This window comes from Rattus rattus, chromosome 14, assembly GCF_011064425.1.
Source record: "Rattus rattus isolate New Zealand chromosome 14, Rrattus_CSIRO_v1, whole genome shotgun sequence".
NCBI classification, from domain to species: Eukaryota; Metazoa; Chordata; class Mammalia; order Rodentia; family Muridae; genus Rattus; species Rattus rattus.
The window spans coordinates 67738282-67860177 of record NC_046167.1 but is presented as its reverse complement, the minus strand read 5'-3'; the positions used below and the strand labels follow the sequence as shown (position 1 = coordinate 67860177).

Sequence of the window (121896 nt, the reverse complement as noted above, 5' to 3'; positions counted from 1 at the left end):
CCAACTCAGAGATCCACCTGCCTCTGCCTCCTAAGTGCTAGAATTAAAGGCCCTGTGCCGCCGCCACCACCACCACCACCCAGCCTAGGAAACAACCTTTTTAAAAAAAAATGTATTATTTACATGTACAGTGTGTCTGCATAGTGCATGTGCCTGAGGTTAGGGGATCCCCTGGAGCTGAAGCTACAAGTTGTAAGCTGCCAGTGTGGATGCTGGGAGCTGAAGTCGGGTCTTCTGCAAGAACAGGACATGTTCTTACCCACTGAACTGTCTCACCAGTCCCAGAAACAAACTTTTAAGGAATTAAAAATCTATGCTAAAAAAGGTATGGAATCTTACGGAATCACAACTCGCCATAGCAATCTTACAAAAGTTAGAAAATTCCCGCTTCCTTACAAACCTCACTGCAAAGTACAGTGATCCAAAACTATGCAACATCAGCATCACAGATACAACAAAGAGCCCAGGACAGCTAACTCACCTTAGCAGAATTCTCAGGAAAGGGCTCAAATGGTTTTGATGAGGAGGGGCCAGAGAAGAGGGCTCGGCCAGCAAAGTGCTTGCCACTAAGCCTGACGACCTGAGTTTAGTCCCTGGGACCCACGTGGCAGAGACAACTGACTACTGCCCAGCTGTTCTGTGACATGTGCATGGTCACACACATACACTAAATAAATGGAAAAACAAACAAGAAAACAAAACACCTTGGCAGGGAAGCCAGCACTCTAGGAAGGATTCTGGGAAACTGATATTTATAAGCAAGACAACAGAGTTGCCTCAGTGGAGGCACTTGTCTGTGCCAAGAAGCTAGGCGGCTGTGCAGTACCGAAGTCATGGTGCCACTGGAGTTCCTGGATACAAAGCTGATGTGGGGACCACATACCTGTGAGCCATTTCCCCTATGGGGCCACAGGCTAGCCAATGGGGATATGAGTGGTGGTGTGGGAACACAGGTGTGGATGCTGAATTGGGGCTGAGCCCTAAGGAACAGAGGGGGGCAGGAAGCACCAGTAGAGGGGGCCACCGGACCACACTGCCCCTGCCCTGGAGCATCTCTACCTCTCATTGCCAGCAGGAGCACCTCACCATCACCTCCTTGTCTCCTGGGTCATGTTCTCAAGAGGGTGACTCACCTGTTCAGCCTTCCCATTCCTTCTCCTACCATCGATTCGAATCTAAGTCCATTCCTGGTTCTTTTTTTTTTTTTTTTTTTTTAAGAGGAGCTGGGGACCGAACCCAGGGCCTTGCGCTTGCCACTGAGCTAAATCCCCAACCCCCCATTCCTGGTTCTTCCTACTCCAGGATGAACAGGAAAGCTGAAAGTCTTCTGAGTGCTGGTGAACAGCTGTCAGCATATTGGGTGCTCAATAAATATCTAGGGATAGGAGGTGGGAGACGGGATGGAGAAAACAAACAGAAGTTAGGGCCAGAGGCCTGGGATAGGGTCTGTTTCCTGCAGCACTGCTTAGCAGCCCCGGGAGGGCTCTGAGAATCAGTGTCTGATCCTCAAGCACAGGGGCAGCTGTAACGGGCACGGCTGACTGCCAGAGAGAATGTCAGAAGGTAAGAAGAGTAAACGGAGGCACTCAGTGGTCAGTACCCCACCAGAAGGAGGATTGGCTTTCTGGGAGAAAGGTGAGGTGAAAGGAACAGGCTCAGGACTTGGGCAGGGGCACCCGCTTTCCTTTCTCCTTCTGCCCCCACCCTTGGCAGGCTACTTCCCTTCTGCACTTAGCTGCTCTGAGCTTCGGGTCTTTTTACTTCCGCTAAATGACAACTGCACCACCTCTTGGGGAGAGTGCCTTAGGTAACACGGTGGTGCCTGCCCCACCAGAAGGGTGCTCATGCTGTGCAGGGACAGGGACTTAATGGCTATCCCTGCCTTGTCACAGGAAGAGCCACCCAGTACAGAGGAGACCCAAGGTGACAGCTGGAACTCGGGCAGGCAGTTCGTTGTGTATAGTTTGATGGGGTACCCTGCCTGTCCCCAGTTTCCGAGGTCGTTTTCCTGTCTCCCATTCCACATGTGTGCTCTTTGCTTACACAGTTTGCCCTGGGTCAGATCCTGATTTGTGGCCCTGGGTTCACCTGTTTGGGAAGGGTGAGGGCAGATCCTGGCTCAATAACAGGCTATCCCCCCCTGAGTTGCCAGCAACGGACCTGATTGGCAGCTGCACTCTGGGCAGGGATGACTAGGACTCTGCTTTGTCAAGGTAAGCAGAGGTCTTTTGAAACTCTGGAATTTATCTGCAGAGACTAGCATCTCCACGTGTTGTGTGAGGATAGGCAGAGGGGTAGGAAATCTAGCAGACAGGTTTCTTACTAAATATGTGGACCTGCTCATCAGGAACGACCTGGGCAGGGAACAGAGAAGGACCCTCACTCATATCCCACTGACCAATAAACAAAAAAGCCCTAGGCAGGATAGGTGAGACAGGAGAGCCAGTTCAGGGCAAGACTGCAGGGGTGAGAGCAACAACATAACCCCTGTCTTCCCCCATAGCCTTGTGGCTCAGTTGGAGTCATTGAAATGTCCTCCGCTCCTAAGGTCGGGGGGAGGGTGTCTATGGGTTGTAATAAGGGGTCCTGGGCTGCACCAATGCCAGGTAAGCTGTGTCCTACAATAGTTCACTCTCGGGTCCCCTGACTTTTGCCGGAGCACCGGGAAAGTTCACCCGATCGCGCTAGGAAGCAAGGCAGCCCCAGCTAGAAAGAAGGGGAAGGGGAGGCTGTTCAAGAGCCAGTAACTCGGTCGCAGTTCGGGATGGGAGGGAGGCTCTCGGGCCCAGGAAGAGGAGGAAGATCCCCCTGTCCATCCCACTTCGGGGTCAGAAGAAAGTTAAGGCCAAGGAGTTGCTTCTGGCTAAGGCAGGGTTGTTCGGGTTGTGTTCACATAGTCCGGGGCAGGGGGCTCCGCGGCTGGTCTCTCTCGGCGTCCCGTGGCCATCCTCTCCCGCGGGGTTCCCCCCGGGCCCAGCTGCTGGCTCCCCCAGGCTCGCGCGCGGCCCACCTTCTACCGCGGCCCGCCTTCCCGGCGGCAGGAGCGGGCCCAGGCCGGCGGGCGGAGGCGGCGCCACCCGGGGCGCTGACGTAGCGGCCGCTCGGCGGCCGGGGGTCCCTTCGGTGGGGCCGCGGCTCCCCGCCCGCCACCCCCGCGCGTCCATTCGCTTTGTGTCCCGCGCGCGGCAGGGCCCCCCGCGCACTCTCAGCCCTGCGCCCCGCGGCCCGGCGGGCGGCTCCCGGCGCGCCCCAGCAGCCCGCGCCGGCATTGTGTGGACGCGCCCGGCCGCGAGCGCGCGCGCGGGCCCTGCCGAGCGCCCCTGGCCCCGTCCGCTCCGGCCGCGGCGCCCGCGCCCGCCGCCCCCGCCGCCCTCGCCGCGCGGCCCCAGGCCCGGCCCGGCCCGACCCGGGCAGCGCAGCGGCAGGGCGAGCGGCGGCGCGGCAACATGGCGACGGTGCCCGTGTACTGCGTCTGCCGGCTGCCCTACGACGTTACCCGCTTCATGATCGAGTGCGATGCCTGCAAGGACTGGTTCCACGGCAGGTGAGCGCGCCGCGCCCCCCGGCCCACCGAGCCCCGCGCCCCAGCCGCGCGCCCCGGCCCCGCCAGGCACCGCAGCCGCGTTCGGCCGCCGGGCCGCGCGCCCTTTGTGCCCAGGGCGGGGGCGTACGGCCGCCGCGCACAAAGCGAGGCCCGCGGCCGGGGCGAGCGAGGGGCGCGGGGAAGTTGGGGCTCCGGCCGCGTTGGGGCTGGGACCCGGTCGTCTGACAGCGGGGCCGCAGTGGCCGCGGAGGCCGGGAGCCGGACGAGGCCCAGGCCCGGGGCCCCCGCCGCCAGCCCCCTGCGAAGTTGCAGGAACTTTCCCCGCGCGGGCTCGGGGCGGCCGGGCCGGGAGAGGCGGGCGCGCGGCCCGGCGCGGGTCCCCCGAGAGGCGCGACTGGCGGGCTCCGGAGCTGGCAGGGCTAGGGTGGACCGGGGGGGACGGTAGCTAGGTAGCGGCCAGTGCCCCCAGTGTCTGCCAGAACCCGGGAACCTCCCTGGGACCTTGTCCTGGCGGGCAGGACCCCTCCGGGGACCCCGCGTGCCTACTGGCTCGGGCCGGCCTGCGGGCCTAGGCGGGAGTGCAGTGACAGACCGATGTGAGTGTCTGTGTGTTGGGGTGGGGGTGTTGTGGCTTGGCCGCCTATTTCCTGGCCTGCTCAGCTCCCCATTTCCCTCCTCTCTGCTTCAGGCAGAGACACCCCAGTTTTGACATGACCTTATGCTCTTTAAGGAAGATGGGGAGGAGGGAAAGAGGTAAGCTTAGGCGATACTAAACCCGCCCTCTGGGCCCTTGCCGGTGGCCATGACCTGGCCTTGTGTCTACTTTTTAAGAGCCTAAGTCCCTTCCTACTTAGAAGTAAGAGGAGGAGAAAGAGGTGATCATCCTGCTTAAACTGCTCCAACAGGTTCTCTTGTGTTTGACTTTGCCTGTGGGATGTGCTTGGGCCTCAAGAGGGCTGGCCTGAAGCTGGACAGGTCTGCCTGTCCCCTGGGGTGAGTTTTTAGCAGCTAGTAGCAGGCTGGAGGGAGAGAAGAGTGTGTGGTTCTACACGGTCCCTGTCCTTCCTTCTAGAGAGAAGACCCTTCTGTTATCGCACATCCAGGATCTTTAGGGAGTCTTGAAAGGGAGCTGTGGTCTCTGGTCTACTCATCTTTAAGTGTGGGGAGCTAGGTGGTCAGGATGTGATGGGCCTCCTCACATCTGTAGGCCCTGGGACAGAGGTCCACTCTTGTAGGGCAACCTGGCTGGCCTTACGAGGGGTGGCCCTTTATGGCTCCCTGGAATCTCTAGAGTATCCTGTGTTGTCTCCCTCAAATATCTAGGACTGTGGAGAGCACTCAGAGCTGTGTGACCCCTGGGCTCTGCTCCAAGCAGGGCCACTATAAACAGCGACCAACTGGCTTCCATATCTGAGAGGTTTGTGGCCAGATTATAGTGGGTAGAGCCTGGAAGTCTCTCCAAACCCAGAAACGCTGGGAATCTGGACTTGAGTAACCCCAAGAGTGGTGGCACCTCTTCTTCCTGTCTCAATCCAAGGCCTATAGCACCCCTGGGTACCTGTCAGTGGGGCTGCTGCTGAGGCAGAGAAAGGAGGGGGGATGAGATGATTGACCAGTCTTGACACTGGAAGAGGTTTGTTGTTTATTGTTTGCTTTGTTGTTGGAGGTCTAGTCAGTCACCTTACTATTTCTCTGAGGATTTTGCTATGATCTGAGACAGGCAGTTGATTAGCACAGATGCATTTACACATATTTGGGGCTCTGGGCAGTAAAAGGGATCACTCACGGCAGGTGTTTTCTTATGCTCAAGTGCACCCTGAGTGGTGCCTCTTCGTGGGTCCAGAGCTCTGGCTAGCTTTGTGCAGGGTCAAGGGTTGGGGCCTAAGTGAGGCAGGGAGGGAAAGGCCTGGGCCTCTTCCTGCTCCTGTAGTCTGGAACAGATCCCTGGGCCCCTCTCAAGTCTCTCTTGTTCATGAGTGGAAGGCGTGTGGTCAGCTCCCTGTGTGTCTCCCCCTCCAGTTATTCCTGGAAGACCCCAATGGTTCTCCTCAGAGCTATGTAGCACCTGGATTATTAATTCCCTCAGAGTTTACATCTTAGCACACGTTTGAACAGCTGGTATGGTTTTACACTTTTGATCTTGAGGAAACAAGGCTTACTGAAGAAGTTTTTTAAATGGTATCCCCAGGAGTAGTAGAGCATGTGTATAATCTAAGCACCTGGAAGATTGAAGGTAGGAATATCAAGAGTTCAAGGCCATCCTTAGATATACATCAAGTTCAAGGTCAGCCTTGGGTATATGAGACCCTGTCTCAAAAGTAGTAACAAAGGCTGGTGAGGTGGCTCGGCAGATAAAGGCTTGCTGACTAGCCTAGTTCTAATCCTAGGACCCACATGCTAGATGCAAGATGCCCTCTGACCTACCCATGCAAACCATGGCATGAGCTCCCCTCCAAAATCAAATTTAAAAGTAATTAAAAAAAATACCAAAACACCAATAACAGAAGGATTGAGTTTGGCTACACATACCTTCCACTCCACTTGTAAGTTACTTAGTTGGCCGTGCCAGCTTTGAAACCAAGGCGAGAACTTTGGCTCAATACTCAGGACTGAGCGCCACCCTTTACTCAAACTTCTTTAGCCAGATTTCCCTCCTGGATGTACTTTTCCTGTTTCCAGATCCCACACAGCATTGGATTCTGTACCCTGGCAAACATTTCTTTTAAAAGGAAACTTTGTATCATTCTCCAAAATGGACCATTATTGTAACTTGCAATACACAGTAACCATAAAAATAAACACAGTAGCCAGGCAGTGATGGCACACGCCTTTAATCCCAGTCCTTGGAAGGTAGAAGCAGGTGGATAGCTGAGTTCCAGGCCAGCCTGGTTTACAGAGTGAGTTCCAGGATAGCCAGGACTACATAGAGAAACCCTGTCTTGAAACAACACCCCCCTCCCTCCTCAATAACTAGAAAGCCTCAGTTTGTCCTACCTGGGCTCACATTATACATTTCCAGCAAGCCTTGCTTTGGGGAGGACTAAAACGAGGATCTCTTAAGTCACCCATGCTTATAGTCACCCATACTTACAGTGGTAGAATGTTGGTGCTTCACTGCTTCTTTGGCCTAGAACTTGCTTGGGGCAGCTGCTTTCTTAAGCCTAAGCTTGAGTCCCTGGTGAGTGTGCCTCGGGGATGGCACCAAGGTCCAGAGCACCCTTGCAAGCAATGTCTTTGGGGACAATCCTATGGTTTGACGTGTGTGGCACACTGAAGGGAGCTTATCCTGCATTTCATGGAGAGGTCAGTGGGGAGTGGGGAACATGGGGAAGGATCCTCCATCCTGTCCCTGAAATGTATAGCTTGTACATGACTGGCCTCTCTCTAAGCCACTGCAAGATTCCTCATCCAATCCTGTCTTAGCCATGTCTGATCGTCCTTCTGCTTTTCTGGGGTTCCTGTGGTGTTCCCTGGAAGATGGGTCTTAATGGATTTAGAAGGGATAGATTTGAAGGCAGGATCATGTAGGAAGCAGCTGGAGGCCTGTTGCCCCCCAGAAGTGTCATGGACCAGGAGCTCTGCAGGGACCTTGAGAACCTGTTCTCTTTAGAAGTCTCTTGTGCAGCGCCCCTTGGTTAAAAAACCATAGTCTTTCCTTGTGTCTGTATCATCCATTGGGTTGATGGCAGCGGACCCCTTGCCAGCACTCCTGCCTGCTGCTTGTGTTGGAAGACCTGGCCTCTCAATTGTCAGTGACTTGCTTGGAAGAATTTTGACCTCTGGGAGGCAGGAATGGCTACATAAATTCATCCGACATCCTTAAACCTGACCTTCTGACCCTCTCACGGGTGATCATTCTATCAGAAGGTTCCTTGGAGGCCTCGACAATAAAATTGACTTTGGAAAGCTTGAAAGATGAGCACGTGACTTTAATTTTTAAAAAAAAAAATTTTTTTTTTTTCAGAGCTGGGGACCGAACCCAGGGCCTTGCACTAAGTGCCTCTACCACTGAGCTAAATCCCCAACCCCATGAGCAGGTGACTTTAAAGACAGAAGTTTCACTTGTCTCTTGGTAAACATTTGTTCTGTGTTCTAGGAGGGGCTCGGAAATGGCAGTGAGACCTGGGGGTGGGGGGTGGGGGTGGCTAGGTGGACTGCTTGCTGTCCTCTATTGGGTTCTTGCTTGCGAGTGGACTTCTAGCTCACTCCTTGGGGGCGGAGTGAGCCCCATGTCTCAGAGTGGCTAATGAGATCTCTGGGAGCAAAGTCATAGGAATGAAGGCAAGGAGGTCAAGGAGGAAGGGACTGAGGCACAGGCAGGAAGTGCACTGTGGGGTGTAAGGGGATGGGGAGGCTGAGGAGCTGGGCCAAGTTTGTGTTATTTTTCCTTCCTTCCTTCCTTCCTTCCTTCCTTCCTTCCTTCCTTCCTTCCTTCCTTCCTTCCTCCTTCTTTTTTGAGACAGGGTCTTACTGAGTATCCTCAGCCAGCTCTGAAGTCTTTATCCTCCTGCTTCAGCCTCCTGGGTGTTGCAGTCAAAGGCTTGCATTACCCTACTTGAGACAGGTTTTGTCAGAATCCCTGTGGCTGCTGTTGGGGCAGATGTGAGGTAGGGGTAGGGAGCCACCACTGAAGTGAGAGGGTAGAGCTTCTGGGGACATCATGTCTGTTTGTCCCTCTTCCTGGGGGCTCCATGTCTATGTCCCAGTTCCCTCAGACCGAGATGACCTGTGTGGGGTTTTCATTGTGTCCACTTAAGGTCTTAAGGTCCTCCCTGGAGTAGCATTCTGTCTGGGGCACCTGGAGACATGGAGTAGGGCCTGTGGCAGTGCTCAACAGGCCAGCTCTCTTGTTGGCTAGCTGAGTTTGTGTCCCACAGGAAGGAGACATGGCCAAGAGGAGTCTGGGCTAGCAGAGACTCCGATAGTGAATATGAGGATGAAGAACCCTTCCTACGGAGACAACATATGCACTTAGGGATAAACAGTTGGCCATTTTTGTTAGATTTATTCACTTATATGTGTGAAAGCTATGCACACATGTGTATATGTGTGCCGTGTGCATGCCTGGTACCTATGGCAGCCAGAAATAGGGTGCCAGATTCCTAGGAACTGGAGTTATAGATGATTATGAATGGCTATGTGGGAGCCTAGTCCTCTGCAAGAGCAATACCTGTTCTTAACCTCTGAGACATCGTCCAGCCCCCAACTCATCACTTTAAGACAGGGAATTCTCCCTATGTGAGTTTGCAAAGCTCTGGGAAAAGAGGGAAGAATGTCCACTCAGCGTCCGGGAAGCCAGGAATCCAAACAGTGCTTCCTAAGAGGGGCAGATGTCTGGAAGGAAGCAGCTTCGTAGGAGCCGCATCCTAATCTCCAGGATGGTTTTTTTTTGTTTTGTTTTGTTTTTTAAATTGGAAATTTTTGGCTGGCAATAGGCATGGTACAAGCACCGGATTGCAGCCCACATTTGTTGGGGGCCAGTTGGGCATCAGGCATAACTCCAGATGGCCCAAGATCTGGGACACCAAGTGTCCAACCCTGCTGTCCCAGGCCACTTTCTTTCCTTCTCCTTTGACCTGTTCCTGATAGTACCTTGCATTTGCCAGACTCTTATTAAGAACGAAGGGATTGCTGTTGGATCAGGCCACTGTCGAACGCTGCATGGTGGAGAGTGCCCTGCAAGAGTCCTCTGACTTCTTAGTCTCTAGTGTGGATAAAACAGTCTACCAGCTGGGTCCTGAGACCAGTCGGTGACAGCAAGGCTGCAGATGCTTACCATATTTAGGCCCCACTGAATGCCTGTGGGACTGTGTGAGTATCTTCCTGTCTGATCCCCGTACAAACTGTGAGTGGAAGGTAGTCTGGTAGGTCACAGTGTCAACTCCCTTCTCAGCGCTGATCCAGAGGCAGCCAAGTGTCTGTCACATTTGGCTTTCCTGACCCTGGCAGGATACTGTGTACTGTGATCCAGGGCAGGTAGATGTGCTCACCTCTAAGAGGGTGGTGTAAGGAGGAGGACGTAGCTTGTATGTACTCTTGGTTTAAGGTTTGAACAGACACTGGGTGCTGATAACCACATGAGTCCGTGGATAGGACAGCATGGTGCCAGCAAGAGGTCCACAGGCGGTGCTGGCTGTGGAGGGGTCCCTGCTCCAAGCAGCCACCTGAATAGTCTGTGCTGGGTCTCAGTGTGTCACCCCTCTCAGGCCAGGTTTCTCTCTTACCTTTCCTTCTTTCCTTGCTGGTCATCTTTGGTCCCCATATTTCTGGTAACTTCTATTCTCAGCTTTGTGGTTTGGTGGCACTGGACTAATAGTACCTTGTCCACACCAAAAAGCACTGAGTTTAAACAACAGAAAACCCTATCTGGAACTTGAGCCTGCTTGGCTGTCATCTCAAACCCTGAGACCTGGAGGTCTCCGGCAAGTGCAGCAGCGAGCCTCTTGTGTTTCTGAAAACACAGAGGTGAAATTCAGTTAGTGTAATGCTAACCATCCGAAGGCAGGCAATTTACCTCTGCACCACACAAGGAAGAGTTCAGCGACACTCGATGCATGTGTGTTATGCGACCCTCCCTTCTGTCTAGTTTCCAGGCATCTTCACCCTTCATAGGTAAACCTTCTGTCCATTGAGGAGCTGTGTGTCTTTTCCTGCCTGTCCCCTATCCCCTTCTGGCCCCGGGGACTGATCTCTTCTCAGGCTCTTTTGTGTAGACAGACTCACACAACATCGGGCATTTTGAATCCGGCTTCAGTTTTTGAGGCTCATTCACACAGTGCCATGTTTTGGTGTTTATTGAGAGTTTTTTTTATGGCTGAATAATATTCTACTGCCTGGGTGACCAGGCCATGGTTGTCTGCTGTTAGTTAGGTTTGAGCAGCCTCCACCAGGGACTGTCGTAAGTAGCGTTGCCGCACATTTGTGCTAAGACGTTTGGCCGAACACCTGTTTTCAGTTTTTCTGTGTGTACTAACCACATGTGTTATCACTGAGCTGCACCCCCAGCCCTATATTTAACTTTTTGAGTAACCAACAGGGCATTTGCTACAGGGCCCGCCCCAATCGTCACCAGCGCTTACTGTTCTCCGGTCTTTTTATTATAACCATCCTCCTGGGGTGTGGGTGTGAAGCAAGTAGTGTTTGGTGTTGGTTTTGACTTGTTCCTGATAATTGATGGTGCGGGGCGCCTTGCCTCTGCCGGCTGCTGTTTCAGTCTTTGGCTTTGAGAAATGTCCACTCAAGGCCCCCGTCCCCCAGGGTGGGAGATGGAATCCAGAGCTGGGGCACACTCACTCCCAAGCTTCAGTGCCTATTTTATTATTTACCGTGTGTGTGGGGCCGTGTGTACATGTGCACATGCCACAGCACGTGTGTGGTCAGGACAACTTGCAGGAGTTGGGTGTTTCCTTCCATTGTATGGGTCCAGGGCATCAAACTGAGGTCACCACGCTAGGTAGCAAGCACGTTTGCCCGCCAAGCCACCCTGTTTGCCCTTTGCTCTGTCTGTCTTAAGTTGGGTCGTTCTTCACCGTGAGCTTTTGAGCTGCCGTGTGCTTTCTAGCAGCCATGCCTTTATCGGAGACATGCTTTGCAAGTGTTGTTGTGTTTTTCCATTTCCCCTGGTTAACTTTGTCTGTTCTTGATATCATCCACAGGTGCATACGCTTTTAGGTTCAACGAGATCCGGCTTTACTTGCTGACTTATATTTCTTGTCCATGCTGTTAGTGTCTTAGGAGTCTCTTGTGAGGTCAGTTGTTACAAGGGTTACTCTAGCGACTTCTTTGAAGAATTTCATACTTTCAACTCTTTAACTTTGTGTGTGTGTGTGTGTGTGTGTGTGCGTGCGCGCGTGCTTACGAGCACATATGCACCATCGTGTACATGTCAGTGTGTGTTGCGTGCGAGTGTACGTGTGTTCATGTGTGTGGATGAGTGTGTGCACACCATCACGTACATGTGAAAGTCAGAGGACAACTTGTAAGATTTGTTGCTGTTCTTTCTGCCATGTGGGGCCCAGGAATCTACCTCATAATTTCAGGCTTGCCAGCAGACATCACTTAGCCACTAGGAAATCTTGCTGGCCCTCAACTCTTAGATTTAGGCTTTTAAAAATTCTTCTATTTTATTTGCTGTTGTTGGTTTTTTGTCGGTTTTGTTTTTGTTTTTGGAGAATGGATTTCTCTGTCTATCTGTTTAGTCTTGGCTGTCCTGGAACTCACTCCGTAGACCAGCCTTGAACTCAGAGATCTGCACCACCACCGGCCCTGTGGCTTTTGTTTGTTTTTGAGACAGAGTCTTATTATGTGCTCCTGACTGGCCTGGAATTTGTTTTGCAGTCAATGCTAGCTGTGAACTCACAGAGATCCAACTTGTGTCTGCCTCCTGCGTGCTAGAATCAAAGGCGTGCACTCCGTGTTTGGCTTTTAAATTTTTTTAAAGTTATTTATTTGTGGTAGAGAGCACGTTGCCACTGTGTGTGTGTGTGTGTGTGTGTGTGTGTGTGTGTGTGTGTGTGTGTGTGTGTGTGTGTGTGTAGGTGTGTGTATAGGTCAAAGGACAACTTGGCAGAACTCAGTTCTCTTCTTCTGCCATATGGGCCCTGGGGATTGAACTCAGGTCATCAACTGTGCTGGCAAGCACCTTTGGGTATTTGTTCCATTGTTCTAGGTAGGATCTTGGTTTGTTTGTTTGTTTGTTTGTTTGTTTAATGCCGTGCTCACTGCTGTGATGAAATCCTAAGGTAGATGCCTAAAGGAAGAAAAGTTCTTGGTTCCTGGTTTCTGAGTTTTGTGGTGTAGTTACTTTGCCACACTCTTTAGGCTTGTGTGAGTCATGCTTTTGTTCATGATTATGTGCGTACACACATGTGCAGGTGTGAATGTGGAGGCCAGAGGCCCATGCTAAATACTTCTAGAACTCTCTTTTATTCCTTGTGTTTCCCCTCTCTCTCTCTCTCTCTCTCTCTCTCTCTCTCTCTCTCTCTCTCTCTCTCTCTCTTTCTTTTGCTTCTTAGACAGGCTCTGTTGTTGTTGGCCTGGAACTCTCTCATTTGGCAAGACTGGCCAGCAGGCAAGCCCCGTGGACCCTCCTTGTTCTCTTCTCACCAAGAACTAGGATTACAGGAGCAACACCACACTGTGGGTCTTGTTGGTTGTTGTTCTAACATGGGCACCGGGGATCAGAACTCAGGTCCTTGTGGCAAGAACCGTAATGAAGGAGCATCTCTCCAGGATCAGCCGTCTTGGTGTTCAGGACAGTCCGGCTGTGTAGCATAGTCTCTCCTCAGACTCACCGTCCTTCTGAGCGGGCTTCCCGGGTGCTTGGTCATAGGTGCCATAGCTCAGCTTCCCACCGTCCTTCTGAGGATCACTTCTGCTCCATAGAATTCCCTCCCTTGCTGAAAGTCATTTGGACACAAGGGTGTATTTCTGATCTGTCAGTTCTGTCCCCTAGGTATTTATGTCTGTCTTTAGGCCAATGCCACATGGTTTTGAGTACTGTGGGTTTGCAGTGTGTTTTGAAATCGGAAGTATGAGTCTTTGTTTCACTCCCCCTCCACCCCAACCCCCTTTCATTTTAGAATTACTTTGACTGACTGGAATCAGGTGTTTAGCTCCTTGCAATTTATTGTTTAGATTTGAGGATTGACTGCTACATTTCTGCAAAATTAAAAATAAGGAAAAAGAAAAAAAATGCAGTTGGATTTTGACAGGGATCGCAGTGCCTATAGGTCGCACATTGCTCTCTTGACAGAATTAAGACTTCTGACCGTGAACACCGTGTGCCTCTCTCTACTCACGTGTGCCGTCTTCAGTCATTCGACATGTTCTGTGGTGTCTAAGCCTTGACTTCCTCAGTTGGTTTCTAGATATTTCGAGGGCAGTGCTTCTGTAAGTCATTCATTGACGGTGTCTTTATTTATTTTTCCCTTCCGTGTTGGACATTGAACCCAGGGCCTTGTGTATGCTAGAAAAAGACTTTACCACTGAGCAATACCCGGCAGCATTTCTGACCCTTTTAGTTATTTTCATAGTCCCTTATAACATGTAGTAACTGGATTTTCAGAATCACACATATGAGGGTGCCACCTGAGCCGGCCCCCTCTGGGCTGTATGCACACGTGGTGTGGCACACCCAGATGCTGGACGCACAGTCCAGACCCTCACACCTTTGGGTTGCCGTCTTTCTTTGTAACCATAAGCTTTGCTGAGTCCCTGTGCCAGATGTAGGGTTTGGGCATTTCTATATGTATCGTGCATACTGTCTTCTTGTGCAACTCTTCATCCCTTTCCCCATTTCCTTCCCTTCATCACCATCCTGCTGGGGGTTTGGGGTTGAAACCTGTGTTGGGGACCCCCACCCCCAAGGCTTAGGCTGCTAGCGTTTTGGAGCTGTGTCAGACGCTCCATGCAGGCAGTGTGTGGCTTCGCCAGTGTGCAGGCTTCCCTGAGAGCTTGGTAGGTTAGTCCCATCAGGTGGACAAACGAACTAATTGGTTTAGATGGCCTGGGTCAGCACAACAGAGTGCCACATGCAGCTGGTGTGTCTGTCAGGTCTCTGCAATAGTGCCCCTCTACTCACCAATAACATTGACAGGAAATCCCAGGGCTGAACGCAGGGTCCTATCAGGCAAGGAAGAGGACACTGGGAATGTTTTAGAGGGATGCTGTCTGGAGTTAGAGCTTGGCAGAGCCACTGAATGTGTTGGTCAGAGAAGCTGTAGAAGTTCATGTCCAGGGGCAGGGCTGGACATGATTAGAGGTGCTTTTATTAAGGGAGCGGGGGGATATTCAGGGATCCAAGGACTTTATAGGGAGCCCAAGCCCTAGGCTAGAGGAGAGTCTCGATTCTTCTGTGCTCCTTTAAGGTTAAAGACTCAGGTGAGGATAGGGAAGGAGCTACCTGACCAGACTGCCTGTGGCCAGCTACTCAGTCCTCGACAGAGAGACAGCAAGGGAGGGTACAGGTGCTGCAGTGGTGGCCAGGGGCAGGACATGGAAAACGCCTGCCCATACTGTCTGTCTGTATGAGGTGCAAGCCTCCTCGCCCTGCAGGAGCAGCCTGAAGGAGCCAACAGGACAGTAGCCCAGATTTGGTATGTGTGCTGTGTAGGGCCATGTCCTCAGGAGCTCTCTCTGGGTGTGTGCACCCAGAACTGGTCCCACACATGGCCTGGTAGAGAATTCAAGGCCCCCCACTTACTCTTATACACAACACTGTGCTGGGCAGAGGCCAACATTCAGGCAAACGTGAAAGTTTGAATGAGGACTGACGTGCCTCACCTGGGCTGCCAGGCTGTCACAGAGACCCTGGCCCGATACAGTGCGGTGGCCGTAGTGACCTCTGCGGCAGGTGAACATTCAGACTGAAGATCCGTGTGGCTCGGTGATGTTGCCTCTCCATTTTCCTTCCCCTTGGGTAATCCCATTGAAGCAACTGTGGTCGTCCCTGTGAGACCCAGAGAAGCATGCAGGGCAGGTAGGAGGTACTCGTGGCAATGCAGGTTTAGCTACAAGACCCTGTTGTGGGACAGCGGGACCTTTTCTGCAAGCCCTACCCCAAGACTGCCTGGCATAGCTGAAGAGAAGAACACTGACCTGGAATCCAGGCCTGACTCCTGGAAGGACTGGGAACTGGAGCTCTGAGAGCCTTGCCCTCTGGGACAATCCAGAATCTGTACTTTGAGCCATACCGAGGAGGGATGTACAGTTCCCCTTTCCTCAAGTGTGGAGACTTGTCGCCGTGAGTGCCCGTAGTGTCTCCTTCTAAAGTGGACAGAATTCTGGGAGCAGCCTTTCCCCGCTCACACTCTGCACATGGCTCTGGCCATCTCCGATGCCACCCTGACCTTGCAGCAAGTCCCCAGTGGGCCTCGGGTATGAGACTGCTCAGAAGAAACCGGCCAATCATGTCCCCTGAATCATGGTCCCGCTGCTTGTGCTGGCAAAAGCAAGTGCTGGAGGGCAGCCTGTGAGAATTTCCTGCCACCCTTGGCAGCGCCCGGTGACTGCGCACGATGCTCAGTGGTTCCTGACCCCCAGCTGGGTACAGGCCATGCTCAGAATCGGGAGGCATAGTGGAAACTTGGCTCCTTATCTGTCTGTCCATCTAGCCACGTTTCCTGGGGTGAGGGATGACAGCCTGGGTTGAATGGCAGAGATGCTCAGCGTAAGCAATAATGCCTCTGTGGTAGAGAGATCACCTAGGAAGGCGTCTCCTCCTGCCATCCTGTGTGCCCTTCGGAAGGTCTAAGCCTGCCAGACTCTGTTCCTGACTTGAGCTCACCATTGTTCTTCGGAGAGTGGAGACCGTAGCTGCCTTCGGCATTGAGGTTCTCGTGGTACAGTGTCACCATGTGACCCGCTTGTCCCAGTCTGTATATGACTGACTCTTGGCCTTCCAGCACTCTTGGATCACTGATGCCTGCTGGACTCTCTGGTCTGTCCCCTGCCGGTTGGGGGTTGTGATCGGGCCTTGGCATTGTGCTCTGCATTGGAGCTAACCCAGCAGTTTGGCAGTCTCCTCGGTGACTCCCCATGGCCTGGTAGCAGTCTTCTGTTTGGGCCCTATCTCTTCTGCTCTGAGCCACAGCTGGAGTGGGTCCCGGCAGCACCACAGGATAGAGGGGGACACTCCGTGCGTGCACACGTGTCAGTCCAGGAGAACTCAGCTCTAGTCTGGAGCTGTGAGAAATGGCTGCCCGGAGACGGAAGAGAGAGCTCAGTGGTTGAGAACTTGCACTGTTCTTGCAGAGGATTCTCCGGTATCAGTGCCCAGCACCCACGCTGGTGATTCATGGCCACCTATAACTCCAGCTCCAGGACATCCAACACCATCCTGAGTCCATGGGCATCTGTCTGTACTCATGGACGTCCCCACACAGAGACGCAGGCACATACAGGTTTAATTAAAATAAACAGATAAAAATCTAATGAGAAAGAAAGCGAGATAAACAGGCAGAAGGAAGGATATACGGACTGCCTGGGCCAGATGCAGCCCTTCTCGGCTTTAGACACAAAGCAAGGCAAGTTTGAGAGTAACTGAGTGTCACAAGAGCAGAGCCAGCTTGGCTGAAGTCTTTTCCCTTTCACCTCTTGAACTCTAATGAGGCCCCAAGGGCAGTTCTGGGAGTGGCCTAATGGGATATGTTCAGGGATATCCCTGGCAACTTGTGGCTCTTTTAGGGCACTGAGAGTGCAAAACTGCTTTCGGGGGCCCCAGACCCTAGGGCTGGTGCTCCTACCTTGTACCTCACGCCCCTTGAGTCTTCTTTCAGTTCCTCTCACAAGCACCGTTCTCATCTGCAGAGCTGGGAGGGATCTGAGAGCAGGTTCAAGGGTGGAGACAGCAGCTTTAAATAGGAGAATCTGTGTTCGAGTTGAGAAACTTTCTAATAATTGAAACCGGCCCCCCCAGGGGATCCCATGTAGAGAAATGAAGTCTGTGGTAAACAAGGGCTGCTCAGTTTTGTGCTGTTGACGCTCTGGACTAGAGAATGTTTGGGGGTGGGGCCTGGCCTGTGCACTGTAGTATGTGTGGTTCTGGCCTCCATCCTGCAGATGCTGGGAACACATTGAGTTGCGATAACCAAAGTATCTTCAGCCACTACCATGTGTACCGAGGCATGCACAGCAGCACCCAGGGACAGGCCAGACCCCAGCCCAAAACGGTCTCTGTCACCTTGAGCCCCTGCAGTGCTGCACAGTAGAGACGGAGCCTGGCCACCTCAGTGCATGCCAGCAGGTGTGTCAAAGGATACAGCACCTCAGGTCGTCCAATGACCACAGGGCCTGCTGATTTTTCTACACCCTGGGCAGCCGATCTTTTGATCTCTGTTGCTATAGTTTTACCCTGCAGCTGCCGAGTACTGCCGTTCATTCACGTTTAAATCCTTCTTCCCCAGAGCTGTGGCATCTACCCGCAGTCTGGTGTTTTCTGACAACAGAATCAGCAGGCTCACCCTGAGTGTCATTTGGGAAGAGCACCCTTGTCCTGGCTACTTGTCTCCACCTGTTCACTCTGTCCCTTCTTTGTTTGAAACCTGCCTGCTGCGAGGTCAAAACACGATTTTTTTTCTTTTTAAATCCTATCCAATTTCCACCCTTCCCGCTAAGACTAAGCCTCTTGTAGTCCAGGCTGGCCTTGAACTCTCTCTATAGCTGAAGATGACATTGGATTATTTTTCTGGCCCTTCTGCCTTTGCCTCCCAAGAGCTGAGGTAAAAGGCAAGTGCCATCGGGACCTGTTTAAATGATGTTGGGGTGGAACCCATGACCCCAAGCACGCTAAGACAGCACTTAGCCAACCGAGCCCTTCTGTATACCTTTAAGTTTAGTGTTGCTTTAGATTTGCTGAAAGGTTGTGTACATTGCACTCAGTTTCCCCGAATGCTTCCACCCTGCGTCCCCAGCATAGGAGCCAGCATTGATCATTGTTGCCCACGCTGGGCTTTACTCATCCCGTAGCCCTTGCCCCAGGCGCTTGTTCTGCTAACATCACCCTGGAGGCTAAATTGTGCTGGTATTCTCTGCCCCTCTGGCTGTTATGGCGACCTCCTTCTCTCTCTCTGTCCTATGACTCCAGAAGGTGAGACAGCCGTGTAGGCTGGATCTGAGGATCCCTTTGAGTTTGAGGGGCTGCTTCTCCCCAGGTAGCCCAACACACCTGTGTGACACCTTAACATGGTGGCCAGAGGCGGGATCCAGTGTCACTTGGCAGGTAGGGTGCTATACCGTGGTGTACAAGGCAGGTACACACACCCCTGACCTGCTGAGATGCAAGCTATGAATCCACTCTCTGCACCCGGTGCTCGCAGTGGCCATGATGACAGCTTACGGGCTTAGGTAATTTCCCTATTCAGTTTCTTCTGCATCTCACTTTCTAGAAAGGAGAGAATTAATTAACTCTGGATCTGTGGCGTCTCACGTGGTAAAAGCTGGACTCTAGGACAGTTTGTTTTGGCTGCAGCTGCCTTTGGGTGCAGATTTACTGTGCCACAGTGCCTAAAGCCTGCACCCTCTGAGCCAGATGCTTCAGCATGGGTTGGGGAGTAGCTGTCTTTGGGGCGTTCGGTCCAAGCCCCACTTGTAGCAAGTGGGAAACTCACTGTACAGAGGGTTAGGCTGTGAGGACTAGGGTCCTTGCCACCTCTAGGCCTAGCACGCCTTCCTTTGAGTTGCTTCTCGAATGAAATCAGTGCAACAGAATTCAGCTTCCATCTGAGAAGACCTCCGACCTCAGGCGGGCAGTTTTGGTGACCTGCCCTGCTCTGACTGACTGCAGCCATCAGATCGTGGTGTGCCTTCTGCCTTGCTGGCGACCTTGCAGGTAGCCTGGCCTTGGGTTTGTTCCTTGTCTGCAGTGATGCTGGGGCTCTGGATTTGGGGACACAGGAACTACTGAGACTCCTTACTCTGTTCTGGGTCCACTTCACTTCCTGTGACCCTGGCATGTCTACGTTTGGATGTTTGCATTGATGTTGGAGCTCTGGGCTTGGGGACACAGAGACCACTGGAAGCCCTCAGTCTGTTCTGGATTTCCCTCACCTCCCATGGCCACAGCATCTCTACTTTTGGATGTTTGGGTCTTTACCCAGTGGTCTATGCATCAAAATCTTGGCTTCAGCCCTCACTCAGGTTAGCTCAGAGTGTCCTCATTTTAGGAAATTCCCAATCCTGTCACCTTGTGATGGGTGACAGGATGGGGCTCTGTGAGTATTGCTCAGGTATGCACTCCCACTGGAGCAGCTCCTCTGACTAGAAATCACACAACACACACACACACACACACACACACACATACACACACACACTTATGTATACAGTTTTATTTTATGTGTGTCAATATTTTGCCTGCCTGTGTACTTATGCACCACAATTGTGTGCCTGGTGTCCTCAGAGGTCAGAAGAAGGTTTTAGATCCCTGTAAATGGAGCTACAGACTGTTGTGAGCGTCTCTGTGAATGCTGGGGGATCTAATTGATGCCCTCTGAAGGAACAAGTGCTCTTAACCTCTGAGTCCTCTCTCCAGCCCTGGCTCCTCTGATCTTGACCTACCAGATTTTGCAGATTTCAGGGGTTCCCTTTTCTCTTTCCTGGGGGAGGTTTGTGATAGTGGCTTGTGTGAGAGACACTACAGGATGGAATCCCTCACCTTGGTGGTTGCCCAGCCTGAATGGACTGCTCATTCATGGGATACTTTGTTGACACCAACCCATTTGGATACATTGTATCCACTGCTTGAGTCCTCACATAGAAGTTTCCTGGTGACGTTTCAACAGTGCCCTATAGCCTGTGGGCCTTATTGAGAGCATCAGTCAAGGCAATCCCTGAATGCCCCTCTGACAGCCAGGGGATTGGACCTGGTCCTTCTGCCTGCTGTGTTTGTCTAGATCTGCCCATCTTCTGTCCCTAGGCACTAATTACCTGAGGTGTGGCTAGGTGTCTCACCTGCTGTCAGCCACCTGCTGCTGTCCGTATGAGTGAGGCCATGCCCCCCTCAGACCACAGTCATGGGTGTTACAAGGTTGTAGAGTCCTGGCCGAAGTCCAAGCACCACAGCTCTCTGTTCATTGGCTGTTTCTGTTCCATCCGAGAGAACCCCACCCCCTCTTCCTGCCCATCCCAGGCTCCGACCAATCACCTTCTTGTGGACTGGGCCACCAGGAGGCTCTGTCCTCTCCTGACCTACCGGCTCCAGCCCTCTAAAGCTTCCAGTAGTCAGGGTCAGTCCCATCATCTGGAGGCCTGTTCTGGAGACCAGCTTTCACCATCCAAGTCTCTACTAATCTTTGCATTTCTTATCTTTTATAGCTTTACAAAAAAAAGTAAAGGTCAGAGAATAAGCATTAGAATTCTCCAGCAAGATGAGTCCAGAGCTCACCTCTAGCAGGGATATCTCCCGGAGTTGTAAAAGTCTTCTGATTTCAAGGGCCACAGGGCACAGCTGTCTCCAGGGCCTATCTCTTGCCGGGGCTGAGGAGAGTAAGCCACCTCCTGTGTTCAGAGTCCTTATCTCTGTCAAGAGGACCTTGGACTGCATTTGCTCTCCAGTCAGGTTTGTTTGCTGTCTCTGAGGGTTTCATCCAGAGAGAAGGCTTTAATTCCCAAAGCTTCTGGGAAGAGATATTTGCTCTACATCTGCATACAATTGGTTTCCTTAGAAACCACTGGAATAGATGCTCTGGAGCCTGCTTCAGATTTTTAAAGAGACCCTGCCCTGTATCTAGAAGATCTAAAAAACCCACACAGCGGTTTTAGAGTACTTACAAAGACAGTTGTGAATATTCTTTTAATAAATCAAGACTCCTAGGCTGCTGAATGATAGAGCTGAGGGGTGATTAAATAAATGGCTGTGTACGCACACAATGGGAAATTATCCAGTTGCCAACAATGTGTTTACAGCAGGTTTAATGACTGGGGGAAATGTTTACAATGTAACATTAAATGACTTGCCGTATTTATTAGTAGGGTGACAGCTGCTATTAATTAGCTAAAACAGGTTCAAATTTTTAAATATTCAAATTTAATATTTCAGTAGTAAAATTTTATTTTTGAAAGTGAAGGGTTTAAAAGGTCATGATATGCTCCCCCCCTCCCTCGCAAAGCACATTTCTACTTTGCAATGAGTTTTCCACATCTGTCATGAAAAACTGAATGAGGGCCTGGCCCTCCCAGTGTTGAGGAGAAGACTTATTGTAGATATAAGGGAGAGCACAGCCAGGGTCAGTCATCTGGAAGGGTCCAGATTGGACCCAGAGACCAAGAGGCCGAGAGACTAGTATAGCCAAAACGGCTGCGTTATATAGGAATCAGAGAAGCTCGGGGTGGGGATGACAGCCAGGATGTGTCTGTAAGAGGTCCTGGGTAAGATGCTGAGAGAGGCTGGCTACAGTGTCAGACATTCATCCTGGGTTTGAGGCCTAGCACTTCCATAGTTAGGAATTAAGTAAACTGAGTGTGGTGGTGCACACCTGATTAAGGCGGAGACAGGGGGATTGCCATGGACTTGTGGCCAGCCTTGACTACACAGTGAGACTCTGTTTCTAAAAGCTAAAAACAAAGCAAACAACAAAACAAAAAGAGAAAAAAGCAGGCAAGGAAATCAGCTTGGGGTGCGTTGCCGGGCTCCTCCTAGAGAAGTTCCTGAATACTGGTGTTGAAGTCCCTCTTCTTGTCTCACTGCTGCTGGCCTCAGGCTTCTTGATATTGAAAGCAGAGGGAAGAGGGTCAGCCCCACTCGGTTGGTACACCGTGCCTCCTTTCCACTGTGACCTCACCCCCTAGAGTACCATAGTCCGCTAACTGCCTTGTCACCGGCTCCCTACCCCCACCGGGACCTGGGAACTTGGGGCTCTGCCCAGCTGTTGGGAGGGGCTCTCCTTTCCCAGGCTCCTGAGTCCCATGGATCCTCCCTCTGTCCTAAGAGCAGAGACCACTGTGCAGAGCAGTGGGCTATCCTGTCACCAGCTCTGTACTTGTGTGTCTGGGAACCCCAGTGCTTGGCCTTGCCACAGCTAAGGGTAGTGATTGAGTCAGTCAGTTGTGAATGTGCTAAGCACCCCTTCTGTACCCAGAGATGGCTCCAGGGTGGCTCTGAGAAGGAACCGAAGCCTCTTTAGGACTTGAGATGCTCGGATGACTTCTAGCGGGGAATCCACACTTGCCAAGAAGACTCGATTCCTCACAGATGCTCGGTACTTACAGATACGAAACGGTCGCTGGCAGGCAGGTTCCTGAGTACTCACAGATGCCAACAACTGCTCACATGTGTGGCCTCTTCTAAGTGCCACCCTGGTTCTCCCTGGTACTTGGTGCTGGCAGACACTGAACAGTTACTTCGAGGTGTTCAGGTCTCAGTGGCTCTAAGCAATTATGCACAGGTATTCGAATACTTTTTTTTAAACTTCTTTTTTTTTTTTTTTTAAGATTTATTCATTTATTAAGTACACTGTAGCTGTCTTCAGATACACCAGAAAAGGGGATCGGCTCTCTTTTCAGATGGTTGTGAGCCACCATGTGGGTGCTGGGGATTGAACTCAGGACCTCTGGAAGAGTAGTCGGGTGCTCTTAACCGCTGAGCCATCTCTCCAGCCCCAGGTATTCGAATACTTAAGGAGGTTGTCATTGCTTGAAGATGCCAGAATGTTCTGGGTAGCTACTCCACCTGGAAGCAAGGTGACCCGAGGCTGAACTATGAGAAGCCATGTCAATACGCTCACTTTCCTCCAGGAATGACCGCTGTCTGTCTGCCTGCCTGTCTGTCTGTCTGTCTGTTTTTTGAGACAAAGGTTTTCTGTGTAGTCCTGATTGTCTAGGACTCTCTCTGTAGACCAGACTAGCCTTGAATTCAAAGATCTGCCTGCCTGTGCTTCCCGAGTGCTGGGGTTAGAGGTGTGGGTCACCACCAGTCGAGAATGTTCAGGTGAGCTCTGTGAAACCGAGGACTTTGAGACACGGGAAAGATGTCTGTCCATATGAATTACGTAACATGACAGCCAGCTCTGGAATGACTTTATCATGCTTTGGGGCCGAGCCTGGTGTGTCAGGCACCCAACACCGTGCAGGAGGCACGCGTTCACGAACGTGGAGGCCAGTGGATTCCGTGAGGCGTCTTTATCATTCCTCGTCTTAGTCTTTGAGACAGTGTCTCTCGACGAACCGAAACACTCCATTTCTGCTATCCTGCCTGGCCAGCGAACCCCCAGGATCTACCTCTCTTTGCTTCCCAGAACTGAAGCCACAGGCGAGCCCCTCCAATGCCTGGTTTTTATGTTTGTACTGGATATCCAAATTCAGGTTCATGTTTGCATGACAGGCACTTTACCTACCTACAGCCCAGAGGCACATTCTTTGTGAGCAGACTGAGCATGGCGGGCTGCCTGCTACCCTGCACGTGTTCTTTACAGGTATGTGTGTATGCACGTGTGTGCGTATGTGTGCGTGTGTGCATGTGTGCACGCACGGGTGTGTATATGTGTATATGCTTATGCTCACGTGTGTGTGCATGTACATGTGTGCACGTGTGTGTGTGTACATGCCTATGCTCACGTGTGTATGTGTGTGTATATGCCTGCGCGTGCGCGCGCGCGCGCGTGTGTGTGTGTGTGTGTGAGTGTGTGTGTGTGCACGTGCGTGGGCGTGCGTGTGTGTGACTGGTCTTCTGCTGCAGGCTCACGCAGCCACAGAGGCTTACTGCTTAGACAATGCTCTTGTGAACACTGGATTCGAGTCTTTTGAGGTGAAGCTCATGAAACAGAAAGAGCCACCATCCTAGTGTTATCCAGTTTCTGTGCTTCACCAGGGCAGGCCCAGTTACAGCGCTATGCCAGTGTTGGCTGCGTCTGTCCACAATGTAGGACATGCCATCGTAGTTCAGATTTATAGCTAGTCTCACTTTGGATTCTCCTGTCCACCGCAACTGTTGCTTGCCTGCCGCCATCTTGGCTGCCTTGTCCTCAGCCCCTGCCATGCCTGGCCTTTCTCTGTCAGGCGCTTCCTCTCCTATGGGCCAGGTTTGGAGGCATCAGGCAGGCCAGTTGGAGTGGGCAGGATACTAGAGACTGGTTTTAGTTTTGGGTGCCGACCGTCTCTGGGTCACTGGTTTCCATGCTCTTCAGCCTGTCTGACACAGAAATTAAACTGCTGACTCTGATCATCAGGTAGAGGCAAGCCAACTCTTAGTCACAGTGAGGGAAGACCTTGAGGCCAGGGACTCAGCATCCGGTACTGCTCCACGTGACAGCTTGGCCTGGTCAGGACAGAGTATGTAAAGTGTATGCGTGTGTGTGATGTCTGTGTATATAGTGTGTATGCATGTGTGGTATCTTGTATGTGTCTTGCATGTTGTATTCTGCTTGTAGCATGTGATTTGTTTGTGAGGGCAGTATATGCAGTGTGTAGGGGGTATTTGCTTTGCGTGTAGATTGTGTGGTATGTATGTGTATAATTATGTTATATGTTTATATATGTGTGTGATATGTATATCTGTATATATGATTTTTATGTGTGATATGTGTGGTGTATATATTTGCTTGGTATAGTATATGTATGGTGTGTGTGTGCATGTATGTGTGCATGTTTCTGTCTGTGCTGTGTCTCTGTGTCTGTCTGTCTGTCTGTCTGTGTCTGGCAGTGGTCAGGTGATGTGATAGGACCTTACCAGCCTTGTCTGGGTCTCTGAGGTCCTGAGGGATTTGGGTGTCATCTATAGACTTTGGTACCAGGCACTTCCTCTGGGAAGAAAGGAGCAGAACCTGAGGGGTAGACAGAGCTTTCTAGAACAGCACATCTTTATCTCACCTGTGAGAACCCGACTACAGCCACCTGAAGGTGTTCTATAAAGCCCTACAAACCTCTTTCCTGCAGTGTGGGCTGTCTTGCCCAGCCACCTCAGCTGGGGTCTGAGAGACACCCCTCCCCTTCCTGGAGGAAGAATGTGACACAGTGCATGTTGTCTTGTGGATCTAATCTCTGTCGTGTTTTCAGGAACAGGCAGGCAGTGGACACTCTGGGTTCACATCCCAGCACTTTGTGCTGCCCAGGAACAGGGCCCAGTTCAATCTGATGGCCCAGACTAGTCAGGCCCGAGGAGGGAATGTTCTCGGACCCCGGTTGGCCCCATGGGAAGCTGGTCCTCTGTTGCCGTTGTGTGTCAGTGCCTTTGAGGAGCGGTTAACTCGAAGCTATGTGCTCTGGCTGTGCCTCTGGAGAGCTGATGACCTCAGAGCAATGACAGGATTCCTTCTGTGGGAGCTGGCGGGGCAGCGAGGCTCTGGTGGTGGGGGAGGCCTTTCCTCTCTTAGTTTCTGTAAACTAGAGTACTTGCCTGTGTTAGGAGGAAAGAAGAGGTGCTTACTTTCTCCAGACACATGCATGTGCATACCCTAAACAAATAAGTGTAACGAGCAAGTACCACAGGACTCAGCTTCCGGCTCTGAGAGTAGCCAGACTGCTGCCTCGCTGCCGGTGAGCCCACGCTTCCACCCTCCTCGTTTCTACCTCGGGACTTTCCACCCTTCGTGAGGACTGGGTATTTTGTGGGTTGTTTGCCAACCTGCCCATGTCCCTCCACACACTGCAGTTGGAGTCTGTCTGGGCTGGAAGGAGACATCCCAGCACTACTGTCTCCCGCTCTTCTACGAGCTCTGTGTGGCCTGCGGCAGGTGTTAAGCCCTGGTCTCTCCCCTCCGAGCTCTGCCCTGATGGCACTCAGGACCCTGGGCCAGCCTCCCACTCCTGGCCCTTTGCCTCTTGCTCCAGCACGGTCTGGCTTCTTTAGGAAAGTTTCCCATGTGAGTAGCGTTCCCCTGCGTCTTCCACCGACCGCTCTGCAGGTGTGCACACACTGGGTTCTTTTTCTCCTCTCCCTTCTCTTTCACTGCTTCCTCAGTGCTGGATATTGGGCCTTAGGCCTTGAGCACACTAGGTCAGCACTTTCACGTTGAGCTGCATCCCCAGCTCTCTTAGCTACTCAGACTGATTTTAAATTTGCCATCCTGTTTCAGTCTCCTATGTAGCCGAGGTTAGGCCTCCTATGTTAGCTGAGGTTAGGTCTGTAGTTCCAGGCCCAGCATGATTTTTAGTAGACAAGTTATAGTCTGATTTTAAATGTATAGAATGACTAAGCAAGAAGAGCCAAGTTCCTGTTTGCCTCCCCTCCCCTACACATCACCCTGTTTCCTTACAGAATTCTTTACATCTGTGTATGTATCTGATGCAGTCGGTTGATGAACAATGTTGATGTTTTAACATTAACATCTGTAGTTTGTTTTAGAAACGAGCCATTCTTTGTTTAAAATTCTTTTTTTAATTATTTTATGTGTATTGGTATTTTGCTTGCATGTATGTCTGTGCACCACATGTGAGCCTGGTGCCCTTGGAGGTGAGAAAAGGGGGTTGAATCCCCTTCAGACCAGAGTCACAGGTAGTTGTGAGCGGCCATGTGGGTGTTGGGGATCACACCAAGGTCCTCTGGAAAAACAGCCAGTGTTCTTAACATGGAGCCATCTCTCTAGCTCCTAGAAGACATTCTTTGTATTACATGTCCTATTTTTTTTAAAATCTGAATGTGTATGGTATGTATGTGTTTGTGTATTTGTGTTATGTGTGTGTGGTATGTATGTGTGTATTTGTGTATGTATGTATGTGTATGTGTGGTATGTATGTGTATATGTTTGTGTTTGTATTTGTGTGTTTGTGTATGTGTGTATGGTATGTGCGTGTGTATGTGGTGTGTGTGTGTATGTGTGTGTATGTGTGTATGTGGTGTGTGTGTATGTGCATGTTTGTGTATGTATATGTTGTGTGTATGTGCATGTTTGTGTATGTATACGTTGTGTATATGTGTGTATGTGTGTATGTTCACATATGTATGAGTGCTGGTGGGTCAGAGGACAGCCTCAGGTGTTGGTCCTCTTCTGGAGATTCTCCTGTCTTTACACCTTGCTGTAGGAGTGCTGGGGTTACAGACACACTACTGCATTTGGCTTCACATGTGTCCTGTGACTCCAAACATGTTCTCATTCTTACACAGCAAGTGTTTCACCCAGTAAGCCTTCTCCCCAGACCCCACATCCTGGGGATTTTGACCATAATGCCATGAGCCCACCATTGTGGGATCGCACAGAACAGTTTCTCTGAAGTCTCTGTGCGTCATCAATTCCCGCTGTCTCTTGACCCCAAGCCCCGGGAACTGGGGCTTTTTCCTGCCACCATAGCTTCTCATGCTGTCATATAGTTAGAACCATGCTCTGATGGCATCTTTCACTTTGCAGTGTATGGTCAAGTGTTCAATGTCTCTCCATGTCAGCGAGAATTTCCTTTCCCGGATGTGCCATGGTTTAATGATCTTCGGTTCCTGGAGAGCTTCACTGTTGCTTCTACACTCCAGTGTTTAGGATGCTGCACAGGTTTTAATGCCGTGTGAGTTTTCAGATCTCCCTGGGTAGATACTAGGGTGAGCAACCGTGGACTCACACAGTAAGAGCATGTTCATTTCCATGAAACCACACAGCTACAATGCACCAATGGCTGTGACACCACTGATAAGTGAGTGTCCTGGTCACCCCCTTTCCCACCAATGATCAGTGTTGTCAGGGTTCTGCAGTTTGGCCATCCTTGTGAGCGTGCTGTGGGACCTTGCTTTGATTCTCATCTTCTGGTGCCGTGATGTTGATAGTCTGTCACATGCTCGTGTCCTATAATGGTCATCTAGAGATCTTCTCATGGGGGGGTTTGTCGAGGTCTAGGGTCCACTTCAAAACTGGGCTGTTTTCTTGTTGAGTTTTAAGAATTCTTGCAAATGTTGGAACCAGTCTTTAACAGCAGTGTTTTGCAAGTATTGTCTCTCAGTTTGTGCCTCGTCATTTTAATTCTCAAAGCAGCATCCTTTTCAGAGCAGGTGTTTTAGATTTTAACGAAATCCAACTTGCCGGTTCTTTGATAAATCATGACTTTGGGGTTGCATCTAAGAAGTTAACAACAGGGCTGGGGAGATGGTTCACTCTGGTAAAGATGCTCACCGCAAAGTCTGGCCTTCTGTTTTAGTGTGTCTGAGTCTTCACATGCAAAGTGGGTTTCTGCTGGACAACACATAGTTGGGTCATCATCGTCGTCGTCGTTGTTGTCGTCCTCCTCCTCCTCCTCCTCCTTCCCATCCTCCTCCTCCCCCTCCTCTTCTCCTCCTCCTCCTCTTCTCCTCCTCCTCCCCATCCTCCTCCTCTTCTCCTCTTCTCTTCTGCTTCTTCCTCCTCTTCTTCTCCTCCTTCTTCTCCTCTTCCTCCTCCTCCTCCTCCTCCCATCCTCCTCCTCCTCCTCCTCCTCCTCCTCCTCCTCCTCCTCCTCCTCCTCCTCTTCTCCTCCTCCTCTTCCTCCTCCACCTCCTACTATCTATTTTATAGTCTCTGCCTTTTAATTAGTGCATTTAAGACACTGATTTTTAAAGTGATTATTGATATAGTTGGGCTAATATTTACCATATCTACTATTGTTTCCTATTGATTACATAGTATTCATATACATATATACATATACATCATATACATACATATGCATGCATGTGTAGATGTGCATGCACCTTTGTGCCTCCAGTCAGAGGTTGATATTATGTGTCTTTCTCAGTTACTTTTTAACCTTTTCTTTTGAGACAATGTTTCTCACTGAATCCAGAGCTCACCAGTTTGCTAAGTTAGCTGGTTAGCAAGCCCAGGGATCCTCCTGAGATCATCACATTGTGTGACACTTGACCCACGGAGCTATCACTCCTCTCTCTCTCTCCTTTCCCTTCCATTCTTTTATTATACCGGCATTGGCTTTAATTAAGCATGTTGTAGGATTTCAGTTTTCTTTCTCTCTGTCAATGATATTTTCAAAATATCATTTTTAGTGGTTGCTGTGATGGTTTGAATGAGAATGACCCCTATAGGCTTATATATTTGAACACTTGTTCCCCAGTTGGTGACACTGTTTTGTTTGGGGATGTTATGAAACTGTCACAATGTGAAGCCTTGCTAGAGGAAGTACGTCACTGAGGGCGGGCTTTAAGTTTGTAACCTCACCCCACTTCCGGTTTGCTCTCTCTACTTTGTTTTCGTGGTTGACCATGTCATCTCTTAGCTTCTCCCTGACGTTATAGACTGTCCCTCTGGAGCCCTACATCAAGGCAGCTCTCCTATAAGTCAGGTTCAGTCATGACGCCTTATCACAGCAACAGAGCGTTACAGCTAAAGCCAGTCGCTTCTGAGTGTACAATGTACATGGATGACTACTCCACATCCTCTCCCCCAGGACTCTAGCTGCTCTTGGTGGAGGAAGAAACAGTATTTTAAGGATTCCTTCCCATGCTTTATAACATTGCTGTTTTTAACTCGACTCTCCATGAACATCAGGCACAGTATACACTGTTGCTATTGCTTATTACTGTTGCAGATACTTATTACTCAGGCCAGTGAAGGGTATGAGAAGTAGGGGCCTGAGAGACGACTGGGTGGGTGTAGGCTACACAGCTAAGTCTCGCTGCCTGAGTTCACTGCCTGGGCCCAGCATCTGGGAGAGAACCAGCTCCTGCGAGGATTTCTCCAGCCTCCAAAGAGACATTTGCAACAGAAAATATAAAGCACACCAAAAGCAAAACCAAAATACACAGACAGTAGTATTTTGCCCCATACACACTAAATAAAAAGTGTTTAAACATTTTAAAGAATATGAAATTAAAACTTTTAACTTGTTACTTTTTAATAGCATCTGTTCTTTATATAATTTGAGTTTCTACCCTTTGCAACTCTTTTTCTCTCTAGAGAACTTAATTTAGCATTACTTTTGCAGTAGGGTACACTGGTGGCTAGTTCTCACAAATTTTGTCTAAAATAGAGATTATTTTCCTTCACCTTTGAAGGATAGTTTTGCCAGACATGGTGGTGTACACCTATAACCCCAACATTTGGAACTTGGAGGCAGGAGAATCAAAAGTTCAAGCTCGTACTGAGTTTGAGGCCAGAATGGGCTATGTAAGAAGCTATATAAAAAATAAAAATTAACTAATTAATTAATTAATTAAGGAGCTTGTGAGCATCTAAGTGAGTAGGAGACATTGCAGTCAAGCCTGGGGCTCTTAGATCCATCTCAGAACCCACAGAGGAAAGGGAGGATCTATGCAAGTCCTTCTGACCACCACGTGCACATGCAAAATTTAAAAATGCTAGACTCGGAATTCCATATGTTGCCTGATCCTTCAAACCCTTTAAGTAGTTTACCACATACTCTTGATGCTTGCAAAATTTTTGAGAAATTGGATGTAAGTCCATCCTTGCTTCTATGTAGGTAAGGAGCTTTTCTTCTGACCACTGGCTTTTCTCAAGATCCCTTTGTGTTTGAGTGTGTATGTGTGTGAATGTGCACATGTATGCCCCGGCATGCATATGGAGGTCAGAGGACAATGTTTGGAAGAAGGTTCTCTCCTTCTACCTTGTCTGTCTTGGGGATTGAACTCAGGTCATCAGGCATGGCAATGAGTACCCTAGCCACTGAGCACCCTTGCCTACTACCGTCTGCATATTTTGTTTTTGCTTTTGGTGTGCTTTATATTTTCTGTTGCAAATGTCCCATTTTGAGAACAAGAATCCTGTTCACACCTGACACATAGGAGGGCTTACATGCATGCCTGCATGCTCGCCTCTTCTCCGATTCTTTTGGAAGCTGAGATTCTGTGGTGTGGAGTCCCCAGCTGGAGCACTGTAGTGTCTCTTCCTGAGACTCTAGTGCTGTAGAGTTGAACCCTAGGAAGCTTCCCTCCTCATACTTGGTTACTCGAATGGTGCTGCTGTTGATTGGGAAGGAGTCAGAGTTTCCCAGGCAAACAAAGACTTTCACTTGGGTTTCCTGTGAGCCAGAGGGCTGGGCTACAAGCGTGACATTCAGTTGTGTCTTTCTGCTGATCGAAGTGTTCCGTTCTTCTCAGGTCACTTTCTCAAAGGTCTGCACGCACCAGCACTTGATTTGGCTAGCATTCTGTAAAGAAGATTTCTCTGTGTCAGAGAGTATAGATTTGAGACAGGATCTCACTTGCTGGTGTCCACTCAGAGATCCACCTGCCTCTGCCTCCCAAGTGCGGGATCAAAGGTGCATGCCGCTGCTCTCAAACAAACAAACAAATAAAATGCTAAAATGAAATTAGATAATTTTTCATGATTAAAAATCTTTAAGGGCTAAAGGTATAACTCAGTAGTAAGGTGTTTACCTAGCCCACCCGAGGTCCTTTTAATAGCTAGCATCACATACTCAAAGAGTTTTACACCTGTCTGACTGTGTGAACATAACAGATTCTAACTTTGGAGGGATGCGGCTCAGTTGGTAAAGTGTGTGAGCTGAGGGCCTGTGTGAGCTGAGGGCCTGTGTGAACGTGAGGTTCTGAAGTGGCGTCCCCAGCATTCATTTAAAATCGAGGTGAAAGCCTGAAACCCCACCTTACAGGGAGGCCTGCCACCCTGCCAGTGTCAGTGAGCTCTAGGTTCATTGAGTGACGCTGTCTCAGAAAGGAAGATGGAGAGCAGCCAAGGAAGATGTCCAATGCTGATCTCTGACCTCTACATGTATAATTACACATGCATTCACAGCCTCATATGCACACACACACATGAACATGTGCACATGTGTAACACACACACACACACACACACACACACACACAATGCCTACCCATGGACTCATGATGACATGGGCTTCTGCTATGACTGATGCAGCGTCAGTGTTAACATTTGGACATTAATGTGCCCCAAAGACCTGTGTGTTGGTTGCTTGGTCCAGCCTGCAGTGCAGAACCTTGAGGAAGTGAAAGCTAGTGGGAGGAAGTAAGGTCTTTGGGGGAGTGTCCTGGAAGGGCATGCCCACCCCTCCCCCACATCTCTCTGCTCCCCAGCCCTGCTGAGGAAGGCAGGCTTTCTCTGCTGCATGTTCCCACCATAAGGCTCTGTACCACAGGATCAAAGAAATAGGCCAAGGGACTCTCTACCAAGCCCTCTCAAACTATGACCCACAATAAGTCTTTCCGCTTTTAAAGTCGATTTTCTCAGGTGTTTGACACGGTGACAGCTAACTGGCACCGTCAGCAACACCCTTTTAGCTGCCAGTTCGGTGGGCATTTCCTGCTGTAGTGGCCTTTCCTATGACTATTACAGCTTAGTCACTAGTCAGGCAGAGACCATTTCCCGCATGATTTTCGTACAGAAAATGGTCTTTTCACGGCTACATCTTTGACACACATTTCAGGGCTGAACCCAAGTCTCTCTTAGGTGCCTGTGACTCATTTGCAAGTGATCTTTTATTTTGGTTCCTGATGTTTCTCAGTGCAATATGAAGCTGTTTCATTGTCCTCAATTGCCTTTATTACTGTGCCCAGAAGGGGGGTGCAGTGACCCATAGGCCTCTGGGAGGGAGTGTCCTCTCCAGGTCACACGCAGCCACCACTGACCTGGCCTTCCCATTTTGTTTTGTGTTAACTCTGATTGTCCCAAAACTCACTATATAGAGGCTGGCTTTGAACTTATGGTGATTCTCTTGCCTTTGCTTCCAGACTGGTGGACTTACATGTATACATACCACACGCAAGTCTTGACCTGGCTTTAATTAGAATAGCAAGTGTGTGGGCCTTGCTAACTTCTTCCCAATGAATGCTGCTTTAAATAAACCTTTAAGTGTGATTTTTCTACTTTTAAGAGAGTTAGAAGTCAGATTTCTGGGATGCACCCTTTAACACACAGCCCTCAACATGCAGCCCTTAGCATGTAGCCCTAACATACCTGTTAGTTCAGTCCTCGCGAGCGTCTTGGCCCTTAGTTTCATGTCTGCCCATGCTCCTAGCTCCAGTTTGCCTCAAGGCCTGGGGCACTTCTGCTGTGTCCTGTGAGTAGAATGACTGTGGCAATGAACTTGGAGGGACCCGAGGCTTTTCCCTTCCTCTGGGAGTGGCACAGCTGCCTCTGGATGGGAGGGGTACAGCTGACCCTGAGTTTCTTAGAAAAGACACAGAGCATTGTCATCAGGGACACCCGAGGTGTGCTCAGGGAAGCAGCTGTAGAACTGAGTGACACTAGGGACTTGCTTCATGCTTAGGGAAGTGTGTGCTCTCTACCTGCCATGCTTGGCTTTTCTGTAAGCAAACCCAGTCTGTAAATAGGCTCACAGAAGAGACTCTCCTGATAGACAAGTCAGAGCCAGACCCTTTGCACAGGCTCCATGGTGGTGTGACTACTTCCTGGCCAGTACAAACGCTCCATGGCTTGTGTGAATGCTCTGTGCTTGTGTGAATGCTGTATCTATGGCTGCCGTGACTCCTCCATCCCTGATGTGGATGCCCCATGGCTGGTGTGAATTCTCCGCGGCCGTGTAAAGCGCCCCCAAAGCTTGTGTGAGTGCTCCATAACATCTGTGAATCCTCTGGGGCTGGTGTGAATTCCCCATGGCCAGTGTGAAATACTCCATAGCTGGTGTGAATTCTCCTCCAAGGCTGGTGTGAACACTCTGGCCAGTGTAGATGCCCCGTAGCAGCATTTTAGCCAACGTTCCATAAAATCACTTCAAGTCGAGCTACAAACCCACCCCTGGCACCTCACTTGCCACTTGCTTCTCTTAGACTTACTCGTTACAGAGTAACAAGTAATGTTATACAATGTTAGCACTGTATGTTAGACTTTTTTCTTCACCAATGCGTTTTTTCCATGCGTTTTTCCATTCCTCTGTGTTGCGGAATGGATAGTCTTCAAGACAAACAGTGTTTTACGTGCATGATCCCATGTTGTTTTCTGTCGGCCTGTCTCAGATGTTTGATGCTGTACCCATTTTAGTAACAGTTCATCCCACTGCTTTCTGTGAATTGACAGAATGCCAGTTCTTTTTTTTTTTTTTTTTTTTTTTTTTCGAGCTGGGGACCAACCCAGGGCCTTGCGCTTCCTAGGCAAAGCGCTCTACCACTGAGCTAAATCCCCAACCCCAGAATGCCAGTTCTTAAATCTTAGATGCGTAGCCAAGTGAAACTGCTGGCTTATATTTCATTTTATGTTGACTTTCTGAGGAAATCATTTTTTTTTTCTGTGTCTGCACCATTTTACATCTCTCAACTGAGGAGATTATGGAAGGGTCACGGTGTCTCCACATCTTCATAAAAAGCTGTAGGGTCCCACCGAGTGTGGACTTTTGATTTGCACCTCTCTAATGACTAGAGCGTTCAGCAATGGTTTGTGTGCTTGACGGCTGCTTATTCTCCTCTGGGGAGGTGTGTGTCTGCGTCATTTGCTCATTTTAAAACTAGGCTATTTTATTATTGTGCTATACGAGTTCTTTATGTATTTGGATGCTAGACCCTTACCAGATATGTAACTAAAAATATTTTCTCATTTATAGGCAGACTTTTCTTTCTCAACAGTGTCCTTTGATGTACAAACCTGGCTTTTAATTAAGTTGAAATAATTCTTTGATACACACACACACACACACACACACACACACACACACACACACTTTCCTTGCTCTTCCCTCCTGCTGAAGCTCTTCTCATTCCCCACAAGCCCTGTGGTTTCAAGTCCCCTCCTCTTTTTCCTTATTTTTTGAACACTGAATTGGGATTTCTGGACAAGCATGAGTGAGGAGGTTAGTTACCGGGGCAACTTATCAAAGGTACAGCACTGAAGAAAATGGCACTCCCTTCCCTAACCAATATCCATCGACTGCCAGTCAGACCCTTGGGAAGGGGTGGGACTTCATGAGCCCCGCCCCCATCCATGAGGAGCTGTTGCCTGACCCAATCTTAGATGCACAAAGGGAAGGGGTGGGACTTCGTGAGCCCCGCCCCCACCCATGAGGAGCTGTTGCCTGACCCAGTCTTAGATGCACAAAGGTTTTAATTTCGATAAGTCCCAGTTTATCATTCATAGTTGCTGCTGCTGCCTCTTTCTTTGGTGTTATAGCTAGTCACCCATTGCCGAATACCAAGGCATGAGGATTTCATGTTTTCTTCTAATAAATACCTTTACCATTCTAGACCTTATATTTGGCTTATCATTTTGTCTGCAGTTAATTTTCCCGTAGGGCGCCAGGTGGGCATTAGGAATAGAGAATTAGGAACTCGCAGGCTAGCTAGTCTATACATGGTAAGGTTCGGGTTCTGAAAGATCCTATTCAAGACAGTAAGGCAGAGAGCACAGAAGAAGGCACCCAATATCCTGCCCTGGCATCTACATGCATATACACATACGTGTTTATCTGTAGATGCATGTGCATACAGTCTCTCACACATGCATGCGTGCATGCACACACACATACAGAGAGAGAGAGAGAGAGAGAGAGAGAGAGAGAGAGAGAGAGACATACAGACAGAGACAGAGAGAATAGTCTCTCCCTATTGAATGACCTTTTATTTCTGGGTCTAATTCTATTCTGCTGGTCTGTTTCTAGCTAGCTCGGTGCTAATGGTAAACTGTTTGGGTGACCGTGGCTTTGTTGTGTGTTTTGAAGTTGTGAAGTGTGTGTCTTCTTTACTTCATCTTTGTTTATGAAGATTTGGGTGTTTGGAGGTTCCTCGAGGTTCCATGTGACTGTAAAGTCAGCTTTTACGGGTGCTTCGGCAGTGGACAGATCTCGCCTGAATTTGTGGTGCATTTCTCTCGACAGCTTGACCTTCTTGATGTGTGTGTTGTGGGGGAGGGAGACAGAGTTTCCCTCCTGGGTTTTCTTTTCAGATTGTCTGGTGCCAGTGTCTGCCTCACAGCTGTGCTGGTGTGGTAATCCTGCGTCCCACGGCCTCTCTCCTTGTTTATTAGGGCTAGCAACTTCTGTATACGTGTTTCCCCGTGGTTTTCTGTATATTTAAGCTTGTCATCTGCAAATAAAGATTCCTTCCCCTCTGTCTAGTCGAAGGCTTTCTACGTAATCTTGCTGTCTAATTGTTCTGACGAGCCCCTCTGACACCGCTGAGCAGAAGCATCCTTGCTCGTTTCAGATCTTCTGCAGAGAGGTTTTGGCTTATCGTACTGTGTGATATTAGCTGTGAGGTTTTCACATCAGGTCTTTACCTTGTAGGAAGGTATCTTCTATTTTCACTCCGTAGAGTTAAAATGTCTTTTCTTCTGAAGAGCCAGGAGTTGTGATACACATCTTTAATTCCACTGCTCCGGAGGCAGACATAGGGGGATCTCCAGGCCAGCCTGGTCTACAGAGTGAGTTCTAGGACAGCCAAGGCTACAGAGAAACTCTGTCTCCCTCCCCCACACATAAAAATAAATAAAATTATGACTAGGTGCTGGACTTGTCAAGTGCTTTTTCTGTATCGGTTGAGGTGATCCTTGCGTTTATATAAGGTAAGAACATCTTAGGGAGGATGGGGGCTGGGGCAGGATTGGGAAAGAGGGGGACAGAAATGTGAGGGAGAGAGGACCTCCTTGGTGAGCTCCTTGCCTTTTGCCCTCAGAGTTGGGTGATGGTCACATGATCCCCACTTCCGTGTAACCTCCAGGGGGACCCAGGATGCACCCTTTCATTGTAGTCAGGTGTGATGCCACGGGTACTGAAGCATTGGTTTACTTCATGTGCTGAGCTCTCCTTCCATTCCTGAGGCAAGGCTCATGATTGTGGAATTCAGGCCCCCTTGGTGTGCCGCTGGACTTCACGATATAGTTTGCAGGGGATTTTATACTGCTACTAATAAGAGTTGTTTCTCTTTTGTTTTCTCATACGCTTTTGTCTGGCTTTGAAATCAAGATGTTATTGATCTCATAAAAGGAATCAGGAGGGCTGGGGATAAGAAGTGGAATCCTTATCTAGCATGGCTAAGGCCCTAAATTCATCCACAGCACCAAAAACCGGTGGTGTGGGGGTCAGGGATGTTACTTTCTTATCTGCTTGTTTCTGAGGAAGATTGGTATTGTTTTTGATAGAATCCACCAGTGCTGTCTCTGGTCTTTTCCTTTCCATCACTTTATTCATTGTGTGTGTGTGTACGTGTGCATATGTGTGTGTGTGTATGTGTGTGTGTGTGTGTATGTGTGTGCTCATGCTCAGGCATGCACCACAGCACACACACGGAAGGCAGAGGACAACTGCCAGGTTGTCTGTTCTCTTCTACCCTTCGGGTTCAGGGAGTTGATCTCACCTTTACCCGCTCAGCCATCTCGCTGGTCTCTGGAGTTTTCTGAGGGAGGAATGACAGACAGTGTGTCGTCTTATAGATCTGTTGACTTTCTGTTTTGTCAGTGTACCTATGTGTTGCTGGCTGTTGGGAATCGGTCCCTGGGGTTTAAATGGAGTCAACACGCACTCTGCTGCTGAATTGCAGCTTACTCAGCTGTTTTTGGGGGCGTACCTTTTTGTAGTTTATGTGTTCCGAGAACTTTGTCCATTTTGCCCTCCCTACCTAATCTGTTGGTCTATAAATGTTCCCCTTGCAGTTTTCTTTTCCTTTCCTTGGGGCCAAGCGTCTTTTCTTCCATGTGTGGTTTCAGTGATTGTTCGGTCCTTTCTCTTTATCTTGGAGAGTCTAGGTAAGAGCTGGTAAACTCTTGGCTTTGCTGATTCTCTCTGGTGTTACTGGGTTAGGTACACATTTTACCCTCTCCCCGAATAGTATGGAGGAAATCCCGACTTGATGGGAAACAAGCTCCGAGGTACAGAGGTGTGCTAGCCCGTCAGGTGATGTGTGAGGGATACAGAAAGTCAAGAAAAGGCTCTCCCCTTTCTTGCCCAAGGTTTGCAGAGGTCAGCCTTGTGCATCAAAGCTGTGTTTGTTTTTGTTAAGACAGGGTCTCGACTTGGGCTCTGAAGCTCACTGGTTAGGCTGCGCTATCCAGCCAGTGAACCCCCAGGAAGTGCCTGCCTTTATCTCGCCAGTGCTGGGACTGCGGGCACTGGCCACCGCACCCTGCTTTCCTTGCATCCATTCTGAACTCAGGTCTCGGTGCTTACGCAGCAAGCCCTTCACAGACTAAGCCATCTCCTCAGCTCCTCTGACTAATTTTTAATAGAATGTATAGTGGTTTCCTATGAGCTCATACATCATGAGGCCATGATTAAAAAAAAAAAAAAGACAGCACATTTTAAAAGTCGTGCTAAATACAGCTGGAAGCAGTTTGGGAACTTTTGATGGATTTGTAACATTTGTCCTATGTAAAAGTCATCTGCATAGTGTACACTGGCGGCTTCTAGACAGCCAGTTCCCTTAGTCCTTCCTGGATGGAGCCTCTGGGGCTGCCCTCAGGAAATGCCACTTTAAAATATGCCAGGTAACTCTGGTCATGCCTCTGTGCTCGCTGGAAGGGCGCATTGGTGTGTTTTCCAGCGACTTTCCCATCAGCAGGAGTCACCTGTCCCCATACTCTGCCCTTTTCCCTGTCTTTCCGTCAGGCCCTCCTGCTGGCTTCTGTCACCTGTAGCCAAGACTGGAGAGTGTCAGAGTAGAGCCACCTTTTCATTTTGCTGTCGGTGTTGCAGGTCGAGGTGTTTGGTTCCACCCTCCTTCGTGCGCTGTCTCCTGAGCCAAGTTTCTCAGCGGGATCTTGGGGCCATGGAAGGCCTCTCAGGAGGGACACATTGGTCACTGTCCTTCAACCTTGCCCTGACCTCCTGAATCTGAGTGGGACAAGTGGTTGTAGTACAGCTCAGGATTCTCCAGGCTTCCCAGAATGTTCTGTTCCCCAGCTACCGCTAGATAAGGCCGTGTACCTCCCCTTACCCTCCCAGGGTGATGGTGGGGGTGGTCCTCACTGAGGCAGCGTCTGCCACCATATGTGACTCCCACTGCAGATTCATGTCTGAGGAGGGCAGCTCTGCAGCCCTTTTACCTCTCCCTTTCCAAGGACCACTGCCCTCCACAGTTCCACTGGTCCTGCTTCCCAGCAGTGAGCAAGAGCTGCTCCAAGCTCACGGACGGACGGTGCTGAGGGAGAGTGAACGGGAGAGGAATAACAGCCTGTCTCCTCCCGTTTCAGCTGTGTTGGGGTGGAAGAGGAAGAGGCGCCAGACATCGACATTTACCACTGCCCAAACTGCGAGAAAACCCATGGCAAGTCCACACGTAAGTACCTCAGCCCATGTGGAACATCAGGGTCATGGCCCCGTGGCTCTGGTGCCGGGAACCCCTCCAGCTCAGCGGATTGCCCTTTGGTTTACTCTTGCCCTCAGGGGCAGCCATGTAGATTCCACCATTCCCAAGGCTTTGCCAGGGTCACACTTAGCACCTATAGTGGCCAGGCTAGCCCATGTTCAGTGTGGGCTTGGTGCTCGGATGATGAAAGTGGTGTCCAAGGCCTCCAGCTCAGCCAAGCCGCACATGTGTGTGGCCCTATAATCTGTCCTCTAGGGGCTTGGTTTTTCCTACCTAACACCCCTACAGGAAGTCTTTGAGGGCCTGGCTTTCCCACAGAGCCTGCTGCTGTGTATCCAGCGCTGCTCCTTCCTACTCTTGTCCTCTGGGCCCTGCTATGCAGCAGGAGCAGGCTCACCTTATACTGTGCAAGTTCATCTAAGTGGACTTTGAGCTCCAAGCTTGAGTCCCAGTTACAAGTGGACAGCAGAGATGTAACCAGCAGGACATAGGGACTGGACCTGTGCATGTGCTCGTGTGCGTGTGTGTGTGTGTGTGTGTGTGTGTGTGTGTGTCTCCTCGTCCCCAGGGCTCCTGCCTATGCTGGTGTGAGAAGCACTCACATACACTGCAGGTGGACGTTCTCTTGCTGTTTCACTATTCACATCCCATGCCTGAGGCTGCAGGACTGAGCTGCGGGATTTGGATCCCCTGTGACACTCTCCCATCATAGTCACTATGTCACTCTCCTTTCAGGAGAATCTCACCCCAGTGCTCAGTGCAAGCTGAGAGGCCGTGTCCCCTGTGGACATAGAGAGATGAAGATGAGAGAGATACAGACAGTGGGGTGGGGGCAGGGATGCAGGCCATGGGAGACACAGGCACCAGGAGACTCCAGTACCAGGGTGACTCAGTTAACAGGAGGACATTGGTATTGGGTGGGGCATCTCCTGTTCAGTGGGCCGAGGCTTATCTAAAACTCTGGGGACACTGGAGCCTGGTGTGGCTCCTGGTAAGACCGGTACTAAGTGGGGTGGGCTCTCCTAGCGTCTGGGCTCTCTGCTGTCTCTTGGCTCTTCTAGGGCTCAGCCTCTGTGCATTGCTAGGATGGTGAGGCAGCTGTGGTTTCTGGTCGTGCCCTAGCACGTCCTTAGCATCTGGCTGTGCCGCCAGACCATCATCCAGGACTCTAAGGCACCTTCCAGACCGCCCAGACCCAGAGCGCTTACGCTCAGAGCGTCTCGAGGTGGGTAAGCTAAGTTACTGATGATACGGACAGGAAGGAGTGTTCTCACTCTCCTGGAACCTTGTGGAGCTCAGGGTCTTCTTTATCTTTATGTCAGAAATAAGACCAACATGGAGAGCTTCCACCAGGACTTGGAGCTGGTCTCTGGGGCCTAGGAGGCTGGGTCAGGGCAGAGCAGGGTCGGACTATCATCAGGCAAGTTCTTAAGGAGGATGGGATAGAGAAGTGTGTGCTCGTCCCAGGGGCCCTAATGAGGGTGATCTGGAAGATGCTAGGGTCACCCTGCCCTGGATGGTTCCTGCCACAGGTGCACCTGGGAGTCATTTCTAAGGAGACTCCAGATTCTCAGAGAAGTTAGAAACTGTCTGGAGCCTCTCCTGGCAGTCACAAATGTTTCAAGGGGTCCTGGCTTGGAGGCTCTTGCCTGAATCTGCCCAGAGCAGAACAAAGGTGTGGTGTGGATTTGAGCAGGTCACATCAGTGGCCATCGGTTTGAATTGGGGGGCAGGGTGAGGGTTTGGGCATCTTCAGAAACAGCATTTGCTGTGTCAACACCCTATCCACTGGGGAAGGTATATGCACTTCGTCCCCAAACCCTGCCCCTGGGCCTGGTGGCAGGGAGGGGTTTGAGCAGAGGCTGCACAGGCGGCCTGGAGCCCTGGAGCCAGCTCCCGGGGCGTGATTGTGGAGAGGGTACCTGTGTACCACCGTAAATGTTGGTTTTCTGTTTTTGCTTTTGTAACCAATGCCACAGGCTGTGCAGCTTAGAAAGCAGGATGTTCATTTTGTGCCATCCCAAAGATAGAGAAGTCCAAAATCAAGTGCTGGCTAGCATCTATGGCGTCTTCTCGTAGGGCGGGAGGGTGAGGGATCCTCCCGTCTCCCATGGTTTCTGTCCCCGCTGAGAGGACTTCAGTCTCTCGGCTTTCGCCTCTAAGATGCCCCACCTCCTAATCACCTTGAGGACTGAGGTTTTTAACTTATAGATCTGGGGCACAGACTTCAGTCAGAGCATGCTTATGTTTGTGTGGACGTGTGTGTGTGTGTGTGTGTGTGTGTGTGTATGTGTGTGTCCATTTACACGTGTGTTCACAGCAGGCTATGTACACACTGGGGTATAGACTCTCACTGCTGTCTTTGAGAGACATGGACTCCTTCAGCCACCATGGTCTAGAGTTCTAGCCCCTTGTCAACTAGCATGAGTGCTCAGATTCGAGCTGAGGCAGCACAGTTCAGTAATGGCTGCCTGTGACACCAGCTCTAGTCAAACTTCCGGCCCCCAAACCTTGGTGACGAGACGCACTTCTGTGGTCCTGGAGGGCTCCAGCCCTCCTGAGGTTGAGAACCCACCTCTTCCTTTCTGTCCCTTTCACCCTGGCCTGAGGCAGGCCCTCTCATGTTAATTTCTCTTCATTAAGCAACAATGGTGTGGGTTCTAAGCTCAACTGCAAACCTTACACAGTCTCTGTGTGTTCTTTGAGGTGATTTTGGCCTGTGGGTCTTGGTCAAAGTCTTGAGACAGGTTTATCTGACAAACAGAAAACTTGGTACAGGGATGTCAGGCTCCTAGACGTGCCTCCCGTGGTAGAGAGCAGAGATGTGGTGAGCTCTGTAGCTGCAGCACGAGGCTCGGATGTACACAGTGTATTCACCTTGCTGATGGGACCCACTCCCCATCCCTGGCTCAGGCCATCACTGTCGTGCTCACTGTGGGGTCAGGGTGAGAACCCAGGTGTTTCCCCAGCACTGCCCTTTGTTGCTCAGAGGGCTACATGACAACTTCAGTACCACAGACAGCTTGACATCCCTACACGTTGGCAATCATTATGGGTTAGTTCATGGGCACATTGATTGGGAGGTGGGGAAAGAACGTATGGACGGGGAAGGCCCTGGCAGGAAGGTGGCAGCTCTCTCTGTGGAAGTCAAGCAGCCTGTGGGCTGTATTGATGAGCTTCCTAGCTTCCTTTCTATGCCCTGTGATGCCTGGCTGGGGCGCTCTCTATAGGCGTAAGGGCCTCCAGAATTGGGTGGGGGGCTGTGCTTAGAACAGGCCCATTCTCTGTCTCCTCCACAGTCAAGAAAAAGCGGACCTGGCACAAGCATGGCCCTGGGCAGACACCGGACATGAAGCCAGTGCAGAATGGCAGCCAGCTGTTCATCAAGGAGCTGCGGAGCCGAACCTTCCCCAGGTTGGTGACCTTCCTCATGTGGGCAAACCTTCCTCAGGTGGGCAAGCCTTCCTCAGGTGGGCAAACCTTCCAAGGTGGGTGGGCCTTCCTCAGGTGGGCAAACCTTCCTCAGGTGGGCAAACCTTCCTCAGGTGGGCAAACCTTCCTCAGGTGGGCAAACCTTCCAAGGTGGGCGGGCCTTCCTCAGGTGGGCAAACCTTTCTCAGGTGGGCAAGCCTTCCTCAGGTGGGCAAGCCTTCCTCAGGTGGGCAAACCTTCCTCAGGTGGGCAAACCTTCCTCAGATGGGCAAACCTTCCAAGGTGGGCGGGCCACCTCCTGGTGTGGTCTAGCAGTGCTGTCTAAGGCATGGACCCATCATCCACTTAAGCCCTGCATCCTCCCTCCATCTTCCAATCACTGCACCAAGGCTACAGTCACACTCAGTCCACATGTCTTTCACTGGGGACTTCCTCTTACAGGAGAGCAAAGGGCAGGAGCCTGCTGTGGAGGCAGGAGCTTCAGGCCTTCCACAGGCAGGTCACTTCTCCCCTCTCCAGCACCTCTTGGGGACTCTGCTTCTCTGGGTGGAAATGATCTCTTTCCGTCCTGGTGTCACGCTCTTGCCACCTGGTAGAGGTCCTTACCTTTCTTCTACTTCCTGCATCCTTGTTCTGTCCGAGGTCTGGTAAAGAAGTGGGCAGACGAGGGTCCCCGTGGGAAAGGGCAGTTTAGGGAAGCCGTTCTGAGTTGCCTACAGTTGAGACGTTGGTTCTGTTTGTCTGGCTGAAGATCTTCATTTCTCTCTTACTTCGGAAGGATAGCGTCACTGGGCAGAGAGTTCTCAGTTTGTGGGTTTCTGTTGATGTTTATTGTGAAACCTCACACGTGCAGCTGAGCTTGTTTGTCCTTGCTCCTCTGGGCAGAGAGCCTCTCGAGAGACGAAGTCGCTTACCATAATGCACCATGTAAAGTTCAGAACCTTTTCCACACATCTCTCACCCCCAAGAAATCCTGCCATTTTCTTCCCACAGCCCCGAGAAGCCAAGGGTACCTCTACCTGCCAGGCCCACTCTCTCCTGTGTAAACTGCTTACCGGGGCTTGTTCCTAGAAGTAGAATCACCCGGTATTGGGATGGCTTCTTTTCCTTCGATTATTTTCAAGGCCCACCGCATTGTACCATTTGTCGGGACTTGGCTTCTCTTTTTGGCTGAATAGAATCCCATTGTCTGGCTGGACCACTTGCTGTGTATCTCGTTCAGCTGATGGCCATTTGGGCTGTTTCTGTTTTTGTTTTTATATTTTTATTTTTTAACTACTATGAATAATTGTGGTCTAAATATTTATATACATGTCTTTGTGTGGTCATATGTTTTCATTTCTCAGTGTGGAGCCCCTGGGTCAGATGGAAATTCCGTGTTTAATTGTCTGAGAACTGCCAGACTGCTTTGCAAGGCAGCTGCATCATGTGACGTCCCCGCCAGCCGCCGTGGAGGGGAGTTCTCTCAGTCCGTGGCTCTCCTTACTGGGGAGCCTCTGAATCTGGCCGTCTTGTGGATGTGAAGTGGTCTCACATCTTGACTCGAATGTCTCTCTCATGACTGAAGATGCTAAACAACTTTTCTATCCTCTTCCTAGAGAAATCTATTGAGATCTTTTGCCTCATACACTGCATGTGTGTACACACATGTGTGCACCTGCATTTGGAGGCCAGAGAATTTCCTTAGGTGTTATCAGGCACAATCCTCCTCTTCCTCCTCCCCTTCTTCCTGACAGGGGTTTCCCAGCCCTTTGCCTTACACTTCATATATTTTTAAGTTATATTTACATGTTTATTTGTATGTGTATACATTCATCTATGTGTACAAACAGGCCTGGTGGCCGGTACTTTTATCTGCTGAGCCTCTCACTGATTCTGCCTCACACTTGAAAAACTTCTTTTAGATTTACTTATTTTATTTTGTGCATACAAGTGTTTTGCCTCTATGTATGTATGTATATTTGCGCACGTATATATACATATACATATACATATACATATACATATACATATACATATACATATACATATACATACATATACATATACATATGCATGCACCACATATATGTCCAGTGCCTGTGGAGGTCAGAAGAATCAATCTCCTGGAGCTAGAATTCTGAGTAGTTGTGAGCCACCACATGGTTGCTGGGAATTGAACTCAGGACCTCTGGAAGAGCAGTCAGTGCTCTTAACCACTGAGCCATCTCTCCAGCCCACCTCACACCTTTTAAAATAGTCTTTTTTGTTGTTGTTGACTTGCAAAAATTCTTTATATATTTTAATGCCTTTTAAATGTTAAATGTGTGTTTGTGTTCGTGCTCATAAATACAGGTGCTTGTGTCGTACAGAAAAGGGCCTGGGATCCCCGGAAGCTGGGGTTGTAGGCAGCCGTAGCTGTTGGACCATCTCTCCCACCCCTCTTCACATGTGCTGGAGGCATGCTCTTAATGCATGATTGGCAGGTATTTCCTGCCCCATCCACTCTGGCTTTTGACTTTTTTGATGGCGGCTTTTGAAGCAGAAACTCCTTTTGATGTCTTGGTTTTATCTAATCTTTCATTTGTTTCTTGGGCTCTTGTTGCAATCTAAAACCTTTACCAAATCCAAGGTCATGAAGATTTATCTTCCTGGTCTCTTAAAAGTTTTGTAGTGTTAGCATTTAGTTTATATTTTGATACATTTTTGAGTTAATTTTTGTATATGGAGTGGAGTAAAAAAATGTGCATGCGCATGCATAAGAGTATGAGTGTGTGTATGAATGAGTGTGTAAGAGTGTGTGTAAGTGTGTGTATGTGAGTGTGTAAGAGTGTGTGTATGTGAGTGTGTATGTGAGTGTGTATGTGTGTGTATGTGTGAGTGTGTGTGTGTGTATGTGTGTGTGTGTGTGTGTGTGTGTGTGTGTGTGTGTGTGTGTGTGTGTGTGTGTAGCTCTCCGTTTGTTCCCATATCACTTGTTGAAAAGACTTTTTGCTTACATGGTCTTGGCACTTCCGTTGAAATCATTTGTCTGTGAGTGTCCACGTTTATGTCTGGACAATATTCTAGGTACCGGTCTGTGTTTGTCCTTGTGCTAGGACCACACTTGACTCCGGTATTAAATTTTGAAGTCAGGATCTGTAAGTCTTGAACCTTTGCTCTTCATTTTCAAGACTGTGTTATTCTGGCGCCTTCACATGCTCCACGTGGATTTTAAGGTCAGCTTGTGAGTTTCTACAGGAAGGTTACCTGGGATTCTGCAGGGTGTGGTAGAAGGGTTTGTTTTTGCTCTCTCTTCCATGCGGAGGGGATGTGAGAGCACGGGAGATCCACGAGGATAGTGTCTCTCTGCCTGCCTCTGCCGCAGTGGAAAAGGTGGCCAGCATGCAGGACCACGGCAGAGCTTTTCTGTCCCTCTTCACGGTGGCCGCTGACCTTCATGTTCCCCATTAGAGTTATCAGTGGACCCCTGTGCCCTGCTCCCGGTGGTGGATTACTGGAATCAGCACCACAGACTTTCCCATAGCTGTCTCAGTGATAATTGTCCGGGTGCTACTGCAGACCAACCTCAGGGGCCTGGGAGGCATGTGGCCAGGGATACTGAGGCCTCCAACCCCCACTTTCTCCACAGTGCTGAAGATGTGGTGTCCCGTGTACCAGGCAGCCAGCTCACTGTGGGCTACATGGAGGAGCATGGCTTCACCGAGCCCATCCTTGTCCCCAAGAAAGATGGCCTGGGCTTGGCTGTCCCTGCCCCAACATTCTACGTGAGTGACGTGGAGAACTATGTGGGTGAGTACTACCCTTTGAGTATCTTGTACAAGCCTGGAGTAGGGCAGGGCTGGGATAAAGAGCTGTGCTGAGTATTTGATCCCAGCATCCTGGGCTTATCCTTGATCTGAGGCACACAAGGTGAGGCACAAGGCTCTTGAGACAGGATCTATAACAGAACCTGGATCCACAGTCACCCTCCTGCGGCTCTTCCTGCCTGTCTCTCCCTTTGCAGGCACTACAGGCATGAAAAGGCCACACTCTCCATTTTAAATGAGTACAGGCATCTGAGCTCAGAATATGTAAACACTGTGCTTTGCCCAAGGCTCTGTCTCCCTGACTTTCATGAGGGTTTGTTATGGGTAGGGAGGCTCACTGAATAGCACTGGCTGGTCTGGAACGCTATGTAGACCAAGCTGGCCTTGAACTCAGAGCTCTGTCTGCCTCTGCCATTGCACCCAGCACACGGAAACATTTCAAACAGACACTGAAGGAAACAGACAACCAGCCTGTGCACCGACTGTTGGCCGTGCACACACCAGCCTTGTGTTTTCTCCTCCCTGAACCTTTTTCCTTACAATATCTTTTTTTTTTTTCGGAGCTAAGGACCAAACCCAGGGCCTTGCGCTTGCTAGGCAAACGCTCTACCACTGAGCTAAATCCCCAACCCCTCCCTTCCAATATCTTAAGACCTGTCTTTGCCTGCAACTTTCCCCTGTGAACATCACTGCTAGCTGAACATGGTTTGATCTGTCCCTGTACCACATTGATGACAATTCCCTGATAGCGTCACAAGGTGTCTTCTAACATTGCCCACGTGATGTTGTCATCTACAAATGTGGGGCTTCCCTCAGACACATGTGGTTATGGGAGGCAGGTTAGATACCCTTATTACTTTCTCCCCAGTCCTTCAGAAAGGACTTCTTTAGAGTTGTGGAGAAGGATTGCCATGCAAGCCCGATGACCTGAGTAGACATTCCCAGAACCCACATAAAAAGCTAATGTGTTAGTGTGGGTTGTAATCCCTGCACCCCTGATGGGAACTGGGAGCCAGGGACAAGCTTCACCTAGAAGCTCACAGGCCAGCTAGGCTGGGGTGTGTAGGAGCAAAGAAACCCTGCCCAAATCAAGTAGACCACAAGGTGTCTTCTGACCTCCACACACGTGTGTGCACATGCCTACATGCACACACTTATACACGCACACACCTATTCCCACGAGCAAGGCCCTGGTTTCTATCTTCAGGATTTTTTTTTTTTAAGTTTTTGAAGGCAGGGTTTCTCTGTAGCCAGCTGTCCTGGAGCTTGCTCTATAAGCCAGGCTGACCTCAAACTCACAGAGATCCTCCTGCCTCTGCCTCTTGAGTGCTGGATCAAAGGTGTGTGCCACCACCGCCTAGCAAAAAACTCTTTATGTTTGGTCATTTGACTCAGAATTTAAATGGGACCCATGGGTAGCATTTGTGGCAGCCTCAAGCTTCTGCCATTCTGTCAGATGGGTGAGGCCTGCAGAATTCTCAGACCCAGGATGTGATTGACTGTCAGTGCCCCTGCCGTGGCATCCAGCGGCTCACTGTGTCCTGGGTGTTTTCCTGATAACTCCAGCTTGTAGACCTGCTTGTGTTCTCTCAAGGATTTGTGGCTCTCCCCTCCCAGGGGGTGCCCCTCTGTCTCTGAGAACACCTACAGTCCCTAATGCACACCTGCAATAACGCCGCCTCGGTCAGTGGGGCCTGGTGTCCAGGAATCTTGTCCACAGATGTTCCATCGCCTTCCTCCTGCGTCTGAGCAGCCATGGTGGACCCTGACAAAGGGCACCTTTGCCTGCCCATTCTGTGCTATTCATCCTCTCTTGGTTGTGAAACTCCTGTAGAGACTTTTCTGTCCTTAGTTTTTTGAGGAGCCTCATCAGATACAGAAAGGGCAAGATCAGTGTTTTCCCGAGTAGTCACCAAGAGGCCAGTTAGAACAGCAAGTTGGTGCCTGTATTAGTTTTCGTATATTAGCATTCTATCACTATAATATTTGAGATGAACAATTTATATTTGAATTCATGACTCTAGAGCCACCAGTCCATCATCATTGTCCCCAAAGTTTGGAGTCTCTGGTAAGAATGTGTGTAATGTAGCAAACTGCTCATATCATGAAGTCAGGAAGCAAAAGGAAGACCAGGGCTGTACAGTCCCCCCAGGTACCTCCCTGAGACCTAGCATCCTCTTACTAGACCCCACTCACTGAAGGCTCCACTTCTTCCAAAGAGCAGCATAGGCTGGACCAAGCCTTCATACACTCATAACAAACAAGTGGTCTTGAAATGCAGGGCTCGTGGCTTTTAATTTTAATAAGATTATATTTAATATTATTTTAATTATTTAATATTATACTTATGCCAAGATGTCCGTTATTATCTGAAGCTCAAGTTGACTGGGCACTGTAAATTCCTTTGCTGATGCGGCCTTTCTAGCTGAGGTGAGAGTCACCACTACACAATGTCCCTGGGCTCAGGAAAGCAGCATCCGTTACTCCGAATCCACAGCAGTTAAGGGTAGAAGAGCTAGGCTCAGTCCTCATTTGTCCTAGCAGAGCCCTGCCATGCACAAAGGCAACTGGGGACGGGTGAGTGTTCCCTCCAGCCATGTCCTCCAGGGAGGCCATAGCACTTTCCGGGCATGCTCATGTCCTTCCACTTCCTCCCCAGGGCCAGAGAGGAGCGTGGACGTGACAGACGTTACCAAGCAGAAAGACTGCAAAATGAAGCTGAAAGAATTCGTGGACTATTACTACAGCACCAACCGCAAACGTGTTCTCAATGTGACCAACCTCGAGTTCTCAGACACCAGGTGACAGGCTACTCTGGGTTGGGGCCGGACGGGTCTGGCTCAAGGCCAGTGTCACCAGCCTAGCACCTCAGGATGGTGTTGGGCCATCCTGACGAGAGGGCTGCAAGCACTGCCTCGGGTCGTGCTCTGGGTTTTGGGACTACGAATCCTGGTTTGGGGTTCTACCCTGGCGTGGGGACTGTGAAGTGTTGCTTGAGGTTTTCCTCTGGGTGGAGGCTGCAAGGCCTGGTTTGTTGTGGTCCTACTGTGCGTGGCCTGTTTCCGTCCCGTGAGCTGCCCAGAAGTCACCATGCAGGCTTGGTTCTCCTTTCTCTTCAAACACTGAGCAGCTCAGATGAAATAGGAGCCAAAGGAAAGCGCCCCCTCCAGGGGAGGCCGCTGGGCAGCAGGGACGAGTCCCTTCCAGATGCACGTGCTCCTCATGCATGCTCATGACGTGCTGAGATGACGCGCTGACATTTACACACACCCGTGGCACACAAACACAACCGCCCAACCCACTGACACACACTCTGACATACAAACCATGCACACACCCACTCACACTCAGTGCACTCGTGGATGTCTGTGGACAAACTAAGACATGGCACAATGGCATCCTCTCATGACTCACGGAGGCAGCCCACAGATACAACCGTATCATGACACTCATAGAACAAAAGGTAGACACACTCAGGATAGACACGTGGACATTCCCACTCATGAACACTCTGAGGACACAGCAGCAGCATGGCCGGGAAAACTACCATATTCACTGTACAGACACACAGCCCCCTCTGACAGGCTGACAGGCCATAACCACTGAAACTCTCGGCACACGTGACCCTAAGGTCACACTCAACACTTCCATCACGTGCGTGCTGACACCCTCGCGTGCACATGCATACGCACCCACACGGAACTCTACTGTGGTGGCTGCTCTAAGCCTCCCCTAAGCCTATCACTGGCCTCAACCTATGAGGCCATGCATAGATGTCCCAACAGTCCCACGTGTTATCATGGACACGATCCTGTGGGATGGCGTCTGTGGGTCATTTATACGTGGACTGCATCGTATGTTGAGGCTGGGGCAATAGGACTGTGGTTCTTGAAGTTTTCATGGAGACAGAGAGTTCCCCTCCACTGGTTGGGAGAGACAATAAGCCTGGAGGTCACACGCTAAAGATCAGGGAGCACAGGCAGGGAGAGGAGCCTGGGGTCTGAGACCATTACGGGTGCTAGGCTTCATCCAACTGCATTAGAAACCTGTGAGGGTTTTTAATTGGCTTGTTTCTAGGAGGAAGGCATGAGTTCTCTGGGAGGGATCCCCAGGACAGCTGTGCATCATGCACACCAGATGTGGGGGTCAGGAAAGTTGGGCATGTAAGGTGCCGTGTCCCACGGGGGCATTACTTTACTTTCTGTTGTTTATGGTAAAACACCATGACCGAAAGCAGGTTGGAGAGGAGAGGGTTTATTTCATTGTCTCGTCCATCATGCAGGGAAGTCGGGGAGGGAAGCCGGAGGTAGAAACTGCCGCAGAGGCCGTGGGAAAACGCTTACTGCCTTGCTCCCCCCGTGGCTTGACCTATTTTTCTATGCATCCCAGGACCCTCTGCCCAGGGGTGGCACCACCACCCATAGTGGCCTGGGCCTTCCCATATTGGTTATTAGTCAAGGAAATGCCTGGCAGGCTTGCCTGTAGTCCAGTCTGATACAGGTGTTCTCATGACTCTGGCTTATGTCAAGTTGGAAAAAAAACAACCAGCACACCAGGTCACTTACGCCTTTTCCCACCTTCCCTGAAAGGGACGTGACTGGTTTGACATCAACTAAATGTGGCAGGGAGTCTCTGGTCTGCCTGTGCTTTGCCCTGGAGAGAGGAAGCCTTCTTTCAAATGGCACACAAGGCACTGCGTGTGAGAAACGTTTCTTCTGAGAGTTTCATGGTGCCGACCTCTGGGGGCCGCTTTAAGGCTCTCCAAGACCCTTTCCTCACCCTGCTTTTTGGGGGTAGAGACAATCCTCTGTGCCTTTGCAGCCCGTGCAGTGGCTGGGTTCATCCCACCCTCTACAGCCCTTTCCTTTACTCCCCTAGAAAGTGAGACGTCTGCCCTGAGTGAAGATTTACGAGGTAGAATGTGGAAGGAGCCTCACAACGTTCCTACCTTAGAATGCATTAAAAATGGAAGCCCTGGGCCCTGGCCTCCTGACTGCTCTTCCTTTTATGGCCCTAGAATGTCCAGCTTTGTGGAGCCACCTGACATTGTGAAGAAACTATCGTGGGTGGAAAACTACTGGCCCGATGACGCGCTGCTGGCCAAGCCCAAGGTGACCAAGTACTGCCTGATCTGTGTGAAGGACAGCTACACCGACTTCCACATTGATTCTGGAGGTGCCTCAGCCTGGTACCACGTTCTCAAGGTGAGCCACACCCCTTAAGACACACCCTCGTCCTCAGGACTACGGTTCCTCCAATCCCTGTCTGTGCCAGCAAGTCACCCACTTCCTGGGCTGGGGGATACTGGATGACCAGTTGTGGGACAGGAAGCCAAGGAGATGGGAACAGTGGCACGCATGTGTCTAATGCCCTTAGAGCTCATTAACAATTAGGGAGACCACTGGGTCACCTAGTGCCCGGAGTAGAGTGCAGAGGTGCTTGGAAGATTTCCTGGGAACCGCTCTGGAGTTAGCAGGCAAGATGGCGGCTACCTGAATCAGCACGGAGGGTTGGGGGTTCATCGCTGAGGCAAAGGGGGACCTAAGAGTGCAGGATATATATAACAACACAAACTCTGGGCTCTGGCCCTGTCAGCTGCAAGCTACGCTTCTCCAGAACAGCTCTGGCTCAAGCTGCAGTGGCGGCCTTACATGCCCACTCTGGTCCTGTGAGGCTATGAGCAAGCCATCATCATGGCTGTCCCAGAACATGAGAATGAGGCTCTTCCTGCTTGGTGCAGTGCCTGGCCTGGGCTTCACAAAACCCCCTGGGAAATGGTGACTTCTTTTATCCAGCCTGGAGGCCCAGAAACTCTGGAGAACAGAGATGCTAAGGACTTGCCGGGTGGCAGTTTGCATTTTTTTTTTTTTAAATTACCTCCTGAGCACACATGGGATTTGTAGTGTCTAGAATACTAATGCGTGTACTGCTCCTGGCCAAGTCAGACTCTCACACCTAGAACCTTCCCAAATGCAGTGGTATTGCAGGTGGGAGTGGTGAGCCTGACAGGGTGACTTTCAAGCCAGGACCCATCACTGGGCCCAGTAGATCGATGGGCTGCACTCCAGGCCCATTGTCCCCAGCACCTAGTACACTGTTACCTGCCTCTGTGCCCCAGCTCCTAGTGGGCTGTATTCCCTGGCCGAGAGTCCCTGGCACCTAGTATACTCTACTCCACTCCCTAGTGTCACCAGAGCCTGTGGGCTCTGCTGTCCTAGTACCTTATGGCTTCTCCCCCACCAACCATCCCCAGAAACCTAGTGGACTCTGCCCTTGCCCCAGAATCTTCAGCATCCAGTGACCCCCCTTCCCCAATGCCAGCATCCTCAGTACCCAGCAGATTATCATCCACTTCAGCAGCCCCAACACCAGGCAGGCTCTGCCCCACATCCCTGGTGTTTCGGCTCTGCCAGTGAGTTCTTTTGGCAGGGGGAGAAGATCTTCTATCTCATCCGGCCGGCCTCAGCCAACATCTCCCTATATGAATGCTGGCGGTCAGCCTCCAACCACAGCGAGATGTTCTTTGCTGACCAGGTGGACAAGTGCTATAAGTGCACTGTCAAGCAGGGCCAGACCCTCTTCATCCCCTCAGGTGAGTGTGGTGCTCAGGTACAGGGCCCATTCCTCCTGCCATAGTCCCCACAGGGTGTCTTTCTGTTCTGCCCCAGTCAGCATCAGCTTAGCTTAGGGCCGTGTGGCCAGCCAGCGGGCTTTGGCATGGGAGACCTGGCTCGGTCAGTAGCTCCAGAGGAGAAGAGTGGTTGTTTAGAAGAATGTCCTGAGCAACGGAGACTGCCAGCTTCCCCTGGGAGGATGAATCCCAGAGCTGAATAGCCGCTCTAAAAGACTTCTTCCCTTCCCTCTAGTGTAATTTGACCACATTTCTGAGATTGAAGGGTGAGCCCACTGTACCATCCGTAGCCAATCCACGTGCAGGTTTTCTTAGTGACTGTGTATATGCTTTTCCACTTAAAATCAGGATCCAAATGAGGCCGTAGAACGTGACTGAACTGGGCCTCTGACTGGCTCTCGGGTCTCTCCTTCCTTGAAGGCGTCCTTCCAGTTACTCTGGGAGGCATTATAGCTTTTTCTGGAATTCAACCCCACCTCCATCCCCTGGGATAACCTAGAGGCAAATCTCAGCCTCTGGGGAGAATGACAGTGCCAGCCCTGTCTCTTCTGACCCGTGTGGACAGTTCTGAGACTTGGGCTCCCGCTCCTAATGGCAGTGTTGCCCTGGGGTGTCAGCATGTCCCTCTTGGCACCCAGACCTCAGTTTTTATCTGTCTGATACTGGAGTGTTCAACAGCCTATGTTAGCTCAGACGCACTCCCTCCTCCACCGCTCTCGGGGGTTCCTACCTCAGCTCAGGTCAGGTAGGAACAATAAGGGAAGGCCTGAGCTGATAGGGTTGGAGTCCGTGGTGAGTGGGGGAGGTGAAAGCCAGCGTGGGAGCAAGGTAGAAGCTGGTGTCAGCTTTATATGCTCTCCCAGGCTGGATATACGCCACGCTCACCCCCGTGGACTGCCTGGCCTTCGCTGGACATTTCCTCCACAGCCTCAGTGTGGAGATGCAGATGAGGTAGGTAGCTTCCCCAGTGCTATCCACCCTCGGACTGGGTTGCCCAACGAGCACCTCAGCCAGACTCCTGGGCTCAGCCTATGGGTTGCTATGCTGACATCTGCATCAAGGGAAAGAGGGGGTGGGTTCCACACCCCGGGTTAGGGCCAGCCCAGCAGTGGTTTGGGGTCATGAAGGCTGTTGTCACCTTTCCTGGACCGTGGCCAGCCTCTCTAGTCACTACAACCCACTGCCTCTACCCATGGTGGCTATCCCTTTGGGTCACATCAGGCCCAGTGGTGAAGAGCTGGCTCAGTAGGCCGGACTCTCCCTTGCATGGTCTACTTGATACGCTTGCACTGACTGGTTCTTTCCTGTGGCTTCCAGGGCATACGAGGTGGAAAGAAGGTTAAAACTAGGCAGCCTGACTCAATTTCCCAACTTTGAAACTGCCTGCTGGTACATGGGGAAGCATCTATTGGAAGCATTCAAAGGTACCTGTCACTCCAGGCTGGATGCCTGAGCCTGTAACCCTGGTCTAAGGGATATTGGGAGCCCTGATCATGACCCCTTAGGACACAGGCATAAGAAGGTACCTGGGAGGTCGGTGTAGGCTCTGACCCACTTAGACAGGACTCTGGGTTCCTGAGAAGAGAGGGGAGAGAGAACTGACCAGTGTGGGATCCTGTTAAGAAAGCTTCATGTGAGATGGGAGGAGATGGGAGGAGATGGGAGGTCACCCTTTCCCTTCAGGGCAGGTGCCAGGTGGGTAGGCACCCCAGATTCTAAGGAGAACCGTTGGCAGTTGGGCAAATGGTCTAGGGCCCCTGGAAGGCCTCTTGCTGGGGCAGGCTAAGGAGCCGCCACACTAACCCTATTGTGTCCTTCCCAGGTTCTCACAAGTCTGGGAAACAGCTGCCCCCACACTTAGTTCAAGGAGCTAAGATTCTCAATGGTGCTTTTAGGTCATGGACGAAGAAGCAGGTAGGAAGCAGATCGTGGGCGTATTTGTCTGAGGGAACGGGATGGGTGGGGAAGATACCAAGCATGTGTCCTATGGAACACACTCCCTCCAGGCTGGCTTAAGCTGGCCTGCTAACACCAACCGTGATCCCCTGAGGTGCGTCGGAGAGATGTAGGTAGCCTGGGTCAGCTGGGGTCATTGGCCTCAGGGCCAGATTTCCTCAGGAGTTTGGGCAAGAACAACTTTCTGTTAACCTGGAAAGGGCATAGAGGGGCCCAGGAGGCAGCTGGTGCAATGACCCCACATCTGGATCTGGACAGGAAGGTTAGGGATACAGTTGTGACTTTTGCCACTCTGCAACCATGCAGCCTGGCGTGGGTGTAGCCTCTTGCTTTGTAATCTGGGGACCCCTTCCCTTCCTTGTCTTTTCCCAAAATCTTGTGCACTGATTTCCTCCAGCCCGTGAAAGCTGTTTCTCAGACCACAGGATGCCAGCTTCCCGTTTGCTTTCTCTTCTTGCCTAGGTCGTGGCTACAGAGGGAGAAATGGGTCTGGCTTAGCCTAGGGTAACCTTTGATATTGTTTCCTACTAGGGCTCTCGCTCTTCAGGGCAGCCACCCGCCCACCTGCTGCTTGAGGGACAAGGGGTCCCTTCTAGGTCAGAGAGAACAGATGGGAGCCTCAGAGGTAGGGAATGATGTCTGTGGCCTGTCCTCACCCATGTGTGGTCCTGGTAGGTGGAGACAGGCCACAGACATAGTTCCTTCCCTTCTGGGGCCATCCTGTGACTACTATCTCCTTGAGACCCAAAGCTGGGATAGTTCAGGGGGGTCCTTCCCACCTCACCTTAATCACATGACCATAAAGAGAGTGGGCTCACATCCACTCCACAGCCAATTAGCTGGTGGTAGCCTTGGGTGAGGCCATCTTGATGCATTTTTCACTAACAGAAATGGCATGCTCATCACACCAGCCAGTAACATCAGGAAATGTTCACATAACCTACAACCCACTTGCATTGTCCCAGATCACAGTCCCTCAGTCCGCAACTTCCTGGAGCTCTTCTATCCAGGTCATAACCCCAGCTTACTCCCCTTCTGGATCTACCTTTGGGTCACAGCTACTCTGTTTGCAGACCCCAGAGAGAGCCTTCTTCTCAGGCAGGGCCCCAGAACATTATGCACCATGCCTTGCTCCGTGGCAACCTCTCGCCCCCTGGGGCGGCCATGGCCCTGGCTGGATGGACACAGAATGGCTTAGGCACTGCAATGGCCAAGTCGGCACTCACCCCACTATTCCACAGGCTTTGGCAGAGCACGAGGACGAGCTCCCGGAGCACTTCAGGCCCTCACAGCTCATCAAGGACCTGGCCAAAGAGATCAGGCTCAGCGAGGTAAGGCCATGCCAGGCTGACGGACCCTGGGATGACGGTGGGCCCAGAGCCTGCTCGGGACATTTCTCTATATTAGTAATCATGCCCGAGGCCTGGAGAGTGCTTGGGAGAAGAGGTGAAAGGAGGATGGAGAACCTCAGAGCCAGGCTTTGAGTCCGAACCTGGAGGAACTGGACTGCCTCCTGGGCCTGGATAGGGCAGAAGAGCCCCAGGAAGTTGGGGACTGAGGGACTGTGGTCTGGGGACAATGTGAATGGGTGGTAGGGTTGTGTGAACATTTCCTGATGTTACTGGACAAATGTGGAACAAATACGAACGGGTCACACGGTGTCAGCTGTGTGTGCCTTTCTAGGCTGACCGCCTCTCCCAACATGCCTGTGAGGGTCTCCTGAGTCCTGGCATGGTCCAGAGGGAACACAAATGACCCTCTCCTTTTCCCGTACCAGAATGCCTCCAAAACTGTCCGACCTGAAGTAAATGCTGTCGCCTCCTCAGATGAGGTCTGTGACGGGGACCGGGAGAAGGAGGAACCGCCATCTCCCATTGAGTCTACCCCACCTCGATCCCTCCTGGAGAAAGTGTCCAAAAAAAAGACTTCCAAGACTGTGAAGATGCCCAAGCCATCCAAAACCCCCAAGCCCCCCAAGCCCCCCAAGCCCCCCAAAACCCTGAAACTCAAGGACGGAAGCAAGAAGAAAGGGAAGAAGTGCAAAGAGTCCGCCTCTCCCACCATCCCCAACTTGGACCTGCTTGAGGCCCACACCAAGGAGGCGCTGACCAAGATGGAGCCGCCGAAGAAAGGAAAGGTGGGCTCCTGAGCCCTCCCCAGTATGCTGAGGCTCTGCAGCTCTGCCTTGGGCCAGACCTGAGGGACAGCTGGGGATAGCACCTCTTTCCTCCCTTTGTTTTCTGAGGAGGGAGTGGGGGAGGGGAGACTTGAGGTAGAGTAAGGGCTCCAAAGAGTACCAGGGTCCAGGGTCCGGCACTGCCCAATCAAATGTCTTCCCTGCCTGTGCCAGCCCTAGGCCTGCACATCCAGTCCCAAACCCCAGGTAGATCCTGCAAAGCAGCGAGGCCCCCTGGAGCAATAGCACGGAGGGTTTGTGCTGTGGTGGGGGTAGCTAGCACGCAGGAGGGCCACCGGATTGATGCAGGGTCACAGTGGTCTTCTCATAGAGGCCACCCTGCTTAGCTTTCCCAAGTACTAGAACCCACCCCTGAGGCTAAGGCTATGAAGATCTACAAGGCATCTGTTTGAGAACACTAGGAGGAGGCGGAGGGTTGGGAGAGGGGATAGTTATAAGTGAGCCCCTGTGGACAGGGAGAGACGGGCTCCATAAAGGCTCTTCCCGAACCTGTGAGATTAAGGATGATTGACTGTGAGCTCCTTCCGAGATGAGTACAGGACGATGTTGGGGGAGGTTATGATGATGATGATGATGATGATGATGATGATGATGATGATGATGATGATGTGTGTGTGTGTGTGTGTGTGTGTGTGGTGCCATGTATGATGTCATGTATACATAGGCATGTGGAGTTAAGTATGGTTTGGAATGTCCACAGGAGTATTCAGGAAAGGGTCTTATTGGATATGTAATGGAATATTACATGACTTATTATATTCCATTGGTGCTGTTCTTCTGGGGCAAGGAAGGAAGGAGGGAGAGAGGGATCTGTGGGTGGGTAGGTGGACGGGTGGGTGGGTGGATGGGTGGGTGGGTCAACTGATGGGCAGTGGGTAAACGGGTAGGGGTAGGTGGGTAGGTGGGTGGACGAGAGATGGGAGACTAAGTGAACAGACGGATACGTGGGCGGATGAAGGAATGGATGGGTGTGCTGTGTGTCTCCTCTGCTGTCGGAACCCCAGCTCACTCCCCTTCTTCTCTACCTTTGGGTCATGGCTACTCTGTTTGCAGACTCCAAAGAGCGTCCTGAGTGTTCCCAATAAGGACACGGTCCACACACAGAATGACGTGGAAAGACTGGAAATCCGAGAGCAAACAAAGAGCAAGTCGGAGGCCAAGTGGAAGTACAAGGTGAGGGTGGGTGCGGACCTGTGCCGGGGTGCGTCTGCCTGTCCCCAGAGCCACGAGGAAAGTGTGCAAGTGAGGAGTGATGTGACCTCCTGTAAGCCACCCTCTGCAGACAGTGTCAGTGCAAATGTCACCTCCATGTCCTCCTCCGCTGTCTTGCATCCTCTCTGTGATCCCATCTCTGTGTCCTCATCCCCCAAAGCTGGGCAGCCTCCCAGCATAGGTCCTGCATGCTGCCGATAACAGCTTTCCTGGGCATGTCCTGGTCCCCAGTTATACCCCGAGCATGGGGTGGGGCGCTAGCCTCTCATCCATGGCCTCAGGGACAACCTTGATCTTGCTTTCAGAACAGCAAACCTGACTCTTTACTGAGAATGGAGGAGGAGCAGAGGTTGGAGAAGTCACCCCTGGCTGGGAACAAGGACAAGTTTTCCTTTTCTTTCTCCAACAGAAAACTCCTGGGGTATGTGAGAGCCTGGGCAGGGCGGGGTAATCATACGGTGTCCCACCTCACATACGTGCCCCACACTATGCATCCACCCCATAGTACACATAGCAAATGCTATGTGTGCATCACCCTGTAGCACACAGACACCACGTCGGTTCCCATAGACACATTCATCACTTGCACACTCCTGTGGACATTCCAAATCACACTTCAGTCTGCGTGCGCTGTATATGTGACGTCACACACACACACACATACACACACACACACTACATCATAACCTCTACCAACACCATTTACACCATGATACAAACAGGCATTTTTATACCCTCATCACATACCCTTTCCATACATTTGTAACACATCCATCCCACAGGCATCTCACACCCTACACTCCACAGACATGTACACACTATATGTACACATACATGTACACACACATGTACACCCTATGTTGTAGACACATTACACACACATAACACACCGTACACTGGGTTGACACCCTGGGGTGGCTCTTTTCCGAGACATTGATCTCATTCACTGCCACGATGTTGTGTGGAATAGCCTTGTTTCTGCCTCCAGAAAAGTCCTACTGTGGGAACATAGGGAATGCAGCCTTAGTGAGGACCAGCTAGGCAGCAGGGAACCCCTAAGAGCATGGCTGGTGTGAGCTAACACTGAGGATACGAGTAGGGATCAGGACTCACGACTCTGAGCCCAGTGACCTGTAGGTCAGGACAGTGCATGCCCAGTAAGTTCCTGACTCCACATAAGCTATGATCAGTGCCTGGGGAGCGATGTATGGATTTGGGTGCTGAGGACCTCAGGAGATGTGCTGAACTGAGAGAGGGAGGACCCCAGCTTGGAGGCCAGGCGAGCCTCAGCACAGCCCCTGCAGCCTTGGTTCTAGTTGTGGACAAGAAGAGTGACCACTAGGCAGTCTGTCACAGCCATAAGCCCCACACAGTGTAGGTGACAAACGTGCCCTGCTGAGATATCTCCATTGTCTGTAGGAGTGACAGCCTCTGTTTCCATTTCTGAAAAGGGAGGAAAAGAACTGTGGGTGATGGAGAGACAGGACTGGGACTCCCAAGGGGATGTACTCAATCAGCCAGTGGAGTGGAGCCTACTCGGGCCTGGTCTTGCTCTCCTGACTTGACATTTCAGTAGAAATGTCCCAGAGAATGTCCCAGAGAAGCTTTCCAATGACACAGTTCTAGGACAAGGTCGAGCAGTTTAGAATATGCAGACAAAATGAACGAGCGGCTAGAGCCATGAATGCACAAGTGTGCATGGGAGTGGGGTGTGTGGCCCAGCTTTAAGGCAGCCGGGTGACAGCTTTCCTGAGACTGCTGGAGGCTGCCATGGCCTGGCGTGCTGTCTGTCAGTGTTGCAGGCATTTTGTTCAGCTTGCTCTCCTGCCTGAGGAGAAGAGTACATCCTGAGGGCCCAGGGAGGGCCCAGGCAGATCTGGGGAAAGCACAGAGCATCCCCGACTTAGACTGGCAAGAAGAAAGCTACAGTATTTCGTAGCCCAGTAGAGGCTGGCTGTGGCCACTGTGGCTCAAACAGCAAATGCTATTATTTTTGTTGTTATTTTTCCAAACAAAGCGTGTAGGAAAAGACACTGGAGTTGGCCCTGTTCCCACCTGAGACTTCATCTTAAACTCCGGCAGTCCGGAAGGGAGGGTCGTGGGCTATGCTTGTCAGAACCGAAGTGCGTTCTACAACCTCGGTTGCTTAGATCTTTCTCTACGGTGCATGACTGTGTATCCTGGGCCTCACACCAGGGGACGTGGAGCGAAGGAGGAGGCTGCAGATTAGAGGATGTCCCTCTCCATAAGCAGTCTTCCCGCAGGGGAAACCGAGGGCTGCCCAGTCTCCAACCAACTGCTTACCTTCCAAGGTCCCCGTGAGGGTCTGTGGTCTGCTGGCCTCAGGGCCCTGGGGTCCCATTGACCTATCCCTTCTGCTCTAGCTCCAAGGCCCTCAGGCCGCCGAGCAGCCCTGGCGTGTTCGGGACCTTGCAGAGCTTCAAAGAGGACAAGGCCAAGCCCGTCCGCGATGAGTATGAATATGTATCGGACGACGGGGAGCTGAAGATTGACGAGTTTCCCATCAGGAGGAAGAAGAACCCCCCCAAAAGGGATTTGTCCTGTGAGTCTGGTGGGTGTGGGCAGGGGGTTCCAAGTGGTCCCAGCTGACCCCACCCCCATGAAGGTCTCCACTTGACAGCTGTCTACTGTGCTTTCAGTTTTGTTAGACAAGAAGGAGACTCTCCTCATCCCCACCTCGAAGCCAAAGCTGGACTCCACGGCATACAAGGTGAGGCTCCCAGCCTCGTCCCACGCCTCTGCAGCGCACTGCTTGATGTACAAGGACATGCACCCTCCCGCTGCCCTGGGCTGGGCTCAGATGTGGGGTCGGCATAAGAGGGGCCTGGTCTTACTCGGTCCTTGGCACCAGGACTAAGGAGCGGCTCCTCTGGGCCTGGCCATGGGAGATAAATGCATCAAACCTTGTCCCCGGGCATAAGGATGATAGATAGGGAGTGGTTCCCCACCAGCAGGGGCCTTACACTAAGTTGACCTTGAAGGCTGTCTTTCCAGCAGAAAAGGATCACTACTGAGGTCTCATGTTTCCTGGGGAGCCCAGGAGGACCATGCACTCGTCCCCTGAGTCACCTGGAATAAGCTTATCCAAGCCAGAAGTTTATAGTCACTGTTGTGACTGTTGTGTTTCCTGGTTGGAAATTCTGGGGCTTTCTGTGGAAAAGGCCCCAGGGTGTGAAGGCAACTTTAACCTTTGTGGTTTCGACGACCCTAGGAAAGGCTTGGCACCCACATCTGCCTCATGTGGACCTCACCCATAGCGTGAACCTTAGACTGCCCTGTAGCATTCATTAGAGCAGAACTCTTCAAAACTCATTTCCCCATGAAGGGAAAAATTACCCCCTCCTCAGTGCCCTGCCCTGACAGCTGCTCTGTCCCTGGTTCCACAGAGCGACGACTCCTCTGATGAGGGCTCTCTGCACATCGACACGGACACCAAGCCAAGCCGAAATGCCAAAGTGAAGAAGGAAAGTGGGAGCTCGGCGGCAGGCATCCTGGACCTACTGCAGGCCAGCGAGGAGGTCGGGGCTCTTGAGTACAACCCCAACAGGTGGGCCCGGGCTGCGTCCCACAGCACTCACAGAACATGGCTGCCCCTGGGTGCAAGGCCCCATCACACAGTGGCATGTAGACAGTCCCTAGCCTCTGACTGCCATGAACTGGGCTTGGGGAGCAGCAAGAATAGGCTTCATTTAACTCTTGATGGCCCCAGTTAGATTCGTGCGCTGTTGATTTGGGTCTGAAGCACTTAACCGCTGTTTTAATCTCTTGTTGAAATTTTAGTGGCATCCCCAGGTGTGGCAATGACAGCCGACTGATGGGGCACAGCCAGTACGACCCCAAAGACCCTCCGGCACACACATCAGACACAGTAGTGCCCTCTCCACTCTCCAGTTGAGTCTAGTTTCGGACTCTATCTGTGAGATTGGGGAAGCTGAGTCTTAGGGAGCTCAGACAGCCTTCCCAAGGCTCTCAGCTTGGAGATAGCAGAGCAGGCCCAGGCTCTGGGCTGACCTCACTCAAGGGCCCGTCTTGGGTTCCTGTTCCCTCATCTGTCTGACTGTTTTTAGATGACTGCCTGAGGCAGCAGCTCACCCTGGCTCTGAGGCTGCCCCAGCAGGTGGAGGCCTAGGTCAGGCCTACTCTAGACGACATGAGATTCCAGGAAGGCGGATTAAGGGCTTGATTGAAACAAGCTTTTGCTGAATTAGTTGGCCATATTTTATTTCATAGATTACTGTCTTGAATGCAATATCATGTTCACAGCCAGCCGGCCTCAGGCACTTTCCTAGTGGGAGCGAAGCATGGTGGGAGGGGTGTGCGTGGCTCTGGGCACAGGATCCTGGCTTAGCCTGGCATGATACAGTGAGAGCTTTGGTGGCCACGCGGGGAAGCCTGGCTGTGGCTTCTTCTCTTTGGAGCACCTCCACACTGTGGCCCCGTGCAGGGCGCCACAGTCTCTGGTGGTGGTGATGCCTGACTTCCGGGAGAAAATACGTGCTAGCTGTCTCTTCAGTGGTCTATCTCAGAGTCTGAGAGACTCCCCCTCCCCCCAGCACCTTACATCCCCCATGATCCTTCAAGGGAAAGGCCTGGGAAGTTGGAGCATAGGGTGAACCTGGCACTACCTAGGATGAAGGCAAAAAGCCTTGGCCCTCCCTAGCCAAGGTACCCTGTTCTGGGTGCTGTGGGGGGAGAACTCTGGGTGGCATGGAGATGGAACACAGATGGGGGTATTTTGAGTCATTATTTGTGAGGCCAGGAGGGGGCTGTCTGCTAATGAGAAACCAGAGCTGCTGTGGCCCCGTGCCCCAAGTCTGGGGAGAGTGCTTCGCAGACCCCACATGTGTCCACACACGTGCCTCAGAGGCCAGCCAGCCCCCTCAGCCCGCCTGCAGGCAGTTCCTCTCCTAAAGTCTCCTAGTTGGAGCATAGGTCAGTTTTTGATGGTCCATTTGCACTGTTTTAAGTACTGACTGTTTGGAAAAAAACAGCTGAAGAAAACGGAGGAAAATATGTTAATTTCTTGTGGCTGGTTTGCTTGGTGTTTACCGCTATGGGAAAAGGAGGGGATTTAGGTATGGTAATTGGAGGATTAAAGTATTATTTTCCATGCTGACTAGTTAAACTTTGTTCATTGATTCCCCGGCAACCTTGAAGGTAGACGGGCCAGCTGGGTCTGGGGTCACCCAGATGGTCTGGGTGGGAAACTCATGTCCGCATGGGTTCTCATGGGGGTCCTACCATCAGTGTTTAGGACCTTGTGGTGGGTGCCTTGGTATTTCCCTGTGGCCTGGGCCGAGAGCAGGATAGATAGAGCGTTTGCACCTTGAGCTGTAAGGTGAACCATTTGTGAGCCATTTGTTCCTACCGGTGCTCAGTGAGGTCCACAGACTGGCCCAGCTGGACAGTGCCAGGACAGCTGCTGTCCTGCGAAACACAGCCCTGCACTGTGCACGGGGCAGGCAGGCTAACAAGTAGCTCCAGCATGGCTTTCTGCAGAACTCAGGGCTATGTGACTTGGCCTTCCATTATGACTTAGGCCTGGGAGGCAGCTTTCACAGAGGGCTGTGGACGTGCTGGCTTCCCTCTCCTCGGGCCTAGGAAATGTCTCCCAGTCCATGGGGCATTAGCTTTTGTCCAAGCTTGCCTGTCCAGTCTCAGTGGGGCTGTTCCATCTCTCGGACTCTTCCCCCACCCCCAACAGGGCCTTTTCTAGAGCCCTTGTGTTCTGAGCAGCAGCTTTCCTAGGTCCCTGTTAGAGCCAGGGCCCTTCAGCCTGTTCAGAGGCGGTCTGCCCATCAGCACTGTCTCACACATATGCCATCTTGAGCAAGTGGAGGGAGGCAGCGGGTGGGGGAATACTGTGCTGGAGGGGGTACTGTGCTGGAGGGGGTGCTACTGTGCTGGAAGGGGGTACTGTGCTGGTACTGTGCTAGAAGGGGGTACTGTGCTGGTGGGGGGGGTACTGTGTTGGAGGGGGTACTGTGCTAGAAGGGGCACTGTGCTGGAGGGGTACTGTGCTAGAAGGGGGCACCACTGTGCTGGAGGGGTACTGTGCTGGAGGGGTACTGTGCTGAGGGGTACTGTGCTAGAAGGGGTACTGTGCTGGTGGGGGTACTGTGCTGGTGGGGGTACTGTGTTGGAGGGGGATCCCTGGCTGCAATTCCATGTGCTGTCGCTGCCATTCATCACTGCGATTCTGGTCCTGGGCTTGCCATGAGGTCATCTCCTAACATACCTTCTTTTCAGAGGCTTTGACACTTTTTCCCTCTGCAAAAGTCTTCCTAAAAGTTGCTCCAGATATTCGGTTGTAGCTCCCAGGTATCCAGGATATAACAAGGGAAACTCTGGAAACCAAAGGGCTTTGATGCAGTCCCAGGAGAAGAGGTACCACGGATTACAGGGAGGAGACAGCGTGCCTGTAGACCATGGCCACCTAGGCGGGTCATGTAGCAGGTGTCCTTGGTATTGTCACTGTTTATCTTCACCAGCTGGAATGAGCCATTCTTTTCTAGGCTGGGCTCTGAGCTAGAGTAAGTTCTAGAAAGTCCCCAGAGGGAGCTCCCACTGGGCCAGATCTTCATGGAGCCAGGGGATGTTTGGCTCTCTACCTGGGCATCGTGTGGCCATTTGGACCCTGTGCTGGACCCTGACTCAGAATCTCCTGACAAGTCCTAGGTGTAGGTGTTTTTAAAGCTATCCAGGTGCTTCGAGCTTAGACAGTGGGAAGCCTAGGCTGAGGGAGGTGTGTGGGCTGTGCCAGCATAGAGCCCCGAGGAAGCCAGATCCTGTTGTAGAGCCTGGTGGAGATTGTGGAGACCACCCAGAAGCCACACCAGACCTAACACCTAGGCTCTTTGCAGTCTAACAGCAGCCAGACCTCAGATCTGTGGGATAATGGTGACACTGCTCCCTGAACCCGGTTTGGGATGCTCTTTCTGGAAGGCAGGGCACCAGTGCACCCAGGGGAAGGTGAGGGCATGGGGCAGTAGACAGGGGCATTGCTAGGGAATCACAGAAAGAGCATGGCAGCCAGGACTCGGCAGAGGAGAGCAGACAGAACCCTGTGGTCAGTCCTTCATGGAGGGACCCCGCCCGAGAGGGGAACCTGGCTAAGCTGAGGCATGGCTGTGCCTAACCAAGAGGTGTGTAGATACAGATAGAGGAGTGTGTGTGTGTGTGTGTGTGTGTGTGTGTGTGTGTGTGTGTGTGTGTGTGCGTGCACACGTGTGCACAGGTATAGATGTGGGCTTGGTGAGGGTATGGGTGTTGATGGCAGATATAGATGAGGGTCTGGATTTATACTTACTTGGACATGAGTCACCTTGGAAGAGTGTGTCACGGGAGGAAAGTGGGGACCTCCCTATTTCAGTATAGGACTGTGGAGGAGGAATGCCCCTGGCTAGGACTGAGGTCAGGGTGTGGAAGAGCATAGAGAACTAGCAGGGTACAAGAGCCAAGCCTCTAAACCCCTGGACTATTCAAAAGGTGTGAGATGCCATCTGCCTTCTGGTGTGTTTTCTCGCTTCCTCCCGGAGTGTGACTGGGTGTACAGAGGGGCCCGCCAGGTCTTTTCTACCATTAAGTTTCCGGACCATGTCATTCTGTGGCTGCTGGCTGCCCAGGCCAGTGACTGTACAGCCACGGGCTTTGGGCTACAGTTACAGCACCTTGGACTGAAATTGTGGACGGCAGGCTGCGGGCCAAGGGCCATGGCTGAACGCCTCTTTTTTTCTCTCTCTGTCCCCAGCCAGCCCCCTGCCTCCCCCAGTACGCAGGAAGCCATTCAGGGAATGTTGTCCATGGCCAATCTGCAGGCCTCTGACTCCTGCCTGCAGACCACATGGGGCACTGGCCAGGCCAAGGGGGGTTCCCTGGCAGCCCATGGCGCCCGGAAGAATGGTGGTAGCAGCAAAGGGACAGGCAAGCGCCTACTGAAGAGGACTGCCAAGAACAGTGTGGATCTTGAGGACTACGAGGAGCAGGACCACCTGGACGCCTGCTTCAAGGACTCAGACTATGGTGAGTGTGGCTGCAGGGCGGGGCTGCCGCCTGTAGGGGGCAGCACTGACTAGGAACACGCTAAGGAGGCCCGCCAGCTACAGTCTGGACTGTCAAATCCATCTTGGGCTGGGGTGTGGTGGTGCACGCCTTTAACCCCAGCACTCTGGAGGTACAAACAAGGTGAGAATCTCTGGTCTGTGTTCTGGGCCAGCCTGGTCCACATAGTAAGTTCCAGGCTAGCCCGAGCTATATAGTGAAACCTTATCTCAAACAGAACAAAACAAAGCACTATCCTTTGGAAGCCTGTCATTTTGTGACCTGGGTAACTACCACCCGGCTCCATTTCAGAATATCCTTCTCATAAGGAAACTTCGTCCCCATCCACAGTTTGTCCCTCTCCATCCCTGGCCACTTGTCAGGTCCCTGTGGACACATCATCTAAATGGATCATATAACGTGTGACTTTTGGGCCTAGTGCTCAGGGGTGACTCCAGGGCCTTCCTGATAGCCAGGTTTACTGGTCTCCACTGTGAAGGAGAACTCCTGAGAGGGGGATCCGTCCTGCCCATGCTGAAGAGATCTATGCCCCTAGGTCGGTGTGCTCTGCTTGGATAGACAGCGGCAGCAACGTGAACTCCTGTTTCCTCTCTCTGTGGGGGTGTGGGGTGCCAGATCCTCCTGCTACCCACAGAATCACTAGTCCTGGGGGTTTCTCAGTTGGCCTTGTCAACCAAAGGAAGCAAGACCCACATTGTAGGAGTTGCTGGGGAGTCCCTGACCCAAGGAAGCCCTGATGGGGCCATGTGCAGGCGTCTAAGCAGGCACCTTCTCCCAACCCGCTTGGGAGGGGCTTCAGGTACAGTGGAGTCAGGTTGGTCACCTTGGAGTCCCACTCCCTAGGGCAGCAGCCTCCAGAAGGACTGCGTCTCACAGGCGCCTGAAGCCAGCCTGGGTGGGTGTGGGTGGCAGCCACTCTCTTGCAGCTTCAATTGCACAGCAGGTCTGAGAACCCAAGGACAGGTCTGGGGCCACCATTTGGGAAGGGCACTGGGCCACCACAGCCCCATGCCCTCCCCAGCCCTGGCTGCACTTGGCCACTCAGGGCCCTGCTCTCCTATTGCTTCCTCAGTTTACCCCTCACTGGAGTCTGACGAAGATAACCCCGTCTTCAAGTCCCGGTCAAAGAAGAGGAAAGGCTCAGACGATGCTCCTTACAGCCCCACAGGTAGAGCTGGGCTGGGGGCCTGATATGTGGCCACTGAGGACATGCGTGTGGCTCTAGGCTTTTCCAGGGGGATTGGTCAGCTCTCCACAGGGCCCTGGCTGTGCCTCTGCTTCGTGTTTCGAGATCTCCAAGCCTAGACCTCACTCTAGAACTTTCTCACGTGGGGCTCCTCCTCTCCCGTATCCTCTGTAGAAAGATTTGGGAGGGGGCACCCAAAACATGAAGGGATCAGGCATGTCCCCCTTTCAAGGTCCCCTGCCTACCTGGCTTCCCTTGCCCAGTTTGCTGGACCTTCCATACTGCCTCACAGATACTCCAGCGAGGCACCGTCTTGGGGAGGGAGTGCAGATGTGATGTGGCTTCCCGTCCAGAGAGTTAGGTGCTCGTGTCCCACCCCACCCGACCCCCACCGCCTGACTCAGAGATGGTCTGGGATGAGTGAGCCTCACTTGCAGAGCTGATTCCTTGGCCTTTTCCTCGTCTCTTCCACAGCCAGGGTCGGTCCATCAGTGCCGAGACAAGACAGGCCTGTGCGTGAGGGGACCAGAGTGGCCTCCATTGAGACTGGGCTGGCAGCTGCTGCAGCCAAGCTGTCCCAGCAGGTGAGGAGACTGGAGGGCTCTTGCACGACTAAGTCTCCATTGTGTGAACTCAGGCTGACCTCTAGATACCCAGCCATTGTCTCTGTGTGGAGACTGCCAGGGCTCGGAACTGTCAGGCAGGAGAGTGGCTCCACATTCTGAGTAGGTGTAGGGGAGCCAGGCGCACAGCCCCTGACTCTTACCTCTCACTAACATGGTTGCTCTGGGGTACTCAGGATGCCCTCGTTAAATGCCTCTGGGGACTGCTCCCTTCTCAAACATCCGGGCACTTTTAGGTGGTGCACGTAGGCAGGAACTCTGACTTGTCTTCCTCTGATCCAACCCTCCCCTCCCCTCCCCTCCCCTCCCCATTAGTCATGTGTTGGCAGAACTCACAGTGGGCTCACAGGGCCAGGTTTCCCCGCCCTGGTTTGGTGGGAGAGGCCTCGTGGAGGTCTGAGCCCCCTTAAAACCTGCATCTGGGTTGGGGCAGAACTGTCTGTGCCCCACTCTGATGTACGGGGGCAGCTGGTGGGTAGCACACCTCCACACTTTGTTCCCAGGAGGAGCAGAAAAACAGGAAGAAGAAGAACACCAAAAGGAAGCCGACTCCTAACACTGCCTCCCCCTCCGTCTCCACGTCTGCCTCCGCCTCCACGGGTACCACCTCGGCCTCCACCACCCCAGCCTCCACCACCCCGGCCTCCACCACCCCAGCATCCACCACCCCGGCCTCTACCAGCACAGCCAGCAGCCAGGCCTCACAGGAGGGCAGCTCACCCGAGCCCCCACCTGAGTCACACAGCAGTGGCCTGGCTGACCACGAGTATACAGCAGCCGGCACATTCGCAGGGGCCCAGGCTGGCCGTGCCTCCCAGCCCATGGCCCCTGGAGTCTTTCTCACACAGAGGCGGCCTTCTGCATCATCCCCCAACAACACTGCTGCCAAAGGTACCCCTTTTGCCCCGTCTGCCCCTGCCCTTAGGAAGCACCCTGCAAAGGGGGTTCTGGCCCCAGGACGGCAGGTGCTGGGCATCTGAGACAGTTGTGTCCGTGTGCCTGCATGGCACCCACCCTTTACTTGAGTGTTTGCCGCTGGTCTGCTTAGTCATGTGAAAGACATAGGCTAAAGTCAGGAGATGCAGCCTGCGTAGGGCTCAGTGATTGCAAACTTCAGGACTCGTTCTCAGCTCAGGGCTCCGGTTCAGGCATCTGCCACGGGTGAAGCTGGGCGTGACATGAGCCCCTCTGTGGGTTGGAATGTCATTACCAGTCAGGACCTGTGGAACCCCTGTGGCCTCCCTTAGCCCGCCTACCTGCGCTCCAGCCTGGGCCTAGTGGTCAAGTTTCAGTGGCATGGCTACTTACTGGTGGCACTTGAAATGGCCTTGCTGCTGGGGTGGGGCCTCACACCTTAGCCGTGCCATGCTGAACCAAGCCCACCACGGTTCCTACACCTCTGAGCACTTTGCGTCCATGGGGGGATTTCTGAGCCCAGAGCTGTTTGGCTGATTCTACAGAAGTGGGTGGGGCTTAGGGGGTCTGTGGGATCCTATCCCCTTGTAGCTGTCACTCTTGGTCTTTTTAAAAAGAGTTTCTCCCCACCTCTGTAGGAAAACGTACAAAAAAGGGCATGGCCACCGCCAAGCAAAGGCTTGGAAAGATCTTGAAGATCCATCGGAATGGGAAACTGCTCCTCTAAGGCTTGGAAAGCCAGGATCCTTCTGCTCTGCTCAGGACCCCCGGAGCCCCGCTACATCAGCCCCTCCCAGGACGGTGGCTGTGCCGCCTGGCCCGGGGAGGGCCTTGCCTCCTCCCAGCCACCTCTCCCCAATGCGAGCATCTGTCCCTTGAGCAGGTGGAATGAGCGGAGCATGGCCGTCCCTTGTTGTGAACATGGACATCCTTTCTCAGTTGCTCAGAGTGACCTGAAAGTGGCCCTGCCGACTTAAGGATCATTCTGGTTTCAGGACAGCCTCCAGGCTCCCCACCGGAGCCTGGCGACCTCTATGGCTCTGCTTGGGAGCATGAGGCCTTCAAGGAAGGTGCGGTGAGCCACGCTCACCAGCCTGAGTCCGTGCTGGCCCCAGGCTGGCAGCCTCCCAAGGCATAAAACAAGGCAAAGGACAGAGAAAGAGAGGAGCTGTGGGGCATCGAGCGTCCCCTCCCTCCTCTTCCTGAGCGAGTCTTACAGCACTTGACCAGTGAGGAGAGGTTGCCCCAGCTCCCTGGCTGGCAGGTAGCAGGCTAGGTAGTGGGTGTCACACCCCAAAAAGCCTAGGGACATTTGGGCTTGACAGGACCCACAGTTAGGTTGGTGTGTGAGCGGGTGGAGGAGCCACTGTGGGTTCACAGGGGAAGGGTGACAGCTCAGCCACGTCTTAGGGTCCGGGGGACCCAGGCTAAGCCACGTGGAGGGGCCCAACTCTGGAACAGCACTTCTAGGCCAAGGCACCCTGCCCTGCGTGGGCAGACAGGTGAGCAGGGCCACAGGGCTGGAGCCAGCATGGCAGCGTTGTCTGAGCCCCTGGGTGGCATCATGAGTGTGGCCATCTCAGGTGGCGGTGTCCACCCATCGACATGGAGGGGCTGGGTTTGTTTCTCAGGCAATCCTGTATTTTCATTTTAGATGTATTTCCGGAAGCATATTTTTAATAGAATGTAGCGTGTAAATAGCTTTTTAAATGACTTCTTTTTTACAAGAGCAAAAGTATCTCTAGGGATTTCTTTCTATAGAGCCCTTCATTAACCTTTATACGAGTTTTTGCTCCCCGACCCCTTCTCTGACGGATGGTCAGGTTCCGGCCCCCCCACGCCCTTTGCTTTCCTTTCCTTTCCTTTTGTTACTCCTCCTTATTTTCCTCTTAGGAACTAAGGTATTGCCTGAAAAACAACGGCGCCTGCGCGGCCTTACCCTCTGTCTCTCAGAGCGGATAGTACGGATTCCCTCCCCACTCGCCCTGAAGCCGCGTCTCCAGTCTCACACCAGCTCTTCGATCTCCTTCTTGTGTGACGAGGGCCGGGGACGCAGTTACTTTGCTAGCACCTTGTGAAGTATTTGTGTTTCGTGATGCTGTAATTTATTAATGTTTGTAGCTTTTTATATTTGTACATTTCTTATGAGGTTTGTTTCTACACCCGTTACCTGGATGTGTTGTCCACGAGGAGATGCAGCTTGGTGGAGGCCTTATCCACTCCCACTTTGACCTGTTTGGAGGGACGTCATCCCCAGGGCCCGGGGCTGGGAGAGGGGCATCTTGCAGGCCCCAGGCTTACTCAGAACTGGTGTTTTTAAAAGTTTCCTTGACCTGTCCTTGTGAACATTTCTATAATCTTAACCCGGGCATCAAGCTGTTCTCTCTCTCTTTCTCTTTTTAATTTTATTATTATTTTGGCAACATGTACATTTCTAACAAAGTTTATCGTGGCTATTAAAGTGTTCTATTTCCCAGTTCATATTACTCTTGTATCGAGTCCATGAGGTCTAAGGCGACTTAGACCAAAGTTTTAAAAAAAAGTAAAAATATTTCAGGTTTTGTACAGAGCCATGTGTCTGTCATACTTGCGTTCTTCTCTGCCCTCCTGTCACCCGTGGGACATGTGATGATGGGACCAGCAGGCTCCGGTCAGACACATCCTTGGGTGGGGGCATCTTTTAGCTCCCATCGATGTCTGCAGCAAGCAGACAGAAGCCGCCCTGACGGTGACATTCACTGAAGTGACAGGTGTCCACTGTGGAGATAATGGGACAATGCCGTAGTAGGCAAGGCTGAGGGATAAGTATCAGTTCTGTCTGGGGAGGAAGTAGATGACAACCAGTGAGCAGCCACAGGAAGTGGCCCTGCCCACTGGCCACAACCTGCTCTCCCAGCCCCATAAGCACCCTGGAGTCACTCACCAATAATGACTAGGGCTGGAGATGTGGGTGGCCTTAAAATTTCATGATAAGGAGCTGGAGAGAGATGTGTGTAGCCGAGGTCATACAGACACAGGAGCCCACACAGGATCTCTCTGCTGACACCCTAAGCAAGCCTTAAAGCAGATCCCTGGGGATGGATATGAACTGGTTGGTGTGATTCCTTGTGCCTATTGACTGGTAACATCACATGACCTTGGGTTGAGCCCCTTTTAAGTCTTATGTTTTTTGGTGCCTGCTGGATGCTCAGAAGAGAGGCTCCAACACATGCTGTGTGACCGAGTCCCTTGTGGGGGCAGGGGGACCAACTACACAGCCTCTTCCATGAGGGTGGGTCCTAGTGTTACCACTAGGTGGCGCCTTGGGCCCATGCTGAGTTGCAGGCTCCAGGCACCTGGGTGTGTATACCCCCTTCATGCTCTGAACCCTAAAGAGCCAAGGGGAGATCTGATGACCCCCTCCCCGCACTGAGATTGCTCTGGGCTGTCCCTACCCTATCCCGGAAGCATAGGCATCAACACCTAAGCACTGGGTACCTCCATTCCATGGCACCCCCAGTGTGACATATGGGCCTCTTACTACCAGCAGGTTGGCAGACTTGCATCCCAGGCTTCCTGTGGTAGAGATGGTCACTCCACCCCCTTTTTTAAATGTGGCTCTGAGAACCGTCAGGGAGCTGAGGATCCAGGACCTGAGAAGAGCTTCTCAAAGCCAGGATTTCTCAGGGGCTAGCTCCGATCCAGGGCACCTTCCAGCCAGCCTATGCCACGTGGAGAGGTTTGGCTGTGTGCCAGGCAACCTGGATGTATCTGGACAAAGAGCTCAGAGAAGCTCCCACCAGGCACAGCCCCTTCGCTCTGCACCAACACTAGCGTTTGTGAGCCCTCCAGGAAGAGCCCCAGTGCAGCCCAACTGGAGATGACACGTTCCCAGTCAGCCAGACCTCAGGCTGCTCAGACAGACATGTAGGTCAAAACAAAATCAGGGACCACTGTTACCTCTGAGGGGCCCCCAGGGAGCCCACATGGTGGACTTGAGAGTTGTCCCAAGTCAGCAGAGGGATCGTTGGAGAGCCAAGGCAAGGGACTCTCCCACCCTGTTCCTGGCAGGCTCCCATCTTCTCTCGGCATGACAGGGAGCTCATCAAGAGGGTGACCGAGTCCCTCTCTGTCCCCCTGGTCCCAAAGCTAGTGGAGACCTATGGTTGGCAGAAAAGGATCTAATTGGAAGCCCATGGGGGCGATGCTCAGAATGGACACCAGGGGGTGGGGTGGGGCTGGGAACAGGCCAGTGGCCAGAGGTTGCTTCTCCCCCAGGGAAGGCAGGAAGGAAACAAAACTATAATATAGCACAGGCTGGGAAGGAGACAGGGAAAAGTCACATTGATTCGGTAACTACCTTAAGCACACGTGCGTGACCATATCCCCTCTTACACACATGATTCCTCGTCCTCTGAAACAGGTCTCGCAAGAGTGTTCTACTAATGGGGAAACTGAGGCACAGTCACAGCTACTGGTGAAGAATTTAAGTGAAACCTAGCCTGTGCTGTGACTTGGAACCTGATCTTTTGAGGGATACTCCCTTGCAGAGAGCAGCCAGGAGTGCAGATCTCAAGGTTTTCCTGAGGCCTAGGCCCCTGGAAGAGTCTCAGCCATCACCACCCCTCCCCTCTGGGTTCTTTTCTGTCCTCAGACTAACCTGGGTCTGCATCTACCCTAGACTGCTCTGCTCTAAACAAGGGATCCACCTTGCAGATGGTGACACTAAGGTAGGGCAGGACTAGAACGCCTGGTCACTAAAGGATCTGCCCTCCTCTCCATGGAGTCAGAAAACGGGACACTGGTTCAGTAGGAGAGTTGAGAGGCCCACTGTCAAGTGCTGATATAGCTCTCCAGGCAGGTGCCACAGGAACCTGAAGTCATAGGGTATCAGACTGAGGGTCACAGCTTTCCTAAGTGGCCCTGTAGCCAGTGTGGTCACCTTTACCAGCTGTGTTCTGGGCAGGAGCCCCACACTTTCTTGTGGCTTAATTCGCTCTTAAGCCTAGGCATATAGAAGGGGCAGCCGGATACATGTTCGCCTGTCTGGGCAAGAAGGCTTTCCGAGCAGGTAGCTTGAAAACCCAGAGCACTAAGACCCTGAAGGGAGACTGCTGGGCAGAGGGGACAGGCTGTGCAAAGGCCCTGGGGCAGGATCAAGTTCATCGAGAACCTAGGAGGCAGTGATGATGGAAGAGATTGGGGGCTGCCCTCATCTTCTCCTGGCTGTGTAGGCTCAGCTCTGTCATCCGCAGAACAGAGAGGATGGCCCTGACTTACCTCAGAGGTACTTTAGGCTAACTCTTCCCAGCCCGGCCCCTATAGGAGAACTTCTAATCTCCTACACACCTGCCCAGAGAAAATGGTTTCCTGTGTAACCTTGGGCAGGGCCATTTTCCTCCTCTGGCCTTCCCTCACATTGCTTTCTTGATGAAAGGGCATCTCCACTCCGGGGAGGAAGAAAGCACGGTTCTCTCGCCTGCAGTCAGGCCTTCCCAAGAGATCTGCTTGCTGTTTCAGGCAGCCTTGAATCCCTGTGGCTGGAGCTTCCTGATGAATGCTCAAACACTTAGCGTCCTCAGGTCTGGCCATCTTTATAATCTAGACTTTCTTACCTTTTGCAACTTGTGCTTTTTTTGTGCCCAGACTAGCATGACCACAGGCTCTACTGAGAGGCAGGAGGTGCCGGGCAGCGTTGCCCACTGTAGATGGAGGGCAGGCCGTGTTAGGGGAGCCGACCAGGCTGCCTGCAGCCGACAGATGGTGTCTTTGCTCTTGAGCTGCCCACTGTTCAGTCTGAGTCCTGCCCTCCTCCTCCTCCTCCTCCTCCTCCTCCTAACACCCCCAGGGATGCCACCTCGGCAGAAAAATGATGCAGTTCCATTAACATCTGACACGGATTTGCTGGCCCCAAACAGACGAGGACGGTGTAAACACCGGGCGCTGGGTCCTCGCCCGGCCTCCGCATGATCCCAGTAATTAATTGTCCACTGTTGGCTGGGCCACACAGGCCCCATGATGCAGTCTGAGTCGTTTCCAAATCAGAATCCGGCCCTGCCCCTGTGCATGGTGTTTACCACACAGCAGATGTACTGGGGTGGCAGGAGGGAGCAGAGAGGGGGTGAATCCCACTTCTGGTACCAGTGTCAGGCTGGGGTCCTTCTTTGCCTTCCCCAACCCAGTGGCCGTGGACCTTAGTTTCCTCTCTGTAAAATGGGGCAATAGTGTCATTCGCTCAATATGGCTGAGCTTGAGCCAACCAAGTGCAACGAGGTCTTAGTGTTAGCCACCCCCACCCCGACCATTTTCTGGGACTGACCTTGAGTAGAAGAGGTCACGGGCTGGGTGTCACACAGGAGACAGGAGGCACTTCTTCTCACACTGGTTGCTTTAGAAAGCACACAGGCCTCCTAGGTATGGTCCCAACTGTCTTGTTGTTGTTGTTGTTGTTGTTTTGGAAGTGCTATTTCCTTCTATGCATTGTTCACTAACGATAGGCCAATATTGTGTCTTGTACGTGTTACAGGGAACACTTTTGAGATAGAGTCCCCTATAACTCAGAGTGGCCTCGGACCCTCTATGTATGTGAGGATGACCCAATCATCCTGTATCCATCTCCTGAGCGCTGGGTTTTACGGACGTGCATCTCCTCCCTGGTTTTACAGGGTACTGGGGATTGAACCCAGGCTTTTGTGCATTATAAGCAAGCACCCTCCCAACTGAGCCCCACGCACATCCAGGAACTCTTATACAAACATGCAGAGTCCCCTGGCAGTGGGATTGCCCCAGGGTACAGCTGGCCCCGTGTGGGGGAGGTCAGTGTTTGCTTCCTCCTTTGGTGGATGGGACCACTCGGGAGGAGTCCCCATGGGCTATGACCTGGGGATAACCATGTTCTCCTTGGACGCCACCGGGATTACATTGATAAACTACCTCGGCTCTGTGCCAGCTCCTGGAAGGGCAGTCCAGGGTCGCCTGGGTCCTCATCATTGATCGGAAAGCCGTCCGTTTCCCCTTCGAGTTGGAGAAACTGACTGTTGCTTTCTTGCTGTAAACCGCCTGACTCTGCTTCCTGGACACAATGGTGTTCGTGCCAGAGCGCTGGCGTGACTCACCCACACACGGGTCATCCCTGCATCACAGGAGACCTGGGTTCCCAGCGGGTGGCTTGCATCACTGCCTCGGTTAGGGTTGTCTAAGGCAGAGCCCTGTCAGGGTAGCTTTTGTTCAGAGGGAGCAGCTAGGGCTGGGGGCACATGCAGGTGGCACTTCTGGGTTAGTCTCTTGTGTTTTGCCCCCAGACTTGTCTATTTTTCCTAAATTCTGTATCATTTGGTTGTTTCGTGGCTTTGTGTGATTTCAGTCAAACCCTTTGTGCTTTCCTTGGATTAAATGACTGCAGATCTGTGGGAGAGTTGTGCCCGGGAGAGCCTCAGGCCATGCCCTGCTGGTTCAGAGGGGAGGGTCCCTGTGCACCTCCCAGAGACCACACTCCCAGTAAGGGCCCGGCCAGCCTGTGTCTCAGTGCCTTGTCACCCCATATTCAACTTGAAACACTGTCTTTTCTGGTCGCCTTCCTGCTCAACCTGTCAACAGGATCTTGACATTCTGCCCCCACCTTCTCAAGTCCCACAGCCAAGAGGGGAATGGCGGTCCTGCAAGCCTCCCTAAGGCCCAATTAGTCCCAGAAGACAGTCTGCATCTTGACTCTGAATCTGATGGTTGGGGCCATGGTGGGAGACTGGACTACTAGTTTATGGAGGTGTGAGTCATCGGAGTAGGACAGTGTGGTTTTTAGAAGAGGAACTACCTGAGTGGGTTCTACAGAGAGAGATGGTCTGACCCAGGGAGGAAGGAGGTTCTGAGTCAGACACTACAGTATACAGATGGGGAAGCGAGGACATGGAGAGACAGGGTCAGGTATGTCAGTCAACATGAGGAACACCGGGAGTTTGGCTAGGCTCTGGGGCCGGGAGGGTTAGGCTGTGTTTGAGGCAGATTGAGACAGACAGCATCCGGGTGGCCCCCGCTGGGGTCTGGGGTTATCACAGTTTCCTCCTGTGAGGGCTGGGTGATTCATGGGCTTTGGGCGCTGGACAGGTGGTCAGGGGCCTGGCTGGGAGGCAGGTCAAGCTATTTGCACCTTTGGCGGGCAGAGCAAGGCCTCCCAGAAGCCCGGAAGGCCGAGCAGTCTGCAATGGCCAGATCACCTATGTCGCACAGGCCGTCTCTGGTCTCCTTTCCAGGCAGGCCAAGGTGTCACTCAAAACTGCTTGGATATCCTGCCTCACCCTGAACTTGGCTGGGCTCCATGAGATGGAAGCCATCTTTCTGGGCAGCCCAAGGTGGACGGTGTAAACCAGTGTCACCGGGAGCTCTGATTCTGTCAGCTTCTGTTCCTAGTTCCTACCCCCTTTGTTTACACAGGGGTCACCAGCGACACAAATCTACCCATTGTCCATCCTGTCTAAAAGCAACCATGCCTGGGGTCTGTGGAGAGTCCTGTCTCCTCTGGATGGGCTCAGGTGTTGGGAGCATGAGCCAGGCACGGTGATGCCTGTGGCCCTCTGAGGGAGATGTGTCTCTGGGAGAATGGATACCGAGATCAGGAAGGAGAGAGGTGTCCATAGGGAAGGCCAGGCCATGGAGAGGACAGGATGGAGCTGAGATGTTCTCCTAGCTACTTGGGGACTTAGAACAGATGCGGAGCTAAGAGAAGTGAGTTACTTGGAAAGCAGACTTCATCCTTCACAGCGGGGCCACCCGTCCTGGTCCAAGGGTGGAGATTCAAACCAGTGCAGTCAGTTCCAAATGTGTAGCTAACGGGACTGTTATGTGTGATGTGGAACTGGAAGTTTAACTTAATTTTCGTTTCTATGCTTTAAACAGCAGAATAAAATCCAGTGAATTCGAAAGATACAAAAGTAATTGGGAAAAATCTGTGAAACCAAAAATTAATATTTTAAGACTAATAACTGGACTGGAAAGGTGGCTCAGCGGTTAGGAGCACTGACTGCTCTTGCAGAGGACATGGGTTCAATCCCAGCACTAAGGTCAGGTGGCAAAAAACCTGCCTGTGACTCAAGCTCTAGGGGGAATCTGATGTTCTCTTCTGGCCTCCATGGCTACCTGTACACATGCATGCATGTGTGCACATGCGTGCACACGCATGCACGAATACGTGTATGCACACTCAAGTAAAAATGAAAAAAGTTCTTCAATAATGAAAATAGCAGCAAGCTCAGGACCGTGGAAGGTTTAGCAGGCAGGAGCACTTGCTGTGCAAGAGTGAGGACCTGAGTTCAAATCCCCAGCGCCCACATAAAAATCTGGGGCTCACCGGCTGCCAGCTTAGGTGTAGGTTTTCTAAGAGACCCCGTCTCCAGAGAATATGGTAGACAGTGATAAGGAAGGGTACATACACCACGTTGCCTCCACACACAATGGATGGATGGACCTGCACATGTATGTGCATATACAACACACATGTGCTCACAGACACATGAATAAAATTTTTAAAAATTAAAAACTAAAAATTAGTAACAGTGAAATCAACTGATGACCCTTTGTCAACTTAGATGACAAAGTAAGTTCTTTGAAAAAAAAAAAAAGCAGATGATTAAAAAAAATGCAAAAAAGAAACAAAAGAGGACAAAACAAAAACCCCAAAACCCAAAACCAACCAACCAGAAAAAGAAAAAAAACCAAATAAACAACAAATAAACAAAAACAACCCAGAAAATGTAGTCTGCTCTTTGCACAAATTTGAGCTTGTGTTAAAAGAAAACAAAGTTCTGGGCTCAGATGATGTCATCGGTGAATTCCACTGAACATTTTATTGTGGTGTATTATGTAATCTTTTCTGAAAAGAGAGGCTGGAGCACTTCTCGCTGCAATTGATATATGGCCAGAGTTATTCCATTCTCAAAAGTAGAGTTAGGCTGGCAAGATGTCTCATCAGTAGCAAGGGCATTTGCTGCCAAGCCTGACAACCTGAGTACCTCCCCAGGACCCACAGGCAGAAACAGGCCGTCTTCTGACCTCCACATGTATGTCATGGCGCATGTACCTCAAAAAATAAATTGGACGTGAAAAAAAATATAAGGAAGCCATTCACTTTGTATACAGACAGAGTCTCCTAAAACATTAGAAAATAAAAGAAATACAACAGTGTGTAGAAAGTATCTTGGTTAGGGTTTTACTGCTGCAAACAGACACCATGACCAAGGCAACTCTTATAAGGACATTTCATTGGGACTGGCTTACAGGTTCAGAGGTTCAGTCCATTATCATCAAGGCAGGAGCATGGCATGGTTCAGGAGCTAAGATTTCTACATCTTCACCTGAAGGCAAACAGGGGAAGCTTCCAGGCAGCTAGGACAAGGAACTTAAAGCTCACACCCACAGTGACACACCTACTCCAACAAGGTCACACCTACTCCAACAAGGCCATACCTCCAGTGTCAAGCATATTTAAACCACTACATTCCACTCCCTGGCCCCCATAGGCTTGTTCAAACACATGAGTCTATGGGGGCCATACCTAAGTATAGCAGAATGCAAAATACATTTAGTCCAACTTCCAAAAGTCCTTATAGACTGTAGCAGTCTCAACAATGTTAAAAGTCCAACATTCAAAGTCTCTTCTGAGATTCATCCAATTACTTAACTGTAATCCCCAAAGCAAGACAGGAAACCAGCTGGGCAAACTCCAAACTCTGCATCTCCATGTCTGATGTCAAAGCAATCCTCAGATCTTCAACCCCAACTCCTTTTTCATCTTTGTTGACTGCAACAAACTCCTTTCTTTTGGGCTGGTTCCACTCCCTATTAGCAGATTTCCTCAGCAGATATTCCATGGTTCTGGCATCTCGAATGCCTTGGAGTCTCCGAGTCAACCTCAATGTTACAGCTTCTTGTTCCAATGTCTGGGATCCACACATGATCTTCTGGGCACCTCCAAAGGGCTCGGGTCACTTCTCCAGCTCTGCCCTCTGTAGAACTCTAGACTCCGCTGCTGCTGCTGCTGCTGCTGCTGCTGCTGCTGCTGCTGCTGCTGCTGCTGCTGCTGCTGATGATGATGATGATGATGATGATGATGATGATCTCACAGTACTGGTATCTCTAATTTTCTGGAGTCTTCCACTGCAACTAGACTTTACCAACAGCCTCTCATGGACTCTCTTCATGGTGCCAAGCCTCAAATCCTTTTCATGATCTCTTCAGTCCTGGGCTGTCAACTCCAACTGAGGCTGTACCTTCACTTAGGGCCTTCCTCATCTGCTCTCTGCAACCCCTTGACCCCTTCCTGCCTTCAAAACCAGTACCACCTGGGTGACTCTTCCACATTCCCCAGTACAGCTGCAGCTCGAGGTACAACCTTGGCTGTCTCTGGAATACAGCTTCTTTGTGCTATCAGAAAACACTTATTTCTTAAGCTCCGGATCATTAACATCAATTGTCCCAGTAGTCCCTTCTATTTTTGACTCTAAAACCAGAGCCACATGGCTGAAGCTGCTGAGTTCCGCTGCTTGCTGGAGCTGGAACATGGCCCCCTTGTTCTATTACATTATTGCCAACTTTCTGTTTCCAACTCCTTCACTGCCTAAGCTTGACTGTAATTTTAATTTTTTCCCCTATTTTTAATGATGGTTTTAAAATGCTTTAACCTCCCTTGTAGCCCACCACCCACCAGAGGTAGTGGAAAAGAAAGGATACGGGGGAAGTGGACCTGTTTAGAAATGGTCCTTGGTTGTAACTCTTGTCTGTGTTGTCTGGAAATTGGCAGCTCAGTTCACAGGTCAGCAGCGGCATCTCACCCACTTGCAAACACTTCATGGACGCAACAGGAGTCCAGTTCGGTAGAGTTGGGATAGCAAACAGAAAACAGCAGCTGTGGCACTACCTAGCAGAGACAGCCAGGCCTCAGTCTTGGCACGAGTCAGCAGAGGGACCAGGAGGAATGCCAGGAGACGTTCTTGGCTGTGCCTCCTTCAGGGAAGTGAAGATCAGGGAAGATGTGAGACCCACGAACATTGCATAGCTCGCTCTATAAGCAAACCTGACTCAGCTTCCTTCACTGTCCATCGAGTCCTTTTATGTGCTCTCCAAACATCACCTGTCCTCCATGGGTCTTGCCTCAGCATTCTGTCTCAGCTGAGTCTGAGCAAGTGGCAAGAAACTGAAGCCACCACCAGAAGTTTCCTGGTGCTTTTTTTCCCCCTATGGAGTCCCGACAAATGCAGCTCAACTGTGTAGAATAAGGCAGACCAATACTTGCATGTCATTAGCAAAGAATCCTTCATCACCTGTCCTTTCACGTGCTTGCTTTAGCAGAACATCCTCTCTCCTGTGTCTGCTTCAGCAATTCACGTGTTTGCCCCAGCAAAACACCATCCAACACAATTGACTTTTCAAAGAACCCTTAAGTTTCCACTTCACTTGGCTGTCCTAGAACCTGTTCTGTAGATTGACCTTGAACTTAGAGATCTACCTGGCATTGATCTACCTCAATGCTGAGATCAAAGGTGTGTACCACTACGTCTGGACTTACACTTTTCTTTGCTTGGAACTTGCTTTATACCAGGCTGGCCTTGAACCCAGAGATCTGTTTCCTCTGTCTCTTGGATTAAAGGTGTGTACACACCATGCTTGTACCTAAGCTTAGCTGGGTGGGATCTTGACCCACAGTTACCACTCTCTTAATAAGTTTATCTCCTTGAACATAGGATTCAGCTCCATTTCAATTCCCGGTGGCCCTTTATTACTTAAAATATACATTTTTATATTTTTCCTTTCTCAACTTGCTCCTTCTCATTAAAACTCTCTTCGTAAGAGTGAACTTTAATAACCACGCAACAGAATTTATACCAGACTGTTTTGAGACTTCCTTTGTTAAAACAATCTAAATCTCTTCAGATTAGCCTCAGGCAGACTCTGTAGACAATGGCAAAAAGCATCTATGTTCTTCACTGAAATGTCACAAGAACAATCTCTAGGCCACATACCAACATTCTTCTCCATTAAAACCTTTTGGGCTAGCAGTTGTACACAATTAAAATCACCCTCAAAACCACCATCTTTCATATTCCTACTAGGATGGCCCATTAAACCCCACTTAAAGTATTCCATGGCTTTCGAAATCTAAAGTCCCCAAATCAACATTCTTCCAAACAAAAACTTGGTCAAGCCTATCACAGCAATACCCCACTCCTGGTACCAACTTCTGTCTTAGGGTTTTACTGCTGTGAACAGACACCATAACCAGGGCAACTCTTATAAGGACAACATTTAATTGGGGCTGGCTTACAGGTTCAGAGGTTCAGTCCATTCTCATCAAGGCAGGAGCATGGCAGGGTCCAGGCAGTCATGGTGCAGGAGAAGCTGAGAGTTCTACATCTTCATCCAAAGGCAAACAGGAGAAGACTGGTTTCCAGGTAGCTAGGTTTCCAAAGTGACACACTTCCTCCAACAAAGCCAAACCTATTCTAATAAGACCAGACCTCCAGGGCCAAGCATATTCAAACCTCTGCAGAAGGCAATATGTTATGTTTCAAGAAAGCTAATCTCTAGAAGGCAAAGCTGACCTAAGCATCAAGTGAATTCAGTTCTCCATATTGGGAGAATAAAGAAGAAAAACATACGATAAAAACTGCTTGATAAATTATATCCATGCAGCACAGTGGTTTTGCAGAGAGTAAGAAGAGAAGGGGTATCCTTGTCTTGATTGAGGGTATCTATGCACACCACTTCTTGGTAAGGAAGCTAACTCTTTCCTACTAAGAGCAGAATTGAGGTAAGAAGTCTACTCTCAACATTTTGATTCAGTGTTGTATTTTGCCAGTGCAATAAGACAAGAAAAATAAATAAATCAAAGGAATACAAAGTACATGACATTCACAGGCAGTGTTCAATAATTCAATAACTTTTTATAAAAGATTTTCTGGAACTACTCTGAGCAAAATACACAGAGCATAACTTAGCTGTATGTGCGTGTGCCTGTGTGTATATACATGTGACTCTGTGTGTGCACACAGGTGTGTGTGCCTATGTGTATGTGCCTCTATGTGTGTGCTTGCTGTCTGTGTGTCTGTGTGTGATGTGCTTGTGCTCTCATGAAAGTGTTTGCTAGAATGGACGAGAGGGCAAGGGCCAGCACATTGAGGTTATAGGATGTAATATCAGCATCAAGTGAATGGACGATATCTCTTTATGAGAGCAGCAAGTGGCTGGCCCTGAAATGATGCACATATTTCCACAAACATGCTTAAGAACACATAACATGCTTATGGATCAACTCAACAAGAATTAAGGTGTCTATTTCCCCCAAATCAATCTATACATTTACTGTAGTTCATTGGCAGGGAAAGACGAAGGACCCAGAACATTCAGAAGAGTTTTTGAAAAGAACAGACTAGAAGGACTGCACAATGGTTGACTTCAAGGCTGGATGTGATGGTTTTAAAGCTATGCAAGCTAAGAGGACAGAACAAAGTAGGAGGTGGAGAGAAATGAACTGAAGAGGATTTCTAGAAGTTAATCTGCATGGATTTTCCAACAGAGCATTCTGGGAATGTAGTGTGAAAAAGAAGAGATTCTTTAGAAACAAGAGATCTGCCTGGAGGGGGAGGGGATTAACTTTGATTCTTAAAAAGAATTAAAGATTTATTTAAGTGTATGAGTGTTTTTTGTACACATATGTATGTATGTGCACCATTTGTGTGTTTGTTGCCCAAGGACACCAGAAGAGAGTGCTAGGTGCCTTAGAACTGGAGCTAGGGATGGTTGTGAGCTGCCATGTGGGTGCTGTGAACTGAATCTGGGTCCTCTGGTAGAGCAGCCAGTGCTCTTAACTGTTGAGCCATCTCTCCGGTGCCTATATTTGATCTTAACTCATAACGCCCTCAAGAACTAAGGCCAATGACACCAGACAACTAAATGAAATGTTAAAAGAATGTATTTTCTCAAAGACATAGTGAAAATCTCCATGTGTGGGTGAAGTTTTAGACCACACATACACACACCGAACAAAAACAAAACATAAATTAAAAACCAGCAAACTGGGCTTCACCAAAATGAATAGAAAATCCCTTTGTCAAACCATAGTAAGATAGTCCCAGAGCAAACCATGAAAGGCCTAAACCTGGAGTCTGAGGAGACCAGGAGAGTCTCATACAGAATAACCTGAAGAAACCAACACCAGCAAGGAACACATAGGAAGCTCAGAAGAACTAAAGGTAAAGATGTTAAAACATCAGATTTCAATTGGCTGTACCAGCAAGGAAGGGACAGTTGAATGACGGCAGATTCTTGTCAGAAACCACAGTGTTCAGGTGGAAGTGGCTGAACCATTTCAAGTCTTGCAGGGGGTGGGGTGTGTGGGGCTGAGGGGGGAGCATCCGTCCACTGGGAAGACATAACAAACCTAAGGGGTTATGCACGAAACAACATGGCCTCAAAGATGAAGAGCAAACTCTGATAAAGCAGAAGGAACAGACAAATTCACAAGTGTTTGGGACCTTGATGCGTGACTCCCAGCAACTGATGGAATGCAGACCACCCTCTCCAATAACCACAGAATGCACTTTCCCCCCCTTTAAGCAGACACGTAACATTAAACAAGATCGACTACATTGTGGGTTATAAAACATACCTTAACAAGGTAGAATGGAAACCATGCATGGAGTGTTCTCTGACTAAATTGGTTCAATTTAGAAATCGTAAGGCAGAGTCAAAAGACAATTACCAAATGTATAGAAAGTAACACTTTTGTAAAAAACTAACTCACAATGAAGATTCAATATTAGTGAGGTGTGCCTTTGATCCTGGTGATCAGGAGGAGGCAGAGGCAGAGGCAGAGGCAGAGGCAGAGGCAGAGGCAGAGGCAGAGGCAGAGGCAGAGGCAGAGGCAAAGAGGAAGAGGAAGAAGCAGAAAGATCTCTGTACATTCAAGCCAACCTGGTCTAGATAGAGAGTTCCAGGACAGCCAGGACTACATACTGAAACCTTGTCCTTTAAACAAACAAACAAACAAACAAACAAACAAATAAATAAATAAAAAGAAAATTCAATAACAAAATAAGTAAGAATAAAAAGCATAATAAAAAGATGTTTTATCTGAGGTTGGGCTGGAGAGATGGCTCAGTGGTTAAGAGCGCTGACTGCTCTTCCAGAGGTCCTGAGTTCAATTCCCAGCAACCACATGGTGGCTCACAACCATCTGTAATGAGATCTGATGCCCTCTTCTGATGTGTCTGAAGGCAGTTACAATGTACTCATATATAATAAATAAATAAATCTTTTTAAAAAATCTGAGGTTTAGTTGAGAGCACACTGAGGGAATTTGTAGCATTTGACACTTGTATTCATTCTTTTTGGTGATACCTTTTAAACCTAGAACCTTGCACATTCTCGGCAGTCACTGGACCACTGGACTGCATCTTTAGCCTGAACGTCCTGTAGTAGAAATGGGAACAGGCTCTCAAACTCATCATACAAGCTCATAATGGAGAGAATGCTGGAGCCCTCCGTCCTGATCTGTTTTCACTGGAAAAATTCCAGTGAACAATTAATGAGGGATCAGTATTATTGTTTAAAAGCCTATCAACACAATCCATTGTTTTGATCAGTTAATAGAGAAAAGTTCTATGAGTCTATCAGCTGGTGATAAAAGTCTTTTGATGAAATCCATCTACCATTCGTGGAAAAGAAAATGCCATAAATTTGGAGCAGAGAGAACGCCTTCAGCTGGCTAAAGGTTATATACAGAAAGTCTACAGTTATTGCCATCTTTGGTGGTGGAAGACTAGACTCTTCCACATACACAGAGATTACACTGGGAGAAATTAAAACAGTCCCCATTTATATGGATGACATAAATGTATAGAAAACCCAAAGGAAATGGAACAAAACAAATCTCAGAGCAAAGTTGAAGGCTAAAAGATTAATCTGGAGGGCCTGGAGAGATGGCTCAGTGGTTAAAAGCACTGGCTGTTCTTCCAAAGGACTGAGGTTCAAATCCCAGCACCCATGTGGCAGCTCACAACTGTCTGTAATTCCCGTTCCCAGGGATTTCACACCCTCACATAGACAAACATGGAGGCAGAACACCAATGTAAATAAAATAAAATAAAAAAATCAACACAGAAAAGTAGGTCTCCCCCACTGAACCCCCTGTATACCAACAATGAATGCTTGACAATTGAAACTGAGTCAACAGCACTGTTCACACCCAAGAAAAGGAAGCAGGAGCACTGGGGTTCCGGTGTAAGAGGATGGCTTGGGGGTCTGAGGTGGCAACAGTCACAGAAAGAAAATGAAACAAATCAAAGACTGACTAAATGGACAGGCATCCCATGTTCACGGAGTGAAGATCCCTTGGTGCTGTGATAGCAACTTGATATATAGGCATGATGTACTTTCTATTAAGAGTTCAAGGCTTGTGATAGACACGGTCAAGCACCTTATACAATCTATAAACAGAAGCATAGGACACTGAGCATCATCATGGGTGGGATTGTGTCATCCCAAAGGCACGTGTGGATTTCTTAACTCAGAATGTGATCTGATTTAAAGAAAGTCTTACAGAGGAAGAAGGTTAAAGTGAGGTTATTAGGGTATTAGGGTAGATCCCAACACATCCACTGATGCCATTCTGAAAAGGGAAAGCTTGGACACACAGACACATAAACACACACACACACACACACACACACACACACACACGTGCGCGCATATGTACACACATGCACATACACATATATCCACACATATGCACATGCACACACATGCACTATAAACACATACACATGCACACACATACACATAAGCCCACATACACACATATACACACATGTGCACACATATACGCACACACACACACCCATGCAGGCACTCACACACATGTATGAATGCACGCACAGAAAATTCTGGGTGAGCATGGAAAAAGCCTTCTGCACATACCACGGGGAGAGGCCTAGAGTGACCCTTCCTTCACTGCTGTCAGAAGGAGCCAATCTTTCTAGAAGGAAACGTAATTGTGGACATTAAGCTTCTAGAAGTGTGAACAAATTCATGTTTCTTAAGTCATCTGTGCTGCGACACTGGACCGTGCCCGTGGTAGCAAAGAAGACCATTGGCCAAAGCTGTTTTGGATGAGATGGATAGAGTGAGAGCAGCTACCTGGGACCAACGTAAGAATTTCTACATAGGTCGAGACGTATGATCAGTGAAACAGACAGAGGGCCCAGGACAAGACCCACACAAGCACACGAGGCTGGCTTTTAGCAGAAAAGCAGAAATAACTCCAGGGAGGAAGGATAGCTTCTTCAACAAATGGCGGTGCTCGTGGGTGACACAAAGAGTCTAAATAATTCTTACATTACAAAAAGGATCCATTAAAAAAAAAAAACCTCATGTATGTGTTTATTAGTGTGAACACGCACTTGTGTGTTTAGGTGACTGAGAAGCCAGAGGAGGGTGTTGGATCTGCTGGAGCTGGGGTTATAAGCAGTCGTGAACCACACAACCTAAAGGCTCGGAAGAGAATTCAGGTCCTCTTTGAGAGCATCACTAACCACTGAACCATCTCTCCAGACCGTACCCCCCCCCATATTTTATTAAAGTCTGAGGGGGGCAGGGAGACTTAGAGGAGAGGAGGGAAGGGAAACTGTGGTCGGGATGTAGTCTGTGAGAGAAAAATAAAGAAAAAGAAAAATAAATTAAGTCTGGGTTGCTAAAGTGGCTTAGTGAGAAAAAGGCATGTGCCTGAACATCCAGATTTGATCCCTGGAACCCACATGGGAGAAGGAAAGAGCTGACCCCTTCCTGCAAGTTGTCCTTGGACCGCCACATGTACCACAGGGTGCAAGCACGTGCATGCACACAAAGAAATAAACAGTCAAAATATGAACTGGAAACAGATCCCAGGTTGAAGCGAATGTAAAGTGTAAAACTGTAGCTTCTGGGCCCGGCAGTCCGAGGCCTTGGGTTTGGTTCACAGTTCAAACAAAACAAACACTCCTAAGCAAATTTCAGAAGAAAGAAAGAAAGAAAGAAAGAAAGAAAGAAAGAAAGAAAGAAAGAAAGGAAGGAAGGAAAAGTCTCTGGTTTTTAGACTCGTCAAAGTGTCCTTAGACTTAACACCAGAGCAATCCACGAGGGGGGGAATTGATGAGAATGAAATGTCTTTGCTCCTCCAGGAAAGACGATGTTACAAGGAAGCAGGGCCAAGCGACAGCTCACAGACACAGAGCTCCGGAGATCTAGAACACGGACAGGTCTTTTCAAAATGAGCTGTAAAAACAAGCCGTCCTATTGGGACACCAGTGCAGGGCATGTGTGGAGTCCTGTTGGAGATGAAGCCAACATCCTCTAAGTGCTAGTGAGCGCCTACCCCTGAGCTACACTCCCAGCCCTGGAGGCATCTTCCTGCATATGTTAAGCGGTTGGTACACGCTTATGGAGTAAGTGACCTGGCACTGCCAGCCATCAGGGAGCACCGTGGAAACCACTCTGTGTGTATCTCTCCACATCTGTCAGAGCGGCCAACCTGAAAAGCAGGGTGCACTGAAGTCTGTAAGGAACTGGGAACTGTGGCACTCGGGGCCTTCCTGCTGGGTGCTGGGGATGGGAAATGGTGTGGGCACTCCAGAAAGTACCCTCGGTTCCTTAAAGCAGAATGGAGTTGTACAGGTTGCATTCTGGGGCACTGACCAGAGAAACACATGTTATTGTCATTAGAATGTATCAGTTTTCTATGTAACAAAGTCTGGAAGCAGCCAGGGTAACCTTCAGGGATGAATGGTGACCTGCGTGGTGGTGTATCACCAGCTCAAATAGTCTGGGCAATGGAGGGAGTTAGGGGCTAGGCGATGGCTCGGATGGTAAGAGTGCTTGGTGTGCACGCAGGGTTTGAATCCCCAGCTCTCTTGTAAATAGTCCAGCATGCCTGGAACTGCAGCATCGGGACGCAGAGACAGGACGTTCCCCAGGGTTCACTGGTCAGCCAGTGAGAAAATTGGTGTTAAGGAGAGTGACATCCTGCTTTGGCTTCTGCACTCGAACACTTGAAAACACACACACACACACACACACACACACACACACACCATGCACACACATATACACACATACCATACACACACATCACATGCCACACACCACACATACACATATATACATACACACCACATACACACACATGCACACATACCACACACCACACACAGAGAGAAACACACACATACTCACCCACACACAAACATACCATACACACACACATACACACACACATGCACACACATATACACACATACCATACACACACATATATACACATGCCACACACCACACATACACATATATACACACACACCACATACACACACATGCACACATACCACACACAACACACACATACCCACACACAAACATACCATACACACACACATACACACACACACACAAATACACACACATACCATACACACACATCACATACCACACACACACACGCGCGCATGCACATGCACACAGAGAGCTCGGGGGTGGGGGGACATTTGGCTTATTTGGTTTTGATACTGGATTGAATCTAGGACCTCGGACATCCTAGGCAAGTAAGTACTCTGCCTCTGGGCTAGATTCTCACCCCTTATACGTTTTAGAGACAGGTCTTACTAAGCTGTTCAGGCTGGTCTTTCATTTGTTCTGCAATTCTCCTGCCTCAGCTTTCTAAGTAGTTGGGATTGTAGGCCTGAACTACCCAGTCAGACTAGGAGTCAGTACTGATGGATGTTCGAGAAATTTATGTGACTCAGGGGATCTATTTCGGGCCGTAAAAGGCAGTTTCAACAGGATATGTCTGGCATGATTCTTTTTCTAGAACATTCATTAAATACCGTAATTACAGGGATGGAGGCAGATTAGAGGTTGTTGGGGGTCAGGGATGGAATTAGGTGGGGGAGTGAAGGGACAGTCTTCATAAGACAGAATGGATGAGAGAGCAGACTCTAGGGGAAGTTGTCCTATGCAAGGTAAAAAGTACAGAGCCCCGGAGTGTACACACACAGACACATGGACACACGGACACAGGCTCACTAACATGTCCTCACTTTAATACCCAGTCCTTGTTCTATGATTCCCTTCCTGGAGGGGGAAAAGGTATGTGTGGAATTCCCTCTGTACGCTTTTTCTGAAAACTGTTTAAATCGGTATTCAAATAAAAAATGTAAAAATTCACATTGTAGCAAACAAAATAAAAGAAAAAAATCTAATTAGGATGTATACCGTCCAAGCTGACAACAAACTCACACAGATCAACGGTGAGATAACACAGTGATACTGCAGGAAAGATGCTTTAAAAAATATGCAAATAAAAATTAGCATGCAGAAAAGTACTTTACCACCATTCCTCGGGGATATGCAAATGACCTCTCTGCTAAGCTTCCATCCATTAGGTGTGCGTTAGAGTGATCAACACAGAAATTACCGTTGGGCAGTTCAGTTTGGGGAGGAAGCAGGCCCACTATGGGAGACATTGTGCTGCTTAAGGTAAACACATAAAAGGGCCATCCAAGCTTGGGGGGCGGGCCATCTTCCCCAGAGAAGTGAAAGCCTATACCAGGGTTTATGACTTAGGTGGGGAAGCCCAGATACCTAGGGGTAGATGAGTGGGCGAGAAAACCCACCTGTCTGTGTGCAATGGGTCCGCTATGTTAGGAAAGGCTGAACTGATGGCGTCCCTCAGAGTCAAAGAAGCTGGACGCAACAGCTGTGTGGAATTTTGGCTAGGGCCAGGTAACACGCGCCCTGAGCAACACCAGAGAGGCAAGCAAGGTAGCAAGGGCTTCAGGGAAGCTCTTAGGGAGATGAAAGGGCTCCCCCACCTTCACAGAGGAGGTGGCCAAAACCAAGTCTTTAGAGTTGAGTCCACAGCACCTAATTCACACCTCAATTGTGTCTTGGCAACGCTGGGGATGGAAGCCAGGACTTAGCCTGTGCTTAGAGAAGCAGTCTACCCTTAAACTTCAATTCTTAGTCCGAGGAGGTTGATTTTTTACACTTCTGCCCATGCCCTTTCTGAGGCTGAAGCATATTTTGAAAGTCATGTCCAACAGGGAAGGACCTGCTCTGGGCCAGCCAAATCCTGACAGGAAAGCCTTGTGCCTCTTGTCTCCCATGGGCAGACTGTATAAAACTATCTCCTCTCTGTTCCACAACCAGCACCTTCCCGAGGCTTGATTTTCAAGGACCTCCCTTCCATCTTGGTCGGCTGGATCCTTTTCCTCCCTGATTTCTGTGACAAGATTGCCTTCTCCAAGAAGCGTTTCAGGGTTCTGCAGACTGAGCCCTTGTTGTCTCAGCGTTGACCTGTTGTTTGGTTTTCCTAGAAAGCCATGCTCTGTTCCCCACTCCACTGGGGTTTCCTCTGAGGCAGGGGCCTCTCTCTACTGGGGCTCCCATTCCCTGCCACGCTGGTGCTGGGCAGGAGGTCTGCATCCAATCTCAGAGGCCCTACCTGTGTTTGGAAATCCAAGCCTGAAAGGTGGGGCGGGCCTTGCAGTAGGGGAGGGTTCTGAGCTGATTCGTTAAAAGGTTTTATGAAAGCACGCTAAATAGACCGTGCAATTGCGAGAATAAGTTCTTCTCTGGTGGAAATTACTCCGCCATTTGGTTCTTATTTTGGCGAACGTGGTTCGGCCCTTTTGAACGCACTTGATACGCCTCGGCTGCCAGAGCGACAGGAAGATATGCTTTGAATTCCCTGTAAACCCCGTGTAAACACCAGGCTTACGGGTAATTGCAACAGAACCCGGCTCCGCCCCGCAGCCTCAGCGAGCCACCCCTCCCGACTACTGCCAGGGCCTGCAGCCCGCGGCTCCGCCCCTGGGCTTCAAGGTCTAACACGTGCCCAGACAGAGGCTGGGCTCCCAGAAGGGCTTCCTCCTGGCAACCGAGAGCTGGTAGATTCCTCAGCTAAGAGCTGGTAGATTCCTAGCCTCAGGCCGTTGCCTCCTGCCAGCCGGCCTGGCTTGGTGTGCTTTACAACAGTCCTTACAGCTCTGGGCTCCTGCCCTGACCTCAGCCGAGAGGTGTAGTCTCTGGACTGCTCTGCCCTGTCCACTATCCCCAGGCCCGTGTGTTCTGCACCACACTCTGGCTTCCCTTAGCTCACAGGACGCTCACCAGCTCTGACTTTTGTTGGACACGAGGACTTACAGGGGCGGGGGAGGAGGGTCTGGCTTTCAGGGTTGTGCCTCACACTGAATCTGAAGGGGGCCTACTTGCTTCCTACCTTCCCGACTCTTGGGAGACTGAAATGGGCCATCCCCTCAAGGACCAACCTGGAGCACAGCACAGATCTGGGGCTGAGCAGCACTGACCCCGGCCGGCAGCAGTGTGAGGACTGTAGTTTGGGTACCTAGCACCCACTTAAATGCTGGGTGGATGTAGCAGCCCGCGTGCAAGCCCAACACTCAGGAGGAAGGGAGATCGCTGCAGCAACTAGGCTAGCTAATAGCCAAATTCTCACACTCTGGATTCAAGTGAGAGACCCTGCCTCAGGCTGGCTGTAAGGTAGGGGGCAATTGAGTAAGGCATCGGATGACAATCTCTGCACTCCACAGGCATGCACATATATGCATACACACACACTAACCCACACATGATCATGCCTCCACACACATGAACCCACACCTGGTCATGCCTCCACACACATGAACCCACACATGATCATGCCTCCACACACATGAACCCACACATGATCAGGCCTCCATACACATGAACCCACACATGATCATGCCTCCACACACATGAACCCACACATGCTCATGCCTCCACACACATGAACCCACACATGCTCATGCACACCTCCATGCACAAAGAGTGACACAGAGAGATGATTATTCCAGAACTACCCCCTTTCTGACAGGACTGAGGCTCGGCTTAAGGACTCCAGGCAGGCCCTGGGCTCTCTGGCTTCTCTGCCTCCTGTCATTTGAGAGTCCAGTGTTCACCCTCTGGAGGATGAAGCCTTGGGAGCAGAGACCAACCCTTGCCGGCCCAGGTGCTGCTGGTCTCTTCGTCCTTACCTCCCAGCCTCCAGAACCATGAGAAACCAACCTCGGATCTTAATAAATGGTCAACCTCTGGCATTTTGTTATAGCAACCTTAGTGAACCTAAGCCCCAGATCTTGCTGGTGGGCACCAGGCAGCACTGCCTGAGCTGTGGGGCCCCTCCCATTCTGCACTCTGTTTCTTCAAGTCTCTTGAGAACCATGGTCACCTCAGAATCTATTTCTCCCAAGTCTCCATGGCGAGTAAATGAATCAATCGAGAAAGGGGCTCTGCGTACTGTAGTTAGGACAATGAAAGCAGCTGGATACTTTTGGATCATCTAGGGGCTTCTTTGCTCCCACATCTGTCTGGGGTTGGCATGACTCTGTGCGACGTGGGCTCTGTGGTGACATGGGTGGCCTTCTTTAGGTTGAAGCTCTTACAAGGAAGCTCCAGGCTCTGTGGGAGAACTCTCAGGGAGCCTAGGCAAGGTTAGTAGTGTCTGCAGCCAGAAAGGCTGTCATGGAGTCACTACCCCCAACTCTTGTTGCTCAGACTTCGAAAGCCCAGACAGATTCCAAGGGGAGGGACGTGGACCCCACTTCCCTACTTCTTGATGGAAGACTTGTCAAAAGTTGCAGCCAAATGTCCCTCCCATCAGCACAAACAGCAAGAGTACAGTGACCTTTCCCAGGGTCTGGCCTGGGCTTCATCCTGGCCTGTGCCCCTGAACCCTTCTTGTGTGTGAGTCAGATGCTGCTATCCCTGAGGTCCCTTTGAGGAAGCCGGCAGATAGCGCGGGCAGCATTTGGCCTGGGTGACTCCTGGGGTCCAGGAGTCTTTGTCCTTTGACAACTATTGAACATTACAGTCACATGCCTTCACTCTGTCCACGACTGCTCACCATGTACCAGCCTGGTGGCCAAGCTGGACGAGGCTTCTGTTTCCTGGAGCTCTTGGGAGACAGCAAACTACTGTGGCACACAAGTTCCCAGGAGGCAGGATAGAAGCTGCAGAGAGAGGGGATCCTTAGAAAGGACACCAGGGGGAGAGAAGTCTCAGACCTGTGGGTGGACCTTCCAGGAGACAGAAGTGACTAGAGCACACAAAAACGTCCTGGGGCACAAAGGTCCTAGGGTGCCACCAAGCAATGAGGTCAAGAGAAGTATGAGTAGCCATGTCCCCTGGGGCCACACTTCGGGTTCTGTGGGTCCTGGGAGAAATGAGAGGGCTAATGGAGAGACTCACTTGAAGCCTCTTAAAACTTAGCCTGGGCCCTTTCCCTACTCCAGTCTGCAGACTGAGATCTCCCAGAAGCACTGCCGGTCAGTGCCAAGGCCAGCCTCAGACCCCTAGCCCCCTCATCCCACCTCTGCCTGGGTGCTGGTGGCTGTCAGGCAAGGCAGGCGGCAAGGCAGGCGGCAGATCAAACGCCCCCCCCCCCAGGGCCTGGCCTTGCCCATCAGGAAAACATCACGTGGCACTGGAATGAGGTGATTTCGAGCAGCCGATGTGAGGAAATGGGTATTTATGTAGCTGCGGGCATGGTTTTTATTTTCCCTAATTTTCAGATTACTTTCGATTAGGCCTCTTCGGAGTAGAAAAGGCTTGAAGTGAAATCGATCCTGCCTAAATCATTATGGCCAACTCAGCCCCAGGCTGCCTCTGTAGACAATTACCCCAGACCCTGGGGTTAGGGGGCAGACTCCAGGCAGGGGACACTTCCCGGGGCTCACCCAGACTTGAGCTGGCCCAGGGCCTTTGTGCCTTGTGGCACACAGCAGCCATTGATTCCCAGTCTCTGGCCAGAGGGGTGGGAGGGAGCTGAGCAAGGAGTAATTCCCATCACCATCTGGACTCTATCTCTGCTCCCTCCCCTAAACCAGGCCAGGGAGGGGGCTGGGAGCGGGAGAAGGGGGAAAAAAATGCCCAGGCCAAATTCAAATGCTTTCATGAATTTTGCAGTAGAAATGTTTTGACGTGAATATTTTTGTCAGTCTCTAGAGTTTGCCAAAAGAAACTCAACTCCTCACCACAGCTCGAATGTATTCTGCAGTTGGTTCTGTAGCCACTTCAGGACAAGCAGTGGGCCCCAGCACCTGCGAGGCTGGCTAACTGGGGCGGCATGCGGGAGGTTCAGGGGTCCCAGTGATACACAGGGAAGACCCCACGGGCGCTTTGCCTCTAGGGGGAGCCCTCAGACATCTGAGGGGTGGATTCAAATGGGGTGGGGAGGAGTAGCTGGAGGGGAAAGTGGACAACTTGAGGAGTTCCTGTGACAGAAGGAATTTGCTTCTGGGAACTTGGAGGGGGGGAAAAACCTTCTTCTTCTTCTTCTTCTTCTTCTTCTTCTTCTTCTTCTTCTTCTTCTTCTTCTTCTTCTTCTTCTTCTTCTTCTCCTCCTCCTCCTCCTCCTCCTCCTCCTCCTCCTCCTCCTCTTCCTCCTCCTCCTCTTCTTCCTCTCCTCTTCCTCTTCCTTCTCCTTCTCCTCTCCCTTCTCTTCCTTCTTTTCCTCCTTCTCTTCCTCCTCCTCTTCCTCCTTCTTCCTCCTCCTCCTCCTTCCTCCTCCTCCTCCTCTTCCTTCTTTCTCTTTCTCCTTTCGCCCCCTCCTTCCTCTTCCTCCTCCTCTTCCTTCTTTTCCTCCTTCTCTTCCTCCTCCTCTTCCTCCTTTCTCCTCCTTTCTCCTCCTTCCTCCTCCTTCCTCCTCCTCTTCCTCTTCCTTCTCCTTCTCCTCTTCCTTCTCTTTCTTCTTTTCCTCCTTCTCTTCCTCCTCTTTCCTCTTCCTTCTTCCTCCTCTTCCTTCTTCCGCTTTCTCCTTTCTCCCCCTCCTTCCTCTTCCTCCTCCTCCACCACCACCACCTCCTCCTCATCCTTCTTATCCTCCTCCCCCCTCCACCTCCCCCTCTTTCTCTTCCTCCTCCTCTTCCTTCTTTTCCTCCTTCTCTTCCTCCTTTTCCTCTTTCTCTTACTCCTTTTCCTCCTTCTCTTCCTCCTCCTCTTCTTCCTCCTCCTTCCTCCTCCTTCTTCCTCTTCCTTCTTCCTCCTCTTCCTCTTCCTTCTTCCTTTTTTCCTTCCTCCCCCTCCTTCCCCCTCCTCCTCCCTCCTCCCCCTTCTCCTCCTCCCTCCTCCTCCTCCTCCACCATTACCACCTCCTCATCACCCTTCTCATCCTCACAGGATCTTACGTAGCGGAGTCTCTCAGAGTCAAGATGACTTTGAACTTCTGATACTCCTGTCTGTACCTGCTGCGCTCTCAGATTACAGCCATGCCTGGTTTCCTGTGTGCTGGGGGTGGAACCCATAGCTCCACGCACGCATGTCAGGCAAGAACTCTGCCGAACGAGTTACGTTCCCAGCCCAGCCTCTACATGCTCTCTTTTTAAAAACATAAATTTGTATTTATTCATTAAGAATTTCACACACGTATACAATGTATCTGAATCATAACCACCCCAAACATTCCCCCTCCAACTTTCTTCTTTGTCTACTCCCTTCATAACTATTATTCTAATTATTATTTGTATTGATATTATTTTTAACTCACTGAATATGAGTTGTGCCGTCCATATGTTCACAGGCACCAGGTCGCCCACTGGGGCATGGGAACCTACCAGTGACCACATTCTTAAAGAGAGCCTCATCCCTTAGCAGCCATCAACTGCCAGCAGCGCCTCATCAAGGGACACAGCCTTGGGGAGCCCTCCTATTCCATGCTGGAATTAGTTTCTGGTTGATCTCACGCCTTGAGGGGGTAACCCTTACTGCTGTGAGATCACGTGAACAACAGCTGTGTCACCGGCTCCTCCCCATCCTCCAGCTCTTGTATCCCTCCACCCCATCTGCCTCCATGTTTCCTGAGCCCTGGGGATGTCTCACTGCAGCCAAGCGCTCACTATGAGTTATTCTCAGCCATTAACGGTCATGAGTTAACTCCTCCCTGTTGCAGCTACCAACTTCTCCAAGCAAAAATTGATGACAACATAGATTTGGCAGCTCTGCCAAAGGAAATGCACCCTTCCTCCTTGTTTCCCGATGAATACAAATAGTTACAAAGACTCTAAGTGTAACACTTCTTTTCTCTCGCCCAATCAGCTGGAGCCCTGGTGAGATGTTGCTACTATTCTCAGTGACCGACTAGGTGGGCAGAGATGTGGGTCCTTTCCAGATGCAGTGTTTGACTGTGATAAGGAAGCCTCTCCAAAGTGGAGACACAGGACAAATTGCAGTGCTTGTCATGACAGAGACCTCTACAGGCTACCCAGGACACAAGAGAATAGAGCCATCTTGTGATGTGGGCAACCACCCTGGTCATGGCCCGTGAGCTGAGCCTCCGGGAGGCTTTTGTCAACCAGTTCCAGGTAACTGTTTGCTCAGAGCTATGCCGTTCAGAAAGGCTCTCCCCTCAGAGACTGACTTTTCCTCTTCTGAAGAGCTAGGTAAAATCTCAATCACCAGGTACCGAAACCAGTTCACCGCCAGTCACCTGAGCTCAGCTGCCTTCATTCCCTTCCCCTATTTTTTTTTCAAGTGTGACAAAATATGTACAACATAAATTTATTGTTTTTTTCTTCTTTTCTTGTCTTGGTTTTTAGAGATAGGGTTTTTCTGTGTAGCCCTGGCTGTCCTAGAACTCACTCGGTAGAATAAGCTGGCCTCGATCTGACTGCCTCTGCCTCCCGGAGGCTGGGATTAAGAACAGTTAAGAGCACTGGCTGCTCTTCTAGAGGCCTAGAGTTCAATTCCCAGCATCCACATGGTGCTCACAACCATCTGTGAAGGGATCTGATGCCCTCATCTAGCATGCAGGTGTACACGCAGCAGAGCACTCATACATACAATTGATGATGATGATGATGGTGATGATGGTGATGATGATGGTGATGATGATGGTGATGATGATATCTCAATGGTAGCCAGGTGTAGTGCATACCTTTAAGAACCATTTTATTGATTCTTTGTGAGTTTCACATCATATACCCCAGTCCCTCTCATTTCCCTGTCCCTTCATATCTGCCCTCTGCCATTGCAACCTCACGCCCAAAAGAAAATAAACAACCACAAAAATAAGCAAAACAAAGCATAGAAACATCTCGTAGTGGAGATAGTGTGTTACACAGTACACACATACATACTTACTCTAGTCCATACATGCTTACTTGCAAATATTGATTGCAATGAGTCATTGGTCTGGTTCCTCACCAGGACTCCTTGAAAGACGTCCCGTTGTTGCCCCCTGCTGTGGATGTTCTGCAGGTTAGGATCTGCAGGAACAGCGCTTTCACACGCTCCAGCAGATCCTAGATGGGGTAGATGTTGGGGGATGGGGGGCAACTCAGAGCTCTGGATCTGGGTCTGGGTAGTAGCTGAATTGGTCAGCCCTCTAGCTCTCCCAAACCCATATCACCAGCACTGCCCCGGCTAGCTCACACAACACATCAGCCATCAAAGGGCAGGGCCTCCACTCTCATGCCATCAGGGCCAGCTCACTCGCACCCACACTACCAAAGTCAGTCCTACCGTGCTACCCAGGCAAAGTCCAGGGCCCACTCTCCTGAGTACTGCAGCCAGAGAGGAGCAGGGCCAGCATTCCTGCTCTCATGACCTTAGGGTCAACTCTCCCACCTGACACAAGTGGCAAGGGGCAAGGAGAGGGGAGGGCATCTCTCCCTCGCCAAGTCAGCTCACGGCAGACGAATGGCAAGGCCAGTGGCGCACACCGTTAGTTCTAAGCACTTAGGAGACAGAGGCAGACAGGTCTCCGAGTTCGAGGCCAGCTTGGTCCACACAGTGACACTCTGTGTTAAAACAAAAACAAACAAAGAGCACTTGTCATATAAACACAAGGACCTGAGTTCAAATCCAAAGACTCCACACGAAGCCAGTCACAGTAAATGCCTCTGTAATCCCAGAACTCCAACTGGGAGATGGAAAATGGAAAGAGGAGAATTCCCAGAAACTTGGGGGCCAGCTAGCCTTGGATACACAGCTATGACCAGCAGAGACCTTGGTGGAAGGTAGAAGGTAAGGACAGACACCCAGTGCTGTCCTCTGACCTCTACATGTATACTATAGCATGAATGAGGCAGACATCACACACACACACACACACACACACACACACAGACAGACAGACAGACACAGACATAGACACACAGACACACAAACACACAGACAGACACGCAGACACACACACACACACACACACACACAGAGAGAGAGAGAGAGAGAGAGAGAGAGAGAGAGAGAACATAATAGCATTGTAAACCATCACCTCCGACTATCTCTATAGCTTTCTCAGCATGCCCAGCTGAGCTCCGCCCCCATTTGCAGTTACTCCCGGGCCCTGGCAACCGCCCTGCAATTGTTGTCTGCGAACCCATCTCCTCTGTGTCGTTCACGTCAGGAGAGAGCTGTGCAGTGAGCATCCTTCGGAGACTGACTTATTTCACTTAGCAGAGTCTTCAAGGCTTCCCTACTCCACAGTGTGTCAGCATGTCCATCCTTTTCATGGCCGGATAATATTCCATCCTTCATCCATGCCAACTTGTATGTGCTCCATCGATCCCCTCCATGGACCCGTGCGCTGTGTTGACTCTGGGCTGGGAATGGCACCGCTGTGCATGTTGCTGTATAAGTAGCTCTTTAAGTCCTCGCTCTCTGCTTTTTTTCAGGGGCGGGGGTGGGAAGGGAGGGCAGGAGTGTGGAGCACACCTAGAAGTGGAATTGCTGGGTCATGCGAGCGTTTCATCATTTGGCTTTCTGAAGAGCTACCATGCTGTTGCCGGGCAACACGCCTCAGTCTGGTTCCAGAAGTCATGTACAGAGGTGCTAGTTCCTCTACATCCGGCCAACACTTGCTGTTTTCCATTCTAAAAGCAACAACTGTGCCAGGGGCTGTGACAAGCTTCCTCCCTACCACCTGGGCGTGTCTCCCTCACGATTAGCAGCGTTGAACGCCCTCACGTGAGTTCACTGACTTGATGTAGTCTTTGGCCAAATGTCTATTCTTTCCTTTGCCCGTTTGTGAATTCCATTGTAGTGTTTGTTCCTGTATGGTCGTAGACTGAAGATTCCTTTACATGCATGTATTTATTGTGCGTGTACATGTGCGCGTGCACACAGGCGTGAATATGAACGGATGCATGAGTTCCGCAGCATGCGTGTTGACGTCAGTGGATAACTTGCAGGAACTGTTTCTCTCCTTCCACCAGGTGGGTTCCAGGGGGTCAAAGTCAGGTTGTGAGGCTTGGGAGCAAAGGTCAGTGCCCAGCGAGTCACCCCGCCAGCCCCTGGGAGAGCAGATTTTTCAAATGTTCCTTCGGTATGAATCTCTTCTTCGAGGTTTGATTTGCAAATCTTTTCTCCTGGTATGTGTGCTGTCTTTTAATCCCCTGTGTTTCCTTCGGAGTGTTTTTAGTTTTAGCTTTGAAGTTTAGGCTTTTGATTCATTTGGAGTTAATTTTTATAAACGGTATGAGATAAGGGTCCAATGCTGCTCTTTCTTGCAAGGAAGAGATCAAGTTTCCCCAACATTTTTTGGTTGAAGAACGCTTTTCCCAGTGAGTGGTCTTGGCAACAAAATAGGAAACCCCTCGCTGTGCCTGGGAAGGCTTATCTCCCGCTTCTGGGTTGTATTCCAGTGCTCTCCCTGTAGGACTGTCACTCTGCCAGACCACACACTTCTGGTGCCTGCAGCTTCCTGGGAAGTTCTGAAGTTGCAAACACAGGTCCTCCAACTCTACACTTTTTCTAAATTATTTTGTTTCTCTGGATTCTTTTGAGATTCTGCATGAGATTAAGTGTGGGGTTTTCATATATATATATATATATATATATATATATATATATATATATATATATATATGCTGTAGTGATTTGGAAAGCAGTGATGGCTGTTGGTGATACTGACAGTGTGCAGCCTTCCACAGGGCCCCAGGGATGCGGGATGCGGGCTGTCTCCGGGCAGGGATGCGGGCTGTCTCCCTGTTAGGGATGCGGGCTGTCTCCCCCTCAGGGATTCGGGCTGTCTCCCTGTCAGGGATGCAGGCTGTCTCCCCCTCAGGGATGCGGGCTGTCAGCCACTCCCATCCCCTCTGCGCTCTGCAGCACTTTCTGGAAGCGCACAGAGCTTTGCGCCCTTCGTTACACGGCTCTCTCAGCACTTTTTTTTTTATCTCAATCAAATGATTTTTATGATTTCCTCTTTGTCTTTTAGTCTCCAGAAATGCAATTTATTCTGGCATGTTGTTTCTATGTTCCGAATCTTTGATAATTCATTTCTTGGTTCTGATAGGTTTTTATTTACTCCCCCCACCCCAGGTATAATTATAGAGAGAATGTACACATATAATATGTGCATTATGTAAGACATTATCTAATACACATAAATCAGGCAATTCTGTATATTATATTTAGAATATACATTATGTAATTCAATATATTATATAAGGCCATGCTGTTGAATAAAGATAATCCCACTGCTCTTGAATTTGGAGGACTTTTATTTCTTTTGCTTTCCTAATTGCTCTGACTCAGACTTTTTACTTTTATTTTTTGAGGCAGGATCTTGATGCATAGTCTTGGCTAGCCTGGTACATGCTGCATAGCCCAGGCTGGCCCCAGACTCCCAGTAGTAACCTCCCTGCCTCAGCCTCCTGAGTGCTGGGATTACATCGTGGGCCACCACATCCAGCTCAGGCTAGGAATTCTAATAATGTGAGGGGCAGAAACAGTGAAAGCAAACGTGCTTATCTTATTCCCTTTAAAGAATTACTTTTATTATTTTAATCATGTGCATTGTGTGTGTGTGTGTGTGTGTGTGTGTGTGTGTGTTTTCAAGTGTTCACGTGCAGAAGCCAAAGCAGGATGTCACTTTCCTTAACACCAATTTTTTAATAAAAAGTATTAAGAAAACTCCATCTCAGGGATTGGAGAGATGGCTCAGTGGTTAAGAGCACTGACTGCATGGGGCTGGGATTTAGCTCAGTGGTAGAGCGCTTACCTAGGAAGCATAAGGCCCTGGGTTCAGGTCCCCAGCTCCAAAAAAGAACCAAAAAAAAAAAAAAAAAAAAAAAAAGCACTGACTGCTCTTCCAGAGGTCATGAGTTCAATTCCCAGCCACCACATGGTGGCTCACAACCATCTGTAATGGGATCCGATGCCCTCTTCTGGTGTGTCTGAAGACAGCTACGATGTACTCATATAAATAAATAAATCTTTAAAAAAAAAAAAAAGAAAACCTCCATCTCTCCCCTCTCTGAGTCAGCTCTGGGCTGTGACACCCCAGTGTACATACCTGCTGACTGGCATTCAGCCTGGGGCCAGCCCACTGAATGTCTAAGGGATCCCTACCCTTGAGTGTGTGTGTGTGGTCTTTGTGTATCCACACCGTTTTCTAACCTTCCCTATACATAAACCATTTCGATTCTTATTACATTTATTTATCTAGTGTGTGTGCATGTGGTGATGGGGCACACGCTATTGCATGCATGTGGAAGTCAGAGAATACATGAAGGACTTGGTTCTTCCCTTCACTCATGTGAGTCTGGGACACTGAGCCTGGTAGGCAGGCTTCGTGGCAAGTGCTTTTACCCTCTGGTCCCCTGGTCACTTTTGAATTCCCCCATGTCCCAAACGCTCTCATCCGAGCTTCTCTTTGGATCTTGGGTGGTTTATTTTGTGTCTTGACCCATGACCTCCCACCTCAGGCATCTGTGGGTCTTGGGTCTTCTGTGTGACTTTTACAAGCAGACTCTACCACCTTTCCTACCTGAGTCAGGTGAGTGGGGCCAGTGTCTGGCCAGTCCTGTAGGCGTCTGCTCGATTCCTTAGAACATACACGTACACCAGTTCGTCAACAAGATTATCTCTGCTCTGTCTGAGGGTCCCAAATCTCGTTCTGGGCCCGTGGGCAGTCACCACTTCACTCTCAGGGTCACCACAAGGATGATGGAGGGCAGGGTAAGGGTGAAGGAATTGTGTTATTCACAGTTTGAAGTGCCTTTTCCTTCTGGAACATTCCTTTGCTTGCCTTCCAGAATTCCATCAAAGTGGATTGTGCTTGCTTTGGTCTTTCTCTCTGGAAATGGGGGGTTTGGAGTCACCCAGCCCATCATTCCCAATCACCCTTTCTTTTTTATTTATTTATTTATTTTTATTAACTTGAGTATTTCTTATTTACATTTCGATTGTTATTCCCTTTCCCGGGCCAACATCCCCTTAACCCCTCCCCCTTCCCTTCTATATGGGTGTTCCCCTCCCCATCCTCCCCCCATTACCGCCCTCCCCCCAACAATCACGTTCACTGGGGGTTCAGTCTTAGCAGGACCAAGGGCTTCCCCTTCCACTGGTGCTCTTACTAGGCTATTCATTGCTACCTATGAGGTTGGAGCCCAGAGTCAGTCCATGTATAGTCTTTGGGTAGTGGCTTAGTCCCTGGAAGCTCTGGTTGGTTGGCATTGTTGTTCATATGGGGTCTTGAGCCCCTTCAAGCTCTTCCAGTCCTTTCTCTGATTCATTCAACGGGGGTCCCATTCTCAGTTCAGTGGTTTGCTGCTGGCATTCGCCTATGTATTTGCCATATTCTGGCTGTGTCTCTCAGGAGCGATCTACATCCGGTTCCTGTCGGCCTGCACTTCTTTGCTTCATCCATCTTGTCTAATTGGGTGGCTGTATATGTATGGGCCACATGTGGGGCAGGCTCTGAATGGGTGTTCCTTCTGCCTCTGTTTTAATCTTTGCCTCCCTATTCCCTGCCAAGGGTATTCTTGTTCCCCTTTTAAAGAAGGAGCCAATCACCTTTTCTTCACTCTCTCCTGCCTAGCTCTGGCACTGTGGCCATCTGGGCTGCAGCTGGGTACCGCTGTCTCCCAGGCCCTGAGTGTCACAGGCACCCTCAGTCACTACAGAGCTGAGGAAGTCTTGCCACTGAAGGCATGTTCAGGTAGCTCTCGAACAGACTGGAATTTGGTCCCTAGAGGTCTAGAGTAAGTGTGGTAAACAATGCAGTGCTCAATTAGTAATGTCTGCCCAGGGGTCCTTGATGCACAGTGGTATTGGGTCTTGGACCAGTAGTTCTAGATTCTGGTTATGTTTTTACTGCATAGGGTACAACCTCAAAGTCCCCTTGCTCTAAATAACAGTGATGTCATTCTCATAGGCTCTGTGGGTCAGAAATTGGAACAGGACACCATGGTGACTAGTTGTCTCTTGTCCGAGCTATCTGATGCCTCTGCCAAGAATTCTGGGGCTTTGTGTGATGCAATAGTTACACGCTGGGCTTTCTAGGTGCAAACGTTCACACAGGGTAGTCATTTTATGACCTGATGGAATAAGTCTGTCATCTGGCTATTTGGGAGGCTGAGGCAGGAGAATTGAAAGTTCGAGGCTTGACCAGGTTACAGAGTGAGTTCAGCTCCAATCAAAGCAATCTTGTCTCAAAAAAAAAAAAACAATTAAAAAAACAAATATTAAAAAGCTGGGCTTTTAATATTAAGACCGCTCTACCGATACAGGCTCTCGTCACAAGCCTGAAGACTGAGATTGACCCCCGAAGCTCACCTGTGAAAGCAGAGAGCTCACTGTCTCCTCGACACAAGCCCTGGCCGTACATACACACAACATGAGTGAAAAATGTTTTTAAAAATCAGTTTTTCATGGGGGCTAGAGAGATGGCTCAGCGGTTAAGAGCACTGACTGCTCTTCCAGAGGTCCTGAGTTCAATTCCCAGCAACCACATGGTGGCTCACAACCATCTGTAATGGGATCCGATGCCCTCTTCTGGTGTGTGTGTGAAGACAGTGACAGTACACTCACAGACATAAAATAAATCTTTAAAAACTAGTTCTTCAGCTGGGTGTGGAGGTGCATGACTTTAGTCCGAGCACTTGGGAGGCAGAGGCAGGCTGATCTCTGCAAGCTTGAGGCCAGCCTGGTCTACAGAGAGAGTTGTAGGACACCCACGGCTACGTGAAGAAACCCTGTCTCCAAAAATAGTTTTTTGATAAGTGACTAAGCAAACTTATATATGCAGCGTGCCACAGAGTGAAATAAAATGAACTATTGCAGCTCGGAAGAATCTTTAGGGCATTCATTATATTGAGCAAAAGCATCAATCCCCAATGTTTGCATATTACATTCTGGAAATGGCACAGTTACAGAAGGCGAGTCTGTAGTTGCTTAAGGGGATAGGGAGGTAGCTCAGTAGTTGCTTAAGGAAATAGGGAGGTAGCTCAGTAGTTGCTTAAGGGAATAGGGAGGTAGCTCAGACTGACTGGTTTGCTCTTCACAATGCTGGCAGAGCCATGAACCTACACCAGACATTGCAAAGCACTAATCAGACACACAGGCACACAGGTCACAGTAAAGCCAGGGAAAGTTGAACCTGACTGGTAGGCCTAGCCAATGTCGATACCCTTGCTGCGTAATGGCGTGCTGTGAGTATACAAAACATTACTTCAGGGAAATCAGGGCAAAGTAGAGAACCACAGAATCTGTCTATAGAAAAATTGTATAACAGTTCGAATGGATGTTTAATGATCTCAATAAAATATTCAGTTGAAAAACATTAGGGACCTGGAGAGATGGCTTTGTGGTTAAGAGGACCAGCCGTTCTTCTGGGGTTCAGTTCTCAGCACCCACACGGCAGCTCACAACTTTCTGTTACTCCAGTCTTGGGGGATCTGACACTCTCTTCTGGCCTTTAGGGGCACTGAACACCCTCAGTGCACAGGAGTACACTCAGGCAAGGACTCACATACAAAATAAAAATAAATAAAAAAATCTCAAAAAAATCTTTTAAAAACCAGCAAAACATCTGGAGAAATTTAATGAGGAGACCAAAGTCATAAATGATATTTTATCCACATAAGGAAAAAAATCACAAACGTTTAGATCTTTAGAAAAATTTAAATGTCAACCATAATGGTTGTTTATAAACCACAGTATACTGTATTTTATAACCAAACCTCCTCTTGATAGAGAATTATTGTCAGTAGCAGTCTTTGCCCTAGAGAAGTTTCCACTAGGTGTCTATTTTTAATTAGTTAACTCATTAATTAGTTTAATTACCTTGAGTCAGTGTCTCACTAGGTAGCCCAATTCTGGAACGTACTATGCAGCCCGGGCTGGTTTTGGAACTGTGATTCGCCTCCGCCAGCCTCCTGAGCGCTGGGGCGTCAGGTGCGTGGCACCGCACCTGGCTTGGGTCTGTGTTCAGACGGAGGCTGTAATTACTCCACCAGGTTCCATCCTGCCGTTCACCCTGTTGGTGCATTTGTCTCATTACCACTCGCTTTAACTCCGTAATTTCTAGTGAGGCTTCTCCTGTCATCAGATCAGAATGCGGACTTTTGCAATCATTTCACCGCATACCTAGTTCTCAAGTTTAGGCACTCCACCTGCCTGAGCACCGTCCCTGTACGAACCTTGCCTGATACAGATGTTGATGCCACAGAGACCAAATCACGCAGCTGCAGTCTCTGGATTGGTTGTAGGATTCTGGAACTGGTTACCTAGTCTTAAAAGATTTAAAGGCACTAATCGCCTTATTCTTCTTGGTAAGGAGACAGTGCCAGGGCTCTGGATGTAGCTTACTAGCTGGCTCGGTGGTAGAGTATTTCCCTAGCACCCGCAAGGGCCTGGGTTCAAGCCCTGGCAGTGCAAACAATGAAAACAAACAGTCTGGGGGATGTGGAGGAATATTGAGATTAATCCTATTGGGCATTTGTAATCAAAGAGGTAGAGGGTGTCTAAGTAGCCAAATAGTAGCTGCATTAGAGCATCATTTGATTTAAATAGCATCTACAGCGTCTCTGAGGGCTCTGGGTGGCTATTCTTGATGGATGAGGGGACTGGAAGGAAACAGGGACCTGGGTTCCCAGTTCCTGCTCAACTTTTACATCAATGACACAAGAGTCTTGACATCCTTGTTCCCAACAGCCTAGCAAGCTCAAAAGATTCTTATCTATGCGTGGCTGAGTCACTGCTCATGCTGGTCAACTTTGTGAATAGGCAATATTCTCAACCTCACATTGTCAACTGGGAAGGAATGAGCATCTTCAAGTTGAGGTAGACAGAGGTCGAGGGGACAACCTGAGTGGAGTCAGGGGCACCAGGCTTTGAGGGTCTATTGCATTTCCTTTGTTGATAGAAGCAGTTCTTCTTGCCCACCTGGGAGGGTAGATCTCTGTCTGTTGGGTCTCAAGGGCCTTCTCCATTTCTGGGAAGATACACCACACCCTCTAACAGCAGAATCTGTGGAGGCTTCCCCATCTCCAACGGCTGCATCACAGTGCACTGCTTGCTTTCCATAGGATTCGCCTCCATCATATGCTTTTTGGTTTGGGGTTTGTAACTAGCCTTGGGGCTGGGGTTGTAGCTCAGTGGTACAGCACTTGTCTAGCATGTGTGAGGCCCTGGGTTTGCTCTCTGGTGCTGGGAGAAGAGGAGGAGAAAAGCTAGCCACGGTTTAAACCTACATACAAAGCACGGTAGTGCACAAGGCAAGCAGGAGGCATGCATGATCCAGGAGGAAATTTTCTTCATCCCCAAACCACCAACTCAGACAGAGATCTGGGGGAATACACGTGAGAACGAACAGATACTAAGGCTGTCAAACAACGGCTGAAGGGGCACAGTGTCAGGCAGGAAGAAAGTACTGGTCTGTGTCCATTAGGCAGGTATTTTGGGCTTAACGTTACTGTAGGTAATGCTGTTGTGGTGGTGGCTGACGGATATGAACCACAGGATCCATCCCAAATCATTCAGGGTATGAAACCCTCACGTAGAGTCTCTAGGGGTGTGCCGGGGTCCTTAAGACTCTGGACCTGGTGGAATCCCATATTTGTTCTTCAATATACGAAGTAAGGACGATGAAGACGGGAAGGAGCGTGTAGGATCTGTTGGAACCACCCCCACCACTAAAACAGTCAACCGAGCATGATTGTTTGGGAAACCAGAGGTATAACGTAAAAGGCGGTGACTTCCACATCCCTATTGGCATTCAGCAAGCGAGACGGATTCGGGATAGGGATGGAGGCTGTCCTAAACCCTGCCAAGTGGAGACCACACTTGTAGTTGCCATGCCAGATGTGGTTTTATTTCCTGGATATGGGAACTCATGTCCTGGGACACTGCATCCACAGGTGCAACAAATGCTTCTCCACACCCCTGCCCATGGACACAACCAGAAGTGCTTTGCTTTGCTCCAACAAGTCCAGCAACACACCTTCAGCCGGCGTCCTTGCTCAAAGGCAGGCATGCCAACTGTCTAGGTCGGCTGTAATTTGTTCCCAGGAGTCCCTCTCATTTTCCCCAGGACATCGTGCTGGTCTATTGGATTCTGTCAATCCATCGTGCTGATGGTACCCAGTAAGGAAATGCTAGCAATTCCAGACCGATGGGTAAGACATTTACATGCTACAGAGGAGACAATCCAGGACTTCCAGCATGGCAAAATGTCTCTGGACCTGTTGTACGGGACATGTTGTTGCTGTAACACAATGCCCGAGGGAAGTAACTTAAGGACAGAATGGTTTATTTTGGTTCACACTGTAAAGGTCCAGTCCGTCATGGTGGGGAAGGCATGGGGACAGAGATAGGAGGCAGCTAGTCACATTGTCAGCCACATTTAGGGTGGGCTTTTCACCTCAAGTATTCTAATCTAAAAATCCCCTCACAGATGCCCAGAGGTTTGTCTCCAGATGACTCTAGACCCTGACTTGTTACTGATCTGTTTTAACCATCACACAAGGTGAGAAATCAACTTGCATCTGGCTACTCTCACAATCAAGAACGAGGCCTGAGGCCTGGTGGGCGTCTTTACGCTGCTGTGTTGCAGTTCTGCCCTGTTGACTGGGCCACCCAAAGGGGCAAGCTTGGAGTGTGGCCTGGAGTTTTATTCCATTGCAATAGGTCCAGAGCGTTATGCGGGTGACTTGGATACTTGGGCCACCAGCTCGAGCAGATCCAACAGTGCCTGGGGGGTTGGTGGCAGATGCTGTTTGGAGTGATGCTGGGATGTGGTAGCAGGGCCCTGGCAGTAGTAGATGACTGCCGTCCTTTGAGTCCACTCTTGGACCCCAGTAGAAAAGGGAAGGCTGCCTGTGGAATCAGCCATGGAGTTTCCATGGAACCTGAGTGGCTGCCCTATGTTAGCTGAGCTTGGAGTACACACCACCATCTCCTGAGCCTGGAGTGCCCTCCACACCTCCAAAAGATACCCTGCCGTCTCAAATGTTGGTTCCCCCAAAGAGCAAAATCACTAAAGGGTAAAGTTCCAAAACTCATAGCTCTTAAAGACTGTCTTCCGAAACACTGGAATCTTGAGAAAAATGATTCCCCAAACTACAACTGACAAGAGGGGAAAGGATTATGCAAGAGGGCTGAGCTCCAGTGTCAGGCAAATGGGATCTGATGAGAAGGGAATCTAACACAGCCACAAAGAAAATGTCGGCTTAAAGCCCACCATTTCTGTGCGTTGACCTTCCCTCTCAGTGCGGACGGAGGTTCTAGAGCTTGGAGTGTAGTGAGTCAAAGCTGTCTTTGCCTGAGGAGGCCGAGCAGAGGCACCAGCCAAGAGGAGAGAGAGACGCCTGCACAGGGGTGTTGCCGCTGGGTCACGCGGACTGCCTGTCAGCTCAGGGACTGTATGTGAGAACAAGCGTCTGGACCGAACGCACTTCTGAGCCCAGAGCTTAAACATGTGCATCCAAGATGGGACAGTTTAACAGGGATGTGTGTGCTGGTGAGCCACAGAAGAGCCTTAGAAAGAGCAGGACCGGGAAGGCAAGCATGTGGGTGCCAAGCACCTAAAAGGTGTCACTTTAAAGAAGCCACATGTGCCCTTCTGGTAATATAACAGTGGGGTTCATAGGTGCGTCCAGGCCAAAGAGTGAGGCTGGACACAAGGTTAGTGGCCAAAATAAGTGCTGGATTTTGGCTGCACGTGATTACACACGCAGAGAGTGATGCTGAACTGAAGGGCTTAGCTGCAGGTTCTCACACTCATTGAATGTGTCACGTGAACGAAGCTCCAAAGATCCCAGGACGAGCTCACAGAGTTCCTGGCTGGCTTAGCCCATGCAGGAGCTCCCTCTGCCACACTGAGATGATCCTCACAGAAAAGGAACACATTGTTCCAAAGCCAGAAGAAGAGGCTGCACAGAAGGGAAGAGAGAGAGAGAGAGAGAGAGAGAGAGAGAGAGAGAGAGAGAGAGAGAGAGAGAGAGAGAGAGCGCCAGCAGAAACTAGAGAAAGAAAGTCTTAAGGCACAGGAATAAATTTGGCATAAAACAACAAAACTTCTCTAACTTTAATTTGAATATTTTCCCAATTTGGGGGATTATTGTGTTCAGAAAATATGTCGTTGGGTATCGCAGTTGGCACTGGCGTTTGCCCAGCCTGTAGAAAAGCAGCCGTCTAAACTGCTGTGCACTTGCAGCACGCCTTATTCCCCGGTATGATGTTGCACGAGATGGAGCTTCTGACCCAGGAACCCACCTCCTAGCAGAAGATGCAGCAGAAGCCCCGCCCACAGACCCACTGGTTCTGCTGGGTTCCCCGCCATTCTAGACCAGCCCGGTGTGGAGTAGCAACTTTCTTCTCACTATGTAGCCCAGGCTGGCTCAAAACTGCTGTTGTGTTAACTCCGTGCAAGGCACGGGGCTCACGTGGATTGGTCTTCTCTCAGTTCTAGAGGCCGGGGCTTTGGAGTCTGTCAGCCAGGCTTGTGTCTTTCCAACTCTAACGCTGTTGGCAACCTGCAGTGTGCTGGGTTGCCCTTCCATTCCGGTGATGAACACCCGAGGCAATCAACTGACCAGGCTAATTTCGGCTCAGAGCCTCAAGGGTTTGGGGCCACCAACATCTGGCTCCATTGCCTTGGCCTTGGTCACCACAGTGGAAGCCAGAGATGGGGAGGCTACTCACCTCACTGCAACCAAGAAGCAAAGAGGGGAAAGGACAGGGACCCAACATTCCCTTCAAGGTCATGGTACCACACCCTAACTTCCCTCCACTTGGCCCCACTTCCTGAAGTTTCCATCACCCTGCAGTTGTACCATGGGGACCAAGCTGTTGACACAGGGGCTCCTGGGCACATTCAAGGCCTATGGATAACACGTGGCTTATAGAACCATCAGTCCAACCTCTGCCCTCATGATCACAAGGCCTCCTGGCACCTCCTCTGGCTCTGTATCTGTTAGTGGTCATCTTCCATGAATCTAGAAATAAGCCCTAGGTTAGCCTGCTCTAACCTTAGTCATATCTGCAGGATCCTGTCTCCCAACCAGTTCATATCCCAAATTTCTGGGTATGCCTGGATCTTGAGGGATAATGTTCAACCCAATGTTTGACAGAAAGTAGCAGAGGTGAGGATGATCATATCTGTATGCTTTCCTCCTTCCCTCCTCCCCCTCCTCCTCCTCCTCTTCCTCCTCCCTCCTCCCTCCTCCTTTTCCTCCCCTCCTCCTCCTACCCTCTTTTCCTTCCTCCTCCTCCTCCTCCTCCTCTTCCTCTTCCTCTTCTCCTTCCCCTCCTCCTCCTTCTCCTCCTCCTTCTCCTTCTCTTCCTCCTCCTCCTTCTTCTTTTCTTCTCCCCCCCTCTTTCCTTCCCTCCCTCCCTGCTCTCAATTTCTCCAATCACATACTCTGGAACAGGTCAGTTCCCCTGCTCAAGGTCCCTCAGACAGCTGGTGGCATAGGCCCCAGTGGTGGGAAACTGAGATTTCTAGCCAGCAGCCTTAGGGTAAGCTCAGAGGCAGGTCCACCAGTTCCAGCAAAGTCACTTGACATCTCAGGGCAGACCCACATCCAGAGGCATGCGACTCTGGATGTCCCACCTTCCAGATTCACAAAAGCTATGTGGCATGCTGTTCTCAGTTACTAAGTTGGAGGGGGAGGGGAGGGGGGAGGAGGGAGGGGGAGGGGGAGGGAAGATGACTGAGGTGCTCTGGCCCGAGGGTCTGGCACCCGGAGGGAACTCTCTGATCAAAGCTAATGGCTCAGTGCTTCTAGAATGAGCTGAAGACGGTGGCGGCGTCTCTCTCTATTCCAGCCTCCTGCATAGCACGGAGGTGTCTGCCAGTGTGCACAGGCCCCTCCTTTCACTCGCCTTTGTCCCCTGCTTTGGTTTTCCTGGCTTCCTCAATCACAGTCAACAGCTGTGAGTTGCTTTCCACCATGCTGGCAGCTATGGAGGGAGAGCGAGATCCAGTCTTTCGAGTTATAAATGAGTCCATTAAGGGAGGTGGATTCACTAAAAGGCTGCCTTCGCTCCACCTGGTCCAAAGCCTCCCTTGTATGATCGATGACTCCGTAGCCTGCAGACGGTCCTGAACCTCGGTGCATTCTTAATGCCTCAAAAGTTTCCAATTAAAGGCAAATGGCTCTTGGCAAAGTGCAAAGCAGTTTTACTAACTAAAATAAATACCTGGGCAAGGCTCCATGGTTTATGACTTCTTCACACAGCTGAGAATAAGCAGCTAAGAAGGCAGGGGTGAGGGATTGTAGGAATGAGAGGCCCGTCAGGCCTGTGAGAGGTACCCCAGATAACAGTGCTGGCGTGGTACCCCCGGGCCCCTGGGTGCCCCGGCTTGGAAGTCCTGCACATATGGACTTTGGGTGATGCTGTTGTTCGAGGCAGGGTTTCCTGAAACCCAGGTTGACCTGACTGTGTAGCTGAGAATAATTCTTGCTTCTAGCTCCCGAGGGTTGGGCTGACAAGTGGGTGCCAACACTGCAGTTCTGTGAGTTGTCGGGGAATCAAAGCCAAGGCTTGTGCGTGCTAGGCAAGCAACTGAGCTGGGGGCCAGGCCTACATGGGCAGTGAAGGGGGCTGACAGTTCTAGGGGCTCAGGGGTCCTTTGATTTTTTTTTATCCAGCCTTTGAATTCAGAGCATCATGGGCGAGCTGGTGGGCCTGGTGTCAGCATCAAGCTGGAGTTTTGAAGAGCAGAACCCTTTCTGCAGGCCTACTGTCCCATTCAGGAAGTAAGAGTTACCCTGACCTTGCAACTTTTAGATATCTAGAAATTTCATCTGACCCACTGGACCAAAGAAGAGTTGGCCCCTCATTTCTTCTCCCAGTCCAGGGAGTTGTTAGAAAATCAATCAATCAATCAATCAATCTCTCTCTCTCTCTCTCTCTCTCTCTCTCTCTCTCTCTTTCTGCTCCTGGTGTTCATGGTCACTACAAGGCCCCTTTCAAGGGACCAAGAATTAATCAAGGCCTACCCAGGACAGAAAGGAAGTGTCCTGGATAAGGGTCTGACCTGTCAATTGGGAAGGGACAGTTTCCGGGGCAGCTGGCATATTCAGGATCAGTGGTCCAAGCCATTGCACATGGCTAAAGCTGAGGTTGAGAATTGTTGTCCCCCCTACCCCCCGGCAGGATACCTTTCACGTGTACCCCACTTAAGCAGCCATGAGTCAAGACCACACACATCTGACTTGCAGAAAGGACCCAGTTTCAAACTGGGACTTTGGACTACTACAGCTCAGAGTCCTTGACAGAACCAGGAGAATGATAGATTAGAAAGAAGTGGCTGAAACAGACTGGGCACTGGGTCTCGAAGCAGTAGATCACTAAGATCCCTATTCGCAGCATCCCACTGCTTCACATGGGGTCCCAGGTATGGCTGGCTGAGGCATGGCTGTCTATGAACCATGCTCAAAGTTGGACCTGCAGGGCCTCGCACCAGAAGCCAAAGGGCCCTTGTGGTGGTCCAGCAGTCCCTCACAGTCCTGTCTTCATGCCTAGCAGTCTCAGGAGAGGTGGTATGACATATTCTAAAGATGGCAGCTCAGTGTAGTGTAGCTCCTGGCCTAGGCTGGAGCCATGCTCAGCCTGTGCTGGGACATCTGCTGGGGCCTTCTCTGTACTGGACTATGTTCACAGCAACCAGGTTTAGGGAACTCCTGGGAATGGATGGAACTGGCCTCCAGGTGGCTGGTGTCCTAGCCTTGTATAAGAACCCAGAGGCTGATGTCGCCTCCTCCAGGAAGGGGCACCGAAAGGACAGCTATTAGTCACCTTCCATGGGGACCACAGGCACTCACAGTAGTGGGCTGAACCACATCCTTCTCGGCTGTGTCCCACTGCTTAGGTTGGGCCAGCCTTTCTACCCCAGTGGAGTCCTGTTTGTCCTGCATATCCTGTTGTTTGGTTGGTATTTGCTTTTGATTCCACCGTCTCCTCAGAGACTGGCTCTGAAGCTGGCCTTCAATGGTTGGAAGTCTAATATCTTGGTGGCCAAGGACCTCAACATGTCCTTTAGAACCCAGCTCTATCTGCTATTACTGCTCATGGGTACGTGCTAGGGTTTCCATTGCTGTAGGAGACACCATGACCAAGGCAACTCTTATAAGGGACAACATTTTAACTGGGGCTGGCTTACGGGTTCTGAGGTTCAGTCCATTGTCAACATGGAGGGAAGCATGGCAGCATCCAGGCAGGCCTGGTGCTGGAGGAGCTGAGAGTTCTACATCTTCATCTGAAGGTCAACAGGAGAAGTCTGTCTCCTACTTGGCTAGGAGGAGGGTCTCAAAGCCCACATCCACAGAGGCACACTTCCTCCAACGAGGCCACGCCTACTCCTTCAAGGCCACACCTCCTAATAGTGTTACTCCCTGGGCCAAGCATATTTATACCACCACAGTATTTTAGGACATATGGCAGCAAGTGGTGTTCACATCCATAAAAAAAAAAAAAAAAAGAACCAAAAAACAAAAAAACAGAAAAGCAACAACAACAATAGCCAGTAAAAAACAAACAAACAAAAAATCTGGATATAGTGAAAGCACACTTCACATCGCATAAAAAGGAGGTACACATGATATAGGTCTAAGCATATGGGACCCCAAATGTGGAATATGGGTGTGGTTGTCGCAGGCTCATTCATAGTGGCTCTGGCTGCTTATTTCTTTTACATTTCAGACAACACACATGTCATGGAAAATCATGTGCATGAGCCCTAATTAAGGAGTCCATGGCTTCCTTTTCTTTCTGCCTGAGTCACTCTCAGATCACGCTGCCCCTGCCCTCCTCTCGGGCTCTCCCCCTCACTGCAGTCCATGGACAGAGAGGACAGCATTGCTTGTTGCTGGAGTCCTGTCCATCCTGCCTTTGTGAGAGACCCAGTGCTCCAGATCTCCCTCAGAAAGAACAGCATTCCTAAGATAGCCTGATCCGACATGCCCAGCGTGTCTCTGTCCCATCAGATCATCCTGAGTGACTCCATTCTTGCTGTCATTCCCAATAAACCAGGAAATGGCTCCCTAAGACTTATGGTTAATAGTGAGGAAGGCTGACTCTGACCTCAGACCCCTCTCCTGGGGTCCTCCAGCCTAGGTCTTCTGGGAACCCACCCTTTTAGTGGCATATGGCTGCCTCCCTAGAGATGGGTCCTTACTGAGAAGACACTGTCCAATGAGGTGCCCACTAGATCTGGGAGGAACCTGTGACTGGTCAGGAACTCAATTTCCTATCTGTGGGCACCTAACCATCAGCCTCCACCTACAGAGGGCCATTCTCTCGTCTGGAGTGCACTGAGTTCCTACAAGAAGTCACACTAAAGCCCTGGTCCATCGGGCCTTGAGAGGCTCTTCATTTGGAAACAGAGGTGATGGGTTACAGTGGTCCCAGCCTGGATCTGCATCCACATCCAGCATGCAGGGTCTCTTTATAAGAAGGACACAGACAGGCACAGGAGACCGTGGTGACATGGCTTCAGAGGCAGGGACGAAAACGTTAAGGCCACCAACCAAGAAGAATCAAATCTTGGCAGCCTCCACAGCAAACCCAGGCAGGACTCCCCCAAGCTCTTTCAGAAAGACTGTAGTCCAGCCGGTCCCTTGGCTTCAGTTTTCCTTAACTGTGGGAATATGCTTAAACCACTAAGGCTTGGGTCTTTGGGGCAGCATAGGAGATTCATTTCTTATTATCTCAACAAAGAATAAAGTTAAAGACACCCCCCAACCTACCCCCACCCAGAGGAACTCCAGTGGCTTTAGTCAACATGGCACCAAGGGGGGTTGCAATAAAACATCCCTGCCCACTTACACGTGTGTCCCCGGGCTGGCTTTTCATAGATGAGAAGTATTGTCACAGACACAGAACACACTTTCACCAGACTGCCCTCAGTGGACACTGGGGCTATTCCCGCCCCCTCTCCTCTCTCTTCTCTGTTCCCCCTCCCACTCTTGCTCCCCACCCTCATCCCATGCTCTCACTCTCAAATCTCCCCAGCTCTTTAAAGCAATGAGAAAACCCAGACCTTTCTGATTGCCAATGTTTCTAAATGCCTGCGTATTAATGACTGGTTGAGTACGCTCGCTGGCGAGTGGAGGGCGATCCTTCTTGTCTTAAATGAGAAAAAGTCATAGGAAAAATGGGCTTTGTGTTGTCAAACATTACTCTGAGCAGACGCCCTCTGCGCGCCCGGCTCTGGGGGCTTCCTGAAGCCAATTGCATTCTTCCTGCGGTGTGTTTAACGTCAGCGCCCCGAGGAGCTTGGCTTCGAAGAGCCCCGAAGGCCAAATATTTACACAGCCAACCCTCAAGTCCCATGGAAATGACCTCAGGAACATTGTTTTTAATTCATGAGACGTGGAGAGGAACGGGAGGCACGGCCTTTTCAACACTTGTTTCTGGACCATGGACGTTCAGGAACGGGGTTCTTGGGCAGGGACATTGCGGGTCCTCTCTGAATTCGACTTACTTCCGGTGTTAGCTGATTGAGGCCATTTCTCTGTAAAACCCAGTAGAAACAACACGGGATCCCTGGGGTACGATGAGAATAGGGTGCTGTGGGCAGGCAGCTGCTCTCCAGGTGAAGATCTCAGCAGAGACTTACGCTACTGGACCCAGGGCATCTGGTGGAGAAGCTTCCAACAGCTTCCAACCGGAAGACACGTTGGTCTTCCCTTGTTTTTCTTTCTTTCCTCGCCCCGTCCTCCTTTTCTCCCTTCCTTACTTCCTGGTGTCTATTTTGAGACAAGGCCTCCTGTTCAAATTCAGTCCTCCAGGATTACGGGCGCACACCATCACGCCTGGTTTATGCCGAGCTGCATGAGCGCTACGCAAGCACCCTTGCCGGTGGAGATAGCCTCCCAGTGCCTGCTGCCTTGTCCCCTCTCAAGTTTGGGAACTCCCCAGCTAAAGAGTGGTTCCCTTTGGCCAGCACCATGCCCTCACCTCCTCCCTTTGCCTTTCCTAGCCTGCACCCCTCTACCGGCACCAACACTAGCTCTTGATGAGCCCGGTCCCCCAGAGCCTTGTCTGTGTCAGGTGTAACAAATCTTCCAAATTGGTCCTCAGGACGCCCCTTCAGCCAACACACTAGCTCCCTTGTCCCCAGTCTGTGTCTCTCTGAGGGGCAATTTCTGCTGGTCCCTGTAGTTCTCCAGTAGGCTAAAGCTCTAGTAGCCTGTGGTGGCCTCTTTTTTGAAAACTTTAATTATGTGCTTGAGTGTGCCGGGATAGAGGTGGGGGGTATACCCGTATGAATGTGGTACCTGTGGATACCACAAATAGAAGGTTCTAGATCTTCCGGAGCTGGGGTGACAAGAGATTGTGAGCCACCTGATATGGGTGCTGAGATCTAAACTCAGGTCCCTCAGAAGAACAAGCACTCTTTTTTTTTTTTTTTTTTTTTTTTTGGTTCTTTTTTTTCCAGAGCTGGGGACCGAACCCCGGGCCTTGCGCTTCCTAGGCAAGCGCTCTACCACTGAGCTAAATCCCCAACCCGAACAAGCACTCTTAACCACCGATCCATCTCTGCAGTCCCTGCAGCAGACCCTGAAACATCTTCTCTTTATCTGCCCTTCATATCAGCCGTCACCTTCCTCCTTCTTTTCCTGATACTTCCTGGACTTCCCCTCAGGTAAGCTACCTGCCCTGCAGGCTCGGATGCAGGCGGACTTCTGGAGAGGCCCAAAGGGTGTGCTTTCTAAACTTCATCCAAACTATGGTGCCACCACGGCCTGCAGAGGTGTCTTCCCTCCCTGCTCTCCCTATGTCCCCTCCGTGGTGGCCTGTTATACCCACTTTGCAACCACTAAACAACAAACCTTCTTTCCCCCGCTCTAACTCACGTTTGGCTACATTATTTTACTGCAGCCACAGAAACATAACTAAAAGCAGAACTTTATATCGAGACGGAGGGCTGCTGCTCATAACCCCGGCCATGGGACCTTTCTACCTTTGGACTGTTCTGTGGAAAGCATCGAAACTGTGGGCAGGAAAAGTGTGGGGTGCCGTGGGCAGAGGTTCATACGCTGCCAAGAGAAGCCATTCTGTGCAAACTCAGGAGTCAGGGATGTTGAAGCAGGAACAAAAAGGTTGCAGCTCACAAGGTTTCAGAGGGAAGTAAGGACACTCTCAGGCCCCGGGCTACGGGGTGTTTGTGCGATGAGCTGGCTAAAACTCTGGCTTCGTTAGGGTTGTGTCTTGGGAATGTGTGTTAAAAAGCAGTAGACTGATCTCTTTAGTGGAATACATTCCAAGAAAGCCTAATGCCGAGTTGCTACCGAGCGTTCACACTGGTTTACGGTTTAAAAAGGCACTAAGGGGGGGGGCAAAAATAATTTGCTTTAAAAAATGCAGTTTGGTGAGGAAAAGAACGCTGGGTAGCTTGACGCTGCAACCGAGACACGTGACAAGAGAGGCTGTAATTGTGGACCAGCCACATCCAAACAGTCGAAGGGCTTCCGGGAACAACAGAGAGACTGACGTTTCCCAAGTACAGGAAGACTTCCTGCCTGATACCTCTGGCTGGGATGTCAACTCTTTCCTGTCCTTGGCCTCAACCGGAAACACAAGTTCCCTCAAGGTTGCAGGCCTGCCAGTCTTAGTGTAAAGAACTGGGTGTTTGGCCTTTGCACTCGGCCTGGAACCCAAGCATGGGCCTCACTGGGCTCTAAGTCTGTTGACTTACAATAGAGACCTGGGGGGTTATATGATGTCATAGCCACATGAACCTCCCCGCTCATCTCCGACATTACATGCAGATACATGGGAGCGGCACACGCCTGTATGGATCCCTGTATACCCATGTACGTGCAGTTAAAACGGATGTTGGTTTGGTTTCTCTGAATTACTCTTACCAAGACAGACTGTGGGATTGGGAATGTGTGTTGGGCTTTTCTTGCTGTGATGGAGTGTTTTGCACACAGCTCGGGGGGATTCTATGGTTGGTTTTGACTGGCTCGCAGGTTCCAGTCTGTCATGGTAAGGCAGGCAGGGCGGAGCAGATTAGTTCCTGCCACGATGATGATGATGATGATGACGACGACGACGACGATGACGACACAGACAGGCAGTCAGACAGACAGCAGAATATGCCTTGTTAAAGGGCTTTCTGTCTTTCCTTCCCTTATTCCCTCTGTTCCCCTACCTATGGGACAGTGCCATTCAGGGCAGGCCTTCCCTCTTAGTTAATCCTTGCTGGAAATTTTCTCAGACATTCTTAGGTGTTTCTCTGAAGGCCCAGGCACTTCAGAACCTAGATTGGCAATCAGGAGCCACCATTAGGGGGTGGCTTTGGGAACAGGATTTTAAAAACTGGTTTCCTGGATTGGTCTTGGAGTTTCTGGAAGGTTCTCTAATAGGATCACATCTAAAGACACACAGCTCCTGTTTTCAATAGCCAGCGAAGCTCTTGCCACAGATGGTTCTGTCACCACGAAGGGGGTCATCTCAACCTTCAGAACAGTGAGAAGCCAAATGCCTGTGATGGAAGGGCCCAGGCTGTGGGACTTGGGGATGGCACAAGCAAATGCACATGGATTCAGGCAGAGGGAAGCGCAGTGATAGTACAAAAATATCTAAAAGTCTGAGTTGTCTGTGAAGACAGATCATAGCAAGAGGATGGGAAATTTTGAGGTGCACAGGAGAAAAGTCTAGATTTCGGTGAAGGAACTGTTATTGGAAGGGACATGTCCTTCAAGGTGCTTCTGCGGCCATCTCAGGTGGGCACACGGACAGAATGTTAGAGCTGGAAACAACTAGTCTCTGCTGAGAATGGCTAAGAGCCTAGCCACACACAGCCTAGTGCTATGGAAAATGATGGCGCTGTGTATTTAGTGCAGAGGATTTCCACGCTGACTGAGAGGCACAGCCTGCTTCTCCACACTGTTCATGAAGGTGCAGGCTAGCCTCCTCAGACTGCTCATGAAGCTATAGGCTAGCCTCTTTACACTGCCCATGCTATAGGCTAGCCTCCTCACACTGCCCATGCTGCAGGCTAGCCTCTTGACACTGCACATGCTATAGGCTAGCCTCCTCACACTGCCCGTGCTCCAGGCTAGCCTCCTTTCCCTGCACATGTTATAGGCTGGCCTCTTCTCGGTGCCAGTGAAGGCACAACCTGGCCTTTTTACATCACGGTGAACTGTGCGAAGAAAAGAAAAGGAAACCTTTGGTAAAAGAGAACTGAGCTTAGGGATTCATTACATTCACAGTCTTAGTTGAAAAGAGAGGTGTCTGGGGAGATGCTCTGTGAGGAAAGTACTTGCCAGACAAGCGTGAGGACCTGAGGTTTACCCCAGAGCCCATGTGAGGAGGCTGGGCATGGAGGTCCACATGGAGACAGGCATCTAGGTCCTTAGAGCCCCTGATGAGCAGACCTAGCCTATTTCCCACGTTCTAGGCCAGCGAGAGACCCTGTCTAAGAGACTGGAATGATACCCAAGATTGACTTCTGTCCCATTCCACATATATATGCATGTGTACAACACACACACACACACACACACACACACACACACACACACACACACAGAGGCCCGTGTGTGGACAAAGAAAAAGGTTGGTGGGATTAAGGGTGGGCTAATCAGCCATGCCTGCACATGGTAAGATAGAAATGACTACATCCTAGAGTCTCTGCCAGTCGGGACCAAGAGGCACGAGGGCCAATGAATAAAGGAGGACTCTGAAACCCTGGTGTCACATACTATGGAGGACCAGAGCTTCTGGCTGTGACCATGCTTTATCCTGTAAGAAAGAGAATGACCCAAAGGTGGTTCAGAGGACATTAGCACTGCCGCCACAGTCCTCGGAAGCTTTCTGGGCCATGTGGGTCAGGCTACCATTCAGTGCTTCAGAGGTTGGACCACCAAGAATGTGGATGCATCAGCCACACAGAGCAGCCATGGCCTACTTGAGTAGGGTGGTATGGCTGCGTGAGTGGCCATAGAAGGTACAAGACGGTGACACAGACCAGGAGAGTTAGTCCCTTCTCTCAGGGTCTGAGAGAGCAGGCTTTGCTTGGCTTTGAACTTGTTTGAGGCTGAGACTCAGCATTCTTTAAAAATGTCACTTTTAATTTTATCTCATTTATTATCATCATCATTATCATTAACGTATGTGCATGCACGTGTGTATATGTGTGTATGCGCGTGCATTGTATGTGTGTATATGTGGACATGTGTGTATGTGTGTGCATGTATGTATATGTGTGTATGTGTGTGAATGTGTCTATTTGTATATATATGTATGTATATGTATGTGAATATGTGTGTGTATGTGTGTGCATATATGTATATGTGTGCATGTGTGTGAATGTGAATATGTCTATGTGTGAGTGTGTGCATGTGAGTATGTGTGTATGTGTGTATATGTGTGAGTGTGAGTATGTGTATGTGAGTATGTGCATATGTATGTATGTATGTATGTATATGTATGTGAATATGTGTGTGGATGTGTGTGCATATATGTATA

At 50.5% G+C, this 121896-nt stretch overlaps 1 protein-coding gene across 1 annotated transcript; it reads left to right on the top strand.

The window, feature by feature from the left end:
- Window positions 1-3392: 3392 nt before the first annotated feature.
- Phf2 (PHD finger protein 2) lies at window positions 3393-71717 on the top strand. Its single transcript, XM_032884451.1, has 22 exons — window positions 3393-3544; window positions 39010-39095; window positions 42425-42539; window positions 46168-46328; window positions 49005-49146; window positions 51363-51549; window positions 52775-52937; window positions 53840-53927; window positions 54294-54400; window positions 54799-54890; window positions 56174-56263; window positions 56710-57069; window positions 58183-58302; window positions 58647-58762; window positions 60726-60904; window positions 61002-61072; window positions 61749-61909; window positions 66113-66384; window positions 67496-67591; window positions 68084-68193; window positions 68736-69123; window positions 69786-71717. The coding sequence occupies exons 1-22, from the start codon at window positions 3447-3449 to the stop codon at window positions 69872-69874; spliced, it is 3291 nt and encodes a 1096-aa protein (XP_032740342.1). The 5' UTR covers window positions 3393-3446; the 3' UTR covers window positions 69875-71717.
- Window positions 71718-121896: the final 50179 nt, after the last annotated feature.

Bases quoted from the DNA above. Each gene is read 5' to 3' on its own strand.
- Phf2 (XM_032884451.1), top strand. From the start codon at position 3,447: ATGGCGACGGTGCCCGTGTACTGCGTCTGCCGGCTGCCCTACGACGTT. The intron at 61,073-61,748 runs GTGAGGCTCCCA...CTGGTTCCACAG, and splicing joins TGGACTCCACGGCATACAAG to AGCGACGACTCCTCTGATGA. The intron at 61,910-66,112 runs GTGGGCCCGGGC...CTCTGTCCCCAG, and splicing joins CTTGAGTACAACCCCAACAG to CCAGCCCCCTGCCTCCCCCA.